Source organism: Dendrobates tinctorius, unplaced genomic scaffold (genome assembly GCF_039654945.1).
Source record: "Dendrobates tinctorius isolate UK_male_01 unplaced genomic scaffold, ASM3965494v1 ptg000011l, whole genome shotgun sequence".
Classification (NCBI taxonomy): Eukaryota; Metazoa; Chordata; class Amphibia; order Anura; family Dendrobatidae; genus Dendrobates; species Dendrobates tinctorius.
The window spans coordinates 43152499-43296677 of record NW_027361679.1 but is presented as its reverse complement, the minus strand read 5'-3'; the positions used below and the strand labels follow the sequence as shown (position 1 = coordinate 43296677).

The 144179-nt window shown below is 45.0% G+C and overlaps 1 protein-coding gene across 1 annotated transcript; it reads left to right on the top strand.

The window, feature by feature from the left end:
- Positions 1-27937: 27937 nt before the first annotated feature.
- CDS1 (CDP-diacylglycerol synthase 1) lies at positions 27938-139920 on the top strand. Its single transcript, XM_073541735.1, has 13 exons — positions 27938-28211; positions 60672-60802; positions 74255-74351; positions 80366-80463; positions 93409-93548; positions 96964-97022; positions 104033-104115; positions 110457-110544; positions 110804-110872; positions 111516-111668; positions 124666-124785; positions 133161-133264; positions 138508-139920. Exons 1-13 carry the CDS (start codon positions 28155-28157, stop codon positions 138617-138619), a joined length of 1311 nt encoding a protein of 436 aa, XP_073397836.1. The 5' UTR covers positions 27938-28154; the 3' UTR covers positions 138620-139920.
- The last annotated feature ends 4259 nt before the right edge of the window (positions 139921-144179 follow it).

Sequence of the window (144179 nt, the reverse complement as noted above, 5' to 3'; positions counted from 1 at the left end):
ACAGCTGCGGGCTGATATTCAATGCCTAGGAAGGGGCCATGGATATTAGCCCCCGGCTACAAATACCAGCCCGTAGCTGCCCCAGAAACGGTGTATAAATAAGATGTTAAAAAAACACACACATAAGAATAGTCTTTTAATGAAATAAAACACAACACGGTTTTCATATTTTTATTGCATGCTCAGATCCAAGCGACGCCCTCATCTCCTAGAAAAAAAAACGAAAAATAATAAACCAACCGTATACTCCGTGTCCGACGCAGTCCAATTAATAACGAGGGTCCCACGACGATCTCCCTTATAGAACAGTGACATCAGGTGATGTGACTGCTCTATGGGGCCTCCCAGTGATGAACTGACAAGAGACAATGCCTCCTGCAGTCCATCACTGAGGTTACCTGAGTTCAAGGTCTCACTTTACAGCAATCTGTGTGAGAGTTAGGCTACTTTCACACATCAGTTTTTTGCCGTCAGGCAGGATCCGGCTATTTTTAGAAAAAACGGATCCGGCATAAATTTTGGAGAACTGTAGAAACGGATCCGTTTTTTTGCTGGATCCGTCTAGCAGGTTATATCTGTTCCTGGGGGCTGGCCAATTGGATCTGAGCATGCGCAGACTTAAAAAAACCGGATCCGGTGGCTGGATCCGTCTTTTTCTGGATCCGGCGCATTCCGGCGCCCATAGACTTTCATTGTAGCAAAAAGCTGGAAGCGCCGGATCCGGCGCTTCCGGCTTTTTCGCCGGAGACAAAAAACGTTACAGTAGCCGTTTTTTCCAGACGCCGGAATGAGACAAGTTGCCGGATCCGGCAAAAAACGGATGAAACGCAATGCCATCCGGCACGATCCGGCGCTAATGCAAGTCAATGGGGGAAAAACTGGATCCGGCATTGCATTTTGCCGGATCCGGTTTTACAAAAAAAAGCCGGATCGCGCCTGAAGGCAAAAAACTGATGTGTGAAAGAGGCCTTAGGGTTAGGACTAGGGTTAGGGTAACGGGACCTCTTTCCCAGTGGAGGGATACCTCTGCCTGTCATTTCATTGCTGGAGCCCCTGGAGAGCGGTCGCATCAGCTGATGCGGCTGTTCTCCACGGGAGATCGTTGTGGGACCCTCGGTATTATCTGGACTACGGCGGAGAGGTGACTATAGGTTGGTTTATTATTTTATGTTTATTACAGGAGATTGATGGCTTCGGGGAATTAGGTGTATATGTTGAGTATGTACTCTATGTTATGTGTTGTATGTTATATGCATGTTCTGTATGTAATGTATGTTTTTTTTTACATGCAACACATTAGCCGGATGATGGGACAACTACTGTCCCATCATTGGCTAATGTGTCACTCACTGACAGTGTAGCAGGCATCGCCCGATGGGACTTGTAGTCCCATCGGACGATGCTTGCATACACACACACACATATATATATACACACTGTGAGCATCATGTGGGAATAGTGGATGAGGGCAGGTATATCTCGCCCAGATACCTTTCCTATGTGGCCTAGTCTGGTCAGTATCGCACCTGGTTACTAATGAATAATGGGAGGCGGATATAAAAGGATGCCAGGTGGTTGTGTGAGTGTCTCAGCCTGGGGACACAGAGAGTCTGTCTGTGTGAGAGACATACGTGAGTGAAAGCAGTGCCCACTGTAACTGTGGTTTGGCTGGATGGGAGAAGCCCACCAGATGGTAGTTAAGTCGGACCTTGTTTAGTTAGTGCCGGACAGGCAAGGATTTGTTTTATGTTTTATTTCCTTTATGCATTGCTTTCACCTTTAATAAACCTGACCCAGTGTCAGTGATACCTGGACCCCGGCTTGTGCGCCTGAGTTTCATGCTAAACGCATGTGACCTTTGACCCCAGCTAAGGCGATCCCGGAGTGTTTTATCACAACACACACATATCTACATACACACACACACACATATATACATACACACACATAACATCGCAAAGCCCCCTGCAGAGGCCCAATCACCCCCACACACACCCCGCAAGACCTCCGACAGCGCGATGAGCCCTGCACAAACCTCCGACAGCCCCGCACAGACCCCAGACAGCCCGATGAACCCCGCACAGACCTCCGACAGCCCCGCACAGACCTCCCACAGTCCTGCACAGACCCCAGACAGCCCAATGAGCCCCACACAGACCTCCGACAGCCCCGCAGAGACCCCCGACAGCCTGATGACTATTGCACAGGCCCCACAGACCCCCCGACAGTACGATGAGTCCCGCAGACCCCCGCACACACATATATCTCGCACACACATACACGCCCAGTCACTGCCCACACACATACACGCACACATTCACCGCCCACACTCCGCTTCCACTCTTCCCCCTCCCGATCCGCAGCGTTTTCATCTGCAGCAAAGCCGCAGATCTTTTTGGGACCTGCGGTTTTGCTGCAGATCAATGCAAGTCAATGGGTGCAGAAACACTGCAGATCCGCACAAAGAATTGACATGCTGCGGAAATAAACCCGCAGCTAATCGGTGTGGAATTTTCCGCAGCATGTGCACAGCGTTTTTCAAATTCCATTGACTTTAATGGTACTGTACAATGCAGCAGAATCTGCTGCGGACCCGCAGGGCCAAATCCGCTGCGGATCCGCAGTAGAATCCGCAACGTGTGCACATAGCCTAAAAGCACAGCTGCCAGCAGCCTCTGGTATTCAGTCATACAGGTGCTGCCAGCATGGCTTCAGTCATCGCTCAATACATAGTGAACATCAGATGTAACCACATTCCAGCACTGAATGACAGCCAACTTTGCACTGATGCACACTGAAGAGTCAAGTGAGAATGGAGCAGAGGTCGATCATGTGCACTGCAACTCCATTCTTTCTTATGGGAGTGCTGAAGACCAGCTAAGTGTAAAGTATAGTGCTCAGCTATTTCCACTGGTCCTATTAGAGGAAATATGACAGCAGAATTTCACCCCCAGACTATATGTTTATGTAGCTCTTGCAAAGAAATGTCCTGCAATAACTTTATATGGCTAAACCATTCCTCCATTCCTAAAAAGTTAGTGTTTTATTTGATATGCAATTGCCTATAGTAGATCTGAAGCCAAACGACTAGTGTTGCGCGAACGTGCTCGGATAAGGTGTCATCCGGGCACCTTTGTATGCTAACAGAGTATCTTTGGCGTGCTTCAATACTATGCTCGAGTTGCTATGGCAGCATGTCTCACGGCTGTTCGACAGCCGCTAACCATGCAGAGATTGCCTAATAAACAGCTGCAAGACATGCAGTCACGGCAACTTGAACATAGTATTCAAGCACGCCGAAGATACTCTGTTAGCACCCGAGTGTGCTCGGATAACACCTTATCCGAGCATGTTTGCTCAACACTACCAACGACGCCTCCTACATCTTGACTGATGGTCATTTGGCCTGAAGTCACACATCATAAATGCTATCAGTCAAGTGGGAGGAGGTGGTGCATAGAGTTGGGGAATAAAGCTTGAGTGATAGAGGCTTCTGATCTACAGTCTCATTTGCAAAGGTATTGTTTGACTTGTCTTTGAAAGAGCTACACGTGCATAGAAATACTTTGGGGGCTGATATCCTGCTAACAGGTTCTCTTAAACCCCTCTCCGACATCAGGCATAATAGTGCGCCAATGTCGGACACCCTCCCTTTGATGTGAGCTCCGGCGCTGAGCCCACATCTTTTCTGGCACATGTCAGCTGTTTTGAACAGCCACTGGTGGAATTGGGATCCACCCGTGGGTGGAATTGGGATCCACCTGCGGCTGTTAACCCATTGAATGCCGCTATCAAACTCTGACAGCGGCATTTGACACGCGCTTCCGGCAAGCACGTCGGAAATTCCGCCCATGGGCGCCCGTGTCACATGACCGCGGGTCGCCGATGGGTTGGCATGACAACCAGAGGTCTCCAGCAGATCTGATTATTGCCTGTATGTAGCAGAGGTGATCAGGTTATGGCAGTTTCTAGTTACTATTTAAGCATGCCAAAAGTTAAAAAAAAATTCAATTCAAAATAAAACAATAAAAATCGAACATACACATATTTGGTATAGTTGTGTTCAGAATTGCCTGATCTATCAATATAAAAAAAGAATTAACCCGATCGCCAAATGGCGTAACAAGAAAAAAAAAAGTAAAAATGCTAGAATTAAATGTTTTTGGTCGCTGCAACATTGCATTAAAATGCAATAACCGGAGATCAAAAGATCACATTTGCACCAAAATAGAATCTTTAAAAACATCAGCTTGGAGCGAAAAAAATAAGCATTCACCCAACCCGAGATCACGAAAAATGGGACACTACGGGTCTCGGAAAATGGCGAAGTATTTCTTTTTTCTTTAACAAACTTTGGAATTTTTTTTCACCATTCAGCTAAAAAAGAACCTAGACATGGTTTGGTGTCTATGAACTCATAATGACCTGGAGAATCATGACAGGTCAGTTTTAGCATTTAGTGAGCCTAGTAAAAAAGCAAAACAAAAAACAATTGTGGAATTGCACTTTTTTTTGCAATTTCACCGCACTTGGAATTTGTTTCCTGTTTTTCAGTACATGATATGGTAAAACCAACGGTGTCATTCAAAAATACAACTCATCCCACAAAAAAACAAGCCCTCACACAGCCATTTTGACCAAAAAGTAAAAACGTTATGGCTCTGGGAAGAAGGGGAGTAAAAAATGAAAATGCAAAACCAAAAATACCTCTGGTCGTTAAGGGGTTAAGAATGAATGGTTTGTCGAGTACATGATCGACCACTGGTCCATTCACACAGGGTTCTAATTCTCAAGATCAGTGAATGCCACAGAGGTCGAAAATGGATAGTGGATAGCTTCTAAACTTGAGAATTCCTCTTTAAGTAAACTCTAAAGTGGCAACCAAAATTTCATTGTTAAGTTTTAGACAGAAATCCTCAAAAGCTAGATTAGCTTAGCGTCCATCTTTGAAAAGAAATCTTAGTGAATTAAAGACACTGAATATTTTAAAACACTTAAAAATTTTAAAAAGGTAACCTACTGTCCAACAGATAATGATCAATTTTAGCACTAACTTTTATGTTCACCTTTAGCAAGAACATCCTTTACTTAGAGTAATTATAGTGGTTTGAGAAACACTGATAGTCATAAATCTGTAATGTGGTTAAAAGCTATAAGAAACCTTTGCAGTTATCATGTTATCTCCAGAAAAAGAACAGAATACCTTTTACCAGACAACTTTACAATTTGATATCCTGAAAGATTTCAAGGTTCAAGCCGGAAAGATATATATCTTTGTACCGTGTTAGCCATTTAGACTTGAGAGTCCTCACTGGTTGATACCTTTTAATGGCTAACTGAAAAGATGGTAACAAATTGCAAGCTTTCGAGACTACTCAGGTCTCTTCATCAGGCATAGACTAATACAAAATCTGAAGCATCACATATTTATACATAACAGAGCACAGAAATAATGCAACAGATAAGACAATTATTCACTCCTCTCCACACTTATTCGCTCCTCACCCAACCGCCTCCAAGACTTCTCCCGAATAGCCCCCATTCTCTGGAATTCTTTGCCCCAACACATCCGACTATCAACCACACTCGGATTCTTCAGAAGGAACCCGAAAACCCATCTCTTCAGGAAAGCTTACAGCCTGCAATGATCCCTGCTGCCTCCTCACTACTACTGGAGCTACCGCCTCACCATCAGTGGAGCTGCTGCAACCCTCCAACCTACTGTCTCCTTCCCCACCATCTTGTAGCATGTAAGCCCGCAAGGGCAGGGTCCTCTCTCCCCTCTATAGCAGTCTGTGATTGTTAGTTTGTTTACTGTAAGTGATACCTGTAATTTGTATGTAACCCCTTCTCATGTACAGCACCATGGAACCAATGGTGCTTTATAAATAAATAATAATAATGTGAAGCAGAATTAGCATTATGGGAGAGGGATAAACAGTTGTGGCCATAAATATTGGAATAGTTCATAGATAAGGAATGTGAAAGTTTTATTGTCCTCTGATTGGGGTATGGTTCTGTGTTGTGGTGCCCTCACAAGGTCTGAGGAGCAAATTCCTGTATAGATGTAAATAGACATAAATCCAAACATTCATTCCTGCACCGAGTGTGTCAAAGATTGTCCTGAGTTTATACTCCCAGACTCTTCTGTCTCTCTGAGATTTGAAGTTACCTTTTCATACAAGTAATTTCATGTTCATGGTGCTGTGATCAGGGATACAAAAATGTTTCGCCACAGGTCGATCCATTCTTTTTTCTCTTATTGTGAGCTTTTCTGTGTCTGCCTCACCTCAGAGCCACCACCAGGTTCCAGCCATTTTCACACCCGACCATGCCTGGCTGTTGGTTCAGCGGTGTCAGCCCAGGTCTGCCTGCTCTTTCAGAGCTGTCCACAACTCTTCAGCATTGTGCGGTTTGTCACCTAAGCAAATTAGCTTCAGCACAGCCTGTTGCAGCTTGGCTGAGGCAGTGCTGCAGTGCTTCCAGCTTGTGACTGATGGGGTCATTTTCGAGATGGAGGCTGAAGAGGAGGAGGTGCAGGAGCTGTAGACTGTGGGGACAACCCAGATTGATGTAGGACCCGTAATCCTCGGCGTCAGGAGGACATGTTCCATCACAAGTACTTTTATTCCACAGCCTCTCCCCTTTGCCAGGCTCTTCACTGGCTTCCTATTGCCCAGAGGCTACTGTTCAAAACCCTAACTATGACATAAAAAGCCATCCACAACCTGTCTCCTCCATAGGTCTGTGACATGGTCTCCTAAGGTTCAACTGGGTCCCGGTTTCCACTATGTTAACCCAGTGTGCCATCAGTGAGATGTACCATCCCTGCCCTCAAGCACTTGTCCACGTCCGTGGTTAGGTGGACTTTCCCAGTAACAGCATTGTTTAGGGCCCGGGTAATGTTGTGGGACATGTGCTTGTGTAATGCCAGGATGGCTACCGGGAGAAAGAGTGTCGGCTTGGGACCGAGTACCTTGAGATGGCCACCGCCATCAAGTTTTGGAAAGTTTCTGTCTCCATGAGCCAAAAAGGCAATATTTTGAGCGCAAGCAGACAAGAAATGTGTGAATTTAGTACTGTGGCCTGTGGGGCATTGGCTGCATATTTACACTTTCGTTCCAATGACTGGGCTGAGGACAACTGAAGGCTGCGCTGGGACAAGGACGTGGACGTGCTTGATTATGTTGATTATGGTGCTAGTTGAGTGTAGGCAACGATAAGTGCAGGGCAGGAGGCATCTTCCCATGCACCATGTACAGGGGATTGGCTTGCACGCACAACACGGGAAGAAGCAGTGGTGTCACCTGCAGACTGTTCCTGGAGCATGGGGTTTGCCCCACAAAGTCGGGTGCTTTGCTGCCATGTGCCTGATCATGCTGGTGGTGGTCAGGCTGATAGTTTTGCTACCCCTGCTGACGTGGGCATGGCAGGTGGTGCCCATGGTCTGTTTGAGGTTATTGGCAGAGTCTTTAAAAGACAACCAGTGGATGAAGTGGATCTGATGGTGATGATGCATGCAGAGGCCGTGGGCAAGCTGAAATTGGGCCACAACAAACACCCACATCTTCTCGATCGACCTTCCTGTCCCAGTTGCTAGGGCACCGCAGCAGCACACCACTATTGAACTCAGAGCAGTGTCTAAAGGTTGAAGGTTGGATAGCGGACAATGTTTCCATTCAGTTTGTCACCACCACCACAGCACCTTGTCTTCCACACGGTCAAGTCTGAGTAGCCATGAGTCTGGAATGCATATTCCTCACTCTGATCCTCCTTGCTCCCACCATGTCAAGTGCCCGGAGACAACTGATCCCACACTTGGACACTCCGAAGAGCTGTTCACTTTTCCATTTATAGATTTGGGCCTCTCGCCCGGTTCACTTGAAGCGGGGCATGATATATATTTGAGCAACCATGGTCACACGAAGGCGACGGTGGGAATGTGTCACAAGAGGTGGACGATGATGAGACACAATTGCCAGAAAGTCAGGAGGAGGATCAGGGTGCAGAAGTGGAAGACAAGGTGGTGGATTATATAGTAACTGACGAAACCTGGCAGGAGGACATGCAGAAGTTGGCACTTCCACAAATCCAGAAACAAGTTAGCATAAGTCGGCGCACAGGAATTACCCATAGCCGTGACCTTGAGCTGCTGTAAGATTTTTTTGTAAAAGGGGAAGACATTGGTAGTGAGTACATGCTTAAGGAGGGTAAGTATCAAATCATTATCTGTTTGGAACTGTGTACCTCTTGACTGTAGTAAGTACTTCACTGCCTCGAAACCCCTGTCATGTGGTATCGAGGAGTAAAGCGCTTCCACATCTATACTGACAATCCATGTCTGGTCATCAATTTGGATCCCTTCAATCTTTTGCAATAGATCCATGGTGTCCCTTGTGTATGAGGGAAGTGGCAAGACAAAGGATCTCAAAACCTGTTCCGGATATACACCCACATTCTGGCTCAAACTTCTAATCCCTGATACAATTGGCCTACCTTTTATCGGTTCTAGGCCTTTGTGAATTTTTTGCAATGCATAAAATGTTGCCATTTTTGGATGGGCTGGTATTAGAATTTCAAACTCTAATCATATATCTATACTCTAATCTTTACTGATCAGGTACACATTTCTCTATATCTGTGCAAATCCATGATAACTGTATAATAATAATCTTTATTTTTATATAGCGCTAACATATTCTGCAGTGCTTTACAGTTTTGAACACATATTATCATCGCTGTCCCTGATGGGGCTAACAATCTAAATTGGCTATCAGTATGTCTTTGGAATGAGGGAGGAAACCGGAGTACCTGGAGGAAACCCATGCAAACACGGAGAGAACATACAAACTCCTTGCAGATGTTGTCCTTGGTGGGATTTGTACCCAGGACTCCAGCGCTGCAAGGCTGCAGTGCTAACCACTGAGCCACTGTGCTCCCTATATACAGTGGCTTGCGAAAGTATTCGGCCCCATTGAACTTTTCAACCTTTTCCTCACATATCATGCTTCAGACATAAAGATACCAAATATAAATTTTTGGTGAAGAACTAAGAACAAATGGGACACAATTGTGTTGAACAAAATTTATTGGTTATTGTGAAGGAAGACCGGTTCCTCCCATGTCACCAATGTGACGTAACTACACAGGCACAGCTCTCCGGTGCCCCCTTTGTCTCTCAGGTCAGTAAGGGAACTGCACCTAGAGCAAATGGCCGCCGGGGAAGATGTCCTGTTACCCGCTGGGTATTCTATGATCCGTAATTAGAGTAAAAGCATCAGCCCAAGATTAATTTTATGGTTTAATTGCCTTAAGGGCGCACTAGATAATTACAGAAATATACAGTAAGCTATACAACGGAATTACAACGGATTTGCGGTCAGAGTAAAAATATAACAATAATGGCACAAGACTTAGAGATATTAAGCTGGAGGTCAATTTACCAGGTTGTAGGTTGCATGTGGATGCCGGGAGCTCTGCAGTCCACAGGTACAAGAATCTTAGTTGCCGGACAAACCCCAAAGCGCGTGCCGCTGCTCCCTTGGCAGATCTGTCCACAGTTCCTTCTTAGATCATCATCTGGTTCTTCTGTGAGAGAGAGATTCTCTGCCATGTTCTCCCAGTTCTTAAGCATGCTGGGTTCCTCCCCCCTGTCAGAGGGTGGGCTAATAATCTCTACCCTTTAGCTCCCTGCAGAACTTATTCCCAATATCTAAGAAAAGGGGTAACTTTCTCCAGGATGATCGCATCAGGTCACGAGAGGTACCAGTGAATATGGTTTGATTTGCCTGTCGTGTGGAGAGCAAACATGGCCCCATTGGGTCGCTGTGGAGGGCCAATCTCTATATCTCAGGTCCCAGAGCCCTCACTGACTCAGGAGTCACACTGCCAGATGCGCGATTTCCTCAGGGTCACGCGGATATTTTTTATGAGTCTGTAACTCGAAAGGTGTGCTCATAATCCATGATCCTAGGATGGAGTCGGAGTGGCTGGGAAAGACAATGGATGTGTATTTCTGTGTCCAGCTGGCAGGTATATTCTAATCGAAGCCCCCAGGCACCTTCATGCCCCATGCTGGCGTGGCTCCTACTCAAGCTTTGAAGTTCTGCTTTGGCCTTATCTCATTATCATACTAAAAGATCTTGCTATTCAACATTGGAGCACTAAATCCTGCTTTCTTCAATATGCTTACAGGCCATGGGGGGGGGGGCAGTTAGCTGTCAGACAAACTGGCGTCACTGGGACAGGCCAAGCTCAGACATGAGTTGAGTATTATGCCCCATATCCAAGATGGCGGCTGCTCCTTCATCACAGTTACTTTAAATTTTTGTGGAAATTCAAAAACTGAAAACTGGGGCATGCAATATTATTCGGCCCCTTTAACTTAATACTTTGTTGTGCCACCTTTTGCTGCGATTACAGCTGCAAGTCGCTTGAGGTATGTCTCTATCAGTTTTGTACATCAAGAGACTGTAATTCTTTCTCATTCTTCCTTATCAAACAGCTCGAGCTCAGTGAGGTTTGACGGATATCGTTTGTGAACAGCAGTTTTCAGCTCTTTCCACGTATTCTTGATTGAATTCAGGTCTGGACTTTGACATGGCCACTCTAACACCTGGATACGTTTATTTGTGAACCATTCCATTGTAGATTTTGCTTTATGTTTGGGATCGTTGTCTTGTTGGAAGACAAATCTCCATCCCAGTCTCAGGTCTTTTGCAGTAGACTCCAACAGGTTTTCTTCAAGAATGGTCCTGTATTTGGCTCCATCCATTTTCCCATCAATTTTAACAATTTTCCCTGTCCCTGCTGAAGTCAAGCAGGCCCAAACCATGGTGCTGCCACCACCATTTTTGACAGTGGGGATGGTGTGTTCAGGGTGATGAGCTGTGTTGCCTTTACGCCAAACATATCGTATGGCATTGTTGCCAAAAAGTTCGATTTTCCACGTTTGGTGTGTCTCCCAGGTGGCTTGTTGCAAACTTTGATCTACACTTTTATGGATAGCTTTGAGAAATGGCTTTCTTCTTGCCACTCTTCCATAAAGGCCAGATTTGTGCAGTGTACGACTGATTGTAGTCCCATGGACAGACTGTCCCACCTCAGTTGTAAATCTCTGCAGTTCATCCAGAGTGATCATGGGCCTCTTGGCTGCATCTCTGATCAGTCTTCTTCTTGTTTGAGATGAAAGTTTAGAGGGACGGCCGGGTCTTGATAGATTTGCAGTGGTATGATACTCGTTCAATTTCAATATGATCGCTTGCACAGTGCTCCTTAGGATGTTTAACCCCTTTCTGACATCTGATGTACTATCCCGTCCATGAGACCCAGGCCCCTATGCCCATGGATGTGATAGTACGTCATAGCGATCAGCGGCGTTCAGGTGGTGAGCGCCGCTGATCGCGGCCGAGTGTCAGCTGATTATCACAGCTGATACCCGGCACTATGTGTCAGGGGCGGTCATGGACCATTCCCGACACGTTAACCTCTGGCACACTGCGATCAAACATGATCGCAGTGTACCGGGGGTTTAGGGAAGCATCAGCAGGGAGGGGGCTCCCTCCGTGCTTCCCCGAGACCCCCGCAGCAGCGCCGATGTGCAGCGCTGCTGAGGGGGTCTCCTTCCCTGCAGGTCCCCGGATCCAAAATGGCGGCGGGAACCTTCGGGGGCCTGCAGGGAGCCGGCTTCCTCATGCCTGCAAAGCGCCAGCATGAGGAAGCCTCCAGCACTGCCTGTAACAGATCGCTGATCTGTCACAGCGATCTGTGATGTGACAGTTCAGCGATCTGTCACAAGACAGTTATGTCCCCCCTGGGAGATTGTAATAAAGTTAAAAAAAAGGGTAAAAATAATTTATAAAAAAAAAAACAAATCGCTAAATTAAAAAAAAAAAAATATTCCCTATAAATTCATTTTTTGGAAATAAAAAACAAAACAATAAAAGTACACATATTTAGTATCACCGCGTCCGTAACGACCCGCCCTATAAAACTGTCCCATTAGTTAACCCCTTTAGCGAACCCCTTAAAAAATAAAATACAAAGCAAAAAATAATGCTTTATTATCATACCGCCGAACAAAAAGTGCAATAACGCGCGATCAAAAAGACCGATATAAATAACCATGGTACCGCTGAAAACGTCATCTTGTCCCACAAAAAACGAGCCGCCATACAGCATCATCAGCGTAAAAAAAAAAAGTTATAGCTCGCAGAATAAAGCGATGCAAAAATAATTATTTTTTATACAAAATTGTTTTTATTGCATAAAAAACGCCAAAACATAAAAAAAGACAATTGAGGTATCGCTGTAATCGTACTGACCCGAAGACTAAAAGCGCCATACCAATTTTACCGCACGTGGAACGGTGTAAACGCACCCCCCAAAAGAAATTATTGAAATGCTGGTTTTTGTTCATTCTGCGCCCCAAAAATCGGACTAAAAAGCGATCAAAAAATATCACGTGCCCAAAAATGGTACCAATAAAAACGTCAACTCGTCCCGCAAAAAATAAGACCCGACATGACTCAGTGGGTCAAAATATGGAAAAATTATAGCTCTCAAAATATGGTGATGCAAAAACTATTTTTACAATAAAAAGTGTCTTTTAGCGTATGACAGCTGCCAAACATAAAAACCCGCCATATATAGTAAATCAAACCCCCTTAGTTAGGCAAAAATAATAAAATTAAAACAATGTATTTATTTCCATTTTCCCATTCATTAGGGTTAGCGCTGAGATTAGGGTTAGGGGTGTGTTGGGGTTAGGGTTGGAGTTAGAATTGGGGGGTTTCCACTGTTTGGGCACATCAGGTGCTCTCCAAACGCAAAATGGCGTCTGATCTCAATTCCAGCCAATTCTGCTTTGAAAAAGTCAAACGGTGCTCCTTCCCTTCCAAGCTCTGCTATGCGCCCAAACAGTGTTTTACCCCCACATATGGGGTATCAGCCTACTCAGGACAAATTGCAAAACAACTTTTGGGGTCCAATTTCTCCTGTTACCCTTAGGAAAATAAAAATTGGGGGTAAAAACATCATTTTTGTGGAAAAAAATATGATTTTTTTATTTTCACGCTCGGGCGTTATAAACTTCTGTGAAGCACTTGGGGGTTCAATGTGCTCACCACACATCTAGATAAGTTCCGTGGGGGGTCTAGTTTCCAAAATGGGGTCACTTGTGGGGAGTTTCAACAGTTTAGGCACATCAGAGGCTCTCCAAACGCGACATGACACCCGCAGACCATTCCATCAAAGTCTGCATTCCAAAACATCACTACTTCCCTTCCGAGCCCCGACATGTGCCCAAACAGTAGTTTTCTCCCACATATGGGGTATCAATGTACTCAGGACAAATTGGACAACTTTTGGGGTCCAATTTCTCCTGTTACCCTTGGGAAAATAAAAAAAATTGGGGACTAAAAGATCATGATTGTGGAAAAAATATGATTTTTTTTTTCACGCCCGAGCGTTATAAACTTCTGTGAAGCCCTTGGGGGTTCAAAGTGCTCACCACACATCTAGATAAGTTCCTTGGGAGGGTCTAGCTTCCAAAATGGTGTCATTTGTGGGGGTTTCCACTGTTTAGGCACATCAGGGGCTTTCCAAACGCGGCATGGCATCGATTCCCAATTCCAGCCAAAAAAGTCAAATGGCGCTGCTTCCATTCAGAGCTCTGCCATTCGCCCAAATAGTGGTTTACCCCCACATTTGGGATATCAGCGTACTCAGGACAAATTGCACAATAACTTTTAGGGTTCTGTTACCCTTGGGAAAATAAAAATTGGGGGTGAAAAGATCATTTTTGTGGAAAAAATATGATTTTTTAATTGTACGTTATAAACTTCTGTGAAGCCCTTGTGGGTTCAAAGTTCTCACAACATATCTAGATAAGTTCCTTGGGGGCGGTCTAGTTTCCAAAATGGGGTCACTTGTGGGGGGTTTCCACTGTTTAGGCACATCAGGGGCTCTCCAAACGTGACATGGCGTCCGATCTGAATTCCATCCAATTTTGCATTGAAAAAGTCAAACGGCGCTCCTTCCCTTCTGAGCTCTGCCATGCGCCGAAACAGTGGTTCCCCCCCACATATCAGGTATCAGCATACTCAGGAGAGATTGCACAATAACTTTTGCTGTCCAATTTCTCCTGTTACCCTTGGTAAAATAAAAAAAACTGGACCTGAAGTAATTTTTTTGTGAAAAAAAGTTAAATGTTCATTTTTTATTAAAAAATTCCAAAAATTCCTGTGAAGCACCTGAAGGGTTAATAAACTTCTTGAATGTGGTTTTGAGTACCTTGAGGGGTGCAGTTTTTAGAATGGTGTCACTTTTGGGTATTTTCTATCATATAGACCCCTCAAAGTGACTTCAAATATGATGTGGTCCGTAAAAATAAAATGGTGTTGTAAAAATGAGAAATCGCTGGTCAACTTTTAACCCTTATAACTTCCTAAAAAAAAAAATTTTGGTTCCAAAATTGTGCTGATGTAAAGTAAACATATGTGAAATGTTACTTATTAATTTTTTTGTGTGCCACATCTCTGTGATTTAAGGGCATAAAAATTCAAAGTTGGAAAATTGCAAAATTTTCGCCAAATTTTCATTTTTTTCACAAATAAACGCAAGTTATTTAAATGAAATTTTACCACTAACATGAAGTACAATATGCCACGAGAAAACAAAATCAGAATCACCGGGATTCATGGAAGCGTTTCAGAGTTATTACCTCATAAAGGGACAGTGGTCAGAATTGTAAAAATTGGCCCGGTCATGAACGTGCAAACCACCCTTGGGGGTAAAGGGGTTAAAGTTTTGGAAATCATTTTGCATCCAAATCTGGCTTTAAACTTCTCCACAACAGTATCACGACCTGCCTGTTGTGTTCCTTGGTCTTCATGATGCTCTCTGTGCATCAAACAGAACCTTCGAGACTATCACAGAGCAGGTGCATTTATATAGAGACTTGATTACACATAGGTGGATTATATTTATCATCATTAGTCATTTAGGACAACATTGGATCATTCAGAGATCCACAATGAACTTCGGGAGTGAGTTTGCTGCACTGAAAGTAAAGGGGCCGAATAATATTGCAAGCCCCACTTTTCAGTTTTTGAATTTCCACAAAAATTTAAAATAACCAATAAATTTCATTCAACTTCACAATTGTGTCCCACTTGTTGTTGATTCTTCACCAAAAATGTACATGTCGTATCTTTATGTTTGAAGCATGATATGTGGGAAAAGGTTGAAAAGTTCCAGGGGGCCGAATACTTTCGCAAGGCACTGTATCAGATTTTTTTTAATAACTATGGACTTATAATTCTCTAAACTCATTAAGTGGATTCATTTCTTCCTTTGAGAAGTTAAGTCTGAATGTTTTTGTGTCTATGTTTTCCAGTTCTTTACTGACCATATTTATACACATATCAATTGAGGAGAGGGCTCCCAATTCTGGAGGCATCTTTGTGTGCTATTTTTAAGGGATATAAAGGTAGAGCCAGAAGGATAGTCACTGCGGTCCGCCAGTTCTCTGACATTTGGAAGCAGATCGAGTGAAATGTAGCTTGTAAGCTTGTACACAACCCTTGGTCTTGTTGGCAAAATATTTGCGCCACCTCAATTTCCTTGCAAGTAGGTTGAGGTCTTTCACCCAATCAAACAAACAGAAGTCAATTGTAGGATAGTCCTTTAGGACTAGGATAGACATAGGATAGTCCTTTACTAAGTACATTCATTTTGACGGAGGTAAGGGATCTTTTAGATAGGTTTATAATCTGGGATGTGTCTTCTGTCTTTTGAAGTGTTTGGATTCCTGAGAGGGTAGTTCCGGTCTAAAAAAATGAGATTAGGTGATGATCTGCCAGTTCGTTCTCCTCTAAACCTACCTGTACCTCTCCCTCCTTTACCCCTGAAGGTTTTTCCTAAAATTTAATTATCAGAATGTTCTGTTTGTGTGGATGAGAGATTTGTTTCTTTGTCTTGTCGCTCAGGTCTCTCATCCATTGTTATGAAGTTATAAGGGTTAAAAGTTGACCAACAATTTCTCATTTTTCCAAAAAAAATTACAAAACCATTTTTTAAAGGGACCACATTACATTTGAAGTGACTTTGAGGGGGGTCTATATGACAGAAAATAATCAAAAGTGATACCACTCTAAAAACTGTACCCCTCAAGCTTCTCAAAACCACATTCAAGAAGCTTATATAGGTGCTTCAAAGGAATTAATGGAATGTGTAAAGAAAACATTTACATTTTACTTTTTTTCACAGAAATTTTAACTTAGACTCAATTTTTTTATTTCAAACAAGAGAAAATGGACCCCAAAATTTTTTGTGCAATTTCTCCTAAGCACGACGATACCCCATATGTGTGGGAATACTGTTTGAATGCATGGCTTGGATGGGAAAGATCGACATTTGACTTTTTGAATGTAAAATTGGCTGGAATAATTAGCAGAAACCATGTCATGTTTGGAGAGCTCCTGATGTGCCTAAACAGAAACAGAGGAAGAGGTGGGAAGGTGTATAAGAAGCCCTCTTCCCATGACTAGGATAGAGCATCGAGCCCTGCTGAACCGTCCAGAGGATCTAGGGAGAAAAATGTTCTGACCTTTGCATTTTCTCTGGTGGCAAACAGATCCACATCTGGTTTTCCCCAGCGTTGGCACAACCTGTTGAACACCTCGTCGTTCAATTCCCACTCTGTGGAGGTTACTTTCTTCCTGCTCAGAAAATCCACCACCAGGTTCTTTTCTCTCTCTAGATGTACTGCTGAGACGGATAGGACAGATTTTCCTGCCCATATGAAGATCCGCTTTGCCAGCCGCTGTAGTGACGGATGCTTTAGACCTCCTTGGTGATGCAGAAATGCTACTGCCGTTGTGTTGTCTGATAAGATTTTTGTGCTTGCCTTTGACCAGAGACCGAACTTGGAGAAGCACTTTCCACACTGCATATAACTCTCAGAAGTTCGATGACTTGGCTCTTATCCCTGGGCTCCAATCTCCTTGGAAGTATCTCCCTTCCACGTGACCGCCTCAGCCTAGCTGACTTGCGTCGGTGGTGATGATGACGCACGGGGAGAGAATTCACGGAACGCCAGCCTGGAGGTTTCCTGGAACAGTCCACCAACGCAGAGACTTCTTCACCCGTGGGGATAGGGGAATTCCTTTGTCCAGCAAGAACTGACTTGTGTCCCATGTTGAGAGGACCTCCTTCTGCAGTTCCCGAGAATGGAACTGACTCCATCTCACCCAGGGGATGCAAGATGTCATCAGTCTCAGAATCTTCATCGCTTCTCTGATAGAGCAGCGGTTTCTTGTGAAGTGGTGAATCCTTTCTACTATTCCCATCTGTTTGTCTTATGGTAAAAAGGATGTTCTTAAATGGGAGTCTAGCACGACCCCCCAAAAATTTGGTCCTCGGCTCTGAGACCAAGTTTGACTTCTCCCAGTTTATGATCCATCCTAGATTCTGCAGCGTGGAGCTTGACATCTGACAATCGGCACATGAATTGGCCCCTATTAGGAAGTCGTCTAATTAAGGTACAATTATGATGTCGCAATTTCTCAGATAGGCGACTACTTCTACCATTAGTTTGGTAAACACCCTGGGGGCTGAGGCTATGCCAAAGGGAAGGCACTGAAACTGGAAGTGACAGACCTTACCCGGAACTCTCAGGGTAAACCTCAGATATTTGTGGTAGAATTTGTGAATCGGGACGTGATAGTATGCACTTTTCAAATCCAAAGTGCACATCACCATATCCTTGTCTATTAGGGGTATTGTGGACCTTATGGACTCCATCTTGAATCTTTTGTACCTGACGTATTTGTTTAGGGGCTTGAGATTTATTATTGTCCTGGTTTCTCCTGAAGGCTTCTTTATCCAGAAGAGGCTTGAGTAGTCGCCTCTCTCCCTTTCCTGAGCGGGAATCGGGTCTACCAGCAGACTCACTAAACTCGTAGTAACACCAGCGGCCACCGGGGCCAAAAACCAATATTAACCCCCGAGGGCCAGAAAGGAAAAAGGTTTATATAAGAGAGACCAGACTCTGACACAGATCCAAAAATGGATCGTGACAGCGGGCTTTCGGGGTTTCCTCTACTTGCATAGTATCCCGCACTGCATGGAGGAGTTCATCTGTGTCCTCGGATGAAAAAAGGTACCGCTTCTCCCCTTCCAATGGGTCGATAAGGGCTTCCCCCTCCTCCTTGTCAGAACCTTCTGATACATCATCTTCCCAGGATATGTCAGATTCCCTCTGTCTCTTCCGAGAACCCTGAGTGTTATGATTGAGTCACCGTAGGAGGCAAAAATAGAATCATAAAATCGTAGAGTTGGAAGGGACCTCCTGGGCCATCTGGTCCAACCCCCTGCTCAAAGCAGGATTCGCTAAATCATCCCAGTCAGATGTCTGTCCAGCCTCTGTTTGAAGACTTCCATTGAAGGAGAACTCACCACTTCTCGTGGCAGCCTGTTCCACTCATTGATCACTCTAACTGTCAAAAAGTTTTTTCTAATATCTAATCTGTGTCTCCTCCCATTCAGTTTCATCCCATTGCTTCTAGTCTTTCCTTGTGCAAATGAGAATAAAGTTGATCCTTCTACAATGTGACAGCCCTTTAGATATTTGTAGACAGCTATTAAGTCTCCTCTCAGTCTTCTCTTTTGCAAACTAAACATTCCCAAATCCTGCAACCTTTCCTCATAAGACAGGGTTTGCAGACCGGTCACCATTCTGGTCGCTCTTTTCTGAACTTGCTCCAGTTTGTTGATGTCTTTTTTAAAATGTGGTGCCCAAAACTGGACACAATATTCCAGATGAGGTCTGACCAAAGAGGAGTAGAGGGAAATAATGACTTCACGTGATCTAGACTGTATGCTTCTGTTAATACATCCTAGAATTGCATTTGCCTTTTTTGCTGCTGCATTACACTGTTGACTCATATTCAGTCTGTGATCTATTAGTATACCCAAGTCTTTTTCACATGTGCTGCCACTTAGCCCTATTCCTCCCATTCTATATTTGCTTTTTTCATTTTTATTGCCCATATGTAGTACTTTGCATTTCTCCCTGTTAAAAACCATTCTGTTAGTTGCTGCCCACTTCTCCAGTTTATTTAAATCTTTTTGAATCCTCTCTCTTCTCTAGTATTAGCTATCCCTCCTAGCTTTGTGTCATCAGCAAATTTAATCAGTTTACCCTCAATTCCTTCATCTAAATCGTTGATAAAGATGTTGAACAATACAGGGCCCAGGACAGAGCTAGCTAGCTAGCTAAGCTGAGAAATGCTAGCTAAGCTAATGCTAAGCTAATGCTAGCTAAGTCCAGAAAACCAGAGAAGTTGGCAGCTATCGGATTGCAGACCCCTGAACCTATCAACACAACTAGCAGTAGCCGTGGGGGGCTCCTACGATGCCCTAGGCCCATCCATCACAGCGGGAGGACTACATAGCCTAAAGACAGAAAGGGAAATCTAAACTGCCCCAGAGTAGACCCCAAAGCAAAAGGCAGCCCCCAACATATAATGACGGTGAAGCAAGAAGAAAGAACAAAACACAGACAGAAAGATAGACTGAGCAAAGATGGGGCCCACGCTAGCTTAGATAGGAAAGGACAGGAAGGCTGCTGTCTGCAATCCGTGAAAAACCCTATGAAAATAAGAGCCAACAAACTGACAGTAAAAAAGGCCCTGAAGACGCTAGGCTTCAAAAAAGCTATGTCAGTACTCAGGAATATTCTGAAGACAGAGCAACCGGCAAAAGGAGATTCAGCTCACCCCAGCAGGGAATGGCAGAATCCAGAAAAGCAAGGAAAACAAAACACTAATGCAAAAAGGCAAAGCAGAAATCTTAGCTTTAGATGAGCAGGAATCAGACTGGTTTCCTAGAAGTCCACAGAGAAATCACCCGCAGGCCAGAAGGGCGTCGGCAGCCTTATATCCAGTCATTAACTCCACTCAGCCAGTCATCATCATCAGCCCCAGGTGTTTGACAATCAGGCTCACTACCTTTCTTCACCAGAAGAGGGAGTTCCTCGAGCCTCAGTAGTGACGGGGAAAATGAACTCACAACAGTACCTTCCCCTTGAGGAGGGGTCACCGAACCCTCAACCACGCCACCAGGGCGATCAGGGTGAGCCTGATGAAAGGCACGCACCAATCTTTTGGCATGAATATCAGAGGCAGAGACCCAGGAATTATCCTCCTGACCATAACCCTTCCACTTAACCAAATACTGGAGTCTCCGTCTAGCCAGACGGGAATCCAGTACTTTCTCTACCTCATATTCCATGTTACCTTCAACCAATACAGGGTCTGGAGGTGCAACTCCCGGAACAACAGGTTCAACAAACCTCTTCAACAAAGATTTATGGAACACACTATGGATTTTAAATGTGACAGGAAGAGCCAAACGAAAAGAGACCGGATTAATAATCTCCAAAATCTTGTAAGGTCCAATAAATCTAGGCTTAAACTTAGGAGAAGCCACCTTCATAGCAATATTTTTTGATGATAACCACACCATATCACCAACCTTAAATTGGGGACCAATGGTCCTATGTCGGTTGGAAAACCGCTGGGCCTTTTCCTGGGAGAGAGATAACTTATCCACCACTTGGTCCCAGATCTGGTGCATTCTCTCCACCACAGTGTCAACCCCTGGGCAGGCAGAGGGCTCCACCTGCCCTGAAGAAAATCGAGGATGAAACCCAAAGTTACAAAAAAAAGGAGACATCAAAGTGGCAGAACTAGCTCTATTATTTAAAGCAAATTCGGCCAAGTGCAAAAATGAAACCCAATCATCCTGATCAGCAGAAATAAAACATCTCAAATATGACTCCAAGGTCTGGTTTGTTCTCTCTGTCTGCCCATTGGTCTGAGGGTGAAAAGCAGAGGAGAAGGACAACTGAATTCCCAGCTTGGAACAGAAAGTTCTCCAAAATCTAGACACAAACTGGACTCCTCTGTCAGATACAATGTTCTCAGGAATCCCGTGCAAGCGAACCACCTGTTGTAAAAACAGGGGCACCAATTCAGAGGAAGACGGCAACTTAGGGAGTGGTACAAGATGAACCATCTTAGAGAACCTATCACAAATCACCCAAATAACAGTCATCCTTTGAGAGACAGGCATATCAGAGATGAAATCCATTGAAATATGGGTCCATGGCCTCTTGGGGACAGGCAAAGGCATCAACAACCCACTAGAGCGAAAACACGATTTAGACCGGGAGCACGTCCCACAGGACTGCACAAAATTCCTGACATCACGAGACAAGGAGGGCCACCAAAAAGACCGACTCACCAGATCTCTAGTACCAAAAATACCTGGATGACCAGCCAAAGCAGAGCAATGAACTTCAGACATCACTCTCTTCTTCCACTGGTCAGGAACATACAACTTTCCACTGGGACAACGCTCAGGTTTGTCCTCCTGGAACTCTTCCAGAGCACGTCTCAAATCGGGCGAGATGGCAGAAAGAACTACCCCTTCGCCTAAGATGGTAGCAGGCTTGGTCACCACAGGAGAATCAGCAAGGAAGCTCCTAGAGAGGGCGTCAGCCTTGACATTCTTAGTTCCAGGAAGAAAAGAAACCACAAAATCAAAACGTGTAAAAAACAAGGCCCACCTAGCCTGTCTAGGGTTCAAGCGCTTAACCGACTCTAGGTAAATCAAATTCTTGTGGTCAGTGAGGACCACGACTTGATGCTTAGCTCCCTCCAACCAATGTCTCCACTCCTCAAATGCCCATTTCATGGCTAACAGTTCCCGATTCCCCACATCATAGTTACGTTCAGATGGAGAGAACTTTCGGGAAAAGAAAGCACAGGGATTCATTTTAGATGTTACAGGATCCTTTTGGGATAAAACAGCTCCTGCACCAATCTCAGAAGCATCCACCTCTACCTGGAACGGAAGTGAGACATCAGGTTGCCGCAAAACCGGGGCGGAGGTGAATCTTCGCTTCAGCTCCTGAAAGGAAGAAACAGCCTCCGGAGACCAATTTAACACATCAGCACCCTTCTTAGTCAAATCAGTTAATGGCTTGGCAATACTAGAAAATTTTGCTATAAATTTCCGATAAAAATTAGCAAAACCCAAAAACTTCTGGAGGTCCTTCAAAGAAGTGGGCTGAACCCAATCGTAAATGGCCTGTACCTTGGCCGGGACCATTTCAATAGTTGACGGGAACAAAATAAATCCCAAAAAAGAAATCCTCTGTACTCCAAAAAGGCATTTAGATCCTTTGACATACAGGGAATTCTCCCTCAAGATCCGGAACACTGTCCGAATATGTTCCACATGAGAATCCCAATCCTTGGAGAAGATCAAAATATCATCCAGATAGATAATCAAAAATTTATCGACAAAATCTCGGAAAATATCGTTCATGAAGCACTGGAAGACAGAAGGGGCATTAGTGAGCCCAAAAGGCATCACCAGGTACTCAAAATGTCCCTCCGGAGTATTAAACGCCGTCTTCCATTCATCCCCATGCTTAATGCGAATAAGATTATACGCCCCCCTGAGGTCAAGCTTGGTAAACCAGCAAGCACCTTTAACTCTGGAGAATAGATCAGAAATCAGGGGTATCGGATACTGATATTTAACAGTAATTTTGTTGAGAGCACGATAATCAATACAAGGTCTTAATGATCCATCCTTTTTGGCTAAAAAAAAAAAAACGGCACCTAAGGGTGACGAGGATGGTCTAATATGACCCTTCTCCAACGCCTCCTTAATATAAGATCGCATAGCCTCGTGCTCGGGTACAGATAAATTGAAGAGCCGACCCTTGGGAAATTTACACCCCGGGCTCAGTTCAATAGCACAGTCATAACTCCTATGAGGAGGCAGAGACGCAGACTCATTCTCACTAAATACCACAGACACAGATTTCCAATCCAAAACTGGATTATGAATTTGTAACCAGGGAAACCCCAGAACAATAGTATCATGCAGATTATGTAACACCAAAAACCTGCAATTTTCTTGATGGTCTGGGGCGACCCGCATTACCACCTGGGTCCAAAGCTGAGGTTTATTTTTAGCCAAAGAAGTAGCATCAATCCCCCTCAAAGGGATAGGCGTCTGCAGAGGTGTCATCGGAAATCCACAACGTTTAGCAAAATCCAAGTCCATTAGGTTTAGAGCTGCTCCCGAATCCACAAAAGCCTTGGCGGAAAATGTGGACAGGGAGCAGATCAGAGTAATAGCCAGAAGAAACTTAGGTTGAACACCACCAACAGAAAACGTGTGTGCAAATCGTTTCTCGCGTTTAGGACAGACAGAAATATGCGAGGCATCTCCACAGAAAAAACACAACTTATTACGCCTTCTGAACTCCTGACCCTGCTCTCTGGAAAAAACTCTATCACATTGCATAGGTTCAGACATCTGTTCAACAGGTGGCAACACCTCTCGTGCAGCTCTGCGTTCGCGTAAACGCCGATCAACCTGAATGGCTAAAGACATAGAATCGTCAAGAACAGAGGGAACAGGAAATCCCACCATAGTATCTTTTATGGCTTCTGACAACCCCTTCCGAAAGAGAGCAGCCAAGGCATTATCATTCCAGGTAGTAAGTACTGCCCACTTTCAGAATTTTTGACAGTACAATTCTGCAGAATCACGACCCTGGTTCAATGCCAGCAGGGTCTTTTCAGCCTGATCAATGGCATTAGGTTCGTCATACAACAACCCCAAGGCCTGAAAAAATGCGTTCACATTAGTCAGAATAGAATCATCTGGTTTCAAAGAAAACGCCCAATCCTGGGGATCGCCACGCAGCAAAGAGATGACAATTTTAACCTGCTGCGCGGAGCTCCCTGACGAGTTAGGCTTCAAGGCAAAAAATAATTTACAATTATTTTTGAAATTAAAAAAATTTAGACCGATCCCCAAAAAATACATCAGGTGTAGGACTCTTTGGTTCAGCAGCATGTGAATGAGCAAGGTAGGCGGAAATTCCCCGCACTTCCGCAGCGAGCTGCTCCACACGATCAGACAATTGCTTTATCTCCATTGAGAGAAAAAAAAAATTCCCCCTACGGCCTCAGAGATATAGAGGAAAAAATATACACTTTTTTTTTTTTTTTACAATTCTTTCCTGCTATTGAGTACCCTAGAATCTGCGGTATGGCGGGTGATTCTGTTATGATTGAGTCACCATAGGAGGCAAAAATAGAAATGCTAGCTAAGTCCAGAAAACCAGAGAAGTTGGCAGCTATCGGATTGCAGACCCCTGAACCTATCAACACAACTAGCAGTAGCTGTGGGGGGCTCCTACGATGCCCTAGGCCCCTCGATCACAGCCGGAGAACTACATAGCCTAAAGACAGAAAGGGAAATCTAAACTGCCCCAGAGCAGACCCCAAAGCAAAAGGCAGCCCCCAACATATAATGACGGTGAAGCAAGAAGAAAGAACAAAACACAGACAGAAAGATAGACTGAGCAAAGATGGGGCCCACGCTAGCTTAGATAGGAAAGGACAGGAAGGCTGCTGTCTGCAATCCGTGAAAAACCCTATGAAAATAAGAGCCAACAAACTGACAGTAAAAAAGGCCCTGAAGACGCTAGGCTTCAAAAAAGCTATGTCAGTACTCAGGAATATTCTGAAGACAGAGCAACCGGCAAAAGGAGACAGCTCACCCCAGCAGGGAATGGCAGAATCCAGAAAAGCAAGGAAAACAAAACACTAATGCAAAAAGGCAAAGCAGAAATCTTAGCTCATATTGGCCATTAAGGAGGCTTGTTCTTCTCTGACAATTTTTGCTGTACAGGCCTCACAGAGGTGCTTCTGCTAGGTTTTGGGCAGCTTGGCCGTACAGATGGGGCATTTCTTATTTTTCCCTGATTCCTTGCTATCCTTTTTAGCAGCTGCCAAGGTATGTTTCTCCCCCTAGAATACACAAAGTACAGGCTGTGTGTCTAAGTTTAGGGAAGCTTACTCACGTGCCCCTGGCTTTGCTCTGAGCCAACCTCTGTTTTAGTGGGATCCTCCATCCTAACTAATGGAAACAGTCCCTGTATGACAGTAAGGCAGCCTGCACAAGGCAAATGACCCTATTTATACAATACCCTTCTGAAGAGCCGGCCTCCTGGAATGCTGGACCGTGACCCGGAAGTCCTCTGGCCAGCCTATAGAGGTAACGCTGCTGCTGTGTACTGATGCCGGCCGCGACCCGGAAGTACAGGGGGAACACGGCCGGAAGTGCGCATGGGGATTCCTGCTGGGACGCACACGCAAGGAAGCAGCCGGAAGTCCGTCCCGGGGGCCGCCACATGCTGGAAGCGGAGTACTGATGCCGGCCGCGACCTGAAAATACCGGGGGTACACGGCCGGAAGTACGCATGGGGATCCCCGCTGGAGCGCACAACAAATGCGACCGCGGAGATGACTGTAGGCAGCGGGTCCTGAGCTGAGAGCCCCCAGACAGGGTGAAGCGGCTCAACCCTCAGGAGCAACGCTACACTGAGGTAGGCTGAGGGACCCTTCAGGAGGGGTGTCAGCTGCAGATCACTTGGTGGCAGGAAGGGAAAGGCTGAACCCCCGATCTTAGCCGATCTACCCGGTATGGTCAGGGATAGGAGCTCCTCTCTTTTCTATCCTCCGTGGGACAGGAAAAAACACTGAAGGGTGGTAAAGGGAGGGTCCTTTTAACCTCTTGTTGCTTTCTGTCCCAATGAGGATAAGAAGGACGTCCTCCATGGTGCTGTCAGTTGGTGAACTGGAAATTAATGTTTTAACTGTATTTTGTGATCAAATTGTGGATGTGTGATTTGGTTGGATATTTTCTTGCTGAAGGGGACAAATTTACCTTTCAAATGGTGTCATTTGTGTGTGTGCGTGCAGTATGAACGGAGATACAAAGTAATCACCGAAAAAGTAGAAATAATAAAATAGATTATGGAAAACCCCTTTAAGAGGGAAATATTGAATCTGTCAGGTTTCCAAGTTCTTTTTTTTTTTTTTTTTAAAGTAGACTAGTGCAGTATTGCACTCAATTCTGATGGATAAAAGGAGGAAATATGTAGTATAAAAGAGACTAGTACAAATGTGAGCAAAGGACTAAACTGATTTTTATCCATATTTTATACATAAGCCATGCTGGCAGAGAGCTTTGCAAATGCACTTAACTTGTCAGTGCCAACAAAAACGCATGACATATCACATGAATGACAGAACTTTGCTTCAGTGTCTAGACATACCCTGCTATATTGTATTACTGAATTAGGGGCATGTGACACCCTTGCACATTATCGTGTTATCTTGAAGCAAAGAACTTGAAACCATTTAAAGCCTCATGGAATTTAATCTGGTAAATGATTCTACAGCTCAATTTCCAGGGATGGTTCTAAAAGTGGGGTCCTAACTATGCTTTTACTGCACTTTTCACCACATTAGGAATTCAGTTGTGAAAATCTTCTCCATCTACCCTAAAACTGTCAACTGCTCTAAATTTACAAAACTTAATTGGAGCCGTATTTCCAATATACAGTATTTTACTGTTGGATCACTATTATTTGCCTCTTCTCTATATATCAACTAGGTATAAGGGAACTAATATTTCAGTAACTACACAATCATATTTTAGGGTTCAGCTGCAATGCTCAGACTAAGGACGGGATCACACTACCGTTTGTCCCATTCTCTGAACTGTGTGCCCCCTTCAGGCAGTTTGACCTCTTCTTCTTACTACTTTCCCCCCCTCTTCAGGGCTCTGTTTCCTTTGGACCATGTGCCCCCTCCTACAGGCAGTTTGACCCCTTGATCAGGGTGCTATTCCTCCCTTCCAGAAGTTTAACCCCTTCCTAAAGGCCTTGTACCCAGGTTTCCGTCTCCAGTTTGACCCATATCTTAGTGCCCTGTTCTTCTGTTTCTACCTCTTCTAGGCAGTTTAACTACTTCATCGGCAACCTCTGCTTACCTCCTCTGTGGGCAGTTTGTCCCATCTTCTGGACTGTGTGCCCCCCCATCCTCCTGGAAGTTTGACCACTTCTTCGGGGCCCTGTACTGAGGTTTCCCCTTCCCCCTAGGCAGTTTATCCATTTCCTCATGGCCCTGTACTCCTGTTTCACCTTCCTCAGGTTTCCCCCTCCTCCACACAATTTGATCCCTTCCTCAGGGCCCTATACTCCTGTTTCCCTTTCCTCAGGGGCCCTGTACTCCTATTTCCCTTTCCTCAGGAGCACGGTACTCCTATTTCCCTTTCCTCAGGGGCCCTGTACTCCTATTTCCCCTTCCTCAGGGGCCCTGTACTCCTATTTCCCCTTCCTCAGGAGCACGGTACTCCTATTTCCCCTTCCTCAGGAGCCCGGTTCTCCTATTTCCCCTTCCTCAGGGGCCCTGTACTCCTATTTCCCCTTCCTCAGGGGCCCTGTACTCCTATTTCCCCTTCCTCAGGGGGCCTGTACTCCTATTTCCCCTTCCTCAGGGGCCCTGTACTCCTATTTCCCCTTCCTCAGGGGCCCTGTACTCCTATCTCCCTTTCCTCAGAGCCCTGTACTATCTTCCTTTCCTCAGAGCCCTGTACTCCTATTTTCCCTTCCTCAGGGGCCCTGTACTCCTATTTCCCCTTCCTCAGGGGCCCTGTACTCCTATTTCCCCTTCCTCAGGGGCCCTGTACTCCTGTCTCCCTTTCCTCAGAGCCCTGTACTCCTGCCTCCCTTTCCTCAGAGCCCTGTACTCCTATCTTCCTTTCCTCAGGGCCCTGTACTCCTATCTTCCTTTCCTCAGGGCCCTGTACTCCTATTTTCCTTTCCTCAGGGCCCTGTACTCCTATTTCCCCTTCCCCAAACTCCGGTCCCCTCCTCCTCCTCCACTTTCTGCAATACTCCTTATGTAGTGCTCTGTGTGTCGCCACCATGTCCCCGCCCTGCTGTCAGCAGTGTGGGCGGGAGGAGGGCTGAAGTGCAGGGATAGCGCCACCTCCAGGACGTCCCTGCCCGCACTTCTCCTGGTAACTAGTGACAACCAGCCGCTTATTCCTTCCCGCTCACCTCGGGAAGACTGCAGAGAGGGGGGGGAGCTCGGAGCCCGCAGCGTCTCGCGCGCCATGCTTCCGGGTGCTGTGTGCCCCGCCTCCTGCAGATCCCTGTGATCTCCTCGCACTTACCTGCGCCTCATCCTCGCGCCGTGTGCGACATGTCCGAGCTCCGGAGGAGAGGGCCCTGCGGGGGGGCCGACCACAACAGCGACAAAGTAAGTGCTTCTACCGTCCTGGCGACCGTGTCATTGTGTCACCTGTGTGCCCGCCGGCCACGGCCTCGTTCTGTGGTTGTGCACTGACCTGACACATAAAGTTTATTCATGAAAACTAGGGCAGATAAAAAAAAGCAATGCTGTTGCCAGTAGCAACCAATCAGAGTATCCCTATCACTTTAGGAAGCCTCCTGATTGGCTGCTCCAAGGACAAACCTGTTCTCTTCCCTCTGCATGGAGGAGTGCAGTAATGTCACTCTCCTGCACCGCAGCATCTTCGTGGCGGACTCCGGGGCGCTGGACTTGTCATTTCCCTGGACTTGTCCTCTAAACCCATCTTCTGTCAAGTCTGACAGATTCTGCGATGGAGGCGAAAAATGAACAGACCCTTGAAGATGGAAATCTGGTGTAGTTGTAGTTTTACACTGGAGTGGCGACGGTCACGGGGCATGGAAACCGAAAACAATGGCACGTAGTGGCCACTAACAGTGGCCCACGGACCGCAGTGATCGGTGATGGTCTGGTTTCCACTTTACTGGAGAAATATCTACCGTACTTTTACTGAATCTGTATTAAATGTGTGAAATCAAGCAAAGTTTATGATCCCTTCATCTAGAAGGGTGGCATTCTCCTGGTATGAGGGGGCTGGCTGCACAGTTCTGTGGCCGCCTTTCTGCCCCCTGATCTGTAAACCGGCATTTCACTTTCATCACTCAGATCTGGTTGTTACAGAAAGGAAATGCTGATCGGGTAGGACGCCTTACATAACGGAGAGCCGGCCAGTGGCGTCACCCGATCACAGCTTCTGCTTTAATTATTTGTGATGTCCTTATTGCATCTCTCAAGATCGGCTTAACCTCGGAGCGGCCCCTGCAAGGCGCTAATGTGATGTACAGTATTTACTCCCAGGGCCCCCACCAATGACTTATGCAATGGCGACCTCAAATGTCTCCACTGCTTGCAATTCAAAGGATTCCCAGTAATATGCCCATTATACGTGGCATCATGTTGTATCTAGGGTAGCTGCGTAACATGCTTTAGCGTTTTCACACTCCTTCCTATCGATAAAGATTCGGCCAAACATATGGCAGGACTGCAGGTTACTCTGATAGGGTAGTGTGCATGGGGGTCGCACTCTGCTACTACAGAATGACAGGTTGGGGGCATGCTGCCACAACTGCTACTGGGTGGGAGACATGCTGCTACCTCTGCTGCTGAATGACAGGTGGGGTACATGCTGCTGCAACTGCTACTGGGTGGAAGGTGGGAGACATGCTGCTGCCGCCGCTACTGGTGGATTAAAGGTAGGAGACATGCTGCTACCTCTGCTGCTGAATGATAGGTGGGGGACATGCTGCTGCAACTGCTACTGGGTGGAAGGTGGGAGACGTGCTGCTGCCACCGCTACTGGTGGATTAAAGGTAGGAGACATGCTGCTACCTCTGCTGCTGAATGACGGGGACATGCTGCTACCTCTGCTGCTGAATGACGGGGACATGCTGCTACCTCTGCTGCTGAATGACAGGTGGTGGACATGCTGCTGCAACTGCTACTGGGTGGAAGGTGGGAGACGTGCTGCTGCCACCGCTACTGGTGGATTAAAGGTAGGAGACATGCTGCTACCTCTGCTGCTGAATGACGGGGACATGCTGCTACCTCTGCTGCTGAATGACGGGGACATGCTGCTACCTCTGCTGCTGAATGACAGGTGGTGGACATGCTGCTGCAACTGCTACTGGGTGGAAGGTGAGAGACATGCTGCTGCCGCCGCTACTGGTGGATTAAAGGTAGGAGACATGCTGCTACCTCTGCTGCTGAATGACAGGTGGGGGACATGCTGCTGCAACTGGGTGGAAGGTGGGAGACATGCTACTGCCGCCTCTACTGGTGGATTAAAGGTAGGAGACATGCTGCTACCTCTGCTGCTGAATGACAGGTAGGGGACATGCTGCTGCTACTGGGTGGAAGGTGGGAGATGTGCTGCTGCTGCCGCTACTGGTGGATTAAAGGTAGGAGACATGCTGCTACCTCTGCTGCTGCAACTGCTACTGGGTGGAAGGTGGGAGACGTGCTGCTGCCGCCGCTACTGGTGTATTAAAGGTGGGAGACATGCTGCTACCTCTGCTGCTGAATGACAGGTAGGGGACATGCTGCTGCAACTGCTACTGGGTGGAAGGTGGTAGATGTGCTGCTGCTGCCGCTACTGGTGGATTAAAGGTAGGAGACATGCTGCTACCTCTGCTGCTGCAACTGCTACTGGGTGGAAGGTGGGAGACGTGCTGCTGCCGCCGCTACTGGTGGATTAAAGGTGGGAGACATGCTGCTACCTCTGCTGCTGAATGACAGGTAGGGGACATGCTGCTGCAACTGCTACTGGGTGGAAGGTGGGAGATGTGCTGCTGCCGCTACTGGTGGATTAAAGGTAGCAAACATGCTGCTACCTCTGCTGCTGAATGACAGGTGGGGGACATGCTGCTGCAACTGGGTGGAAGGTGGGAGACATGCTGCTGCCGCCTCTACTGGTGGATTAAAGGTAGTAGACATGCTGCTACCTCTGCTGCTGAATGACAGGTGGGGGACATGCTGCTGCAACTGGGTGGAAGGTGGGAGACATGCTGCTGCCGCCTCTACTGGTGGATTAAAGGTAGGAGACATGCTGCTACCTCTGCTGCTGAATGACAGGTAGGGGAATGCTGCTGCTACTGGGTGGAAGGTGGGAGACGTGCTGCTGCTGCCGCTACTGGTGGATTAAAGGTGGGAGACATGCTGCTACCTCTGCTGCTGCAACTGCTACTGGGTGGAAGGTGGGAGACGTGCTGCTGCTGCCGCTACTGGTGGATTAAAGGTGGGAGACATGCTGCTACCTCTGCTGCTGCAACTGCTACTGGGTGGAAGGTGGGAGACGTGCTGCTGCCGCCGCTACTGGTGGATTAAAGGTGGGAGACATGCTGCTACCTCTGCTGCTGAATGACAGGTAGGGGACATGCTGCTGCAACTGCTACTGGGTGGAAGGTGGGAGATGTGCTGCTGCTGCCGCTACTGGTGGATTAAAGGTAGGAGACATGCTGCTACCTCTGCTGCTGCAACTGCTACTGGGTGGAAGGTGGGAGACGTGCTGCTGCCGCCGCTACTGGTGGATTAAAGGTAGGAGACATGCTGCTACCTCTGCTGCTGAATGACGGGGACATGCTGCTACCTCTGCTGCTGAATGACAGGTGGTGGACATGCTGCTGCAACTGCTACTGGGTGGAAGGTGAGAGACGTGCTGCTGCCGCCGCTACTGGTGGATTAAAGGTAGGAGACATGCTGCTACCTCTGCTGCTGAATGACGGGGACATGCTGCTACCTCTGCTGCTGAATGACGGGGACATGCTGCTACCTCTGCTGCTGAATGACAGTTGGGGGACATGCTGCTGCAACTGGGTGGAAGGTGGGAGACATGCTGCTGCCACCTCTACTGGTGGATTAAAGGTAGGAGACATGCTGCTACCTCTGCTGCTGAATGACAGGTGGGGGACATGCTGCTGCAACTGGGTGGAAGGTGGGAGACGTGCTGCTGCTGCCGCTACTGGTGGATTAAAGGTGGGAGACATGCTGCTACCTCTGCTGCTGAATGACAGGTAGGGGACATGCTGCTGCAACTGCTACTGGGTGGAAGGTGGGAGACGTGCTGCTGCTGCCGCTACTGGTGGATTAAAGGTAGGAGACATGGTGCTACCTCTGCTGCTGAATGACAGGTAGGGGACCGCTGGATGGAAGGTCTGAGACATGATGCTGCTGCTGCCGCTATTGGTGAATGACAGGTGAGGGGGCAGTTTGCTTCTACTAGATGAAAGTTGGGGGGGTATGCTGCTGCCACTACTACTAGATGAAAGGCGGAAGGCTTGTGGCTGCTGCTATTCCTGGTTAAGAGGTGGGGGGCATAATGTCACCACTACTACTGGTTGAGGTGTGGTAGGCACACTGTGGTCACTACAGCTAAAGGAAAGTTAAGCAGCATGCTGCTGGCTCAGAAGTGGGAAAATTCTATTGCAACAATGGCTGGTTGAGGTGTGATGGGCGCACTGTGGCCATTACAACTAGATGAAAGTTTGGGTGCATGCATACTGCTGACTCTACTCCTGAATGAGAGCTGGGGGGCATTCTGTCTCCGCCACATCTGGATGAGAGCTGGGGGGCATTCTGTCTCCGCCACATCTGGATGAGAGCTGGGGGGCATTCTGTCTCAGCCACAGCTGGATGAGAGGTGGAGGGCAATTTGCCGCTGCTATTGGTGGATGAAAGGTGGAGCCATGCCTCTGTTTTACTATCCGGGTAAAAGGTTGGAGGGGGCATTCTAATGCATATGGAGAAAGAGGGGACAAGGTGTTACCACTGAGGAAAAGTGTATCTGGGAAATCAGAGACCCAGCTATAACTACTGCAGATAGGTGAGTAGCCTGCTGATGTTACTACTATTCCGGGATTTAGTTGCCACTACAGTGATGTATGGCTGGTATCAAACATCCTGGTAACAGTTTTGTTGGCAATAGTCTGCTGGGAGCGTCATTGCTGGCTCCTAACTAGGATTTGACTAAGATTTGTCCAGCCCTGTTGTGTTGGTATTGGTGTACCCCATTATCTGGCTTGGCATTTTGGACGTCTGTGCAGAATACTTATACATCCCTGCACCAACCAGTCCTAGTATATGTGATCATGTTTTTTCACATCTAAGTAGCCTTTTCACGGAGGGAGAGAACAGGGTCTCTATTACTTACTAGAAGTCGATATCGACCTTTTAAAAATCTGTGCTACTTATCAGTACAAAGTAGGAGGCTGCTTTTCTGAGTAAAAGGCTTCTGATGGGGGGGCTTTAAAGGGGTGTCCAGGTTTGGGATAAAAGTCGGCAGTTACTCGTCATGACTGTGTGCTGTCACGATTTCCCAGTGTGATCAGGTGGTCATGTGACCACCTATGCAGTTGTGTGAAAGTGTTTCCCCTTCCTGATTTCCTATTCTTTTACATGTTTGTCACACTTAAAGGGAATCTGTCACCTATTTTTGGGCCTATCTACAGCATTATATGCTGTAGAAAAGCCTCCGATGTACCCTGAAAGATGAGAAAAAGGAATTACATTATACTCACCGTGGGGCGGTCCAGGTCTGGTTTTGGTTCGATGGGTGTCGCGGTCCGGTCCGGCGCCTTCCATCTTCTAACCGTGACGTCCTCTTCTTTGCTTCCTGTCCCGGCTCCGGTGCAGGCGCAATGCTCTGCCCTGTTGAGGCGCATAGCAGTGCGCCTGCGCCGGAGCCGGGACGGGAAGCAAAGAAGAGGATGTCACTGCATAAAGATGGGAGGCACCGGACCAGACCGCAACACCTATCGGACCAAAACCGGACCCGGACCGCCCCTGGGTGAGTATAACGTAACTCCTTTTTCTTATCTTTTAGGGTACATCAGGGGCTTTTCTACAGCATTCTGTAATGCTGTAGATAAGCCCCTGATGGCGGTGCCGGCAGCTGATAGGCCCAAAAATAGGTGACAGATTCCCTTTAAATGTTTCAGATCACTACACAAATTTAAATATTAGACAAAAATAATACAAGTACTGTATATACTCGTGTATAAGGCGACCCCCTAATTTTTCCACAAAAACCTGGGAAAACTTATTGACTCGAGTATAAGCTGAGGGTGGGAAATGCAGCAGCTACTGGTAAATTTCAAAAATAAAAATAAATACTAATAAAAGTATACTGGTGGCCCCATAAGATGCTCCATATTAATTAATGCCCCATATAATGCTGCACAAAGGTTAATGGTGGCCCATAACATGCTCCATATTAATATATGCCCCATATAATGCTGCACAAAGGTTAATGGTGGCCCATAACATGCTCCATGTTAATATATGTCCCATATAATGCTGCACAAAGGTTAATGGTGGCCCATAACATGCTCGATATTAATATATGCCCCATATAATGCTGCTGGTGCGATTTAAAAAAAAAAAAAAAAAAAAAGACACTCACCTCTCGTCACTGCCCGCTGCTTCTCAGCGTCGCCGGCGCTGAAGTGACTGTTCAGGCAGAGGGCACGCATTAAACACGTCATTGCGCCCTCTGATCTGAACGTCACAGCCAGAGGACCCAGGAGACTGAGAGCAGTGGTAGAACGGGGATAGGTGAATATGGCATGGCTGGCTCACCCTCCCCCAGTCCTACTCAACCTCCTGGCGTCTGCATATCCGGCTCTGCTACATCTCAGTCCTGGAGTCTGCATCTCCCTTTCGGTCTTCCTGTGCTGGTCACATGGTACCGCTCATTAAAGTCATGAATATGAACGTGTCTCCACTCCCATAGGGGTGGAGCCGCATATTCATGACTTTAATGAGCAGTACCATGTCACCAGCACAAGAAGACAGGAAGGGCGATGCAGACGTAGGAACTGAGATGTAGCAGAGCCGGATAAGCAGATGCCAGGAGGATGAGTATCATGTCTCCTGCTCCCCCTCCCTCGCTGGTTTTCTGGTGTATAACTCGTGTATAAGCCGAGAGGGTCTTTTTCAGCCCAAAAAGGGGGCTGAACAACTCGGCTTGTACACGAGTATATACGGTAATTGCAAAATGCAGTTTTTAAGTGAAGATCTTTATTATTAAGGGAAAGAGAAATCCAAACCTAAAGGGTCCTATGTAAAAAACTGATTGCCCCCTAAACCTAATAACTGGTTGGACTACCCTTAGCAGCAGGGCTGTGGAGTCGGTAAGCCACAGTTGCAACTCCGACTCCTGGATTTTATCAGGCTCCGACTCCGGCTCCGACTTCGGCTCCGACTCCGGCTCCTTCATAAATGGCCAATTCATAACAACAAATTTACTGTTGTAAAATATTAAACATCGTGCTTATTCAGTTTCTCACCATCATATAAGTAATCAGACCACTTAGAGCAAAAACTACATTTATTAGAATACAATTAGAATATAGCAAATAACTTTTATAAACTTTTCTAAACTGTAAGTAAATATGCAATAAACACTTTTATGCAGTTAATAAGAAGAAATCTATAAATTTGTCCTCAGAAAAAGTATTGCCTCTGTCAGATCCTCCTTCATGGATGCCCTCAAATCTGAACTAATTATTTTGAGAGCAGAGAACAACCTCTCTACACTAACTTGTGTTGGTGGCAAAGCAGTAACCACTCGGGCAACATCTCTGACAATGTCAGGATACAGAGGAATCGCTTGTTGCACTGTTATTTTTGATGAACGGTCAAATTTCTCAATTTCTTTTAGTGCACATGAAAAATTCTGCTGAAATGTACAGGCTGTGTTCCTTGATGGGGATGACTCTTCTTCTATGCGGGAACGCTTTGCACGGTCCTTGTGATCCAAATATTTTTCGAAATTAAATTCTTCATCAGTTGATGATGAGGGTGAAGATGTGGCAAGACGACTAAATTCTTCTACTTCCTCCTGACTGATCTGCAACCCTTTCATCCTTACTGCTATTTCAAACAGAGCTTCTTTTCCTTTACTTAGCTGTTGATCATCTAGAAGAATCCGATGCATTGGGTCTACATAAACAGCTGCCTAAAGAATGTTATTTTGTAATAGTAGCTCCTCTCTCCGTTTCATTGATGTAGCAATGCCACTTGCAATTAACCCTCCTCTTTGGGACAGGCGAAACATCAGGTTCTTCCACTCCTTTGAGAAAATACCTGGAGTTAAGTCCTCTGCTTGTAATTTTTTAGTCACTGTAAATGGGTGCTCTAGCAATTTTTCCAGCTCAGTCACCTGATTCCACTGACTTTCATTTAGCGTCAGTTGAGGGTTAGCCATGTCTACAAGAAAGGTTTTCAGTTCAACCAAGCGCTGAATCATTAAGTAAGTACTGCCCCATCGTGTGGCTTGATCAATAATTGCCCCTTTTCCAGCACGTCTCTTCAAAATTGAGTCAACTTTAGGGGTTCTGGCAACAGTAGCCAATTTTCTCACCTTGCCAATCAGTGCAGCAGCATGTCCTTCTTGCAGACTGTCTCTTATAGCCAGCTGTAGCGTATGCACAACACAGCGCATGTGATGAATGAAAGAACATATTGACACAGTTTCAACAAGATCATCTAAACTATCATGTTGCTGTTCATCTGAAGCAATTTCAGTTTGCTCCTCAGTTACAATACTGTGTTCCTCTATTTCAAACATTTCTGTGTCTGTGGACCCAGAATGTTCTTCTAGCTGCTGGTCACCATCATTACTCTCATTCATTAGCTTAATAGTACTTATCATATTTGAAGCATTGTCAGTTACGACAGAACTTGCTCTTTTTTAAGTTCATAGTCTTGCAGAACCTTTTCCACCAAGACCTGGAGAAACTCACTGGTGTGATGAGCTTTGGTGTCTTTTACTGCCAATGTCTTGATAACTATTTCATTTTTGTCACAAACAAATCGGACATTGATGGCAAAATAGTTCACTCTGTGACGTGTGCAGGCATCCATTTTAAGAAACAAAAAGCGTCCCTTGAGAGTTTTTTTAAGTTCTTCCTTTTGTTTAAAAGCTTCTTTGATTACTAATTTTCTAATACTCTCTCTCTCCAGAGAAACACCAAGCTTGCGGGCCATTTCCCCATTCAGACACATAAAAGCTGGTCGTGAAAATAATGAAATAGGCACACTATCCTTTACAACAAGCTCTATGATCTGTTTTTTAAATGTATCTACTGTCATTGTCACAGTAACTTTGTCACTGACAAAATATCTTGCAACTGATGGCTGCAAAGTTCTCTGCTCCTTTGTTTGGCTGGAAGAGCTGGGCACTGGTTCATTGGTTTGGATGCAGTCTTTCTTATCCACTGCTTTCAGTACTTCTGGATGAAAGCGCTGTAAATGTCTCTTTAGATTAGAAGCTCTGGTAGGAGCATTTTTATCTTTGTCTGAATATGCACTCATCTTGGCTTCACATCATTTGTTTTCGTCTGGATCATTTGTCATACACTGACAGACATAATGTTTTCTATCTTGAGTGATGGTGAAATGTTCAAATACAGCTGATTTAATGTGATGCTTCTTTGACATTCTCAGGTTTTTAATTCTGCATTCACAATCCAAATGACAATTGTTTTTCCTAAAAACAATTGTACAAAATTATTGCCAGGTCGTACAACTGATATAGTGGTCAGTAATACTGTTATTATTCCTCATGTACTCACAGTTAACTGATGCAAAGTTTGTTGAAAGGATAATACTTCTTACAGTCTTCCTCTTCTGAGTAGCAGGCAGCTGTGAGATGCTTGGAAGACGCACACCTAGTATGATCTAGTCTAGAGGAGGAGCTTTACTACTAAGAATTTGCAACACATTTTCACTTTCAGTTTCATACATTGTAAGTAGGGGGGTTGGGGCAGCATGAGGTTAACCAAGTATAAGATTAGATAAGGGCAGTGGAGAACAGTGACACACAAGAAGTAAGAAATGTCTCTATCTCCAGCAGAACTGCTTATCACTGTTGTTCATAGTTTGATAGAACATATTTTGAGTAACATTTATAAAATTCATATGAAAGTTCAATTATGAAATATTAATACATTTTTTTTAAAGCTTGAGTCGGTACATTTCTACCGACTCCGACTCCAACCAAAACTAACTCCGACTCCACGACTCCGACTCCACAGCCCTGCTTAGCAGCAACAACTGCAATCAAGCATTTGCGATAATTGCCAATGAGTTTTTTACAATGCTCTGATGGAATTTGTGGCCCACTCATCTTTTCAGAATTGTTGAAATTCAGTCATATTGGAGGGTTTCCGAGCATGAACCGCCTTTTTAAGGTCATGCCACAGTATCTCAATCGGATTATGTTCAGGACTTTGACTAGGCCACTCCAAAGTCTAAATTTTGTTTTTCTTAAACCATTCAGAGGTGGAATTGCTGGTGTGTTTTGGATCATTATCTTGCTTCATAACCCAAGTGAACTTGAGGTCACGAACAGATTCTCATTCAGGATTTTTTTTTGGTACACAGCAGAATTCATGGTTCCATTTACCACAGCAAGTCTGGCAGGTCTTGAAGCAGTAAAACAGCCCCGGACCATCATACTAACACCACCATACTTTACTGTTGGTATAATGTTCTTTTTCTGAAATGCTATGTTACTTCTGCACCAGATGTAATAGGACATATACCCAGGGCTGTGAGGTTGGTAGAAAATGGACCGACTCCAACTCCTAAAATAATATAATAAATTGGGTTCAGTAGTTCAATGCAGGATGTGCTGTAAATGTTTTCATAATTTGGGAAAGAGGAGGAGGAGCGCCGAGAGATGGCTGCTCTGGCATGAGGCTCCTGAGTTTTTTAGTTTTTTACCCCGTTTAATTGTTAATTCTCCCTTTGGTTCACTCACCATTGCGTAGCTACAGGATTCGGCAGAGCTGGGAGTAGTGTGGAGACTGCGATCAGCTGGGACCGGTGTCTTTCTGTCCTCGTGGAGCTCCGTGCCTGGATTCAGCTGGGAGAGAGTGAAGCTGCTGGCTGCCTGCCAACTTTCCTACAACTTGTACCCATTTCCAGCAAGCAGATGATCCCTGGATAGGAAACCTGGTGGAGTGTGCGGTGCTGGAGTTGTTCTGGAGATCTTGTGGTCCACGTGGAGCTGTAGGGCTACAGGATTCGGCAGAGCTGGGAGTAGTGTGGAGACTGCGACCAGCTGGGACCGGTGTCTTTCTGTCCTCGTGGAGCTCTGTGCCTGGTTTCAGCTGGGAGAGAGTGAAGCTGCTGGCTACCTGCCTTGTACCCATTTCCAGCATGCAGATGATCCCGGGATAGGAAAGCTGGTGGAGTGTGCGGTGCTGGAGATGTTCTGGAGATCTTGTGATCCAGGTGGAGCTGAAAGGGTGAGCTGGGCAGGTTTGGACTGACTGTTGGTGTGTCCCCTGAAGTCCCTGTCTTGTTGCACCCATGCCCTCCCCCCCAGCAGTGCTGGGAGCACCCTTTATGGAAAGTTGTACATTTAACTCTGCTAAGCTGTGACTGTTCAGTCTTTATAGCTACAAGCTGAGAGTAATCATGGCCACTGCACTCTGTAAACCTACTCTTATGATTTCAAGGGACGATTTATTATTCTGGAATCATCCGCAATTTCTCATGGACTCCCCTTCTTGGAGCATGATTGCTAATTCAACAATTGAGTACATAAAATCCATTACTTCTGTGAAACCTGTGGGGGTGTACTGCAAGAGAGGTAGGAGAGGAGGCATCCTGGCACGCCTTCGGAGGAGAGGGTTCAGAACAGCTCTTCCTTCACTCCACTTGGCTAATGTCCGTTCCTTATCTAACAAAATGGAGGATCTGAGCTTACTTTGTAACATGAGATCTGATATAGCCAATTCAGCTGCTCTTTGTTTTACTGAGACCTGGTTGAATGAGACCATCCCTGATTGTAGTCTGGATCTACCTGGTTTTGTTATCTACAGAGCTGACCGTGATTGTGTAGCTTCAGGTAAACAAAGGGGGGGTGGGGTATGTCCTTACATCAACACTAGATGGTGCTGTGATGTTAACATACTGGGAAAAGGTTGCTCTCCAGATCTAGAGTACCTTGCACTCAATTGTAGACCATTTTACTCTCCAAGAGAGTTTTCATCTATGGTTCTGGTTGCAGTATATATTCCCCCCCAAGCATCTGTTAAAGCTGCTATTGGTGAATTAGCATGCAAAATATCAGAATGGGAGAAAGGATCTCCAGAAGCATTTGTGATCGTAATGGGGGACTTTAACAAAGGAAAACTCAACCTGGATCTCCCCAAATTTACTCAACATATAAACTGCTTCACGAGAGAGAACAATACGCTTGATCACTGCTATACTGTCTTAAAAGGGGCCTACAGGGCAGTGAGGAGAGCAGCAGTGGGCTTTTCAGATCATTGTCTAATTCATTTAATTCCAGCCGACAGGCAAAGGTTGAAAACATCCAAACCTACACTTTATACAAAGAAGACATGGTCTGAGGAGGCAAAATTGCAACTGCAAGCATGCTTTGAATGCACGGACTGGGAGGTATTCCAGGAAACATGCTCGGGTCTGGATGAATGGGTTGATGCAGTGTCCTCATATATCCGTTTTGGGAAGACACGTTTATTCCATCCAAATCTGTCCACTTTCGGGGAAACAACAAGCCGTGGTTTACAAATAAAGTCAGGTTGATCCGTAAGAGAAAAGAAGAGGCTTATAAAGCAGGCGATATTACTGAATTCAAGAAACTTAGGAACTCGCTATCTAAAGAGATCAAGTTAGCCAAACACGAGTATGCAAAGATTCTGGAGGAAAGGTTCTCATCAATAGATACTAGATCTGCATGGAGAGGATTAAGGGAGGTCACCAATTGTAAAAGCCACCCCACTATAGTGAACCCCAGCAGAAGTCTGGCAGCAGAGTTAAATGAATTCTACTGCAGATTTGAGGCAAGCTCTACACACAGTGGCTATTCATCTCTAAGCTCCTCAGTCTGTTCATATAAAGATCATTCATTGTGCAACACCCAAGTAGTGATCTCCGAGGCAGAGGTGATACGCATCCTGAAGGGACTTAAGGTCAAAAAGGCACCTGGCCCTGATGGTGTATCTCCAATGTGTCTGAAAGTATGTGGTACCCAGCTTGCCCCTATACTGACAAATATATACAATGTGTCACTGAAAGAGTGCGTTGTACCTCAGTGTTGGAAAAATTCCACAATTATCCCTGTCCCCAAGAAAGTGGGATCCTCTGAGTTGAACGACTATAGACCAGTAGCACTCACATCTGTAGCTATGAAAGTCTTCGAAAGAATTATGATGTCCCACCTGATAAAATTCACGCAGAAGCTATGGGACCCGCTTCAGTTTGCCTATAAGGAGAATCGTTCGGCAAACGACACTGTCAATCTGGCACTGAAGTACATTTTGGATCATACAGATGAACTGCACTCATATGTCCGGATTCTTTTCATGGACTTTAGCTCAGCGTTCAATACCATTGATCCGAATTTACTTCATAAGAAAATGGTAGCTCTTGGAGTCCCTCTCAACTTATGCTTGTGGATTTATAACTTCCTGACAGCCAGGATACAGAGTGTAAAAGTTGGACCATTCACTTCGGACACCTTGGTCACAAACATTGGGGCACCTCAGGGGTGTGTTTTTTGTCCCCGTTACTGTTTTCTCTCTATACGAATGATTGCATCTCTTCAGCAGACTCAGTAAAAATCTTGAAATTTGCCGATGATATGACACTGATTGGTCTCATCAGGGGAAATGCTGAAGACTTGTATCGTAGTGAGGTGGAAAGAATATGTGACTGGTGTAAAGCCAATAATCTTGTACTCAACACTAAAAAAACTGCTGAGATGGTTGTGGATTTTAGGAAAGATCAACATGAGATACTTCCAATCTACATCCATGACGAAGTGGTTCTTAGGGTCACAGAGACCAAATTCCTTGGTGTTATCATCTCTCATGATCTTAAATGGGGGAAAAACGTGGATGCTGTTATAAGAAAAGCACAACAGAGGATGTTCTTCCTGCGTCAGCTGAAAAGATATGGTTTGTCTAAGAATCTGCTGATCTTATTCTTTAATGCGGTCATCAGATCTGTGATTTGTTCCTCTCTGATAGTCTGGTATGGGGGAGCCACTGCGCATGACAAACTCTGCTTACAAAGGACTTTCAGAACAGCAAAGAGAATTATAGGTTCCCCCCTGCCTAAAATCCAGGATCTTTATGATAAGAGTATTCGATCCCACGCATTGAAAATTTCATCCGATCCCTCTCACCCGGGACACTCCTCATTTCAACTACTCCCTTCAGGACGTCGCTTCAGAGTCCCCAAATGCAGTACCAACCGCCATATGAACAGCTTCTATCCACTCTCTGTTCAACAATTAAATCGTCATGTGTAGACTATATACTGTATGTGTCTTGTTAGATGTTACTTGTTGTATCTGTTGATATATATTATGTTGCCTCTTTGCCACAAAGAATTCCTTGTATATATGTAATATGTACTTGGTGATAATAAATTTGATTGATAAATGTCTGTTCTGTTCCTGATCTAAGGATCTAACGTCACCCTGTCTACCCTATCGTCCCTATATAGGTTTTGCGCCTATCACCGAGCAGGATATCTAATTGCTGCTTGACCCTGGCTATAAGCCCTGCACAGTTAAGGACAGGATGAGCGTTAGTCAATTCCCACTACTGCAAAAGACAGATGGAATACACAAACAAGGTTGAACATTTAGCTTGAGTAGGCTCAGAGATAAACACAGACGTCCTCCAGCAACACCAAGGAGGAAGATAGAGACTGCAATAGCTCCAAGCCACAACAGTGAACTGGAATTAGAAATATCACCCACACCTTTCCAGCAACAAGCTGGAAGTTATAAACACCCTGGTCCAGGTGTGTCAACTAGAGCCAGGGGAAGGTTGCCGCTGGGTCCTAGAGTCAGAAGGCCCAGTAAGAAGTCTGCAAAGTAAACTGCTGAAACTTCTCCTGTCAGATGCAGAGCGACGGTCTGCAGCCTTTGACACACCCGTAACATGACCGTCCGTTCGCACCAGGAACACTGGTGAACTGTGACAGGTACGATTTGGCAGTCACTCAGAGTGACTACAGACTTTTGTCTCAAGCCTAGATAGCCCCTTTAAGAAGACTGCCAATCTGTTGTAGGGAACGCTGTAGGCCATGGAATGTAAACTTGCTATATTCTGTAATGACGCCAGGCACGTTGATACCCTGCCTCCTATTACTGTATGTTTTGGGGCTGCAGCCTGGGCTATGATCTAGGTCCTAAGTTGGTGGTTTATCTCTAAAAGTGTTCTTTTTGTGTTTTGCTGTCTAAATGTGAACACAGACTGAAAAACATGATATGACGATGTTGCTCTGATTGTAGCCCATGCGGTCGTGTGTGAATATCAGATTTGCCCTATTGTTTGATACCAAACGCCAAGGTATACCCATCAAAGCAGTCCTAACCAATGTATTTAAAACCTGACCATGTGAACAGTATCTATATGAGCAGGATTCAGAAAAGTAATGTCTGAAGTGGACACACTGTGTGAGACTGCTCTATATGTGCATGGCCCACAAGAGAGGGGTGGGAACCTCCCAAAAACTTGCAAAAGCAAGAGACCAATTGAATACAAACTCATGGGCCATGCACGTAGTAAATAAGTCAGTAGGACAGTGTTCACACCACCAAGAGACTAAAACACAGTACAACAAACGTGAACAAATACTCTGCTGTTTTATTATCATCTTTTTACTAGCACTTGCTGTTTATTGTGAGATATTTTTTTACAGCAGAGTATTTTTTCACGTTTGTTTTTACTGTTTTTCTCTGTGTTTTAGTCTCTTGGTGGTGTGAACACTGTCCTACCGACTTATTCACTATGTGCATGGCCCATGCGTTTGTATTCACATAGTAGTGAAGGCTGCAATGTTCCTTGCCTCTGTCTATGTCATGAGACCGGTGGGGAACACAGGAAGTCAAGCAGAGGAGCGGTGCTGCTGCAGGAGGTAAGTATACATTATATTGTGCAACATACTGGGTAAATTAATAAGGGGTGGTCCAGTAGTGGAGGCTGCGCGGAGTCTCCGGCTGACCTGAGGTGATCTGACAGCGTGGGAAAAAGTTCCGAAACGTTGTAGTTGCAGTGATTGCCTCAAAAGTTTGTGCAGCAAAATATTATGTTAAGGGTACCATCATTTCTGTCCAGACCTAATTCATGAGTTTTATTTTTTTAAAAAAATTCTGTGGAAGCATGGTTGAAAAGCAATGTCTGACTTTCATTTGTTCATTTTCATAGATTTTTGATGTATTCTTACTTTTGTCAGATTCAAGTTATTTCTGTGACCATTGTGGGTTTTTCTATCATTAAACAAGGGGTACCAACAATTTTGACCACATGTGTACCAGGATAGGGGAAATTAGTACACAATTGACCACATTTTTTGCTTCTTTTTTTTTTTTTTTTTTTAAAAATCTAAATACCTCCTATAAAACCTAGGTGCGTCTCGTGGTCCGGTGCGCCTTATAGTCCAAATGATACAGTACTTGAATATTAAATGGGAAGTTTTTTTGGTAACTGTAAAGGGAATCTTTCAGCAGGTTTTTGCTAGGTATTCTGAGGGCATCATAAGGTAAGAGCTAATACACTGATTTAAGGGATGTGTCACTAATTAGGTTGTGTGCTGTTTTCAATACAATGAGTGTTTTATCAGCAGGAGATAATCGCTGTCCATACTACAGTAAACCTTGGTCAGACTCCACCCATACCACGGATTATCAGCTTACTGTCAATATACAATGTGTAAAGAAAGCAGTGAAGGTGGCAGGGTTAGCTTTCTGAGCCCGGCTACATCTAATAATTCTGTTGTGTCACAACTGCTGCAACCAATACACTAAGTGATACATCATTGGATTCAACTTCACTTTTCCTACATTATGCTGCACTCTGATGAGGTAGCAAAAGCATGATGACAAGTTCCCTTTAAAACCTTATGCATGGGAAAAAAATGAAAGTGTGGTCATGAAGAGGAAAAATAACATGGTCTTGAACTGGTTAATCTACTTCTATATGTAGTAGAGAAAAAGTAGGCTATTGCTGGGTAATTACTGTGCCAGTCCGCTCTTATGCATACGTTACAAATGGTGGATACATGGAGCCGTGTGTAACGTCAGCTCTCCATTACTATAGGTACAGATGATCCTTTTTGTAGATCATCTACAGAACTCAAATTTCTATAATTAGACGGCACGATCACTTTTTGAAAGGAACTCAAAGTAGAGTTGACATTATGAAAGCAGATGTTATTGCTCATTTTGTGCACAATATTGTTTGTTCTCAGTGTTATTTTTCGTTGTGCTGATTGTGATTTATGGAGTGGACCTTTCCAAAAGACATAGCTCTACCTACTGTAGACAGATCTCTGCTTCTAATGGGAATCTGTCACCAGCTTTTTACCACCTTGTCTGAGAGCAGCAGGATGTTAAGGCAGAGATTCTGATTCCAGACATGTGTCACTGGGCTGCTTGCTTTAGTTTTGATAATTTCCGGCTGATAAAACAGTGATTTTATCACTACAGGACTGGTAAACCTGCTGCCATGTAGTCCTCCATATTCATGAGCTCTGTATAACCCCACTCCCTCCACTGATTGGAAGCTTTCTGCCTATGCACAGGTGTACAGAGAATGTGGGCAATCAGTAGTGTGGGCGGGGTTATACAGAGTTCAGCATTTAGAGAACTGCTAGATCTGCAGCAGATAAAACTAGGATTTTATCAAAAGTACAGAAAGCAGCCCAGTAAGTGACACATCACTGGAATCAGGGTCTCTAACACTACTACATCACGCTGCTCTCAGATGTGGTAGCAAAAAAACTGGGGACAGATTTCTTTTTTTGTAAAGGTGGCATTATACCTTAGACAGCTATGCCTTCCATCCGCTACCCTCTTCCCCATACACGTATATGCAAGTACTCCCTATGGGCAGGGAGGAGTAAGCCACTGCAAGAAACATCTGGAAAGGGCTTCTCTCTGGAAGGAACAAAAAAATCAGGCATGTTTAAAATCCGCATGCCCGATCCTCCTTTGTTTTGGCATTTGCAGTCTGGAGAATGTCAGGGCACTGTCATACGCCTTAAATGTTCATCCGCTTCTGCTGACATTGGCGGATTTTGCTGATGTTCATCTAAAAGTGTAGAGCAACCTAAAACCTCCATGCCAACACGGGAGCAGCCATCAGTTAAAGGATTGTGCGGTCTTAAACTACAAGTCTGCAGTCGCTGTGTGTGACTGCTTACTTGTGAACCCTTAGGCCTCTTTCACACATCAGTTTTTTGCCTTCAGGCGCGATCCGGCTTTTTTTGGAAAAAACGGATCCGGCAAAATGCAATGCCGGATCCGGTTTTTCCCCATTGACTTGCATTAGCGCCGGATCTTGCCGGATGGCATTGCGTTTCATCCGTTTTTTGCCGGATCCGTCAACTTGTCTCATTCCGGCGTCTTGAAAAAACGTCTACTGTAACGTTTTTTGTCTCCGGCGAAAAAGCCGGAAGCGCCGGATCCGGCGCTTCCAGCTTTTTGCTACAATTAAAGTCTATGGGCGCCGGAATGCGCCGGATCCAGAAAAAGACGGATCCAGCAACCGGATCTGTTTTTTTTAAGTCTGCGCATGCTCAGATCCAATTGGCCAGCCGCCAGGAACAGAGACGGATCCAGCAAAAAAACGGATCCGTTTCTACAGTTCTCCAAAATTTATGCCGGATCCGTTTTTTCTAAAAAAAGCCGGATCATGCCTGACGGCAAAAAACTGATGTGTGAAAGTAGCCTTAGATTGTGCTCCAGGTGTGTGGCTGCAGGGATGTGATTTGCATACATGCGGTTTCGTGCCGATCAGATGTGTGCGGCCTCACTCAACACAGTGTGGCAGGAAGTATGCACATGACATACGGACACGGCGCTATCCTCACAGCATGGAGTGCGCGTGATGTGAGGATTCACAATTCTGCAGTCACAGAGACCGGACAGACCTTGAATGAAATTGCAGAATCGATGGTTTCCTTCGGGAAGGTACAGAGCTGCCAGCTTTACTTTGTGGGACGTACCACAATACCATGGGGCACCAGCCTAAATGGTTGTCGTTGCGAGGTGAGGAGGGTGCAGCTTATTTGAAGAGATACTAAAAAGTACTGGCATCTATCAATGAACCAGTTTGTCATCATTTTACGCTCCATTGTGCCAGTAACTATGGGGCGAACGTGGAACCTGTCCGATCCATGATAACATTTCTGGCATGAAGTCTGCTCGCTCGTGTACTTCTTCTCCACTGCCACTAAACGAGGATGCCAAGAGGTGGACACGGGTGAAGGCCTGTGGGGAATGAGTGCTATGTGTTTGTCTACTTTGAGGAATAGCTGACTTTTTTTTTTTGCATTTGTGCGGTTACCTTTCAGTTTAAAAAAGAAAAAAATCTAACCTTCAGTAATATTGTGGCGAGCGTTTCACACCCCTCCAATGCACTGCACCCAGGCTTCTAAAGGCAGACTTTGTGGAAACTGATTTGCCTCATACGGGACAAAGTATCAGAAACGACTTTGTCAAGTGCTGCGGACCTCTATATAGTGTGAACAGTGCCGGGGAGCACAGATCTGCTATTCATATGGAATGAGTAGGCCTACTTACACCCATTCCTGATTGCCACATCTATTTTTGCTCTTTATGTCTCATCAGTTAATCATGTATGGCCTCTTATTTTCACTGATAGTTGTGGGTGTAAGTAGAGTCTTTGTCACAAATTCTGTTAAAAGCTCTGGACATACTAGTACAAAATGCTGCACTGTTTTGTCTGGAAAAAGCATAGACATCATAGCGGAAACATGATCGACCCCATTATATTCAGTTACGTCATGTGCCGTCATTTTCACAGTACTGCTCCTATAATTAATGAATTACAGAACTGATATTAAAGAGTCACTGTCAAGTAAAAAAAAAAATCATAAATCAATAGTACTTGGGAAAATAAGCTGTGTAATATATCTTGTAAGAGAAATTTGCTTCTTTCTCCTCCTGGACTGATCATTCATAAACAAAATTCCTAATTCATCGGTCAAATCTGTCTTCCCATTATTGACATAGCAGATGACAGTTGGTGCTCATAACATTGTATGGATAAACTGTAAGTGTGGTTTCAGGAGAACTTGCAGCAGAATGTTTGTCTGCCTTTAGTTCTTCTTTCACCCTCTCCCTTCCCCTCTCCACAAAATTTCAAAAGCTGCAAGTGTCATCTCATATCTCTGTAGTGGGGAAATCTGTCTTTTAACTGTGAATTGAGAGTGAAATAAATAGATTTCTCTGTCATACATTGCAAAGTTTCTTATTTTGATTGATACTATTGGTTTATGAAATAAAAATTAGAATGACGGTTACTGTAGAATCACTTCATGACATATTTATGTCATATGTCGTGTCCCTGATTTTGATACGGGCTCACGCACTGAGCCCGCATATATTCCGACACATGACGGCTGATCTAATCAGACGTACGTACCTTTAACAGCTGCAGGTGCGCATCATTCCACACTCCTACTGGCGTGATGGCACAGTGGATTGTCATGACAGCCGGGAATCTACTGATGACGCCGTGCGTGTCATCACGATCCTCCTGTGAAGGCCGGTCTGGTGCCGGCATTCATAGCAGATCATGATTTCTGTTATAGATAACAATGCTAATTTTGTCATTCAAAACGTCAGCTTATGGTGCAAAAAAAATAAGCCATCACCCAGTCCCAGATATCAAAAAATGAAAAATGCTATAGTCTCGGAAAATGCCGACAAAAGCAAAAACAAATTTCATACACATTTTCGAATTTAAAAAAAAATAAAAAATTTCCACTTCTTAAATAAAAAACCTATACATGTTTGGTGTCTGCATACTCGTACTGCCCTGGAGAATCATAATGGCAGGGTTGGGCTTTGGTTTGGCAGGACCGTCTCTATCTTCTATCCACCGGTTTATCTTTTGTTCTACCATTCTATCTTATTTGTAACTAGCGTGATATGATATTGACAATAGTGTATTATTCTAGGGGAAGCAGTGCAGTAAAGCATTGCATTTTATACGCCTTCATAAAGGGAACATTTAGCTGACGTCTGCTGCCCGAAGCGCCATCAGCATGGATCAGACGCTGGCTCATTCATGTCAAACACACTAAAAAGAGACTCTGCTCTTCGGAAGACTAGTCTGATGTCGGTCCCTTGTGTTTTCTGCTCCTTTAGACTGACCGGTCTCTCCCATGCGCACACATAAGGATGGACCTGTCAGTCATCAGGGTGGGGACTGGCTTTCCGAGACACACTCCCCTGCCAGATTTTCAAAGTACGTTTTCTCTGAAATGCCGCAGTGTTTCCTGATGCGACCGACCAATGTCACAGCTAGTGTCTAATTCTTGATCCCCGTGGTTCGAGCAGAATGAATGAGCGGACAGGTTCCATTTATGTGATACCTGATGTAGCAAAATACAAGCACTGAAAATGCAGTTATTACACCACAGAGCAAACCACGCTCCAACCCCGGGAACACCTCCTCTGCCAGCTCTTTCATATCCTGCCATACTGGATCTCTAATTTGTGTGACTGGTTATTGCATCAGCAGTGCAATGTGCACAGATCAGCCATAACACTAAGGCCGACCTGACAGTAGGATTTTGGACTCTTCACTAAAGACGAGGCTGCATGGGCGCTTTGAAGCTCATAAAAATAATTTTTTTTTTTTTTAAAGAAATTCATGACTGCTTTTTCACCGACCTTCCTCCTATGGCTGAAATGTCACACAGGCACAGTCATTACCTGGGGTTGGCCACATGCAATAATTTCCAAATAATGTCATTGAGCAGAGAAATCAATCTGCGCCTCCGCCACCTCTGGCAATGCTGGCTCTAGAATGGGGATCCCCGGTGTCCACTTTTTTCCTACCGGTACAACCACAGTGAGGAGCATTTGTAGAGGAGATCACACACCCAACCTGCCCCATCATCAGAGTGCATCTGGGCATCTACAACAGTCACGTGATTGCTTATATATCTGTATTATTACTAGGCTCTTGGTAACATCTGTACATATTTTATCCTATATTTCTATGTCTATTCTTGGTTATCATTTTTCTTTGCACTTTTAGTATAGTACTATTGCAGATTGATGAACCATTGATAACATAAGTAAGAACATAAAGAGCAGTACTTATTTCTGGTCTATCACGCAAGATTAGTGTGGTGATACACATGATTTTCTTTGTATCATAATCTAGTCTTGGTCGAATTTCAAGACAAGTCATAACATACCGGTAAAAAAAAACCCCCTACATGTTACCACCCTAAGGGTACCGTCACATTTAGCGATGCACCAGCGATCCCGACAATGATATGACGCTGTCAGGATCGCTGGTGCATCGCTAAATGGTCGCTAGTGAGCTGCCAACCAGGCAGATCTCACCAGCGACATCGCAGGGGTCGGGGGTCGCTACTTACCTGTCAGACGAGGCGATCCTGATATCCTCCCGCCCGCGTCCACACGTCGCTCGTCTGCGCCACAGGAAGCCCTGCAGGAAGCTGACGACGAGAAGCGGTCCAGGACGTTCTCGTGCGATCAGCGATAGCCAGCGGGGAGCCGGTCGGAGGTAAGTGTCACACTTATTGCTAGCGATATCACTATCGCTGCTGCGTCACAAAATCGGTGACGTTTAAGCGATATCGCTAGCGATCTCGCTTAGTGTGACAGGGCCTTAAGGCTACGTTCACAAGTTGCGTTTTTGCTGCAGGTTCTCCTGGCTGTAAAGATGCTTATAAAAAACAGGTTTTGCTGCGTTTTTCAAGATCCCAAGTTCATCATTGCTTCCACCACAGAGGCATGAACACAGGTCACCAATGCAAGACATGTGAAACCATGAAACCATTTTTTGAAAAAAGGGTAATATGATCAAATTATTTAGTGGAAAAAGATTTTTATGTCTGGGAAAATTAGTGACTATTCTGAACAAAAAGGTTTACATGAGTTCATGAAAAATGACACAATTACAAATGTAACAGCGGAGGAGGTGAACTGGTCAGGAATATGAAAATTGGAATAATCAAGAAAAAAGCGAGAATAAAATAAGAGTAAAAACTGATTTCGTTTGAACTAGTGACAGGTACTCTTTAACACCTATCAGCACTGTGCCTTACCTTTTAGAGTGGGAAAAAAGTATAAACAATCTTGTAAAAATTCCAGGTTTCTGTTTTATGTAAAAAATTCAGACCATTTACAAATATTTCAGAACTTGTTCCAGTTTTAATGTCACTTATAATTTGCACAAATCCACTGAGAAACAAAATAGCAAAACAAATTATTTTTTTTTGTTTTCCACGTTTCGCGTGTGCTTTCTCAAGGGGAGTTAGGCTATGTGCGCACGTTGAGTATTTGCTTGCAGAAATTAGTGCAAGTTTTCTGCATCTCTTGGCAGGAAAAATGCTTCTGAAAAAATGCACGTTTTTGCGTGCGTCTTTGTACAGCAATGAAAGGTTTTTTTCGAGCTAAATAAGGATATTTAAATTTTTTTTTTTGCAATGTACTGTAATTTTTTGGTTCAACACCACCTTTTTCATGCTGATGCAGTAGCATCAGAATAATGGGATTAGGGTGTGGTGTTAGCAACTGTCATTGACACCTAGCTCTAGGCTTAGTAATGAAAAGGTGTCAGCCCTATACCCTCATTACTAAGCCGATAAGTAAACACAAACACACACATTGTCACCAGCCTATGTAGGAGTATTAACAGATCAAACCTACTTAGGCTGTAACCAGACAGCAACTATTAATTTTAAAGAAAAAAAATTTGTGTGGGCTCCTGCATAAATTTAATAACTAGCAGAGGGAAAGCCGACAGCTGAGGGCTGTTAATATTTTGGGAAGGATCCAATAGCCACAAAGGTTCTCAGGCTATTAATAACAGCTCACAGCTATTTGCTTAGTCTTTACTGGCTAGTTTACAGGAGGACCCCAGAAAAAATTGACATAGGGTCCCCCTATAAAATCTTACCAGCAAAGACTAGGCAGACAGCTGCGGACTGATATTAATAGTCTAGTAAGGGGCCTTGCTTATTGGCCCCTCCCAGACTAAAAACATCAGCTCTCAGCCGACGCAGAAAAAGCGCATCTATAATATGCGCCAGATCTGGTGTTTAGTCTCGCTCCTCCCACTTGCCCTGCGGTGGGACCAAGTGGGGTTCATATTTGTGGGGTTGATGTCACCTTTGTATTGTCCAGTGACATCAAGCCCACGGCTTAGTAATGGAGAGGCATCTATAAGACACCTATCCATTAGTAACTCCATAGTGATATTGTATAAAAACACACACCCAGAATAAAGTCCTTTATTTGAAATAATGACACAGACTCAAAGACTGCTCTCAGAGACAGCCTGTGATACACTGACAGGAGTTCACCAGAGTTCATCAGCTGATCAGCTTCGGTGACCTCTCTTATGGCACCACTGCTGTGTAGGAAAGCTCTCACACAGCGGTACCGTAACCAAGAGCACTGGAGCTGATGAACACCAGTGACGTCTCTCAAGGAAGCTCAGTGATACACTGCGGCAGTGATTACCTCCTGTCAGTGTATCGCTGGGTAGAGCAGTCACATCTTTACAAATCTTTACACGTGAGATCGCCGTGAGACACTCGGGATTACGTGGACTACAGCAGGACAGGTGAGTATATGGTGGTCTATTATGTTACATTATTTCTAGAAGACAAGGGCATTGAGGATTAGGTGTTAAGTGAGTATGTTGTTGTTTTTTTTTAACTGTGAGTACACAGGCGCCAGCAGATGAGGCTACGTCTCCCATCAGCAGCACCTGCTGTCACTGTTCAGTCACAGCAGACATAGCCTGATGGCCGCAGTAGTCTCATCGACCCACGCCTGCGGGTCACAGTCACACCTGTGCGGTCACGCTTACATCTGACAGCATGACCCCACAGCACACTGACTGATGGTCTACGGTAGCGTTACCGCGGGTGACAGTCAAGCTGCGGGATCCCGCTGACATCTGACAGCATGATCCCGCAGCTTTTTCTTCATTTGGGAATTTCCCTTTGGGTTTACATTTTACACAATACATTCTGGTCATGTTTTCCATATGATTTACTAACGGACACATTCATACAGTTCACTGTCATTTTTGCCACCGTAGCTTTTGATCTTTTTTTTAGGTTATTGTCACTCATCCTTTATGCCACTAAATATATTGTCTTTTGACTGCATAATTACCTAATGTCTTTGACTTTCTTAGTATTTGTGACCTTCTGAACTGTTTACTACTATATATATGTACCAGCTATTATTATGCTGCAGATCCTTAGATTTTTTTCAGCAAACCTCTTTTAACATTTTTTGGTTTGATTGTCTGTATATTGTGTCAGTAGCATTTGGATTTTTTTACTACATGAACACAGTCCTCCAGTATGTGTTATATGCAGGCTCTATATTGTTGGAGTGTTTTTTTTATAATATTTTTTACTATTCGGGAGATCATGTGCTTTTTCTGACAACATACTGCTAACCAGAATAGTAGTGAATGTAGCTGTAAAGATTTAAATAGCTGCAGGAATTTCTTTCAAGTACTGGTTGTGTACTGCATGTGACAACAACTTCTTGTATTGTTCATATGTCAGGTCTATGGGGTAGGGTGGCAAGTGTTTTCTTACAAAGAAAAACATCCAAGCCAAAACCTAAAAAAATATTATGGTCTGATAGGAATCTAAGTTTAACTTTTTGTCCATAATTTTGGGGCAAACACTGCGCATCAACAAAAGAGTATCTAACCCACAGTAAAGCCTTGTGGAGGCTGAACTAAGGTTTTTGTAAAGGGAATTATGAACAGTTCTAAATATCAGTCATTTTTGCATCAAAACCTTCAGGCCTCTGCTAAAATGCTGAAGAGGAATTTTTCACTTTTCAACACTTATGACCGTGAGCATACCTCCAAACCAACAAAAGAAAGCCTTTACCAGCAGAAGGTAAATTTTTGAAATGGTCCAGCCAGAGCACACACCTGAATCCAATTCAAAATCTGTGAGCTGACCTGAAGAGGGCGCTCTACACAGTAGATGTCTTCACAATCTGACAGATTTGGAGCGCTACTGCAAAGAAAAGTGGAAAAAGATTGCCAATTCTACTGTAGGTGTGCAATGATAGACTCCTACCCAAAAAGACAGAGTGCTATCATAAACTCAAGGATACTTCAATAAAGTATTAGTTTAAGGGTCTGCATATTTTTTCAATCACTGTTAGTTCTTTTTTTTCCACCCCAAAAGATTTCCGTTTGTACAGATTATGGGTGACGTTAAAGCGGAAAAGGTTCTGAAATTATTCTTCTTGGGATTTTTTAATGATAAAAACTTGACATTTTAATAGGGGTATGTAGACTTTTTAGGCACCACTGTACCGTATGGTCAGGATGCGCATATATGGAGAGGGCTCAGGAACTGTCCTCATTCCATACGGGCCAGATGCCGGCTGTATTACTTAGCCGATATCTGCTCACAATAGCAGCAATTGGCAATAACTGTGATTGCTGCTGTTTAAGACATTTAAATTGCTCTAATCACTGATGGGTGCATTTTAACAGCGTAATCACCAGTGCATTCACTTATTGGCTCCCAGATGTCGGTAACAACTAGTGATGAGCTAATATACTCGTTGCTCGGGTTTTTCCGAGCATGCTCGGGTGACCTCTGAGTATTTTGGCGTGCTCGGAGATTTAGTTTTTGTCGAAGTAGCTGCATGATTTACGGCTGCTAGACAGCCTGAATACATGTGGAGATTCCCTAACAAAGAGGCAATCCTCACGTATTCAGCCTGTCCAGCAGCCACAAATCATGCAGCTGTGTCGACACAAACTAAATCTCCGAGCACGCCAAAATACTTGGAGGACACCCGAGCATGCTCGGGAAAACCCGAGCAACGAGTATACTTGCTCATCACTAGTAAGAACCCATCCAATCCACACAGGCAAATAAATCAAACCATAGATGTCCATAAATTATGTGTAATGATAACAAATTACACATGGGATAAAGTATTGAACATGATTACTAAAATTTATTTAATACTTCATACAAAAGCCTTTCTTGGTGGTGTCAGCTTCAAGACACCTTTTGTACAGAGAAACTAGTCGCATGCATTGCTCAGGTGTGATTTGGGCCCAGTCTTCCACACAACCCTCTTCAAATCCTGATGGTTCCGTGGTCTGTGAACTCTGTAGTTTCTTCTACAAATTTTCTATTGGGTTCAGCCCAGCTGATTGGCTGGGCCATTCTAGCAGCTTTAGGCTAAGTGCACACGTAGCAGAAAATTTCTGCTCAAAAACCTGACTCCCTTCCCAGAAACCGCGCCTTTTTTGTCTTCGAGTTTTCCGCACATTTTCGTCAGGGTTTTGATGCGTGTTTTCAAAACGCATTGAACTAGCCAGAAATGCGGAAAAATCCGCAAAATTAATGAGCATGCTGCGTTTTTTCGCGGTAAAAAGCGCATCAATATGCACAAAAAGTGCAAAATGCATAGAAATTAATGGGAAGCTTATTTTTAGCGGTTTTATGGTCAAAACCGCTAAAAAAACGCTGTGTGTGAACACAGCCTTATTTTCTGTCTCTGAAACCAATTGAGAATTCCCTTGGCTGCGTGTTTGGGGATCATTGACTTGCTGAAATGTCCACCCTCATTTCATCTTCACCATCCTGATGGCAGCAGATTTTTATCAAGAATGTCACATTAAATTTGTCCGTTCATCCTTCCTTCAATTACATGAAGTTTACCAGTGCCGTATGCTGAAAAGCAGCCCCACACCATGATATTTTCAACTCCAAACTTCACTGTTAACATGGTGTTTTAACATGGTGTGTATTATGGCATTCAAAGAGTTCAATTTTGGTCTCAATTTTTGGCTTGTCTAAATGTTAAGCAAACTTTAAATACGCATGAATGTGCTTTTGCTCAGCAATGGAGTTTGAATATATTACTAATAGTTTTCTCTGAAACAGTTGTACCTGCTGATTCCAGGTCCTCGGCTCTTGGACAACTATTCTGATAATTCTTTTTACTCTGAAATCTTGTGTGTTGCACCTGGTCATGGCTGGTTTATGATGACATTATGTTCTTTCCACTGCAGCATTATGGCCCCAATAGTTCTCACTGGAACCTTCAGTAGTTTTGAAATTCTTCTGTAACCAATGCCATCAGTATGTTTTAAACAATAATGTTGCAAAGGTATTGAGGCTACTTATTGTTTTTGCCCATTATGAGATATTTCTTGTGTGGCACCTTGGTATTGTCAACTTTTTATAGACCAGCTGTTGAACCACTGATACTATTTTTCACTAAGTGGCAGGGTTGCTTTCTAATTACTGGTAAATTTCAGCTGGGGATATGACTTTTTTTGCACCTCTCTTGCTTCATGTGTTCAATACTTTTTCCGTGTTCTATCTCATGATTACACATAATTTAATTTATTGACATCTATGGTTTGAGTTCGTCGCCTGTGTGGATTGGATGGGTTGTTATCGACAGCTGGTGAAAATTTCACGTCAATAGCACTTTCAGAAATATATTTACTTAGAAAATATATAAAAATATATATGTACCATATATACTCGCATGTAAGCCAAGATTTTCAGCCTATTTTTTGGGGCTGAAAGTCCCCTTGTCGGCTTATATGTGAGTCATATACACCAGGGGGTCGGAGAGGGAGGGCGAGCGGGGGTGTCAGATCATACTTACCCCCCGGCACGTCTCTGCAGCCCCCCTGCTTCTCCCATGCCTTCCTTCAGCGGTCACGTGGTACGGCTCATTAAAGTGTGCATATTCATGACTTTAATGAGCGGTACCACGTGACCGCTGAAGGAAGGAAGAGCTGCCAGATACGCAGGGGCTGCAGAGACCGCGCTAGGAGGGGGTAAGTATATGCGATATTCACCTGTCCCCGGTCCATCGCTGTGCGCCACTCTGTCTTCCTCAAACTCTGTCAGTCACATTCAGGCAGCAGAAGGCGCAATGACATAGTGGGCACCGCGCCCTCTGCTGCCTGAACAGTCACTGACAGAGGGACCCGGAAGACAGAGCGGGCGCAATGATGGACCGAAGACAGATGAATATTGCAGGTGCTGGGGCCCTGAGCCAGCGGTGACACCGGCACCTGTCCCCCAGCGATGAAGAGGTGAGTATGTAATTTTTTTTATTATTTGCAGCAGCTGCATGATGTGGGGCATAATCTATGGAGCATCTTATGGGAGCATAATGTATGGAGCATCTTATGGGGGCATAATCTATGGAGCATTTTATGGGGCCATAACCTATATGGAGGAGCATATGGGGCATAATCTAAGGAACATCTTATGGGGCCATAACCTTTATGGAGCAGCATCTGGAACATCTTATGGGGCCATTATTAACCTTTGTGCAGCATTATATGGAGTGTATTTTGTATGGAGCATCTAATGGGGCCATTATTATCCTTTTATGCTGGCCTTAGAAACCCCTCAATGAAATGACATGATGTTATTGAACATTTAATCTGTTATTTCGCATTGTTCTCCCAAAGATCAACTACCGGCCGAAGTGTCGGTGGCGGCTTTCTCATAGAGGTTACAACAGCACTTATACACAAAAACACTCATTCGGTCAAGATTCTTTGTCTGATCGTTCAGCTAACAGCCATCTACCGTATATACTCACATATAAGCCAAGATTTTTAGCCCATTTTTTTAAGGCTGAAAGTCCCCCTCTTGGCTTACACGCAAGTCATAATCTATGGAGCATCATATGGGGCATAATCTATGGAACATCTTATGGGGCCATAACCTTTATGGAGCAGCATATGGGGCATATTATTCTATGGAGCATCTTATGGGGCCATTATTAACCTTCGTGCAGCATTATATGTGGTGTATTTTGTATGGAGCATCTATTGGGGCTATTATTATCCTTTTGTTCAGCATTATATGGGGTGTATTTTGTATGGAGCATCTTACGGGGCCCATCATGAACTGTATGGAGCATTATATGGGGCTCCTGATTCAATATGGCTATTCAAAAACATTTAACCTACTGATGTCTCAGTTAATTTTACTTTTATTGGTATCTAGTTTTATTTTTTAAATTTACCAGTAGCTGCTGCATTTTCCACCCTAGGATTAGACGCGAGTCAATAAGTTTTCCCAGTTTTTTGTGGCAAAATTAGGGGGGTCGGCTTATACTCGGGGGGTCGGCTTATACACGAGTATATACGGTATGTATTATTTGATGTACATTTTTGAAGGCAGATGTATGAAATTTTTAAACAAAAAAACAGTCGGATGAAAATTGTGTTTTTTAAATGAAACCCGGATGATTTTTCACACGCTCGTCTGAGCCTTTTTTATTGCAGAGAACAGAATGATAGTATTTTCAGCACAAGAAAAATATATTGTTTAACAATGAAAATATATCTTTTTTTTTTTTTTTTCCAAAGCATCAGATGCCTTGACTTCCTTGTTACATTTAATGCTGCTAGGGCTGATTGGTGAGCACTCGCTCCTACAGGAGTCTTGTTTGTCCACATGGCATTGTGCCCTAGGTAAACAAAGGAGTGGAAACGTGGAGTGACTAATCCACTTTAGGTCTCTGTATCACTGTCAACTCTTTGGTCCCACACTGGACTTTAGATCCATTGCTAATAAACGTTTTATCACAGGAGGATTAACACTTTCTATGGAATCTCTGCCCCGTGCAGCTGATAACACATTGTAATCCACAGTATTTTTTATTTATTTTTTTTCCCCCGCTTGTGCATTGTGGGTGAATGAGGTCACAGTCACAGTTTGCGTTCATGTTTTGGGACTTGCAGAAGTTTCAGAATAAATTTCAACATAATCTGGATTAGCAGCTGGTAAAATAATGTTAGAAGAAGAGAAACCCTGTGGATTCTGCTTAAGATTGAAAAGATTGAACAGATTGAGCTTTCCTTTTTTTTTTTTTTTCTTAAAACGTTTGCTCTGCAGTTTGTAATTGATTGCTTCAGGTATAAATTGGAGTTGTTGCTGTGATCGGCTTATTTTTGGGGAACCAGCCTAATTTAAAAAAAAGGGATTTTCAAAATCTGGTAACCCCTGTAAAGTGTAAAAATTCACACTCCGGCTTATTATCCTGCTGTGCTGTTATTTGTGTTTGATCCAGTTTAGCAGGAAGCGCTTGCAGTTCACAGCTCCTTAAAGGGCATCCGTTACCCCCAAAATGTATTTTAAATGGGCTATACAGTGTTGTAGGGGACATGGCTCATATAAGAACCATACTAGCACTGTACCTGTTTACTGATACAATGCCTGAGAAAATACATTTTAGTTAATATGTAATAGAGGGGGCTTCGGTGCACCATTGGCGTAGCCAAAAGTTTGGTGCACCGTTACACCTTCTTATTGGCATATTGGGGCCCTACTCCCATTTCTGATTGACAGCGCTCGCTTTCTGTTATCTTTACTTTAGCATGAGTTGATTCTTGTAGCATTTACTCTTGGCATTGGTGTCAAAGTTGCTATTTACACATGGCCAACCAGTAACACGGCATGATAAGAATTGGAATGCCAGCCAAACTGGAGCACGTCTCAAGTTTCCTAAGCATGTGCGCATAAGCTGGCAGTGTTACTTGCAGATTCTTTAATGCGAAGCTATGGCCGTAGTACAAAGCTAGTTTTTATCAGAAAGGCCTCCCATCTTGTGCCGCCTCCCTCCTGCTTGCTTCATGGCGCTTGCGCAGGTGTACTTATCTGTCTTGTTGAGGGCAGAGCAAACCCATTGACTTTCATTGAGTCAGGCAAATCCGCAGCAAAACTGCAGGTTTAACCCCTTTCTGACGTGACGTACTATCGCGTCCACGTGACCCTGGCCCGTGGGACTGTGGTCGTGATAGTACGTTACCACGATCAGTGGCGCTCATGGGGGGAGCGCCACTGATTGCGGCCGGGTGTCAGCTAATTATCACAGCTGACACCCGGCACTATGTGCCAGGGGCGGTCACGGACCGCCTCTGGCACATTAACCCCTGGCACACTGCGATCAAACATGAACGCAGTGTACCGGGGGCATAGGGAAGAATCATGCAGGGAGGTGGCTCCCTGCATGCTTCCCTAAGACCCCCGGAGCAACGCGATGTGCTCGCGTTGCTCAAGGGCCTCCTTACTTCAGGCCCCCGGATCATCCAATATGGCCGCGGGGCCATAAAAACATGCCGTGTGGAAAAGACAACCTGCAAACGAGACAACTGTTGCTCTTGAGGAGTGGGCCAAAATACCTGTCGAGAGGTGCAGAAGTCTCATTGGCAGTTACAGGAATCGTTTGATTGCAGTGATTGACTCAAAAGGTTGTGCAACAAAATGTTAAGTTAAGGGTGCCATCATTTCTGTCCAGGCCTACTTCATGAGTTTTATTTTTTTTTAAAATCTGTGGAAGCATGGTTGAAAAGCAATGTCTGAGTTTCATTAGTTTATTTTCATAGATTTTTGATTTATTATTACTTTTGTCAGATTCAAGTTATTTCTGACCATTGTGGGTTTTTCGGTCATTAAACGATGGTTACCAACAATTTGATCACATGTGTATGGTTTGATGTCTTTGCCTGTGTAAGTTGGGTGGATTGTTACCAACATCTGGTGAGAATTTCATGTCAATAGCACCTTTAGAAATAATTTCACTGTGTCAAATACCCATAATCCCTTCTGAAAACACTTTTTTTTTTTTTTTTTTTTTCAGTCTGGTACTCTTACTAATCATGAGTATACTGACTATTTGGCTGTGTTGGGTTTCAGGTGGCAAATAAATACAGTATATATAGGTTGTGTAGAAAGTACTTTTATGTAATAATTGAAGAACGCGCTAACATGTTTATTCCTTTTCTGCAGGAAACAGTGGAGGAAAAGTATGCAGAGGCAGACGCCGACTCTGCTTTTGAAGGTGATGTTGCTGATGTCTCTCCCCCTACTGATAGCACCCCACAACTGCTGAACAATGCTCTGTCTGGCATGTCATCCAGGTACATATGTCATGTGTATCAATAATTAAAGTTTAGTTACAAGTGAATCTCTTTGGGGTACAGTGCAGTTTTGTACTGTACTAGCCTTTTCAAGAGTGTGGTATTTGGGTTCTCTTGAATACCTTCTTTTGGACTTGTCTCTCCAAACTATCTCGAAAAACCTCAGAAATTCTGAAATCAAGACATTGTGAATTCTGTACATTTCAGAACAGTTGACACTGCCACTGAAGTGGATATTTAAAAGGAATCTATCACCCCATTTTAGAGTTATAAGCTGGGGCCACCGCCATCAGGGGCTTATCTACAGCATTCTGTAATGTTGTAGATAAGCCCCCGATGAAACCTGAAAGATAAGAAAAATGCGTTAGATTACACTCACTGGGGGGCGAGGTCGGGTGCGGTGGGTGTCGCGATCCCGTCCGGCGTCTCCCATCTTCCTTCGATGATGTCCTCCTTCTTGCTTCTCCCTCGGCTCCTGCGCAGGCGTACTTTATCTGCCCTATTTAGGGCAGAGTAAAGTACTGCAGTGCGCAGGTGCCGGGAAAGGTCATAGAGGTCCGGAGCCTGAGCACTGCAGTACTCTACTCTGCCCCCTCCCCCGTCCCTACCCAGGCGCAGTCGCCGAGTTCTGGCGCCGATTCCAGCGCCCATAGAGTGCGGGGTTTTCCTGCGCACATCCACCACGCGGCGGGCAGCTAAAAAATTTAGCCCGCGGCTTTGGCCGAGATTAGGTCGCGGGTGGAAGTCCCGCCCCCAGTGTGATGTCATTTCCAGCGCCCGCGACTAGGGCGGACGCCGAACAAATTGAACTCCCAGCTTCAGTGCAGGGTGGGCCACGACTGAAGGAGGACATCTAGGCCTACCCAGAGGAGAGAGGACGCAGGCGGGGGGACACAGGATCTGGGTAAGTGTGACCCCTGACCCTAGAGGCCGCGCTACGTGCGATTAAAGGGGGCTTTCCTCCTCCTTCCACTCAACCCTCATAGTATAGATTGAGTCTGGCAGGCATTATGGCCGGAAAAGGGAAGTCGCACACGTTCATTTATGCCGCATGCATTTCCTGTGGGGCTATGTTCCCGCGAGCACAGAGTAAAAAGGTATGTGAAGCCTGCGACTCCGAACATGCCCAGGAGCCCTCCCCTGCGACAGAGCCCAGGAGTCGGGATCGCCCGCAATAAGCCTTATCGCTTTCGTGACCCTTCAAGCCCCAGGTAGGGGCAAAGATGGCAGCTTGCCGGTTTGGGAGGGATCATCCACCTCACAAGAGCCTCTGGCCTGCAGGGGCCCCTCTCACTCTAGGCAGGCGCATAGGAAAAGAACCCACACTGCGTCTCCGGGCCCGTCTGGTGTCTCGGCATCCGTGAGCGCGGCGTCTCGTTCACCATCACCATTATCCGGGATCGGGCAGAGTTCAGGTTATGACGCAGACGAGCCCCTGGACCTAGATACTCCAGGGTGTCGGGAAACGGTTGACAGTCTCATTGAAGCAGTCAATCAGACTCTGGGAAATGAGGAAGATGTCTCCCTGGCCTCAGGTCATAAGGTGGCCATTAAGAGGACCAAACGACCGCATATAGTGTTTTGCACGCACCCGAAGTTCGAGGACATAGTGCAGCGTCATAGGGAACGACCGGACAGGCGTTTCTCGGGCCAGAAAACACTGGAAGCAAGGTATCCGTTTGCACCAGAGCTCTGTAAGAAGTGGGCGGAATCCCCAGTGGTGGATCCGCCAGTATCATGCTTGGCCTCAAAAACTTTATCAGTACCTAGTGTTTCTGCCATTAAAGACCCCACGGATCGGCTCATAGAAAGCTTGGCCCGCTCGGTGTATGAGGCATCAGGAGCAGCACTCTCTCCCTCGTTCGCAGCAACATGGGTAGCCAAGGCCATGATGTCATGGTCAGATTCATTAAATAAGGTCCTGCAGGATAAGGACCTGCCGACGGAAATGTCAGAGATAGCGAGTCAGATCGCGATGGCTGGTGATTACTTAATCCATGCTTCCTTGGATGTGGCTAATTGCGCGGCACTTCTGGCTACAAATGCAATCGTCATTAGGAGGGCCCTGTGGTTAATGATGTGGCGGGCCGATTCGATCTCCAAAAAATCCTTGACTTCCCTACCTTATCAAAGTGACCGCCTTTTTGGGGAAAAATTAGACCAACTCATCTCTGATGCTACAGGGGGAAAAAGCAGTTTTCTCCCACAACAGAAAATTAAACCGCCGTTTCGCCAGCCTCAGGCACGGTTTTGAGCGTTTCGCAACCCTGGGTGGATGGCAGCGGCCAGTTCCACCGCACCAGCCCGCTACAACCAAGATAAAGAACGACAGGTCACATATAGAACCAACCCGCTGGGCAGGATGCGGGCTCGCCAGCCCAGGTCAAGGGGAATCAGATCCCAAAGATCCTCAGCCAAATGACTCGTGGTGCCCCCTACCCGAAAGTGGCAGGGTAGGCGGCCGCCTGCTCCGGTTTCGCCACATCTGGGTCGCGGTAGCACGCGACTCATGGGTGGCGGAATTGGCGTCCTCAGGGTACAAGATAGAGTTTCTCAGGTATCCTCCAAAATGTTTCTTTCTGTCCCAGCTTCCCAAAGTGGAGGCCTGGGCAGAGGCGCTGATAGGGGCCATCGATTCACTCCAGCGCAACGGAGTCATTATTCCCATAACAAAGTACGAGAGGACTCGGGGTTTTTACTCCAATCTGTTCGCGGTCCCCAAAAAGGACGGTACTGTCAGGCCAGTGATGGACCTCGAGCTCCTGAACAAGTTCATCAGGATCAGGCATTTTCGAATGGAATCTCTCCGTTCGGTTATATCGGCCATGGAGCAGGGGGAATACTTGGCCTCGATCGACGTCCAGGAGGCGTATCTACACGTCCCTATTTTTCCTTCGCATCAGAGGTTCCTACGTTTTGCCCTCATTTCCAGTCTGTAGCACTTCCCTTCGGGCTAGCCACCGCCCCCAGAGTGTTCACAAAGGTAATGACAGTCGTCATGGCCATTTTACCCTCTCGGGGCATAGTCGTCTTGCCATACTTACACGACCTTTTGGTGAAAGGCCCCTCATTTCGGGCATGCAAGGAAAACGTCAGCATCACGCTGGATACCCTATCCCGTCTAGGATGGTTGGTCAACAGAAAGAAATCATCCCTTGTCCGAGCCCAAAGGATTTCTTTTTTAGGGATGGTTTTTTGACACCTCCCGAGGGTTGGTAATTCTCCCTCAGGACAAGGCTCTAGCGCTCCGGCAAGGAGTCCAGAAGCTGCTGCAACCAGTCCCTCACACCATCCGGTTTGGGATGAGGGTGCTAGGGAAGATGGTGGCGGCAATGGAAGCGATTCCGTTTGCCCAATTTCATCTTCGTCCCCTACAGCACGCCCTCTTGTCATCCTGGGACAAGAACCCATTCACGCTCGATCACCGGTGCCGGTTGTCCCCTCAGGTCAAGCAGTCACTACAGTGGTGGTCGAACAGTTCCTCCCTGCTTCAGGGGAAACCTGTTCCCCCGGATCAATGGCTGGTGGTCACTACCGACGCGAGCCTCCTCGGCTGGGGAGCAGTTTTTCGTCACCACACGACCCAGGGGCAATGGTCGAAACAGGAGACGCGCCTCCAGATCAACTTGTTGGAGATACGAGCAGTGCGTTTGGCGCTGCAACATTTCCAGCACCTTCTAGCGGGACGACCTGTCCGGATTCAATCGGACAATGCCACGGCGGTGGCTTACGTAAATCATCAAGGGGGTACGTGCAGCAAGGCAACTATGCGCGAGGTAGAACACGTACTTCGCTGGGCCGAGAGGAACCACTCGGTAATTTCAGCAGTTCACATACCGGGCGTGGAAAATTGGGCAGCGGACTTCCTCAGCCGGCAGGGGGTCGCGTCCGGGGAATGGTCTTTGCACCCCGAGGTCTTCCAGCAGATTTGCAAACGATGCGGGACACCGGATGTGGATCTGATGGCCTCCAGGGTGAATGCCAAGGTGTCCGTGTTTGTCGCTCGATCTCGGGACCCGCGAGCGATAGTGGATGCACTGGTTCTGCCATGGAACCAGTTTCGCCTTCCATACTTGTTTCCCCCGCTGCTGCTGCTCCCGAGGGTCATCAAAAAGATCAAAACAGAAGGGGTTCCAGTGATTCTGCTGGCTCCAGACTGGCCCCGTCGAGCATGGTATGCAGATCTAGTGCAGCTGCTCGCCGACGTCCCTTGGCGACTGCCAGAGTGCCCAGATCTACTATCCCAGGGCCCGATCTTCCACCCAAACTCAGGGGCCCTGTGTTTGACGGCTTGGCCGTTGAATCTTGGATTCTGACCCAGGCGGGGTTTGGGCGTGAGGTGGTCGCTACAATGGTTAGCGCCCGGATGCCTACCTCGGCAAAAATTTACCATCACACTTGGAAGGTCTTCTTTGGTTGGTGTCGAGATCGTGGGGTTGCTCCACTGATCTTTTCTATCCCCAACATCTTGGCTTTTCTTCAGTCAGGCCTAGACTCAGGGTTGGCCCCGAGCTCCCTTAGGAAACAGATATTGGCCTTGTCGGTCCTCTTCCAGCGAAAAATCGCTACCAATAAGCAGATGAGGATGTACATCCAGGGGGTTTCACATTTGGTTCCCCCCTATAGGGTGCCTCTAGACTCCTGGGACCTTAACCTGGTCTTGAGTGTCCTGCAGGAAGCTCCTTTTGAGCCATTACGAGAAATTTCTTTGTCGTACCTTTCCCGGAAGGTGGTATTCTTGGTAGCCATAACTTCCAATAGGCGAGTCTCAGAGTTGGCGGCCCTATCTTGTCGAGCACCGTTTCTCACTTTCTTCAAGGATAAGGTGGTTCTCAGACCAGCTCCCCCCTTTCTGCCGAAGGTCATGTCCTCATTTCACATTAATGAGGACATTGTCCTGCCTTCATTTTGTCCAGCGCCAGTAATCAGGTGGAAAGAGCGCTTCACACATTAGACCTAGTGAGAGCACTCAGAAGGTACATGTCGTGGACGGCGCCCTTTCGCCAGACAGACACGCTGTTCGTGCTCCCCGAAGGGCGCAGGAAGGGACTCGCAGCCTCAAAGTCGACCATAGCCAGATGGATCCATCTAACTCTTCAAGAGGCCTACCGCATTAGAGGCACGCCGATTCCAGCAGGGATCAGAGCACACTCTACTCGGGCAGTGGGCGCCTCTTGGGCGCTTCGGCACCAGGCTTCGGTGGAGCAGGTATGCAAAGCAGCAACCTGGTCCAGCCTGCACACATTTTCTAAACATTACAAGGTGCATACCCAGGCTTCGTCAGATGCGAGCCTGGGTAGGAAAGTTCTCCAAGCAGCAGTGGCGCACCTTTAGACAGGAGGTGCATGCGGCTTGGATTGGTGAGTCAATCTCCCACCCAGGGACTGCTTTAGGACGTCCCACAGTACCTGTGTCCCCCAATGAGACGAAGGAGAAACATGGGTTTTTGTGAGTACTCACCGTAAAATCCTTTTCTCCGAGACGCTCATTGGGGGACACAGCACCCACCCTGATGGTCATTTGGCTTTTGTTTATTTAATTAATGTGTTTTCCTTTCTTAAGATTAGGGTGGTCCTTTTCCAGACATATTGTATAATGCATTAAGGCTGATTTGTTTTACGTTCTACTGCTGTTGCACTAAACTGGTTTCCGCCCGCGATTGGGGCGAGGGTGTATGCAGCGGAGGAGGAGCTAACCTTTTTTTGTTCACTTAGTGTCAGTCTCCAGGTGGCAGTAGCATACACCCACAGTACCTTTGTCCCCCAATGAGCGTCTCGGAGAAAAGGATTTTACGGTGAGTACTCACAAAAATCCATGTTTCAGGTTTCATCAGGGGCTTATCTGCAGCATTACAGAATGCTGTAGATAAGCCCCTGATGGCGGTGTCGGCAGCTGATAGGGCTAAAATGGGGTGACAGATCCCCTTTTAAAGCAGGCAGTTTCAACATGGCTGCATTTCTGGTATGGAACTTTTGGTTACTGTTACCTCTTCAGCCCAAAATATCTTGGTTCATGCCTGAGACTTGCACTTCTGCTCCAAGATTAAAATTGTTCGACTGTATTAATCCACTTATTCCTGCTTGTCACCACCAACACTGCTTTAAGGAACCTCTCAGCATTTTTCTTGCTGATCGTTCTGCCCTTCCAGTGTCGGGTAAAGTCACAGTGTGTCTAACACCACAATCAGATGTCCCTCTACTTTGAGCTCTTACCATGCTAGTGCTTCTCCACTGGAATGCTCCGAATACTTTTGCCACTTCTACTTCCCTTCACTGGACATACAAACACCAGTCAGGTCTCCTTGCTTCATATTTTTTCCTAGGTCAGTACTAGAATAAGGTTATATTAAATACCTTTGGGCAACTCTCCTATTTCCCAGTACTACTTTAATTTTCACCTATTGTGCCAGGGTGTTTAGGCTGGATCACCCTATTGAGTAATCACTTTTTGGGTGCTTTGCGTGTTTGCACTCCAGTCCACGGGTCTTAAGAACCTTGCATAGACCCAGAGTTACCGCCTCTAACGGTGCACACTTGGGTATTTATCAGGGCTGTGGAGTCGGTAAGCCAAACCTCTGACTCCTCAGTTTCCATGATTCCGACTCTGACTCCACAACTCCGACTTCCTCATACCAGGGATGTGGAGTCGGTAAGCCAAACCTCCGACTCCTACTCCTCAATTTCCATGACTCCAACTCTGACTCCACCAAAATGGACCACGACTCCGACTCCACATTTATTGTACTCTGTTTCTTGTGATGGACTCTACATACTGAGCTTTTCATTTTTAATGTCTGCATGTATTTGATCTTTTTTTCCACATATCATATACAGTACTTTACTGTCTACTTCTTCCTAGCATACAATTGTGCTGCATTTAGTTGTTGTTTCAAGGGCATCTGTCACCCTCAAAACTCAAGTTTAACTATCAGTACAGTCATATATGAGACTTGAAACTCATAAAATCATGTCTGTACTATAGATTTTGCTGCTTTTGCTATCCAAGAAAACATGTTTCATTTACCGTAATATGTAAATTGGGACTGCTTGATACACCATTGGTGTGGCCAACAGCTTTGTACATCGTTACATCCACCTCAGCACTTGCTTATCAAAAATAAGAGATGCCTTACCTGAATCATGTATGTACGCTGGCACTCCAGGAGAACAGCATTGTGCACAGTATTCATGTGTGTGCTCACTCCTTCCTCACTTATGACTGTTCTCCATAATGACAGATGTAAGGGTCCCGTTTCACTTAGCGACGCACCAGTGATCCCGACAACGATACGACCTGGTAAGGATCGCTGGTGCATCACTAGTAAGCTGCCACACAGGCAGATCTCTTCAGCGACGCAGCAACGATCCGGCGATCCGTATAATGACCTCGGCGGTCGTTGGGACCTTGTCACACAGCAGCTGTTCTGAACAATTCCAGCCTGCGTCCCTGAGTTCTGCGTTGCCAACGAGGTCGCTCGTCGGGGTCAAACACAGCGATGCATGCTGGCCAGCGGGACGCCGACAATGAAAAAATGGCCCAGGACATTCGAGCACGATCAGCGATATCCAGTGGGGGTGGTCGCCGCTGCGTGTCACATGTAGCGTGATTGCTCTTGCGTCACAAAATTGGTGACGCTTTAGCAATCTCGCTAGCGATCTCGTTATGTGAGAAGGGGGCTTAAGTCAGGTCTCCTCAGTGCACCCATGATGTGGCCAAGGGTTTTTTGAACCGTTGCACCCCCTCAAATATTATGGGATGCACTGTCCCTTAGCTTGATTGACAGCACTCGATTTTCTAGAATGAGTTGCCTCACTCGAATCGTGCATGCGCGCGCTAACACTCCTGGAGAACAGCATTGTGCACACAGTGTTAGCACACGTGCAGACTCCTTTCTCACTTCTGACTGTAACGACTGTTTGTCCCAGTGTAGAGAGCATCTGCTACAGTCAGGAGTGAGAAAAGAGGGCATACGCACACTAAGGTTCTGTGCGGATTCTGCTGCGGATCCGCCGGTGCAGGTGATGTACCATTATAGCCTGCGTAAAAAAAAAAACAAAACCGCTGTGCACATGCTGTAGATTTTTCTGTGCGGTTTTTGTGCGGAAAAAAAAAACAGCATGTCACTTCTTTTGTGCGGTTTTGCTGCAGTTTTCCACCTGCTCCATTCTACAAATCCGCAGGTGGAAAACCGCACAAAAACCGCAGTAAAACCGCAAAAAAAAGGAAGAAATCCGCAGGAAAAATGCAGGTCATTTGACATGCGGATTTAGTAAAATCCGCTCGGAAAAATCCGCACTGTGCGCACATAGCCTAAAACTGCGTTATGTGGATTTTATATTCAAAAAGATACATTGTAGGAAAGTGGGAGGTAAAGTCCTGCGTTGGAGATGTGTCACCGATGTGGCCAGTAGGTAGGCTAGGGTTAAATTCCTACCACTACAGGTCCTTTTATTAGATTCACCTGGATAGCTATGATTATTACCATGTCAATCAACTGGAGAAGCTGACTAGAGTGGGTTGTGTTGGAGCTGGAGAGAGACAAGCCAGAATCTCTCTGAAAAGAGACTGGATATGCCATGTGCACCAAACTGCCAACTATCACTGGACGATAGCTATTTTGTGTGACTGAACTGAGACTAGCTCAGTTGTGTCTGAATATCCAGGGTCTGTAGTGTTTAGTTAACAGTTATGGTTTTGGTTCTGTGCAAACAGTGGAAATAAACATAATTCCGACTTGAAAAATCCCTGTACCTAATGGCTATCCAAGCTCATCCACACTGCTAACAATATATATCATATGTTATATTATATATTAGTGTGTACATACATACATACATACATACATACATACAGTTTCATGTAAAAGTTTGGGCACCCCAGGTCAAAATGACTTATTGGAAACCGTTAGATATTGTTTATCATTCATACACACAAACTTGCAAAAGTATTAATTCCCTTGACTTTTTACCTATTTTGTTCATTACAACCTATGTTTAAATATTTTTGTAAAATAAGTTGTGTATAGGCATAAATTAAATTTATGGGATCAAATAACTAAAAATTGGCATGTGCATATGTATTTTCCCCTTTTGCAATGAAGCTCCTAAAAATTTCAGATGCAGGCAATTACCCTCATAAGTTACGTTCTTAGTGAAAGTAAGTCCACCCATGTGCAATCTAAGTGTCACATGGTCTGTCAGTATATACACACCTCTTCTGAAAGGCCACAGAGGCTGCAGCCAGGGCCTGCGTCAAAGCAGTGGCCGGGGGTGTGATAGGCAGGGGGGCCCACTCGCCGTCAGGTACACCCCGCACCTGCTCCAGGCCCCCGGCACTTGCGATATTTACTTCTTCCGGTACCACCGCTGCGGCGTCTTCTGATTGTGACGTTAAGGTAAGAGAGCGCCATGATGTTACGTCTGTGCGCCCTCTGCCTGAACAGTCAGAGTGCAGAGAGCCAAAAGACATATACGCTGAGTCCGAAGAAGAACAGCAGCCATCGAGGAGAAGTGAGTATTTTATTTTATTTCTTTTCTCCTACACCTCATTGGGGGACCCAGGACCATGGGTGTTATGCTGCTTGCCACTAGGAGGACACTAAGTGAACACAGAAAAAATTAACTCCTCCTCTGCAGTATACACCCTCTCGCTGGCTGAGATTCACCCAGTTCTTGCTTAGTGTCTGTAGTAGGCACTTAGGTCTGGCTTCAGACCCCAACGTTTTTATTTTCAATTTTTGATTTTTTTTTTCTGTAAATTTTTATTTTTTAATTAAGGGGGGTGAGGGATCCCTTTCAAGGGTCCGTTCTCCCCCGAACCACCAACAGGCAAGAACGCGGAGTGTACCTCCCCGTACCCTCCCCTGCGACGACTGGGGCATGCCTGACTCTCTGGGATGACGGTTCCTTCACGGTCCTGATCTCCCCACGGTGATAAAGGGCGAGCACTTGGAGCACAAAAATCTCACAAGAGGCCTCCACCTGATGGCGTCCTTCATCCCCCATAGCCTCTCTATCCCCCTCTCTATAAGGAGGATGGATCGAGGTATACACCTTTAAGAACACCTCCAGCTCTGTTGCATCGCCCGGGAGTGCCCCTGCGTGATCCCCTGCAATGGAGGTACCGGGTTGGGTCCTGGTTCCTGGGAGGAAGCGCTGGCCTTGCGCGGTCCATCTGTGCCCCTTCGCGGTCCCCTTTTTCTTTCCGTCGGCGCTCAGTGCCGGCAGGCCCCAGAAGTTTAACCCCCAGCTTTTTAGCTGGACTAGGCCACAATTTACATGGCACCGCCCACCGCTGGGGCTGCCGCCCACATCCCTGGTGCTTCTCGCCCTGAAAGAGAAGCGCCCTGCTAGTCTCGGGGGCCATGTTTTTTCTTCAACAGCCTACTCTGTGACGGCTGCGGGGGGCACACTGACTGACAGCTCCAAGTGACACTGCAGGACCACCGACCTCTCTCCATGGGACACAGCAACAGGGCCTTGGGTAAGCTGCATCTGCCTCAGGAAGAAGGCTTAACCCCTTCTCTGCGTAATTATACCCTTTCGCTGCAGCCCAGACCCTGCCTTTAACCTTTTGGGGGCACTATGTCTCAATCTAAGGAGGCCAAAAAGCCAAACAAAAAGCACACTGTGTTTTTTACCTCTTGTGCCACTTGCAATACTGCCTTGCCCAGTGCTCACATCACACTACTCCATTATGCACGGATTGCGACCCGGCCTGTGCTCAAACGCCAACCGCCGCCACCGTTCCCACTGAGTTTAGTTCCCTGTGTCCCTGTCACGGTCTGTGGAGTCCCTAACCAAGGCAATAGACTCCCTCTGGGGCTCCTCTTTAAGTCAGAATGACTCTTTGCCGACCACGGAGGGCTCTGGCGACGGTCGGGAACCATCCACCAGCAGGGGTCGTACTAGGTCAAGAGGTGGTCAGGTTTATAGAAAACAAACCCATGACGCATTCCCCGATCATGCTTGCTCTTTGGCATCTGCAAGTTCTGTCTCTGGTTCTCCCTCTCCTGACGTTCGCAGAGAACAATTCCAGTTGGTCCTCCACAACCTTCTCTTGTGGATCAGGTCGGTCCCCGCGTGGAGACAGAGGTTCCCAGGTCTCATACAGACCTAACCGTGCCTGGAAACCCAGGCCAAGGGCATCTGGAACTAAGTGAGCCAGATCCCATAGATCCTCTACACAATGACTCATTGCGGTATTCAGTGGACACCAACAATGTAGGTGGTTGTCTACTTTCGTTTCGTCAAGCCTGGCTCGCGGTCGTCCACGACGAGTGGGTCAGAGAGCTGGTGTCCTCCGGGTACAAGATTGAGTACCCCCCCAACAAGGTTTTTCCAGTCCTCCCCTCCCAAAACAAGGACAACAGCTTTCCTTCAAGCCGTACTTGCACTGCAAAGGGACGGAGTCATTATTCCTGTCCCTCAAGAAGAAAGGTTCAAGGGTTTCTATTCAAACCTATTTGTCGTTCCGAAAAAGGATGGAACGATGCGGCCTATTCTGGACCTCAAGATGTTGAACAGGTTTGTCAGGGTACGACGATTCAATTACTAAATGTATGCAGGAAGGTGCTGTGGTCAGATGAGGCCAAAATTTAACTTTTTGGCCATAAAGATAAACACTGTCTGGCGCCAAACCTACACATCTCATCACATCACCACAAGAACACCATCCCCACAGTGAAACATGGTGATGCTGTGTGGATGTTTTTTGGCAGCAGTGACAGGGAAAATGGTCTTAGTAGAGGGGAAGATAGATGGTGCAAAATACAGGGATATTCTTGAGCAAAACCTGTATGTCAGTGATTTGAGACTGGGATAGAGGTTCACCTTCCAATAAGACAATGACGCAAAAGCATACCTGCTAAAGGAACGCTTGAATGACGTGCCGCGGTAATTGCTGCAAAAGGAGACTCTGCAAAATACTGACTTTAGGGGGGTGAATAGTTATGCACACTGAAGTTTTCAGCTATTTTATCCTATTTGTTGTTGGTTCACAATAAAAACAAAATCAAATGTTCACAGTTGTAGGCATGTTTTTTACATAAACTGATGCAAACCCTCAAAATAGTGAAATTCCAGGTTGTGAGGTAGCAAAACACGAAAAATGCCACGGAGGGTGAATACTTTTGCAAACCACTGTATATAATTATTTTGTGTTTTTATGTATTTTTTTGGTCATCAACTTTCTTAATGGGATGTGTTAACGTGAGGGCCCCTCTTATCCATTTTTATTACTTCTGGATTTCAATGGCTTTAGTCCTTGGCGTCTTATTAATGCCTTATCATTTTTTATAAGTGTATATCACAATACATTAACATTATTTTTTATTTATATTTTGTGAGGTTTCTTGAGTACCCGTATGTCTCTTTGTGCTTCCTTTAGATTTTTACTCCAGTGTTATTGGAGAATACTGTAGTACTCGTTACCTCTACCCGCTTGATAATACAGTTTTTGAGCTACTCCATATTTTGCACAGATTCAGTATTAATCTATTTAGTCCATGTCGCTCTAAGATCGTGGGAGTTTTATATAACATAAATTACAAGAGAGAATTTTTTTTTGTTATAGGGGTTGTCTTAAGACTCAGCTTGAGGAGCACCGCGCTCCTCGCCCCCTGGTTTTTGTGGGGGATGGGGCGGTTCACTACTGAAGACTGACAGCGCTTTGAGCAGGCAGTAAAGGATAGAGCTAGCTTGTGCCCCATGCTCCTTGCCTAGGTCACCAGCCAGACAGGGACTAAAGGGTGGTCGGTAATCTAGGCAGCAAGCTTTACCTATACAAATCCTCCCCGATCTCACGAATGGAGAGGTTTTTTTTAAATTTAAAGGGACTGTCAGCACAGAATGACTGTTCAAACAAAGTACAGGCTCTCGGTGCACCCTTGGCGTGGCCAAACATTTAAGTGCACCTTTCCACCTACTTATATTCCATCCATCTCTGCCCTTCTTTGCCTATATAAAGCTGGTGCTATCAATCAAAATATAGGGGGGGCAGAGATAGAGGGAAAACAAGTAGGTGGAAAGGTGCACTTAAATGTTTAGCCATGCAAGGGTGCACTGTACTTAGTTTGAAAACTCATTTTGTGCTGACGGTCCCTTTTCCATAAAGTTCAAATATCAAATTGGCTAGTATTTGCAAGCAATTTGCAATTTTAACCATTTAGGAACTTGAAAAAACCTATTTCTTTAAAGGTTTGTCTTCTGTTGAGGATTCTTCTTAACCTGTATGTCATGAATAGGGTATAACAGTCTAGAAAGCCATTGTACTCGTATCATGATTGAAGTTGTTGGGGTCTTTGCCTTTAGTTATGTACTGCAGAGGACTGATTGATGTTCACCCCATCTTCTCTGTATTTTCATATCCTTGGCAAAGCTTGTCGTAATTCGTATTTATTTGATCACAGACGATCATGCTAAAGCTGATTTATTACTATTTTATGTATTTCAGATGGAAAAACTGGTGGATTCGAGGAATTTTTAGCTTAACTATGATTACTTTGTTTTTTTTTCTCATCTACCTGGGACCTGCTATGCTGTTAGTTTTGGTAAGTTTTCCAGCATATTTATTACTCAAACAGATTTTCCAAAAGTAGAAAAGAAAAAAAGTTGTGTTCCTCCCCCCCATTGATTAGAATAAAGCTAAACTGACAATAGTGCGCTTTAAATGAACCCAAAACTGAAAATGCTGTGCTGAAATACTACAAACACGTCTTATTTTTATAGCTCTTTTGCCAAGGTTTACAGTTTGTCACTTGTATTGAGCGAGGCCACGCACGCCTGTGACCGCAGGTATGCAGATTGCATGCTTAAGGTCACGGAAATTCTCACTCCCTCCTTTCGACACCAGAAAATCTGACAGAGTGAGGTGCGAACTGTGAAAGAGAAAACGTGGAGATTTCCGCTCTGCTGATAAGTAAAATCTCTTTAGGGTATGAAACGTCTTTCTAAAAGGCTAAAAAAAAATTTATTGTAAATTATTAAAAAGACATATAATAATATATTTAAATATAATATAATAAAATATATGTATGTGTTTAGAATACATGTACAATATATATTGTGAGGTAGCGCTGTCATTCCAGCAGGGGATCACTCGCTTGGCAGCGAATAAAACACATCCAGCACCGGGTTTTCATAAAACCATCACATGGTCCATGTGGTTTATTCCTCCATCATAAACCCACAGCGACAATATACAACAGCTTAACGTCCATTACAGAGCTTCACTCTGGTTATCCTGTACTCACACAGGTTATGCACATGTCCATGGCGCAGGCTCTTCAGCCTCAGCGTTATCTCACCCGTCAGGGTTCCTCATGCGGCTTCACCATCACACACGTTCGTTCCCTCCAGGGAACTCTCAGGCACACATCGCCATTGCTCACAGCCACCTCTCATGCTGTGAGCCAGGAGACAACTCTCCTGGCGGGACCTTCCGCTCTGGACCAACCAGGTTCCTGCATTCACCCCATGTGACCTACCCTGGCCACCATATATGGTCCGTAGCCCCGCCCATCGGGTCACATGGCTATGACCTCATCACAGGTCCTTGACACACTCACAATCTTTTACTATAGTGTACTAAACACACCCCCTGGGTGGGTTTGTAGGTAACTAGGTCCGCCTGTCTCCCTAGTTACCTGGAGACTTCTCCCTGACACAATGACACAGCACCGCAGCAGTATCACTGTTGCTCAACACACGCATCAGTCTCCATCTCAAGGCCACCCACCTTGAGGTACATAACGGTCCTTCCATATTCCGCCACTCATCCTCTCTCTTGGGACATCCACACAGCGCTCTCTAGCGGACACAGTGGTCATTACACCACAATATATATAATATGTAGCAACAAGAAGGGGAGAAACAAGTACAGGAAACAAAAGGTGGGTACACCTTGGTAGTGTAGCGTGTAATACTAATACTCTGTATAGTCCATATGAAGTCAGTTAAATACAAATAAGCATTGTACCAGAAAAGACCTAGCGTCCATACAGCAAATTAGAAGAGGTGTTAAGTAAAGCGTGGATAATTACACAGTGACAATCCTGCATAACACCAATCTATCTAGCAACAGATAGACCACATATATAGGATTGAAAGTAAAGGTAATGTTACCTGTAGTGTATGGAACCAGGGACCCACCACACCCGACGTACGTGTCACAATGAAATGCCTTGTCCAGGGGTAATCAGGGGTGACCTTTTTTTTTTAGTCATATACACTCACTGGCCACTTTATTAGGTACACCTGTCCAACTGTGTGTTAAGACTTAATTTCTAATCAGCCAATCACATGGCGGCAACTCAGTGCATTTAGGCATGTAGACATGGTCAAGACAATCTCCTGCAGTTCAAACCGAGCATCAGTATGGGGAAGAAAGGTGATTTGAGTGCCTTTGAACGTGGCATGATTGTTGGTGCCAGAAGGGCTGGTCTGAGTATTTCAGAAACTGCTGATCTACTGGGATTTTCACGCACAACCATCTCTAGGGTTTACAGAGAATGGTCCGAAAAAGAAAAAAAATCCAGTGAGCGGCAGTTCTGTGGCCGGAAATGCCATGTTGATGCCAGAGGTCAGAGGAGAATGGGCAGACTGGTTCGAGCTGATAGAAAGGCAACAGTGACTCAAATTGCCACCCGTTACAACCAAGGTAGGCAGAAGAGCATCTCTGAACGCACAGTGTGTCGAACTTTGAGGCAGATGGGCTACAGCAGCAGAAGACCACACTGGGTACCACTCCTCTCAGCTAAGAACAGGAAACTGAGGCTACAATTTGCACAAGCTCATCGAAATTGGACAGTAGAAGATTGGAAAAACGTTGCCTGGTCTGATGAGTCTCGATTTCTGCTGCGACATTCGGATGGTAGGGTCAGAATTTGGCGTAAACAACATGAAAGCATGGATCCATCCTGCCTTGTATCAACGGTTCAGGCTGGTGGTGGTGGTGTCATGGTGTGGGGAATTTTTTCTTGGCACTCTTTGGGCCCCTTGGTACCAATTGAGCATCGTTGCAACGCCACAGCCTACCTGAGTATTGTTGCTGACCATGTCCATCCCTTTATGACCACAATGTACCCAACATCTGATGGCTACTTTCAGCAGGATAATGCGCCATGTCATAAAGCTCGAATCATCTCAGATTGGTTTCTTGAACATGACAATGAGTTCACTGTACTCAAATGGCCTCCTCAGTCACCAGATCTCAATCCAATAGAGCATCTTTGGGATGTGGTGGAACGGGAGATTCGCATCAGGGATGTGCAGCCGACAAATCTGCGCCAACTGTGTGATGCCATCATGTCAATATGGTCCAAAATCTCTGAGGAATGCTTCCAGCACCTTGTTGAATCTCTGCCACGAAGAATTGAGGCAGTTCTGAAGGCAAAAGGGGGTCCAACCCGTTACTAGCATGGTGTACCTAATAAAGTGGCCAGTGAGTGTATGTGTGTTCTACATGTGGTCTTTGCAGTTCGCTCACCATCCTGGTGGCTCTTCTCTGAACTTGCTCCAGTTTTTCAATGTCTTTTTTTAAAATGTGGTGCCTAGAATTGGACACAGTATTCCAAATGAGGCCTCACCAAGGAGGAGTAGAGTGGGATAATTACTTCACGTAATCTAGACTCTGTGCTTCTCTTAATACATCTTACAACTGTGTTTGCCTTTTTTTGCTGCTGCATAACACTGTTGACTCATGTGTATACTGTGATCTACTAGTATACCCAAATCTTTTTCACACGTGCTGTTGCTTAGTTCTATTCCTCCCATTCTGTAGATGTAATTTTTGTTTTTCTTGCCCAGATGTAGAATCTTGTATTTCTCCCTGTTAAGTACCATTCTATTAGACGCTGCCCAACGTTCAAGCTTATCTAGATCCTTCTGAATCTGATTATTAAATTACTTTGCATCCCAGTCATCCAAGATAGCAACATAATATGCTACAACAAACGTCAACTCAGTAGTCAACGTTAAAGGCTTATACGAACAATAGTCTGTGTTTCTTGACCAACCAAAGAAAGATACACAAACTCAAAATAGCGATAATCACAGACCCTTTAGCGTTTTTCTGTGCCCAGCTTCTGTATATATATACAAGCAATTGTTTGGTTGGTTACTACTTAACCAGGATAGTGAGTGGACTTCAAAATATGTCCTACACGTAACGGTTAAAGGATCTGGGATTGTTTAGCTTGCAAAAAAAGACTAAGAGGAGACATAATAGCTGTGTACAAATATCTGGAGGGATGTCACAGTGGGATCATCCTTATCCTCATTTGCACATGGAAACACGAGAAGCAATGGAATGAAGCTGAAAGGAAGAAGATACAGATTAGATATTAGAAAATACTTTTTGACAGTGAGGGAGATCAAAAAGTGGACCAGGCTGCCATGAGAGGTGGTGAGTTCTCCTTCAATGGACAGACATCTGTCTGAGATGGTTTAGTGAATCCTGCTTTGAGCAGGGGATTGGACCAGATGACCCAGGAGGTCCCTTCCAACTCTACCATTCTATGATTCTATGATCTCACCTAAAATGTCTGTTTTAGTAAGTAGTATAACAGTTCTAGATTGTGTTGAATCCTGTGTTGTCGATCCTTTATTCCTACAAGAAATTTATGAATGAGTTGACAACCAGCTGTTAACATTGCTTTTGTTAAAGGTGTGTGTATGCACAGTGACACTGTCAACACTGATTGGACAGTGGCAGATTTTTGAGACACCCCCTTACTGGTATTTTCTAAACGGACATGTCAGGAGAGTTGACTGGTTCTTTTTATTAAACGGTCTTGCTGTGCCTTTGTTGTGTAGAGGTTACCCATGACCTATAGAAATATGGCACTGTCATATGCACGTGGTAGTCATAATGGCTGTATTCCCTTTTAAAAGAGAAATGCTGAACTTGGACCTTCATGTTATCAAAGGTTGTATAAAACAGCCTGGTCTTTTTATTACATTTCGAGTCTTAATTGCGTTATCATTGACAAGGCAAAGTCCTCTCGTGTTCCTGTCTTGATGTGTAACTTTCCTTGATTTTAGTCTTGATTTTTTTGGCTATTTAAATTTAGGTCAAACATTTTTAAAGGGAAAAAAAAAAAATGTAATGTGTGCGGAGTGCCTTTGGAGGTGAGTATTGTGGTACCCCGCATGATGTCTCACCATTAAACAACGGAAGACCGGCTACGTGATTCCAAAAGGTGGTCTTTTAATAGCCTGTTTGGATAGACCAACCATACTTGGGCAACAAGCTTTCCTTGCAACACTCATTCATAATAATTGGCCAGATAAAATGCACCTTTAGGTGGCATATTCACACATTGCAGCCAGTGTGCAACTTTACTTTATTTTCGTCGCAGCTGTAAAAAAAAAAAAAAAATCACCATTTTCCACCATTTTTGAAACTCGCAGGAAAAGCACTACTGTTTCTCCCCGATTTAGGAAAAAAAAGGCACCGTGACTGCTCTGTGCGAATGTAGCCTTAGGGTTCTTTTACACTTACCGGCTTTTTTGCAGCTCGTTTTTGCGGGCCGTATCGCCGCAATTTTCACGGTCAGCCGCAATAACGGACCGCAAAAAACTTACGGGTCGCCGTTTTTCAGGTTTCCAATACTATGGAAAAAGTATTGGAGAAAAAATAACGGTGTTCCGCAAAACCGGAAGAGACGGTGCACCGCTAAAACAAACATATGTTGCTTTTGCGGCCCCATTGACTTTCAATGGGGGCCATGTCTGTAAGCCATGATAAAGATCGTTCAGGCTCGATCTTTTTTCACGGCCGCAAATACGGCACACGGGGCACCGTGGAATTTTTGCGGGCTTATTTTGCGGTCCCATAGAAATCTATTGGAGCCGCAAAAAAAGGTAATTATAAAAGAAGCCTAAAGGCCCTTTTACATTTAGCGATGCACCAGCGATCCAACCAGCGATCCGACCCGGTCAGGATCGCTGGTGCATCGCTAAATGATCGCTAGTGAGCTTTCATACAGAAAGATCTCACAGCGATGCAGCAGCGACGCAGCGCACGATACTTACCATTCACACACAGCGATCCTGCGTCCTCCCGCCCGCCTCCACGCGTCGCTCGTCGTCACAGCAGGAAGTCTCAGCAGGAAGCGCCCGACGAGAAATGGAGCCGGACATTCTCGCGCGATCAGCGATGGACAGCGGGGAGCCGGTCGTTGGTAAGTATCACACATAGCGGTATCACTAGCAATATCGCTATAACGTCACAAAACCAGTGACGTTTTAGCGATATTGCTAGCGATATTGCTTAGTGTAAAACCCCCTTTAGTGTTATCTTTGTTCTGCGGAAACTGATGTTAAATCAAAACAGCTAGCTAGGATGCTCGGTGCTCCCCTAGTGTGACTGAGCCGCTCAGTGCACCATTCCACCCAATGGTTTTGCTTGCCCCTTCCCTGGTGATTGACAGCAGTAGTGTACGTAGAGCGAGAACTGATTGCAGACAAGCCAGTGCTATCAATCACCAGTAGGGGGAAAAGGAGGCAAGAAAAACCCTTCCTCAGCCCTTCCGTACTATCAGTTGCTCTTTGTCTGTTTCAGGTATCTGCAATCCAAGTGAAGTGCTTCCATGAAATAATATCCATTGGCCACAGATTCTACAAGTCTTACGATCTACCATGGTTCAGGACTCTTAGTTGGTAGGTGTAAATGTTACCTTGTACGTTCTAAAAGAAGTATTTGTAAAGCGAATAGAATCTCCGCATCTATGTTTTATCCATGAATGTAAAAGTTTTACTAGAAGGGTACAAATAACACACATTAAAAAAAAAAAACGCAGCAAATTGGGAACTAGAAAGAAAGCATTGAAAGCTTATCCACAATTCAGACAACACATTTAGAGACAAAACTTAATCTAAAAATGAGATGTTATCTTACAGAAAAGCCATGTGTGTGTGAGTACTCCATGTGTGATTATGGGTTCCCCAATATATAGGACTGCCACCTGCAATTCATTTATGGATTTCCCGGGCAATAAAGTAGCGATCCAGCGCTTAGGGTTTAAAAACGAAAAATACTTTGTTTCTATCTTCTTAAGAGATGCATTGGAACAGCATACTACATAGCGTATGTCCCAAATTTAAAATGCATTTTGAGCTTGATACTGTTATTCACACCATGAATTATGCGGTGAACGAGCGCTGTTTTCAGCTCGAAACGCATTAGTGGTTTATGACACTTCCTTTGGCGTATGCTGTTACAATGTGTCTTCTAAGAAGAGGAAAATGAAGTGTTTTAAAGGGTATATCCAGGAAAGGAATCCACCGCTCTGTCAACACCACTTCAGCAGAGGCAGCTGAATCCCCGGCAGCGGTGATCGGTGACTGCTCTCTGCTCAGAAAGAATGGCGCCGTTAGCAACTACCTGTCTATTAGTGCTTAGGCACATTTTTTTTTATTTAGTTTTTCAGATAGTCCCGGATATACCCTTTAAGTTTTTTAAAGGAATCTGATTCCAGCTGTGTATCGGTTACTGGGCTGCTTGCGGCAGTTTTGATAAAATCACAATTTTATCTGCTGCAGATTAAGAAGTTCTATGAATGCTGAGCTCCATATAAGCCAGTCCACACCACTAATTGACTTATTTCTGTGTGCACTGTGCATAGGCAGAAAGCTGCCAATCGGCCATATGAGCTGAGTTATACAGAGCTCATGAGTATGGAGGGCTACATGGCAGTAGGTTTACTAGTCTTCTAGTGATAATCTCCTGCTGCTAAAACAGTAATTTTATCAAAACTAGAGCAAGCAGCTTAGTAAATGACACAACTGGAATCAGGGTCTCTATCTCTTAATTATGCTGCTCTCAGATAAGGTGAAAAAACTGGTGACAAATTCCCTTTAACCCTAAGTGATGGATTGCCCTTTCATTGAATGTGAATAGTCATGCACGGGTGAGCAGCAGCAGCCCCCCGGAAGAAGCCCACGCTAAACGCGCGTCGGGGCGGCCTGTGCGTCACCACAGGGCAGTGGTGGGTAAGAGCGCTATTGATATGTGAGTTGTGTGTTTTTTTTCAGTCTGCGCTACATATAAATGTACTACGCCTCACTTTGGGGATTACTGCCTTGTGCAGACATGATCACATGGGTCCTTTGAACAGAGTATTGCACTGTCGCCTTACTTCTTATATGGGTCTATTACTGAGCTCTAGCTTAGTATGCTGCACCTGTGTTGTTACAGTTGTCTGTCGTATGATAGAGTTGTCATTGTGTTTAGTATCTTTTTATATTGAATTATAATAAAATACATGTTTTTCATCTTTCTGGTGGATTGATTACTCTGTTCTTTGTATGTCACACACCAGATTGTAGACATACAAAGAATAGAGTAATCAATCCACCAGAAAGATGAAAAACATGTATTTTATTATATCCATGGCTATTGCCATTAGTGGTTCAGGTATTGAGGCCTAGAACCACAGCTATAGAATGTGTTCTGTCCTTAAGACTTTGTATTATCATCATACACGGGGTAACGTACAATAAAGTCTTTGTGCGTCTTTGTGTGCTAAGCAATTCCACTTTTTTCTAAGTAACCCTGTGAATATGCAGTATTTAGCGAATCCTGCTCTGAGCAGGGGGTTGGACCAGTTGGCCCAGGAGGTCCCTTCCAACTCAGATTCTAAATATCTCAGATGATACTAAACCTATAGCGTAGACTCTCGTAGTAACAGGTTCTCCTAGTTCTCAACTTTGGTAATGGAGAACCTCTGTAATATGGGTCAAAAGTCTACAACCATTTACAGATTGCAACAATGTTAGATTCGTGTTTTTACTTTTTTATTCGGTCGTCCATGACAGCACCACCTGAGAGATGGGATCCACCCCTTAGGAACAGGAAACCTACAGATACAAAAGGGTGGCACCTCTCCCACGCATCAGTTGGTTTCCTGTTCCTAGAGGACAGGACTCTCTACAGATCGTCCGTCATGGAGTCGTCGTTGAGTACCCAGGCCGGCTGACCGACTCAGGTAGCGAGGGGGTCTCCTACCTCGGTCAGTGCGGGGTCCCTGGAGGCGCCACGGTGGGGCCGGGTAGGTCACCATGGCAGTGGACGGAGCAGGTGGAGCAGGGGTCCGGTGGATGCCGTCTCCAAAAACGCCAGCACCTGGTATGTATGCCCCGGTCCTGCTGCGCTTCCCCAGGCCCGGTCCTCCCGGTCAGTGCTGGCCCCTGGCGGGCTCATGGCGGCGTGCGCAGAGGGGCAGTGGGGCATTCCGGCCAGGAGGCGCTGCGCGGCTCCCTCGCGCGCGCTCCCGCAGGGCTCTGATGAGCGGCGGAAGTGACGCGGCGGAAGGGGCGGAGCGATAGCGCCGATACCGGAAGTCGGGTGCCGGCCGGCCTCCGGCGCGCGCCGCGGGTGCATGCCCGTCCGGGGGTCGCGCGGTGACCCGGGTAAGGCGAGGGGGGCCGGAGCATGGGGGAGGGAGTGCGGAAAGCCGGGTGGGTGGTGCTATGGCAGGATACCTGCTGACCCGGACACCAGGAGGCCATATAAGGCAGATGGGGATGCCGCTGGGGTGCTTCTGAAGGCCCCAGCAATGGATACAACGGAAGCCCCCTTGGACCAGCAGGACGAGGCGCAGGAGCGCCCGCAAAAACAGGCCACGACAAAACCGCTTGCGACTGGCCAGCAGAAAAAACAGAGACGAACTAGCGACCAGAGCCGCGAAAGTTCCTCCAGAAAGGACCCCCCTGCCTCCCTCCGTGATCCGGTACCTGCTTCATCTGCATGGGTAAGAGATCTCCGTGAATGTACCCTGATGCAGTGTTCCCTTATGTTTTTTTTCAGGGGAAGAAGGCTACGGGAAAACAGAAGCACAGGGAATGTGCCCTCTGTAGTTCCCCCCTACCAGATGGCCACCCTAAAAAATTATGCCAACCATGCATTCGGCAAACGGTAGGGGTTATTAAAGACAGGGAGTCCAGGGGTAGATTGTCAGGCCCTTATACTCTCCCCCGTTTATGCAGGTAGCGGAAGAGACACCTGACTTCACTTCGAACCTGAGAGAGATGATCAGGGCAGAAATGAAAGTCTTACCTCAAAGAGAACCTTCTAGGAGAAGAGAGGCTAGTGGTTCAGGCTCGGAGACCTCAGTCGCCCCTGGGAAAGGCGATAATTCCTCGGACTCCTCGGCCTCCTCGTCGTCTTCCTCGGATGAAGACTCTAGCCGGTTCTGCTTCCCCTTAGACCAGATGGACAGATTAGTGAAAGCAATACGGTCCACCATGGGGGTAGCGGACAAAAAACGGGAACTCTCAGCACAGGACATAATGTTCAGGGGTCTAGACCCCAAAAAACGCAGAGCTTTTCCATTAAACGATAAGGTTCAGAACCTAATTGACAGAGAATGGAAGAGACCGGAAAAAAGGGGCTCCATGCCACCAGCCTTTAAGCGGAGATACCCCTTTGATAATCCGGTAGTAAACAGATGGGATAAAGTCCCGAAACTAGACGCAGCAGTAGCCAAAGCATCTAAAAAATCTGCCATACCATTTGACGATATGGCCTCCTTGAAAGATCCGCTAGATAAAAAAGCGGATTCTTTTCTTAAAGGGACATGGGAGATGTCAGCAGGCGCGTTAAGACCAGCGGTAGCTGCCACCTGTACAGCCAGATCGATGATGGTCTGGCTAGATCAGCTGGATTCCGAGCTAAAAAACGGAGCTTCAAGATCTTCTATTCGGAAAAGTTTGCCGATCATTCAGAATGCCGCGGCGTTTTTAGCCGATGCTTCTGCAGACTCTGCAAGAATGGCGGCTAAAGCCGCGGGTCTATCTAATGCAGCGCGAAGAGCGCTCTGGTTAAAATGTTGGCCAGGAGATATTCAAGCCCGGTCCCGTCTCTGTTCCATTCCCTGCGAGGGGGAGTACCTATTCGGCCCTGTCTTGGACGAATTGTTAGAGAAAGCTGGAGATGACAAAAAGAAATTTCCCAGTCTCCCGAACCCCTCGTACAGACGTCCTTTTACCAGAAAAGGTTTTTTCCGGAGAAGGCCGTCCAGATATCAGGGCAGATGGGAGGAGAAAAAAAGGAAAGGTACAGGATTCATGTTTGGAGGGGGGCGCCAGGAAGGTCCAGCTCGAGATACGAAAAAGCCGCCCCAATGACTAGTTACCCCGGTAGGAGGGAGACTAGCTGCCTTCTACCCATCCTGGTCTCTGATCTCTAATAGCAGCTGGATATTGGGGATAATAGCCGTGGGACTACGACTAGAGTTTTCTAGGGTTCCCCTTGATCAATTTAAAATCACCCCACTCAGGTCGTCTGCTTCAGAACAAGCTGCCCTGGAGGCCGAGGTTCATGACCTGTGCGCCAAAAAAGTCCTGATAGAGGTTCCAGAGGGAGAATGGGGGAAGGGATTCTACTCCCCTCTGTTCCTGGTCCGCAAACCAGACAGCTCCTTTAGGACAATAATAAACCTTAAGGCCCTCAACAAGTTTTTGGTCATACCTCCTTTTAAAATGGAAACAATTAAATCTGCAATAAAATTGCTGTTCCAAAACTGCTTTATGGTGGTGGTAGATCTGAAAGACGCATACTACCATATACCCATCCATGCAGGCCATCAGCGGTTTCTCAGAGTGGCGGTTCAGTTGGATGGGTCAATTCGACATTTCCAATATGCGGCCCTCCCTTTTGGAGTGGCAGTCGCTCCCCGAGTGTTTACTAAAGTAATAGCGGAGGTCATGGCCCATCTACGTGAATCGAACATTCTGGTGATCCCCTACCTGGACGATTTTCTTATTGTAGGTAAAACGGCGAATCATTGTTTACAACAGCTACAAAACGCAATGTCCGCCCTAGAACGGTTAGGATGGTTGCTGAACATCAAAAAGTCTCGGTTGCAACCAATGAAAGTCCAACAATTCTTGGGCCTAACCCTGGATTCTGAAAAACAGGAATGCCGTCTGCCTCCGGAGAAGCTTGTTCGCCTCCATTATCAGATCCTGAACGCCTCCAATAACCCCACCATGTCCCTCAGGAAAGCCATGTCCCTTCTAGGCTCTCTTTCGGCCTGTATCCCGGCAGTCCAGTGGGCCCAGTTTCATGCAAGGAAACTACAGAGCGAGGTCTTATTACATCAAAAGGTCCTTGGGGGTTACTTGGAGGGTCAGCTAACCTTGTCCCGTAACACAAGGGAGTCCCTAGAGTGGTGGTTAGACAAGGATAACTTGTCTAAAGGGGTGCCCTGGGAGTATAACGTAACCCGTATAGTCACCACGGATGCTAGTCCTTACGGTTGGAGAGCTCATATGGGTGAAATATTAGTCCAGGACCAATGGCAACATGATCAGTTAGGAATGTCATCTAACCTAAAAGAATTGACAGCAGTAGAACAGGCGGCTAAAAAGCTCCTTGTGTATCTACAGGGCCATCACGTGCGGGTGTTCTCCGACAATCAGGTCGCCGTGGCATATATCAATCACCAAGGCGGGACCCGTTCCAGACCCCTGATGATTGTAGCAGAGCGGTTGTTCCATCTAGCAGAACAATACTTTCTATCTTTAACAGCGTTGCATATAAAAGGAAGAGACAACATCACGGCAGACTTTTTAAGCCGCAATCAGCTAAAGCAAGGGGAATGGTCCCTAAACTCCTCCATATTCAATCTGATTGTTCAAAAGTGGGGATATCCAGAGGTAGACCTCTTCGCCACCAGAGACAACAGGCAATTGAAACAATTCTGCTCCCTAAATCCCAGAGAGAATCCTCTGGCGGTAGATGCCTTCCTGATAAAGTGGGACTTCAAACTAGCCTACGCCTTCCCTCCCCTATCTCTTCTACCCCTGGTGATGAGGAAAATCAGGAAAGACAGAGCGAGGGTTATAGTCATCGCTCCATTTTGGCCCAGGAGAGCATGGTTCTCATGCCTCAGGACCATGTCGGTGTCCGATCCTTGGGTTCTGCCGGACATCCCGGATCTCCTGTCCCAGGGCCCAGTCTTCCATCCTCAGGTGGCTGGCCTTCATCTGACGGCGTGGAGTTTGAACGGTCTTTATTAGAAGAGAAGGGCTTCTCCGCAGACCTAATTAACACCCTACTTAAGAGTAGAAAAATCATTACCACAAAAATTTATGTCAGAATTTGGAAGAAATTCCTTCAAAACTCAGGAGTAGTCGCTGGGGATTCAGCGCCTATAATGCAGATATTAGAGTTCCTACAAAAAGGTCTGGACATGGGGCTCTCTACCAGTACCCTTAAAGTACAAGTGTCAGCCTTGGGGGCTCTGTTTAGCTGTAACATCGCTGGTAATTATTGGGTAAGCAGGTTCATTAAGGCGGCAGGTAGATCCAGGCCAATAATGAAGGATAGGTTCATGCCGTGGGACTTGAACCTAGTCCTCACTGCTATGACAGAGACCCCATTCGAACCTATCTCGTCGGCTTCCCTAAAAAAACCTGTCCCTCATGGTAGCCTTCCTGGTAGCTCTAACATCAGCCCGCAGAATAAGCGATATCCAGGCTTTATCTAGGTGTCCTCCTTATTTACAGTTCAAAGAGGATAGGGTAATACTTAGACCTGACCCAGCGTACTTGCCGAAGGTAGTGTCTAGTTTCCATAGGACACAGGAAATAGTTCTTCCATCCTTCCTCCCTAATCCAACTAACGAGAAGGAAAAGAAACTACACACCCTGGATGTCGGGAGAGGCCTCATAGAATATCTGACAGTCACCGATCCCTGGAAGAAAGATAATGCCCTATTTATCTCTCATCAAGGCCCCAGGAAAGGTTGTAGAGCATCAAAAAATACACTAGCCAGATGGATTAGAGAGGCGATTTCAATAGCATACACCTCAAAGGGCAGGTCGCCACCCGGGAAGCTGAGGGCGCATTCCACCAGAGCCATGGCAACCTCATGGGCCGAAAGATCAGAAGTCTCCATTGACCAGATTTGTAAGGCGGCTACTTGGTCCTCTCCGAGCACCTTTTATAGTCATTATAGGCTAGACCTGGGTGCTTCCACAGACCTCTCTTTTGGTATAAGGGTGCTGCAGGCTGTAGTCCCTCCCTAAAGCTGATATTACTCTGTAAATCTCTCAGGTGGTGCTGTCATGGACGACCGAATAAAGTCTTAGTTACTCACCGGTTAACGGTATTTTTCGGAGTCCATGACAGCACCCGTATATTCCCTCCCTTATAGTTTGATTGGGGTGTGCACGTCTATTTCTTGTATATGCTCACTGGTGGTAAAAGTTTATAATTGTAAAGAATACTGTACATAAATCATGCATTAACCTTGGAAGTCCTCTTGTGCTCTGTAATCCAACTGATGCGTGGGAGAGGTGCCACCCTTTTGTATCTGTAGGTTTCCTGTTCCTAAGGGGTGGATCCCCTCTCTCAGGTGGTGCTGTCATGGACTCCGAAAAATACCGTTAACCGGTGAGTAACTAAGACTTTTTTTTTTTTGAAGTCTAAACACTTTTAGTAGTATCACAATTTCCTAAGAACATTTACTCATATCTGTCGCCTTATACAGTATTGAAGCGTCAAGTTTGAGTTGTCCCTAAATGAAGCCAGAAGCGATTTTTCCCCTCTGGATGTAATTAAAACGAACATCTGCAACATTTCCTTCATGAGGTTAAGTATTGGAAGTCGGCATTTCCGCCAGAGAGCTGGCGTGCTCCTTCAGGTTCTCTCCTTTCACTTCAGGTTGAATTAGGCCAGAACACAGTGTGACTTCGACAGAATGCTAACACATGGCATGAAAAATCCTGGAACTGTTCTGCTGCCAGGGTGCAGCAAACACTACAATTGGTGCAGGTTGTCGCCCAAAGATAGGATCACTGAACACTTGTGCTATGTTCCAAAAAATGTGTTGTAGGAATAAGGGGCATTTTCTTGTCTTTGCCCTTAGTTTTGGTTGTTGCCTTACAAATAGTTATTTGGTGATTGAGGGGATGGTCAAGATGAGCAAAATAAAAAAAAAAAGATACAAATGGCAAAAAGTGCATGCAACGTTTCAGCCACATGGGGCCTTTTTCAAGTCAAATGTAGTAAGAAGTGTACATTTTGTCGCTACATTTGGCTTGATAAAGGCCCTGAGTGGCTGAAACGTTGCATGCACTTTTTACCTTTTGTATGCGGTAACCAATAAAGAGATTCCTTTTAGTTGAATGTCTACTGCCTTAGACATTTTTTTTATTTTTAATGATCTGGCCATGATCTCCCCATAATTGTGGGGAGTTGCACCAAGACTGCACAGATCACGGAGTGGTGCATGGGATTAGACATTCTTCAACATGGGTAAAGATGAGTAAGCTGGATTATCAAGACATGTATGGTATCATTATAAATTCATTATATCCTGATATTTTGGCTCCATATTACCAAAAAAGTGTTGTGTCAGGAGGAGCGATGGCACAGATAAGATGCCATGTTGACCACATGAGGTCAGGAGAACAAGATGCTGTCAGGTAACTCTTCCACCATTCTGCCGTAGTATCAGTTCAGCAGCATTCATAAACTATAGTGACTAGAGAAAAAGAAATCTAGATATACCCAGGTACTTTATAGCATACCTAAGCTGCTGCTTGCATAGCTTCCAACATTGCGGTTGGAAAAAAAGAAAGCAACATTCCAGTTCCACTCATAGCCCGGACCAGAAACATCCCTAACTCCACCCAAGAGCACCACAAAACAAATAGAGCACCCATTTTCAGCCTGGGACAGCCACCACAAATTTTTGGAGGTTGTATATGAAACATTAAGGAGAGTGACAAGCCTGGCCTGGCAGTCACAGTGAGGAGACTGATATGGCATGCATGCTTCTCTGGGAAATTAAATATGGAGATTTCCTCTTCAGAGAGGAAGAGGACTTGAACATGACATATAAGTCTCCTCACTCTGACACGTCAGGCCTGGCTTGTCACTGTCCACAAGGAGAACGTTGTCCCTTAAATCCCAGTCAGAAGCCTCTCACACAGCCAACTCAGATTTCATACTTTGCACTGACAAAGGACAAGGCCCGAAACACCAAGTCTCCAAATTGAGATTCTGATTTGACTTTTATCCCCCTTAATGACCGCCAATATGTCTTTTAACTGACCTGAGATATAGGAGAATAGCCTCCCCATACAGGTGACAATCCAGCAGCTGTCGGCTGTCCACTATAGCTGTCAACTTGCTGCATCAGCAAAGATCAGTGTTTGCACCGTCCAGATCAATTTAACCCCTTAGATGCTGATGTCTATAGTGACTATATCATATAAATGGTTAACAGAGTGTGAGGGCTCCCTCTTTATCCCAGTTGGTGCCCTCAGATCATGATCATGTGGTCCTGATGTTTGCCATGGCAATTCCCGACCAAATAGCCGCCTTAGAGTCTCCCGGCTATAGCGGCCTGTTCAGAAGTTAGCGACATTTAGGTGGTAAAAACACAATTTTTCATTTCTATCATGCCACTTTGCATTACCTTCTGAAAATCACTTGATGGGTTAACAAACTACCTGACTGCAGTTTTCAATATGTCAGGGGTTGCTGTTTTTAAAATGGTATAACTTTTGGGGTTTTTCCAATATAAGGGACCCCCCAAAGTCACTTCACACCTGGATAGGATCCTTAAAAAATAAATTTTGTAAATTTCTTTGAAAAAATAAAAAATTACTGCTCCATTTTTAAACCTCCTAAAATGATAGCAAAATAAAAGAACATTATACCGATGGTGCTGATGTAAAGCAGACAGGTGGGAAATGTTATTTATGAATGTCTTTGTGTGGTATGACTATCTGGATTAAAGGGATAATCATTCCAAGTTTGAGAATTGCTAATTTTTTAACATATTTCTCAAATTTCTGATATTTTTTATATATAAACACAAAACATATCGACCTAAATTTACCATTATCATAAAGTACAATGTGTCACGAAAAAACAGTCTCAAAATCACTGGGATTTTTTGAAGCGTTCCAGAGTTATCACCACATAAAGTGACACTGGTCAGATTTTAAAAATTTGGCTCCGTTACTAAGGGGTTAAGTAATTTGACAAGACTTGTTAAAGGGTCAGTATTGTAACCAGATTTTGCTATGTAATCTAAGAAAAACACAAAGTTATCAACTGGGATATAAACTGGTGTGCATGCAGCATGTAAGCGCACGTTCACACTAGCCACTAAACAGAAAAAAACAAAGAAACATAATGATTAAATGCCCTGCAGTAAATAAATAGCATAGCGCATGAAAATAATATATGGTACTTATTTAACATGTTTTTTGATTTAGAAAAAAAAAAAATGCGAAAGCCATCCTGCTTTGTCACGGTGACCGTAGTTGGGACAGTCCTAACACTTGTATTAAAAACCTTACCATTTGTCAAGTGACACGCATGTAGAAAAGGGCCGAGACGGAACAGACTGAACCCAACTAGTGGACACACAGATGAGGGCGACCACATCAATACCCAGCTCAAGAGAAAGGCGGGCCGCACCTTTCCTTATTGAAAAAATGACTAAGTATGGAATGGACAAGGCAACTGTTAGGTGGATTCATAACTGGCTTAGTGATCGGACCCAAAGAGTGGTCGTAAATGGCTGCACATCCAGTTGGAAGAATGTCTCAAGTGGGGTACCACAGGGCTCTGTCCTGGGCCCTGTATTGTTCAACATCTTTATCAACGATTTAGATGAAGTGATTGAGGGTAAACTGATTAAATTTGCTGATGACACAAAGCTAGGAGGGATAGCTAATACTAGAGAAGAGAGAGAGAGGATTCAAAAAGATTTAAATAAACTGGAGAAGTGGGCAGCAACTAACAGAATGGTTTTTAACAGGGAGAAATGCAAAGTACTACATCTGGGAAATAAAAATGAAAAAAGCAGATATAGAATGGGAGGAATAGGGCTAAGTGACAGCACATGTGAAAAAGACTTGGGTATACTAATAGATCACAGACTGAATATGAGTCAACAGTGTGATGCAGCAGCAAAAAAGGCAAATGCAATTCTAGGATGTATTAACAGAAGCATACAGTCTAGATCACGTGAAGTCATTATTTCCCTCTACTCCTCTTTGGTCAGACCTCATCTGGAATATTGTGTCCAGTTTTGGGCACCACATTTTAAAAAAGACATCAACAAACTGGAGCAAGTTCAGAAAAGAGCGACCAGAATGGTGACCGGTCTGCAAACCCTGTCTTATGAGGAAAGGTTGCAGGATTTGGGAATGTTTAGTTTGCAAAACAGAAGACTGAGAGGAGACTTAATAGCTGTCTACAAATATCTAAAGGGCTGTCACATTGTAGAAGGATCAACTTTATTCTCATTTGCACAAGGAAAGACTAGAAGCAATGGGATGAAACTGAATGGGAGGAGACACAGATTAGATATTAGAAAAAACTTTTTGACAGTTAGAGTGATCAATGAGTGGAACAGGCTGCCACGAGAAGTGGTGAGTTCTCCTTCAATGGAAGTCTTCAAACAGAGGCTGGACAGACATCTGACTGGGATGATTTAGCGAATCCTGCTTTGAGCAGGGGGTTGGACCAGATGGCCCAGGAGGTCCCTTCCAACTCTACGATTCTATGATTCTATGATTCTTTTATATGCACATGAGACAGAAAAAAAAACAAAAGTACGGGTTTATATACATATAAAGTTATGGTCTGCCTTTCTTTTGAGCTGGGATGGCTTCTACAAATGGATAATGATCCTAAACACAAGTCAGAATCCACAATAGACTTCCTCAAAAGGCGAAAGCTGAAAGTTTTACAATGGCCCTCACAGTCCCCTGATCTGAACATCATTGAAAATCTGTGGCTAGACCTCAAAATGGCAGTGTGTGCAAGACGACCCAGGAATCTCACAGAACTGGAAGAATTTTCCAAGGAAGAATGGATGAAAATCCCTCAAACAAGAATTGAAAGAATCTTTGCCTGCTACAAAAAGTGTTTACAAGTGACAATTTCAAAATGGGATGCTATTAGGTATTAACAATACAGGATGCCCAAACTGTTGCATTGGCCCATTTTCCTTTTTTGTAATTTTTTAAAATGTAAAAGATTTAAATATATATATATTTTTTTGCCTAAAATGCATATTTCAGTATGTGTCCTGACTTTCTATAGTTTTTTGCACCTTTCTTGCGACATGCGTTCAATACTTTTTCCCCTGTGTCATTTCTCATTATTACACATAACTTAATTTATGGTCATCTATGATTGATTTCTTTGCCTGGTGGATTGGTTGTTACTAGTGATGACCGCAAAGGCTTGTTACTCGCGTTTTCCAAGGTTGCTCGGGTATGCACCCAGTATCGCGGGTGCTCGAATGACATGTTCCAGTGCTCGCGCATGTTTTGTGACTGTTAGCCACAAAACATGCAGGGATTGCCCATGTTGATCAAGCAATAGCCGCATGTTTTGTACCCACAATACTGGAGCACCCTAGGCAAACTCGAGTAACGAGTGTTTGCGCTCATCACTATTTCTTACCAACATCTGGTTAGAATTTCATGTAGATGGTCCCTTTAGAATTTCACTTGACAAATTGGTGATGTATTCAATACTTACTTCACCTGCTGTATGTCCACAGTAAAATTACCGAATATGGCCACTGTCAGATTGTAAATTCTTCATGTCCTTTATTTCAGGTACTTTCTTCTATGCGTTAACTACTTTTTCTATGGGGAGACTTTGGCGGACTATTTTGCAACATTTGTACAAAGGGAAGAATCTCTCCAATTCCTCATCCGCTATCATCGCTTTATATCGTTTGCACTTTATGTCGTGGGTGAGTAGCCATTATGTGCTACATTATCACATTGTGTGATCCCATTACTTATCACTTCAGTGTGGTTAGAGCGCTTGTACATCATCCACCCCATCACAGCCCCCTGCAGTGAGCGCTTGTACAACATTCACCCCAACACAGCCCCCTGCAGTGAGCGCTTGTACAACATCCACCCCATCACAGCCCCCTGCAGTGAGCGCTTGTACAACATTCACCCCATCATAGCCCCCTGCAGTGAGCGCTTGTACATTATCCACCCCATCACAGCCCCCTGCAGTGAGCGCTTGTATAACATCCACCACATCACAGCGCCCTGCAGTGAGCGCTTGTACATTATCCACCCCATCACAGCCCCCTGCAGTGAGCGCTTGTACAGCATCCACCCCATCACACCCCCTGCAGTGAGCACTTGTACAACATCCACCCCATCACAGCCCCCTGCAGTGAGCGCTTGTACAGCATCCACCCCATCACACCCCCTGCAGTGAGCACTTGTACAACATCCACCCCATCACAGCCCCCTGCAGTGAGCGCATGTACAGCATCCACCCCATCACAGCCCCCTGCAGAGAGCGCTTGTATATTATCCACCCCATCACAGCCCCCTTCAGTGAGCGCTTGTACAGCATCCACCCCATCACAGCCCCCTGCAGTGAGCACTCGTACAACATCCACCCCATCACAGCCCCCTTCAGTGAGCGCTTGTACAGCATCCACCCCATCACAGCCTCCTGCAGTGAGCGCTTGTATAGCATGCACCCCATCACAGCCCCCTGCAGTGAGCGCTTGTACAACATCCACCCCATCACAGCCCCCTGCAGTGAGCGCTTGTATATTATCCACCCCATCACAGCCCCCTGCAGTGAGCGCTTGTACAACATTCACCCCATCACAGCCCCCTGCAGTGAGCGCTTGTACAACATCCACCCCATCACGGCCCCCTGCAGTGAGCGCTTGTACAACATTCACCCCATCACAGCCCCCTGCAGTGAGCGCTTGTACATTATCCACCCCATCACAGCCCCCTGCAGTGAGCGCTTGTATAACATCCACCACATCACAGCGCCCTGCAGTGAGCGCTTGTACATTATCCACCCATCACAGCCCCCTGCAGTGAGCGCTTGTATAACATCCACCACATCACAGCGCCCTGCAGTGAGCGCTTGTACAACATCCACCCCATCACAGCCCCCTGCAGTGAGCGCTTGTACAGCATCCACCCCATCACACCCCCTGCAGTGAGCACTTGTACAACATCCACCCCATCACAGCCCCCTGCAGTGAGCGCTTGTACAGCATCCACCCCATCACACCCCCTGCAGTGAGCACTTGTACAACATCCACCCCATCACAGCCCCCTGCAGTGAGCGCTTGTACAGCATCCACCCCATCACACCCCCTGCAGTGAGCACTTGTACAACATCCACCCCATCACAGCCCCCTGCAGTGAGCGCATGTACAGTATCCACCCCATCACAGCCCCCTGCAGTGAGCGCTTGTATATTATCCACCCCATCACAGCCCCCTTCAGTGAGCGCTTGTACAGCATCCACCCCATCACAGCCCCCTGCAGTGAGCACTCGTACAACATCCACCCCATCACAGCCCCCTTCAGTGAGCGCTTGTACAGCATCCACCCCATCACAGCCTCCTGCAGTGAGCGCTTGTATAGCATGCACCCCATCACAGCCCCCTGCAGTGAGCGCTTGTATAACATCCACCCCATCACAGCCCCCTGCAGTGAGCGCTTGTACAACATCCACCCCATCACACCCCCTGCAGTGAGCGCATGTATATTATCCACCCCATCACAGCCCCCTGAAGTGAGCGCTTGTATATTATCCACCCCATCACAGCCCCCTGCAGTGAGCGCTTGTACAGCATCCACCCCATCACAGCCCCCTGCAGTGAGCACTCGTACAACATCCACCCCATCACAGCCCCCTGCAGTGAGCGCTTGTACATTATCCACCCCATCACAGCCCCCTGCAGTGAGCGCTTGTACAGCATCCACCCCATCACAGCCTCCTGCAGTGAGCGCTTGTATAGCATGCACCCCATCACAGCCCCCTGCAGTGAGCGCTTGTATAACATCCACCCCATCACAGCCCCCTGCAGTGAGCGCTTGTACAACATCCACCCCATCACAGCCCCCTGCAGTGAGCGCTTGTATATTATCCACCCCATCACAGCCCCCTGAAGTGAGCGCTTGTATATTATCCACCCCATCACAGCCCCCTGCAGTGAGCGCTTGTACAGCATCCACCCCATCACACCCCCTGCAGTGAGCACTTGTACAACATCCACCCCATCACAGCCCCCTGCAGTGAGCGCTTGTACAGCATCCACCCCATCACACCCCCTGCAGTGAGCGCTTGTATAACATCCACCCCATCACAGCCCCCTGCAGTGAGCGCTTGTATAGCATGCACCCCATCACAGCCCCCTGCAGTGAGCGCTTGTACAACATCCACCCCATCACAGCCCCCTGCAGTGAGCGCTTGTACAGCATCCACCCCATCACAGCCCCCTGCAGTGAGCACTTGTACAACATCCACCCCATCACAGCCCCCTGCAGTGAGCGCTTGTACAGCATCCACCCCATCACAGCCCCCTGCAGTGAGCACTTGTACAACATCCACCCCATCACAGCCCCCTGCAGTGAGCGCATGTACAACATCCACCCCATCACAGCCCCCTGCAGTGAGCGCTTGTATATTATCCACCCCATCACAGCCCCCTTCAGTGAGCGCTTGTACAGCATCCACCCCATCACAGCCCCCTGCAGTGAGCACTCGTACAACATCCACCCCATCACAGCCCCCTTCAGTGAGCGCTTGTACAGCATCCACCCCATCACAGCCTCCTGCAGTGAGCGCTTGTATAGCATGCACCCCATCACAGCCCCCTGCAGTGAGCGCTTGTATAACATCCACCCCATCACAGCCCCCTTCAGTGAGCGCTTGTACAGCATCCACCCCATCACAGCCTCCTGCAGTGAGCGCTTGTATAGCATGCACCCCATCACAGCCCCCTGCAGTGAGCGCTTGTATAACATCCACCCCATCACAGCCCCCTGCAGTGAGCGCTTGTACAACATCCACCCCATCACAGCCCCCTGCAGTGAGCGCTTGTACAACATCCACCCCATCACAGCCCCCTGCAGTGAGCGCTTGTATATTATCCACCCCATCACAGCCCCCTGCAGTGAGCGCTTGTACAGCATCCACCACATCACACACCCTGCAGTGAGCGCTTGTATATTATCCACCCCATCACAGGCCCCTGCAGTGAGCGCTTGTATAGCATCCACCATCACATGTGTTTGTTTATATTACCTTTTAGCTGTTTGCTTTAAGTGAATATTCAAATATATTTATCTCTTTGTTTTTCCTTTTTTTTTTTTGTCACGTAGGTTTCTGCATGTTTGTATTGAGCCTAGTGAAGAAGCAATACCGCCTCCAGTTTTACATGGTTGGTATCAATTCCTCTGTGCAGAAGCTAATGATATCCCTTGCCATGTCTGCATGAGAAGCCTCGTGTGCACAAGTCTGCATTTGTTCATTTAACCCTGGGACAGTAACATGTAAAGCATGAGAAATAACTTTTGATTAAAGCAGAGCTGACAATTCCTGTACTTCTCAGTCCGTAAGGATGAGTTCTCGGCTGCTGCATGCAGTATACTTGGTCTGGATTAGCAGTGCTTGTGCCTGGCTTCGAGGTAAAAGCAGTCATCTGGCCACCTTCAGAGCAGCGCTTACCAACTCTGTAGCAAAGAGCCTGCAAGCTCTGTACTCCTTGGACTGGCCACCTCTGAAAGCCTGTAGAGGTGGCCTGTAACCTAGGCAATAAGCAGTAAGCTATAGAATTAAAAAGCCCTAATAATAGAGAATGGAGAGCATTTTTTATAAGAAATACATTGCAAAGTTGTTTGTTTTTACATGACCCTTTATGATGATGAGACAACCCCCTTCAAATAACCTTATTAGAACAAAGGAGTTTACATATCTATCTCTATAATATCAGTTTTAAACCGTTAAGGTTTGTTCACAAGTACCACAACCTAGAATAAAAATAACGAACTAATACCCTGCAGTAAGTAATAATAGGAATAATACATGTAGATAACGTAGGGCAGTGGTCCCCAACCTTTTTTGCACCAGGGACCGGTTTCAAGCAAGACCATTCTTCCATGGCCCGGCAGGGTGGGGATGGAGGTGTGGCAGGGGCGGGGCTTTGGTCATAAGGGGGCAGGGCTATGGACGCAGTTGTAGTTTAGCAGTGCATACTTATAATTAAATAACATTTATAATGTGACTCAACTCACCATAGGTTTTGAATGAGTGCTCCATCACCCCATCATTGCCTTCACCCCATCACTCCCTTCTCCCCATCACTGCCGTCTCTCCATCACCCCATCACTGCCGTCTCTCCATCACTCCCATCATTGCCTTCAACCCATCACCCCATCACTGCCGTCTCTCCATCACTCCCATCATTGCCTTCACCCCATCATTGCCTTCTCCCCATCACCCCATCATTGCCTTCACCCCATCACTGCCATCTCTCCATCACCCCATCATTGCCTTCTCTCCATCACCCCATCATTGCCTTCACCCCATCACTGCCATCTCTCCATCACCCCATCATTGCCTTCTCCCCATCACCCCATCATTGCCTTCACCCCATCACTGCCGTCTCTCCATCACCCCATCATTGCCTTCTCCCCATCACTCCCATCAATGCCTTCTCCCCATTACCCCCATCATGGCCTTCTCTCCCCATCACTGTCTTCTCCTCATGTCCCCATCTCCTCCAGGGCCAGGCTAACCTACATACACACATTATACATACACACAGACACCACCTCTCTCCTCTCACCTGTCCGCAGCATCGCCCGCACTTCCTCGCTCTGACACAGCAGCGGCGCGCTCCTCTCTGTGTCAGTCAGAGACAGGAAGCGCGGGCGGCGGGCAGGAAGCTGGACGGGTACTTGCAGCTCCGCTCCTGCTATTCCCTCTTGCAGGCAGCGGAGCTGCTTTGATCACTCCCTGGCCGCCGCTACACTTGAGAGCAGTCTAAGAACTGCTGCGCGCCGCCCCAGCCCCCGCTACGCTACTGACCGCCCCTGGCTCCCCTTGTGTCCGCAGACCGGCAAGGGCACTGCAGCGGCCCGGTGCTGGGCCGCGGACCGGCGGTTGGGGACCCCTGACGTAGGGTACTTAGTTAACACTATTTTGATCAAAAAAGCATAAAAGCCAACCCACCGTGACAAGGTGTACTCCATAGCGTCCCTGTCTGTGTGATAGCAGTCCTCAAACCAAACTGGGGCAGAGCTGGACCCAGACGTGACCATCTCACACCTGCCCATGGAAAGCCATGGAGACAAAAGGCACAGCCTAAAGGAGCTAAATTGTGTGAAAGAAAGGCGTAAAAGGCACATACTTTATGCATTGTTTTTACTACCAACAGTCAGGTGTTTGGTGTATAAAAACCACATCAAAAACGCTGTGTGAACGTACCCATAGGCAAGTTGACAGGTTTGCTTTAGACTAGGGTCACACAAACTGTATTTTCTCTCATCTGTGGAAATTGGTCTGATTATGTTAATCACACTCTGATCAGAGTATCAACACAGTTTTTTCAGATGAAAAAAAATTCTCCATCTTCTATTTTCTGTTGGTCCCTGAAAATCGGACTGAGCTCAGATGTAATCCGAGTGCAATCCAATTTTTTTGGACCGACCCATCGACTTGCATGGCCCTGTGTGATCCAGTTTATGTATGCAAATCTTACATGTTGCAATTTTTTATTTTTATTTTTTTCTTCCTCGGACAGACCCAGTCAGAGGAAAAAATTGGACGTGTGCACGGCCCTGCAGACTAAAATTTGTCCGCGTGTGATCTGATGTTCTGTCGGATTGCGCTCTGACTGAAAATATTTGTGAGGGTGCAGTAGCCTGGCTCTGTGACATGGCTGGGTGTTGGTGCAGGCTGGCGCAGCGCTTCGGAGTTTTCCCCCTTGTAATGCAGCATGCAAATTATGGGGAGAGAGATGGCGGCTAGCTTTCATCCCTGTTTATGTGAGCAGATATTTCTGGGAATTGGCAAGTGTGGAGGTGACGCCTCACATGCTTCTCCCATTGTTGAGAACACAGCTCTGAACTCTAGCATGTGCTGATAGTTAAGGAGACTCAGGGAGCGGCCACACGCTGAGGCCATTTAGGTTTGTTTTTTTTTTTTTTTGCTTGTTTGTTTTCCACACTGAGGTATTCAGTAGAAAAAAAAGTTTGCTCTTTACTACACATCAGAAAAAAAGGTTTTGTCAGCCTAACAGAAGCCAAAGTGATGCTTCTCTAGCATTCATCTGGTGATTAGGGGCATATGAGTTCCTGGAATAATAATAATAATAATAATAAATTTTATTTTTATAGCGCCGACATATTCCGCAGCACTTTACATTTCAGAGGGGATTTGTACAGACAATAGACATTACAGCATAACAATAATCACATACAGTAGATTATAGCAAATACCAAGAGGAAAGAGGGCCCTGCTCGCAAGCTTACAGTCTATGAGGAAAGAGGGAGACACGAAAGGTGGGTGGTAACAGTTGCCCTGATTGTATGGACCAGCCATAATGTTAGGTGTGTGACAGTACGGACACAGAGGGCTAATGGATGCATAAAGCATGTGGGAGAATGATGCGGGGAACCTGGTTATGGTAAGACTTTTGGCTCTGCCACACAGGGATAGATTAGGTTAATGTGTTGAGGCGATAGGCCAGTCTGAATAAATGCGTTTTCAGGACACGCTTAAAATTGTGGGGATTGGGGACTAATCGTATTGACCTGGGAAGTGCATTCCAAAGAATTGGCGCGGCACGTGTAAAGTCTTGGAGACGGGAGTGGGAGGTTCTGACTATTGAGGATGCTAACCTCAGGTCATCAGCAGAACGGAGGGCGCGGGTAGGGTGGTATACTGAAACAAGGGAGGAGATGTAGGGTGGTGCTGAGCCATGGAGGGCTTTGTGAGTGAGGGTAATAAGTTTATACTGAATTCTGGAGTGGATGGGTAGCCAGTGTAATGACTGGCACAAGGTAGAGGCATCGGTGTAACGATTGGTGAGGAATATGATCCTGGCTGCAGCATTCAAGACAGATTGGAGAGGGGAGAGTTTGGTAAGAGGGAGACCGATTAGAAGAGAGTTACAATAGTCGAGACGAGAATGAATAAGAGAAACAGTAAGAGTTTTTGCAGAGTCAAAGGTAAGAAAAGGTCGAAATCTAGAAATGTTTTTGAGGTGCAGATGACAAGAGCGAGCCAGTGATCGAATGTGGGGGGCAAAGGAAAGCTCGGAATCAAGTATGACCCCAAGACAGCGGGCCTGTTGCTGGGGAGTAATAGTGGAACCACACACAGAAATGGCAATGTCGGGTATAGGTACATTAGTAGAGGGAGGAAACACCAGGAGTTCAGTCTTTGACAGGTTCAGTTTCAGATATAGTGAGGACATGATATTAGACACAGCGTTTAGACAATCGCCGATGTTTTCTAGAAAGGCTGGGGTGATGTCAGGAGAAGAAGCGTATAATTGGGTGTCATCAGCATAGAGATGGTACTGGAAACCAAATCTACTGATTGTTTGACCAATAGGGGCAGTGTACAAGGAGAAGAGGAGGGGGCCTAGAACCGATCCTTGGGGGACCCCCAACAGTAAGGGGAAGATGAGAGGAGGAGGAACTTGCAAAAGATACAGTAAAGGAGCGGTCGGAGAGATAGGAGGAGAACCAGGAGAGAACGGTATCCTTGAGGCCAATGGAACGGAGCATAGTGAGGAGGAGCTGATGATCCACAGTGTCGAATGCTGCAGAGAGATCCAAGAGAATTAGCATGGAGTAGTGACCATTTGATTTAGCTGTTAGCAGATCATTAGAGACTTTAGTGAGGGCAGTTTCAGTGGAGTGTAAAGAGCGGAAACCGGATTGGAGAGGGTCGAGAAGAGAGTTTTCTGAGAGATAGCGGATAAGACGGGAGTGGACCAGGCGTTCCAGGAGTTTAGAGATGAAGGGAAGATTAGAGACAGGTCTATAGTTAGCGGCACAGTTTTGGTCGAGGGATGGTTTTTTAAGTAGTGGATGTATGATGGCATGCTTAAATGAGGAGGGAAAAATACCAGAAGAGAGAGAGAGGTTAAATATTTTAGTTAGGTGAGGGGTGACAGCAGAGGAAAGGGACTGGAGGAGCTGTGACGGAAATGGGTCACTGGTGCAAGTAGTTGGGCGAGAAGATGCAAGGAGCCTGCTTACTTCTTCTTCTGTGACTGGTTCAAAATCAGAGAGTGAGTTAGATGCAGTGGGGGAGGGAGGACAGTGCATGGTATGAGGTGATTGGGAGATAATTTCCTGTCGGATCTGGTCAATTTTTTCTTTGAAGTAATTGGCCAGATCGTCAGCTCGGAGCTCCGTGGTTGGGGCCTGTACTCTTGGATTGAGTAGAGAATGAAAAGTGTCAAAGAGACGTTTCGGGTTATTGGACAGTGAGGTGATGAGGGTGTTGAAATAGGTTTGTTTTGAGAGGTGAAGGGCAGTGTTGTATGTTCTAAGCATAAACTTAAAATGGATGAAATCTTCGGGTAGATTGGATTTTCTCCACAGACGTTCGGCGCACCTGGAGCACCGCTGCAGGAAACGTGTTTGCACCGTGTGCCAGGGTTGTCGCCGTCTGCATTGTGGTGTTCTATTTATAGGGGGTGCAAATTCATCCAGGGCAGTTTGAAGTGTTTCATTGTAATGCTTCAATGCAGAATCAGGACATGAGAGGGAGGAGATAGGGGCCAATGAAGACTGCAAGTTCTTCATAAGTTTCTGGGTGTTAATGGCCTGTATGTTTCTATAAGTCTGGACAGTGGGGGTGACCTGAGCAGCCTGGCAGTTCTTGATAGAGAATGAAAGAAGATTGTGGTCAGAGAGCGGGAGAGGGGAGTTTGCAAAATCATCCACTGCACAAAGCCGAGAGAAGACCAAGTCGAGGGAGTTTCCGTCTTCATGCGTTGGAGAATTAGTAAGCTGCGAAAGGCCAAACGAGGAGGTTAGAGATAAAAGGTGAGTAGCAGATGGTGAGAGGGGAAGAGCAATGGGGATGTTGAAATCTCCCATGATGAGGGTAGGGATGTCACAGGAGAGAAAATGTGGAAGCCAAGTGGCAAAATGATCCAGGAACTGATGGGAGGGGCCGGGAGGACGATACACCACCGCCACTCGCATGGAGAAGGGGTGTAGAGTCTGACGGCATGGACCTGCCTGTCGATTTGTTCCCCCCAAACCGACCAACTGACAGGCTGACTACAGCCTCACGATGGCAGTCAGGTATGTCTCTCAGAAACATTCAGCCAGGGACTGTACAGATGCAAGAGTTCTCCTCCGATGGAACAAAACACATATTACTGATATGGAAATGATGAAAAATGGAAACATTGTCTACACATTTCGACTTGTCTTAAAGAGTATGACCAACATGTGCAGAAATACCCACACTTATACATCTTGGAATGCTATCAATGAGGTTATATTAATGGATGTCTGAGGAATATTCTGCTACAGTGAACGCACTTGGCCACACAAATCATCAAGATCCACTGCTGGCAGCTTGTTTTGCAATTGGAAATCGATGTCTCCCATCAACCACATCTGAGACTAGTCCATGCATGCTGCAGGCCAGGGTACCGCGTTTAGGCCATGCAGGCTGCTCACAGTAGCACAAGCAACATGTGACCTGGTGTTGTCATATTGTAAAAATGGTTCATGGGACACTTTCACAGTCCCTCTTGAAGACCTAATGGCATTGCCCACCTGGTCTCCAGACCAATCTCCAATTGTGTCCAAGATGAAAGCAAGACTTGTGGAATAGGATCAATGTCCATTCCAGCCTCCATTGCCAACTTGCTCCAACTTTCATTGCAGTACAGAACTGAACAATCGTCAAAATGTCCCAGCTGTTTTTCAACATAACGCCGGTTAGCATGTTGATATTTCTGCTGTAAGAAACCTGAGTGGGCCAAACATTTTCCCATGGCTTGCAGTGTCCCCTGCCAGCAGAGGATTTTGTTGATTTGTTTGTCCAAGTGCAATTCAGAGTAGCTGAACATTCATCAGATAACCATTAATAACCTCATTGATAGCTTGTCAAGGCATGTAAGGGCATGTACTTCACACTTAATACTGAATTAATTGAGATGTTGTAAAACTTTTGTTTTTTAATTTTATCATCATTTACATATCATTACCATGTTTATACATCCTGTGATTTCCAGAAGTCCATAAACATCCTTTCAATACTGAGCAGTGTATTTCACCATCTTTTACCATGTCCTTTCTGTAATTGACATTGGTCCTGCCTTTGTTGATTTTTCTGTGTAAAAAGTCCTTGCTACTTGCATAGTTGTGTCCTGTATACTGACTGTTGTGTTGTCTCCCCTATTAACAGTTTGGATGGACTCATGTCACTTTGCTGATCACTGTCACGCAGTCTCATCTTATCATCCAAAATCTTTTTGAAGGGATTATCTGGTAAGATCTGGCATGTAATGTACCCAGCTGATGGCGCCCCCTGCAGATGCATATTTACCTGTTCATTGAGGGTTGCCTAGACCTAATGTACCCAGCTAATGGCGCCCCCTGCAGATGATTCTCTCTTGGCTACAGATGTATTCTTTAATTACTGAATTATATGCCTGTCTTGGGTTCCTGTAATGTAACTTGCCCCACTCAGCGACTCCGCTATGAGATTGTTTGTGTGTAGGGATAAGAACGTGTTTAAGGACAAGTATTTTCTGACATTGCGGTTTGCAGTACTCTAAAACAACAAATGCAAGCACAAATTCTGCTTATTGCTAAGAACAGGATATTTAGACTGCGTTCTGCCACTACAGCGGTTCTGCCAAGGTAGGGCAAAGGGACACTTACAGTTGTGGCCAAAAGTATTGACACCCCTGCAATTCTGTCAGATAATACTCAGTTTCTTCCTGAAAATGATTGCAAACACAAATTCTTTGGTATTATTATCTTCATTTAATTTGTCTTAAATGAAAAAACACAAAAGAGAATGAAGCAAAAATCAAAACATTGATCATTTCACACAAAACTCCAAAAATGGGCCAGACAAAAGTATTGGCACCCTCAGCCTAATACTTGGTTGCACAACCTTTAGCCAAAATTACTACGACCAACCGCTTGCGGTAACCATCAATGAGTTTCTTACAATGCTCTGCTTCTATTTTAGACCATTCTTCTTTGGCAAACTGCTCCAGGTCCCTGATATTTGAAGGGTGCCTTCTCTAAACTGCCATTTTTAGATCTCTCCACAGGTGTTCTATGGGATTCAGGTCTGGACTCATTGCTGGCCACCTTAGAAGTCTCCAGTGCTTTCTCTCAAACCATTTTCTAGTGCTTTTTGAAGTGTGGTTTGGGACATTGTCCTGCTGGAAGACCCATGACCTCTGAGGGAGACCCATCTTTCTCACACTGGGCCCTACATTATGCTGCAAAATTTGTTGGTAGTCTTCTGACTTCATAATGCCATGCACACGGTCAAGTAGTCCAGTGCCACAGGCAGCAAAGCAACCCCAAAATATCAGGGAACCTCCGCCATGTTTGACTGTAGGGACCGTGTTCTTTTCTTTGAATGCCTCTTTTTTTTCTCCTGTAAACTCTATGTTGATGCCTTTGCCCAAAAAGCTCTACTTTTGTCTCATCTGACCAGAGAACATTCTTCCAAAACGTTTTAGGCTTTTTCAGGTAACTTTTGGCAAACTCCAGCCTGGCTATTTTATGTCTCGGGGTAAGAAGTGAGGTCTTCCTGGGTCTCCTACCATACAGTCCCTTTTCATTCAGACGCCGATGGATAGTATGGGTTGACACTGTTGTACCCTCGGACTGCAGGGCAGCTTGAACTTGTTTGGATGTTAGTCGAGGTTCTTTATCCAACATCCGCACAATCTTGCGTTGAAAGCTCTTGTTAATTTTTCTTTTCCGTCCACATCTAGGGAGGTTAGCCACAGTGCCATGAGCTTTAAACTTCTTGATGACACTGCGCACGGTAGACACAGGAACATTCTGGTCTTTGGAGACGGACTTGTAGCCTTGAGATTGCTCATGCTTCCTCACAATTTGGTTTCTCAAGTCCTCAGACAGTTCTTTGGTCTTCTTTCTTTTCTCCATGCTCAATGTGGTACACACAAGGACACAGGACAGAGGTTGAGTCAACTTTAATCCATGTCAACTGGCTGCAAGTGTGATTTAGTTATTGCCAACACCTGTGCCACAGGTAAGTTACAGGTGCTGTTAATTACACAAATTAGAGAAGCATCACATGATTTTTCAAACAGTGCCAATACTTTTGTCCACCCTGTTTTTTATGTTTGGTGTGGAATTATATCCAATTTGGCTTTAGGACAATTCTTTTTGTGTTTTTTCATTTAAGACAAGTTAAATGAAGATAATAATACCAAAGAATTTGTGTTTGCAATCATTTTCAGGAAGAAACTGAGTATTATCTGACAGAAATGCAGGGGTGTCAATACTTTTGGCCACAACTGTATAATGTATAGGCTTACAGTTGGGTTTTACTTTTGAAGACTAATAAGAACCAAGTACAATTCTGATATCCCAGCATTGGCAGGTACCAGATATTAAAAATGTCGAGAGATTGGGTACAATTTGTTTTGTGACCCACAGCCAATCTGGAAATCCACTGACCATAAATGGCGGACTTGTGAATCCCACCTGGTGGGAGGAGGTATAGATCTCTCACTATATTGTTACTGGGCAGGGATGGCGCAGGGTCAGGAGTTATGTCCGCATCATGTGCAGCAGAAGACCACTGCAATGGCCAGCATTAGTTCTATTATCTTGAATGTTTGACCCCTCAGTTGCCACGGTCAATACTTGCAGCAGTAGCCAAGCCCCCTAGATTGTCAGGTCCTAATTAATTTTATATTATACGATTCTAGACTTTAACATTTTGGTTTTCTGCTGCATTGCTCCAGATGTACTGAATTAAAGGACATCGTTTTAACACTATTGCACATCTTGAGCCTTGGTCACTCCAGCTCTGTTCTCTGCCCAGCACCAACTCCTCCTGCCTAACGGATAGCCTCTGTACTGTGTGACCTCAGGCAAAGGAACAGTGAGTCAAGCAGGAGGAGGCGGCGCTGGGCAGGGAATTGAGCTGAAGTGACCGAGGCTTCGGAACTACCTCCTTTTTTGCATATCGTTCAAACGTTGATCTCTCCGAAATGGAGGAACAGACTGGTCATATAAAGGTTATTGCTGAGCTAGTCATTGAGAGCGCGACATGCGCATATATATAGTTTGGGGTGGGAAATCCAGCTGACAGATTCCTTCTAAGACCACTGCTAGTTTAGCTGCGTAAATAGGGGATGGCGGCAAATTGTTCATTATATGGCCAGGAACAACCCTGCCCACCGAGAGCATACAGTGCAGTGCTGGGGTGCGTATAGGAGGTATTTGCAGTTTTTGACACTTTTATCCCCATTTGTATGCCGGGAATTTGGAGCTCTATATTAGGAAAAAACAATGCAAGAAAAATTAGGAAACTAATCGTCACTGAATGTTGGATTCAAATACAACATAGTGTTAAAAGGTAATAAAAGGGTAATAGACAAATTATATGTGGAGGCCAAATATCAACGATATATAGTGGCCATAAAAGAAGATCAATAATATAAATCATATATCATGATCCACATAATTGAGGCAGGACAAATGCAGGACAACTGCACATTTACTAGAAATTACCAAAAGAAGAAGCAGTCAAAAATCCATAAAACTATAATGTTTATTGAAAATAGTAATAAAACATTAATAAATATGGACACACAGTATTTGGAAAGGGAAAAGGAACAGCATATAGATGAACACAATGGTCATGAAGGGCCAACGAGGCTTCAGACACCCCGTCAGGTTAGTAGAATGCAGAGCTAGATAATATAGCTAATAAAAGTCAAGGGGATATAAAAAATATATAGTATAACAAATCATATAGCAAGTGCTGCTATCCTTCATAGGAAATATTCCCTGACAAAGTGCAAAACGCACAAATAGAATTGGTGCATAATAAGCATCATAGCGATGGCATGAAAAAACTGCATTGCTATACCTGAGATACGGGGGGAGGCAGCAGGGTCGGTCCTGCTGCCTCCCCCCGTATCTCAGGTATAGCAATGCAGTTTTTTCATGCCATCGCTATGATGCTTATTATGCACCAATTCTATTTGTGCGTTTTGCACTTTGTCAGGGAATATTTCCTATGAAGGATAGCAGCACTTGCTATATGATTTGTTATACTATATATTTTTTATATCCCCTTGACTTTTATTAGCTATATTATCTAGTTCTGCATTCTACTATCCTGACGGGGTGTCTGCAGCCTCGTTGGCCCTTCATGACCATTGTGTTCATCTATATGCTGTTCCTTTTCCCTTTCCAAATACTGTGTGTCCATATTTATTAATGTTTTATTACTATTTTCAATAAACATTATAGTTTTATGGATTTTTGACTGCTTCTTTTGGTAATTTATAGTGTTAAAAGGTGAAGAATACCTTGTCTAAATTTTTTTGCAACTGTGTTAATACATCGCATGGTTCTTAACTGTGGTGGCATTTATAAAAATTGCTGCAAGTCGTTTTTGATTCATTTATTACATCTTTTTAGTGTGTACAACAATTACAATACACCAACAGCAATTTATCTACTATGGTGATACAAGCAAAATTTATAAAATGCCGATCTACAAATTGTTACAAACCGGGCAACAGACCGTTGAAATAGATCAATACTTTATTATGTTTTTTTTTAAATGATTTACAAACTAGCAAAGAAGAAAAGTAGGCACAATCGGGAATAAGATGTTAAATTACCCAATAAGTGCTAATGCATAATTGTAATAAAACCAATAGAAAAATATGTTCTATACCTAGCAAGAAAATATAAATATCACAGTTGTTACAATGCTTATGTACTAAGGTATTACAGTGAATTACGGTAGATAAGAATGAAAAGCTTGGGCATCTACACAGTATAACTGCTCAACGCCCGTACAATAGAGCAACAATTGTGAATATAAAGCAGCAATGTTATATAAGAAAGCAGATAATACAATGCAGTAACATTAATGCCGTAAAGTGCTGGGTGCAAAAATGTGAGAGTGGAGTAAATCAACCCCTACCAAACATAATAGATAATTGCATAGATCTCAGGCCTTCAAGATGATGGCGATTACATAGAGCATTATAAATAGATAAATGCCAAAAAGTCCAAGAGAGGAGTAGATAATTCCTCCCAAAATATAATTGCACACCCACCTATGCCTTTATAGCAGCAAATGCAGAAATTGTATGGACAAGCATATAACTAAAACAGTGCCATAGTGTCAGCTTTTTGTTTCAAAGATTATTCTTTGCAATTCCGTAATTAAACAGAATTGCATTTTGAAAACCTTAAAAAAAAAAAAAAAAACCCTAGTGAAGTGCAAAAAATGCCAATGAAACAGCCGTTTCTATTTAAAGGGAATCTGTCAGCAAGTTTTTGGGACCACATGAGGTAAGGGTTAAAACGCTGAATCCAAAGATGTGTCACATGTCAAGCTCCGTGCTGTTGCTTACTTACACTGTAATTTTATGACCAGGACATTATCATTGCTTTGACTAGCTGGCACAAAGGCTCTTGTTTGGCTCCTCCCACCTTCTGTGATAAGCTGCTCACTGTCAATAGACACTGTACACAGATTTGCAGTTCCCAAAGGTGTTGCCCTGTGTGTTTTAATGCAGTTTTCTGCCAGGCTATGTGAACATTCTTTATTACGCATGACTACTTTTTGCCATAGTAGGAATCACGGCTGGATATGTGAAGTCATGTACTTAAATGCATCCATTTTACGGATAATGGAAGCTGTGCTCTCTAATTGGTTATAGAAATCCTTGTGACTTGCAGTGTCCCTAATAAATAAGTCTATGTTGGGTGTGCCTAATATTGTGTCCTACATGAACTATAACTTATAAGTATCTAGTGGTAGTAGTAGTAGTATAGATCGTGCACATATATTTAGCGTACCCTTTGACATATTACATCCTTGTTGCTATACTTTTCTTAAAAAGCCATGTCCTATCACATTGCGTGCAACATGAAACTATTTTTTTTCTTAGGTATGTGGTTATACACTTGTTTGGGGCAATTTGTATAGATTTAATAGTCGGTGTTAGTGGATAATTTTTTTTTTTTTTTTTTCCTTTTTTTTGGTTTTACTTGGGTGGATTCCCCTCATTATATACGTGCCATTTACCTGATCATTATTTTTTTTAAACTGGGCAGTTAGTAATCTGTATTTTATTAGCATTTGTCCTCACCAAGCAGCTAATCCCGCCCTCATGCACTGACTTCCTGGGAGGCTGGACCAATGATGAAGTAGGGGGTGTGTCTCAGACTATCTCTGACTTCTTGTAGGCTCTGTAGCTATGTGGTAGTCACACAGCACAATTCTGATATTCTGATCCAATGGAGCTGAGCTAAAAAGCATCCAAACAGCAATATCTGAGAAAAAAATATTAGCAGGTAATCATCCCTTGTAGGTACTGACACATATATCATTTTAGCCCCATTTTTGGACTGTTCATTTAATATGACATATTTTAATTTTTCCTTCAGTCTTCCTTGAATGAGTAATTTTATAACTGTATAAATAATTTTTCCATAGTCTTTTATTTAAATTTCTATAAAATTCCAAAGCAAAACAATTTTTTAAAAAAAACAAACCACTTGCTTAATTGCAAAACCTTCATGATAGAGAAAGAAATATCTGTAGTATTAACACATTTCTTTTATGCTTCTAGGTTTCTAGTTCCAGTTTCCATTGTTATCTGTAATGATATCATGGCTTATCTTTTCGGGTTCTTTTTCGGCAGGACACCATTAATAAAGGTAAGTTGCAGTCAATAGCTTAATATGTGTCTTGTAGAAGACTTGTGTGAAGATCTCATTTTAGTGTTATTCTGCTGCTAAGTGATAAATGCATTGATACCATTAGATCTGGCATTGCGTTTCCCACATTCCCATATGTTGTCCTTAGTTTTAGCTGTATGTAAAAAAAAAATAAAAAAATGCATAGGCGAAATATAAATTCCATTTATTATATCATTTCCATTTTTACCTTTTTAATTGCTGTTATTTGATCTTTTAGCTGTCGCCCAAAAAGACATGGGAAGGTTTCATTGGTGGATTCTTTCTGACCATAATATTTGGATTTGTGGTGAGTACCTCAAGTTTATTATTTGTATTATGAACATTATCAGTTAAATTATCCAGGTACAAAAAAAACCCACAAACTACTTTTCAACACAGGCATATCCAAAGTATTTATTTGTGAATAAATGAAAAATAGATATCTCCATTATTAAAGGCCAACGTACAAATTACCATATATACTTGTGTCTAAGTCGACCCGTGTATAAGGAGGAGACTGACAAGGAAACTTGCTACAGACCATTTTTGTAGCTACCAGAACAGGAAGGTGAATGTCTGGTGATAATGTGGAGCAGGAGAAGTGAAAGACATCTAGAGTGCTTGGGAGGGGTTTGTGGAGTTGTAGGTAGAAATCAGAATTGGCTCCCAAGTGACACCTAGCAGTCCCCCCACAATTGCACAGATAAGCTGAGGGGGGTACACTAAGAAGTTAAAACATTGAAAATATATTTTTTTGACTGGAAACAGAAACATAGTACTTTAAAATAATGTTTAATAGCATTTTGGTAAAACTTATTTCATGTGACAACCTAAGATAAACGTACAGAATGATCTCCTATGGAGAGGCACCGTTCATGTACATAAATCTTTTCTCCTTGTGTTACTTCTTGGTTAATTTCTTCAATTTCAATGAATACTCTTTCCTCCAGTTTTCATATGTTCTGGCACAGTTCGAGTACTTTGTGTGTCCTGCGGATTATAACAGTGAAACCAACAGCTTCTCGACCAGCTGTGAACCATCGGAGCTGTTCAGACTCCACGACTACACAGTTCCACCATATCTGCATGCGCTTCTGGGATGGGTAAGTGTCCTATGTTGTTTTATCATGGCGCTCACGGACTATTTCTGCTGTGAACATTAGAATTGTGATATTGGAAGAATTGTGCTCCTTTCAGAGGTCAGAATTAAAGGGAACCTGTCGTGCCGCCAGACGCTATTAACCCGCAGATTAACCCCATGTCTGCAGGTTAAAGGGAACCTGTCATGTGAAAAAATGCTAGTCACCTGCATGGGGTTAATCAGCTGGTAAATGGCGCTCTGAAGCCTTGCGGCCACTGCACTACAGGCCCAGCTACCGGGAGGAAATTAGCTTTCTTCCTTCCCGCACCTACGTGCTTTCAGTCCTAGATCCGTGGCCGGCGAGGCTTCAATCGCTGCTCAGTAGATGGTGAGTGGCGGTTGTAACCACACCCCGCACTGACGGACAGACGGCTCTGCAGTGCACACCCGTAGGTATTACCGCTGGACAGTGATGCAGTGTATTAACCTTGGATACACAAAGCAGGGTCTAATGTGTAGAAGTCTAGCGGTAATCTACATCAGTACAGTACCCAACACAGGCAAACACAATGAGGCTTGAAAATTTGAATCATTCAGAATTTTCCATATTTCTGCATACTTTTAACTTAAAACTACATCACATTTTCACACTTGTGAAATCAAATTGGTGAAAATGACTAGACTTCATCATTAAATGAGGTCAATGATCCAAGATCTGTAAGTAGCAAAAGTATGTGAACCTTTGCTTTCAGTATCTGGTGTGACCCTCTGTGCAGCAATAGCTGCTTCTTATCATTTCCGGTAATTGTTGATTAGTTCTGTACGTTGGCTTGGAAAAGAAAAAAAAGTTGTCTATTTCTTCAGTGTAAGGCCCAATAATCGAAAGGAATATTAAAAGGATCTCATGCTGCTATCAGAAAACCTAGCAGAAACATGCTGACAGATTCCCTTTTTACTAGCGAAGCGACTTAGTCACAGATCCATGGCGCAGATCCAGATCACTAAGACCTCAACGTGATTTTGTTTTGACCTCAACGTGATTTTGTTTTGACCTGTGCTAGCAACATTTGGATGGATCATCAATATCAGATTATTGAGGGTCCTACTCCCGGCACCAAACGGAAGTGAGCTGCAGCACGTATAAGGTGTGTGTGCTGTTTTTCTCTCTGTTCCACCAATCTGATAGTGGTAACTTATCCTCATGTAGGTCATCAGTGTCATAATAGTGGAAAACCCCTGTAGGCTGTGTCCACATGTTGCATTTTTGCTGCGTTTTTTTGTCGCAAACAAAACCTGCTCTCTTGGGAGTAAAGAAGCTGCTTGCAAAAAGCAATTTTTGCTATCGAGTTTTTATTGTCTCTTGTGCATGATGATAAAGTTTAGTGACGTTTTAGTGGCCCAAAAATAAGCATGATTTAACTTCCTTAGGTTTTTGTACCAAAAAGGTAGCAAAAACTGATACATGCGATTTTTGCTGTATTTTGGCACTTACCCATGGTTTCCTATGAGTGAAAAACCGCTGCAAATACGCGGAAAAAATGCTGAAAGAAGTGACATGCTGCAGTTTTCCAAATCAGTCAGAAAAATAATACCAATGTGTGTGCATGAGATTTCTGAAATCTCATAGACTTTGCTAGAACTGTAAAATGCAGCTTAAAATTGGCATAAAAATGCAGCAGCAAAAAAAACAAAAAAAACAAAACGCTGTAAAAACGCAACATGTGAACATAGCCTTAGGTGTTTATGGTACATGGATAGCTTTTACATTATGTACTTTAGCTGTAGTAAATTGTACGCAGTGGAGATTTTCCCATGTAATGTACAGTACAGACCAAAAGTTTGGACACACCTCATTCAAAGAGTTTTTTTATTTTCATGAATATAAAAATTGTAGATTCACTCTGAAGGCATCAAAACTATGAATTAACACGTGTGGAATTATATAATTAACTAAAAAGTGTGAAACAACAGAAAATATGTCTTATATTCTAGGTTCTTCAAAGTAGCCACCTTTTGCTTTGATTACTGCTTTGCACACTCTTGGCATTCTATTGATGTGCTTCAAGAGGTAGTCACTGGAAATGGTCTTCCAACAGTCTTGAAGAAGTTCCCAGAGATGCTTAGCACTTGTTGGCCCTTTTGCCTTCACTCTGCGGTCCAGCTCACCCCAAACCATCTCGATTGGGTTCAGGTCTGGTGACTGTGGAGGCCAGGTCATCTGGCGTAGCACCCCATCACTTTCCTTCTTTGTCAAATAGCCCTTACACAGCCTGGAGGTGTGTTTGGGGTCATTGTCCTGTTGAAAAATAAATGATGGTCCAACTAAACGCAAACCGGATGGAATAGCATGCCGCTGCAAGATGCTGTGGTAGCCATGCTGGTTCAGTATGCCTTCAATTTTGAATAAATCCCCACAGTGTCACCAGCAAAGCACCCCCACACCATCACACCTCCTCCTCCATGCTTCATGGTGGGAACCAGGCATGTAGAGTCCATCCGTTCACCTTTTCTGCGTCGCACAAAGACACTGGTGGTTGGAACCAAAGTTCTCAAATTTGGACTCATCAGACCAAAGCACAGATTTCCACTGGTCTAATGTCCATTCCTTGTGTTCTTTAGCCCAAACAAGTCTCTTCTGCTTGTTGCCTGTCCTTAGCAGTGGTTTCCTAGCAGCTATTTTACCATGAATGCCTGCTGCACAAAGTCTCAACAGTTGTTGTAGAGATTTGTCTGCTGTTAGAACTCTGTGTGGCATTGACCTGGTCTCTATTCTGAGCTGCTGTTTATCTGCGATTTCTGAGGCTGGTGACTCGGATGAACTTATCCTCCACAGCAGAGGTAACTCTTGGTCTTCATTTCCTGGGGCGGTCCTCATGTGAGCCAGTTTCTTTGTAGTGCTTGATGGTTTTTGCCACTGCACTTGGGGACACTTTCAAAGTTTCCCCAATTTTTCGGACTGACTGATCTTCATTTCTTAAAGTAATGATGGCCACTTGTTTTTCTTTACTTAGCTGCTTTTTTCTTGCCATAATACAAATTCTAACAGTCTATTCAGTAGGACGATCAGCTGTGTATCAACCAGACTTCTGTACAACACAACTGATGGTCCCAACCCCATTTATAAGGCAAGAAATCCCACTTATTAAACCTGACAGGGCACACCTGTGAAGTGAAAACTATTTCCGGTGACTACCTCTTGAAGCTCATCAAGAGAATGCCAAGAGTGTGCAAAGCAGTGATAAAAGCAAAGGGTGGCTTTGAAGAACCTAGAATATAAGACATATTTTCAGTTGTTTCACACTTTTTTGTTAATTATATAATTCCACATGTGTTAATTCATAGTTTTGATGCTTTCAGAGTGAATCTACAATTTTCATAGTCATTAAAATAAAGAAAACTCTTTGAATGAGAAGGTGTGTCCAAACTTTTGGTCTGTACTGTACATTGATGTACAGTGTGCTCCGTGCATGCTCTATCCCACCACCATGCTGGCGCACCTCTGTGTCTCCATTGCCGTAACAGTTTCTGCACCCATGTCATTTGCAGATGGTGTTGATTTGAAGCAGTTGATGTGTTACTGCCATTTGATCTCCTTCGCTTCTCCCCTCTGCATATCTCTTCACTGGCTCCCATTTCCTCAGTGTATCCAGTTCAAATTACGAATACTGACCTACAAGGCCATCTATAACCTGTCTCCCCCATATGTCTCTGAACTAATCTCCCAATACCTTCCCTCACGTAATCTCCGGTCCTCCCAAGACCTCCTTCTCTCCTCCACACTTATTCGCTCCTCACCCAACTGCCTCCAAGACTTCTCCCGAATAGCCCCTATTCTCTGGAATTCTTTGCCCCAACAAGTCCGACTATCAACCACATTTGGATCCTTCAGACGGAACCTGAAAACCCACCTCTTCAAGAAAGCCTACAGCCTGCAATGACCCCGCTACCTCCTTCTCTCTCACCACTACCGGTGATCTCACCTCAACCAACACCGAAACTGCTGCAACCCACCAACCTACTGTCTCCTTCCCCACCATCCTGTAGCATGTAAGCCCGAAAGGGCAGGATCCTCTCCCCTCTGTATCAGTCTGTCATTGTTAGTTTGTTTACTGTAAGTGATATCTGTAATTTGTATGTAACCTCTTCTCATGTACAGCACCATGGAATCAATGGTGCTATATAAATAATAATAATAATTATGGATTATATGTATGTGTTGGGTACCGTAATGTTGCAGATTACTGCTTGACTTGTGTGCAATACATTAGACCCTGCTTTGTGTATCCAAGGTTAAAGGGATTGTCTGGGACTTTAACTTTGATAGCCTCGCCTAAGCATAAGTCATCAATGTCTGAATGGTTGAGATGCGACACCTGGCACCCCCGCCAATCAACTGTTCCTGGTGTTGGCCGGAGCAGCTCAGTTAAAAAGCTGAACAGCTCGGTTGAAGGAATAATGGCCACAGATGGGTTCTGCACATCCGACCCCTGGGCAGTTCCGGGTACAGCTGATAAGCTGGCGTTCTGCGTGTCGCACCCGCATGATCAGACATTGATAACCTATCCTGAGGATATGCCATCAATGTTAAAGTCTTGGAAACCCCTTTTAATACATTTAATATATTGAGTATTATATCTTGGCATATCTCTTATACTATTGTGTTTTTGTATTATAGCCTCTTGTTTATGTTGCTGCTGTCATATGCATTAGTTGCCCATATAATCTATTACTGCAAATAGTAACTAGCTGACCCCAGAATTTTGTGGCACATCAGACCTATTTTCTTTTGGGTAGGAAAAAGTTATTGTAACCTTCTCCTCATGTTTTCATTGTGTCTGCATTAAGAGTTTTTCATATTTAGTAGGGATGAGCGAACGTGCTCAGTGATACTTGGATTTCACTTGAGTGTGTGGGTGCTCGGATATGCCCGTCATTTGTCAAGCATTGGCTGGTGCTCTGATTTGAAGCTCAAATCCTCGCCCTGCATGTTTGGCGCCTGTTACATATCCAATAAACTTTAAGGGATTGCCTGTCAGTCACTGTAATGCTGCAGCCATCTTGGTAGTGGCATTACTGTGATTTGGCTGGCCGCAGTCCCTCATCAGCGGTTATAAAGGACAGGCGCCACAATGCTCAGCGATGCCATTGCACAGCTCAGGGACCGTTCTGATTGTAGGTAAAGAGCAGTTAGCCAGAGTGAGCATGGATGTCTGACATTTGTCCAGTTCTCCAAGACTTTGAGGACTGCACAAAGATGGTGAGTGGCAATGATGCCATAATTAGCTCAACGATCCCGCTTCTGTTTCTACTTAAACAGTCGCTGCTCACAATTAAAGCTGAAGCTTTGCATGTGTATCAGGTGGAGATGGAGGAAGACATGAGACAGGGAGATACTACCCAGCCTTATCTCTTCTGCTCAGCTGGGATTGGGTAACCATGAGGACCCTGAGGAGGAGGAACAGGAACTGGTTGTTAGTGCAATAGAGGCTAGTAACCACACAAGCTTTGTTCTGTCTCTCCTACATGCATGGGCTAAGGAAGAGATGGAGGAGATTGAGAGTAGTCATCATGGGGGGATAGGGAAATGTTCACTGTGTAGGGAGCATGGCACATATAGCCGACTTTATGTACCCTGCCTTTCCCATGACCCTCGTGTTACATTAATCTTGGCCAAAATATAGTACTAGTTGTTCACCCTTCTAGAAAACCTTGCATCTCTCCTTCCTGAGGCTGAGAGGTCTACTAAAATGTTGCTATTGTGAAAAATGTGTTGGAAAATATGTTGAAAAAATTCCCATCAAACAACGCTAGCGGGAAGGGGCTATCACGCTTACCCTTATCTGCAGGAGTGTAGCGTGACCGGTCAGCGGTCCCGGCGTTGGGGAAGGAACTCAGACCACGGGGCTGTCAGAGGGACCAGTGCAGGAGCACAGCTTGGGAAGTCGCAGGACCTGTGGAAGGGGCGGAGCACTTGCAGAAGCCCTTAGAGGCTGCAGGACCTGGCACCACGTGACCTGTGACGTCAGAGGGGGCGGAGCTTATCGCAGGGACGCTGAAGTGACAGGCAGAGGGCTCAGAGAGCCAGGGGTTTATACAGTAGCAATAGTCAGGCAATCCAGAAGTCATACACAGGAGAATCAATGTGGTACAAAGTCAGGCAGAGCAAGAATGGTCAGGGAAGCAGGAGGTCAGACACGGGTCAGGCTGCACGGTACAAAATCAGAAAGTCAGAGAGTAGTCTAGGGGAGCCAAAGGTCAGAACACAGGTCGAGCAGGACGGTACCAAATCAGGAAGCCAAGTGACAAAAACCAAAATCCAGACCAGGTCATACACACCACAAACACGGAAACAGGCGAGAGGCACTTAGCAAAGGCAGGGTCGGACACACTCAAGTATGAAGTATAAACGACAGGGAAGGTTGCTCGCCTGTGGCCATAAATACCCTCCCTGAGCCCAAAGAGAGGCTCCAACCATTAACCCTTCACTTGTCCGACCAAAATTCCAGATACCATGATATTAACCCTTCGCTTGTCAGACCAAAATTCCAGATACCATGACAGTACCCCTCCCTCAACGGGGGGCCTCCGGACCCCCAGGTCTTCCTGGGTATCGAGCATGATATGCCCTGACCAGGCGATCTGCGTGCAATGATCTGGCCGGTACCCAGGAACCATCCTCCGGGCCATACCCTTTTCAATGGACGAGGTACTGCAAAGAGCCACGAACCCGTCGAGATTGCACAATTTTTTGCACCTCGAACTCCATGTGGCCGTCCACTGATATAGGCGGTGGTAGAGGAGTACGTTCCTCCCTTACTGAACCTACCGGCTTAAGCATGGACCTATGAAAAACGTTGTGCACCTTCAGGGAGGATGGGAGATGTAGCCGATAAGTTACCGGGTTAATCACCTCCGTTATGACGTAGGGACCAATAAATTTGGGACCCAACTTTGCTGATGGCAATTTTAGCGTTATATTACGTGTTGAGAGCCACACCTTGTCCCCACAATGCAAGTCCTGACCCGGACCCCTCTTTCTATCAGCAAAACGTTTGTACCTTCCCTGAGCCTTTTCAATACTTGCACGAACCCTTGACCATAAACCACTGATCTGCCTAACCGAATCCTCTACCCCTGGACAATTTGAGTCCAACCGCGAGAATTCGCCAAAATGAGGATTTAATCCAAGATTAATAAAAAAAAAGTGACCTACCGGTGGACTGGTTAATTTGGTTATTAAAGGCGAACTCCGCCAATGGTAATGCATCACACCAGTCGTCTTGCAGTGTTGAGGTCAAACATCGAAGGATCTGTTCCAAAGACTGGTTGGTGCGCTCCGTTTGGCCATTACTCTCCGGGTGGTAGGCTGAGGAAAAAGACAAATATATCCCTAACTTTCTACAGAACGCTCGCCAAAATTTGCCCCCCTATCTTAAACGATATTGATAGGTACCCCATGGAGACGAATGATTTGGGAAAGGAAGTGTTTAGAAAGGACCTCAGCAGACGGTAGTTTAGACATGGGTACGAAATGTGCCATCTTTGAAAACCTATCTACTACTGCCCAAATGACGGTATTACCCTTGGAGGGGGGGAGGTTGGTAATGAAATCCATGGACAAATGGGTCCATGGTCTTTCTGGAATTGGCAGTGGTACCAATTCCCCGGCCAGCAATGAGAGCTCTTAGAATGGGCGCACACCCCACAGGCCATGACATACCCCTTAATTTCTGAACACATTGATGGCCACCAAAACATTCTCTTTACCGCCTCATAAGTGGCCGCAATACCTGGGTGGGCCCCCAACTTAGAATCGTGAAACTCTCGTAAGAGCTTGGACCGTAAGACCTGTGGTACAAACAATTTATTAGGCGGTTTGGCCCTTGGAGCTAAAAATTGAGCCCCCACAATCTCCTGCTCCAACTTTGACGAAAGCTCAGCTATCACCACCCCGGGTTGACGAATGGACGAGGGAAGATCGGGGGCAGAAAGAGGTTCGAAACTTCGTGACAATGCGTCCGCCTTCACGTTCTTAGAACCAGGCCGGAAAGTTATGGAGAACTGGAACCGGGAAAAAAAGTGACCACCGAGCCTGTCTGGGAGTCGACCTTTTTGCTGTGTTAATGTACTCCAAATTTTTATCGTCAGTGATAACCGTAATTGGATGTTCTGCCCCCTCAAAAAAATGCCTCCATTCTTCAAACGCTAATTTTATAGCCAAGAGCTCTCTGTTCCCCACATCATAATTTCTCTCTGCCGGAGAGAACTTCTTGGAAAAAAAATCACAGGGTCTGAGATTAGTTAATGTAGCCGATCCTTGAGACAAAACAGCCCCCACCCCCACCTCGGACGCATCTACCTCTACCACAAACTGCTGAGACGGATTAGGCTGCACCAGAACTGGCGCAGACATAAAGCAATTCTTCAGATTCACAAAAGCTTGTTTGGCCGGAAGGGACCAATTCTTTATATCGGCCCCCTTACATGTAAGATCAGTAAGAGGTTTCACTATCTGAGAAAAACCCTTGATAAACCTTCGATAATAATTTGCGAACCCTAGAAAACGCTGCAGGCCCTTCAGGTCCTGGGGTTGGACCCAATCCGCAATGGCCTACACCTTTTTGGGATCCATACAAAACCCCTGTGGAGAAATGATCAGCCCTAGAAAAGTTAACTCCTGCACACAAAAGGTACATTTTTCTAATTTAACAAACAATTGGTTCTCCCTGAGTCTCTGGAGAACAATCTTAACATGAGATAGGTGAGACTGCTCGTCTGTGGAGAAAACCAAGATATCGTCTAAATAAATGGCAATAAAGCGGCCAATCAGGTCCGCAAAAATCACATTAATAAAATTCTGAAAAACTGCTGGTGCGTTGGCGAGACCGAATAGCATCACAAGATTCTCAAACAACCCTTCAGTAGTAAGAAATGCCATTTTCTATTCATCCCCCTCTTTAATCCTAATAAGATTAGGTCTAGTTTGGAGAACCATTTTGCTCCCGAGAGCTGATTGCACAGATCAGGAATCAACGGTAAGGATATGCATTTTTAACAGTGATTTTATTGCGTTCCCGAAAGTCGAGGCAGGGACGTAGGCCACCATCTTTCTTTTTAACAAAAAAGAACCCCGCTGCAACTGGAGAGACCGAAGGTCTGATATGCCCTTTCCGGAGACTTTCCTTTATATACTCTTTCATTGCCAAACGTTCAGGCCCAGATAAATTAAACAGACGGGCTTTGGGTAATTTGGCCCCTGGGACTAAATCAATGTTGCAATCAAAAGGCCTATGTGGGGGTAATGCCTCGGCCTCGCTTTCGGAGAACACGTCCTCGAAGTCTTTCAGGCACTCCGGAATACCCTCCAGACACACAGAAGACTCCAAAACAGGATTTGCAGGGGAAACACAACACACAGCTTTATAGGAACAGTCATCACATTTCAGACCCCATTTAACAATTACCCTCCTCTCCCAGTCAATTACCGGGTTGTGCCGCTGAAGCCACGGCATACCCAACACCAACCCTTCAGGTAGATTATCCATAATGAAACATTTCATCTCCTCCGCCTGGGAGGAGCCAACCTGTAACACAAAGGTATTGGTGGCATAACGAATCCCTGAACGGGTGAGAGGGGAGGAGTCAATTGCCACGATTTTCAACGGGGTCTCTAACCTGACTGTCCCTATCTTGGCCCTGGAGACTGTGCTGGCACTGACCAGGTTTAGAGAGGAACCGCAGTCCACCAAAGCTGTGGAAAAAAATGACATTTGTCTACCAGCAGTTCAACATCAAGCAACAGCTTGGGGCATGAAGAAAAAGGTACCTGCGGGTCTGGGCAGCCTCCTCGATCACTACCCAGACCTAGAAGTTTCCCGCCGGCTGGGAAGACGAGGGACAGGACGGACAGTCTCTCCTCCAATGTCCTGCTTCTCCACAATAAAAGCACAGCGGTTTATCCCGTCGGCGTCTCCTCTCTTTCTCTTTGATGGATTTGGCACCAATCTCCATGGGTATCGCACTAGCCCCAACTTCCTTGCTCCCAGCGAACAGAGGGGACTCGGAGTGCATCACCCCTCTGGCCCTTAACCGTCGATCCATCCGAACTGCCTGTGTCATGGCATCTTCCAGGGTATCAGGAGGCGGATGCAGGGCTAGGGCGTCCTGAAGGCGTTCTGCTAAGCCCCTATGGAATAGACCGCGGAGAGCCACATCGTCCCAGGTGACTTCCGCTGCCCACCGCCGAAACTCAGAACAATACCACTCTGCAGAGTGCCGACCCTGACGTGCGCTCATCAACATGTCCTCCGCCAGTCGTACTCTATCAGGCTCATCATAGATACGGCCCAAGGCCTCAAAAAACTCATCCACAGTCATACGTTCTGGTGCGGTGGGTGCTAGTGAAAATGCCCAGGCTTGTGGGGCACCTCGCAACAGGGAGATAACTACCCCCACCCTCTGAAATTCTCCCCCGGATGAGCGAGGTCTCAGGGAGAAAAATAATTTGCACCCCTCCCGGAACGCTCTGAACTCCTTTTTGTCTCCAGAAAAGGAGTCAGGCAGTTTAACCGGGGATTCAGGGGACGTAAGGGATACATCCCTACTCTCGGAAGACATAGCCCCTTGCACAGTATTAACCAGCTGCTGCTGGGTATGAGCTATACTGCGCTGTTCAACACTCATTTTCTGGAACATTTGAGAGAGCTGCTTCACTTGCTCTGACAATGCCTGCATCGGGTCCATGACTGCAGCAGACCCCCACACACTCACACACAGGTAGTAACAGAAGGATGAGTGGGGGGAGGAAAAGTAATAAGGTCGTTTATAATATCACGCTTACCCTTATCTGCAGGAGTGTAGTGTGATCGGTCAGCGGTCCCGGCGTTGGGGAAGGAACTCAGACCACGGGGCTGTCAGAGGGACCAGTGCAGGAGCACAGCTTGGGAGGTCGCAGGACCTGTGGAAGGGGCGGAGCACTTGCAGAAGCCCTCTGAGGCTGCAGGTCCTAGCACCACGTGACCTGTGACGTCAGAGGGGGCGGAGCTTATCACAGGGACGCTGAAGTGACAGGCAGAGGGCTCAGAGAGCCAGGGGTTTATACAGTAGCGATAGTCAGGAAATCCAGAAGTCATACACAGGAGAATCAATGTGGTACAGAGTCAGGCAGAGCAAGAATGGTCAGGGAAGCAGGAGGTCAGACACGGGTCGGGCTGCACGGTACAAAATCAGAAAGTCAGAGAGTAGTCTAGGGGAGCCAAAGGTCAGAACACAGGTCGAGCAGGACGGTACCAAATCAGGAAGCCAAGAGACAAAATCCAAAATCCAGACCAGGTCATACACACCACAAACACGGAAACAGGCGAGAGGCACTTAGCAAAGGCAGGGTCGGACACACTCAAGTATGAAGTATAAACGACAGGGAAGGTTGCTCGCCTGTGGCCATAAATACCCTCCCTGAGACCAAAGAGAGGCTCCAACCATTAACCCTTCACTTGTCCGACCAAAATTCCAGATACCATGATATTAACCCTTCGCTTGTCAGACCAAAATTCCAGATACCATGACAGGGGCAAGCTTCTTTGCTCAACCAAGGAGGAGAGGCGAGAGAGACACACCAGGTACGTCAGTCGGGGATACTCTGTCAAAAGCCTGAGCCAATTTCATGACAGACTCCCAGCGTCCATGCCCTGATGACTGGGTATGGGTATTTTTTTACAAGGAGACAAAAGTTTTAAAGGTGGTCAAGCAAAACCTGGTCAAAAAACAATGTACTCCCTAATTCCTCTGTGACCTTCAACTATTGGGTCTCAAAGCTGCACACCTGGTATGAGCTGTTCCTCTATGCCTTGGAGTTGTTGTGCTGCTCTGCCTCTAGCGTCTTGTCTTAATGGGTTTTTAGTGCCGCCGGGGGGATTTCATAGCAGACAGGTACAGAAAATGCTCAAACGCTCACTCTGATAAAAATGAACAAATCCTGGATTAGCCATGAATTTTCCACACTACCAGATGACAGCAGCACATAAAGTGTTTTTAATCTTCAATATTTGAATGAGGCCTGCCAGTTGTTGCCTTCAAGGGTGCATGGATGACCCGCCTTATAACTTTTTCCTGGCTTTGCACTGTGTGCAAAGTCTTTGACCGTGAAAGTTCCATAACTACACTTTTTTATTTTTTTATGGGGCACTCCAGTTAGTGCCTTCAAATGTGTGTGGATGACCTTCCTTGTAATTTTTTTCTGGCTTTGCATTGTAGGAGTACTAGGACTACACTTTGTTCACAATATTTGAATGAGATACCACATTTGGTGTCTTGAAGGGTGTATGGATGAGCCTGCTTCTAATTTTTGACAGCCTTTGCACTTAGTGAATAGTCTTTATGAATCTGAGTACCACTATATGACAGTTTGAACAGAATGTGTATGAGGCCCTCCTTTATGTCTAATACAGGGTGTATGAGTTCCTCTTCCATCAAATTTTTGGCAGCTGTTGCTTCCTTACACTGAAATTTCTAATTTTTTAATAAAGATTTCAATTTTGGTTTACTTAAATTATTATTATTTTTTTTTTTTTATTTTGCCTTTGTATACAAGTCATTATACAAGAACGAATGTTTCTTAACATTTTTTTCCTCTAAACTCCAGTTTCTTGTCGAAATTTCAGTGTTTTATTGTCAGTCCTTAAAGTGGAATAAAAGTGTGACACCATTGTTCTCAGCAGTGATCTGGGATTCAGAGATGCTTCCCCATACTGTTCTCCTTCCATTCAGCACTTTTCCCATGCATTTCAACATTTAATTGACAAAACTGATAAAAACTGTCGGCAGATGCCCTGTTGTATGAAATTCTTTACATGTGTTACAAATCATTTCTGTAATTCTATTTTGTGTGAGTGTTTCCCCATTTATGGCCTTACTCCAGGATTGTGCAGTGATTTATATGCAGACTTATTCTGTATATTATCTGAAAGTTTGGGTAAGATGCTTCGATTTCACAGCACCGTTGACAATTTTTTTTTTCCCAGACAACAGTTCGCCTGTACCCATTTCAGATACACAGCATTGCCCTATCAACATTCGGTTCACTGATCGGTCCATTTGGAGGCTTCTTTGCCAGCGGCTTCAAGCGAGCCTTTAAAATTAAGGTAGGTCTTTATTGCTTATTACAGAAAACAAAACCCCCAAAAGCTGGAGCATATGTTGGTATAAATTCAATGCATAGGTGCGCATTCACACTGGAGCCGTTTAATAGCACCTAAGACACAAACAAAAGGAGCAAAGACCCTGTAGTAAGCAAATGAATAAATAGTAGTACATGTAAATAACGTAGGGTAGTTAATTTTCACTGTTTTCACCAAAATAGTGTAAAATCCATCCCACTGCGACAAGGTGTACCCAATCGTGGGGGTCCCTAACTCTTGTAGTTCACTGCATCACCTGTTACAGAAAACATTTGAATCTATGCTATTACTTGTTGCCTTTTTCTAACTAGAACTGTCTTTTTTTAGATTGCTATATATTTTGGTCTGTAAGATGTAGCGGACTATGAGACGCAGTCCAGGTGTAATAAACACAAATTATTTTATATTAACTAAATGCCACTGATAGGTGGAGGTATATGGAGTCGACTAGTCACTAAAACTGATCAGTTATTATAGGAAAATAACTAATTTTTTTTTTTTAATATAGCGCTAACATATTCTGCAGCGCTTTACAGTTTGCGCTGTCCCCGATATGGAATTTAGATTGTTAGCCCAATCTGTATGTCTTTGGAGTGTGGGTGGAAACCGGAGAACCCGGAGGAAACGTATGCAAACACGGGGACAACATACAAACTCCTTGCAGATGTTGTCCTTGGGATTTGAACCCAGGACTCCAGCGCTGCAAGGCTGTAGTATCCACTGAGCCACCGTGCTGCCTGTGCTTAGCTCAGATATTGTACAATTGAATAGGTTTTTGTGGTGTAATGTCACTGCTGTCGATAGTCTACAAGATGAGCCACCAGAAAGGTACAAATTGCTCAAAAAATTGCAATGTCTCAGGCTGGGTTCACACTTGCGTTTGGCGGGCACATCAAACCGCCGCATGTGGACGCATCCGCATACAACGCATGTCCCTGCGTACCCATTGTTAAAGTTAGGTACGCAAGGCGCATGCGGAAGTAGGCGGAGCTTAAGGGAGGAAGTGCGTAAGTAGGCAGAGCTTAAGGGAGGAAGTACGCAGCCATACGCAGACCAGCCAAAGGCAAGTGTAAACCCAGCCTCCGTGTGACAATATTTGGTGATGAGGGGGAGCATTTGCTTTGACATGAGTGAGTACTGTATTAAAAGGATTTTATAAGAGAATGTGTTAAAATTGTTTGCTGTGACATATTTCTCTTTCAAATATATTTTCTGAATTTTCTGTTTTAATGGAACAAAGACATAGACAAATATATCCTTTCAATATGTTAATAGATCATATAATAATGACCATACAATAAAAAACACAGAACGTACAAAGAAAAAGAAAAAAAAAAGGAGGGGAGGATAGGAGGAAGAGGGTAGTATGTGGGTCACCCAAATAATGGTATACTAAGGATTGGGAAGTGATAAGGATATTATGTATGATTAACCAAAAGAAAGTCCGGCGTTTGGTATTTGCAGATGTGCATGTGTTAACAACGGGTCCCTGAGCCTCCAGTATTTAGCCTGAGCATCATGGAATACGCTAGTAAGGTGTCCATTGGTCGTAAAATTATCTATTCGGTATAGAAATTCCTGGTATGGTTTGTCTTTTCAAGAATGAGCTTTTGTCAGTTTTTCGTCATATCGCTGGTCGGGATCGCTGGTGAGTCGCTAGGTGTAACGGTACCCTAAGAAAAAAAGAGTGAGGAGTTTGGATGGGTGAGTGTGGACGATTTGTAGTGTAATTGAGCTTCCCAGAAATCTCTTATTGGGTGATGGGGGACGTAAAAAAGACAAGAAATGAGACACCTGGGGGCAAGTCCACAAAACGTGCATTATATCATTTGTGGATGGACATTTCTCGGAATTAATTAGCGGGATTTTCGAAGGACCATATGTGCTATACGCACTGGGACCATGTACCGACACATGAGGATTTTGTAAACGGACTCCATCGCGGAAGAGTTTATAGAACAGGAAGAGACCACGTTCCATGCTTTATTTTCCCTTCACCCATGACAGCACAACTGAGAGAGGGATCCGGCCCACCAGGACAGGAACCTACTGAGACATAAGGGGCGGCACCTCTCTCCCGCTTCAGTTGGGTTCCTGTCCTGGAAGGAATCGCACTGTGGCGGTGCCTGTCATGGGCGAAGAAAGAAGAAAAAGAAAGAAAGAAAGGGACCCAGGCCCGTCCCGGCGCGGGAAGAACAGGTAACTTACCTGTAGCGCTGGCCGTCGGGTCCTGGAAGCACAGTCCCCGGTGTTCCTCTGAGCTCCGGGTTCGTGTGGGCGCGGATGGGATCCCGGTGGCCCCGCGGAGCCCCCACCGCACCGCCCTCCCCTCGCTCACGCCGCATCTCGATCCCCGTGGCAGGGGAGAGAGACGCTGGCTCCTTCCAGCCGCTGACGTCAGCGGCGCTATGCATTGTGGGTGCGCCGGCTGACGTCAGCACAGGGCGACGGTGTCATGGCGCTGGGTGCGACGCCGGCCGGCTTTTCTGAAGCGGGCGGTCGCAGGAGGGAGGGGAGGAGACACCACCGACAGAGGCTGCATATAATCAAGGCGTGGGAGACGGTGGAAAATGGAGTCGGAGCAGGAGAGATCGCTGTCTCTGCCTCCCTCACAACCCTCAGGCAAACATGGAAGCCGCTCAAGTACCAGCCGCCCCAGCCACAGATCAGGAGAATACTCAAGGTCCAGAGAGCACAGGTCACATGCTCCGACGCAGCCTCCGAGTCCGGTACCCTTGATTACGGGTGGTGAGTGATCTTCGTGAATGCTAGCATTTATGTTAATAGGGATTCTCTGTTGTATGCTTTACCCTGTAGGAAAGGCCCAAAAAAGCAGGAAGCAAGACGAACAATAGGGACTGTGCTATATGTAAAACTCTCCTAGCAAGAGACTGGCAGAAAGATCTCTGTGCCTCTTGCATTCAGCGGACCATGGAGGAGGAAGCGCCTAGTTTCGCAGCCAATTTAATATCCGCCCTCAGGTCAGAAATGGAGGGTTCAATTAAGACCCTATTAAAAAAGGGAAGAAAAGTAGGAAGAATTCGCCTAGTTCTCCCTCAGATTCCTCATCAGCCTCGTCTCAGGCGGAACAGGCATTCTCCTCAGACTCCTCAGACAGTGACACGGGGGTAAGCCATGTTTCCCTGTAGAAGACACGGATGGTCTCCTAAAGTCCATTAGAACTACAATGGGCCTAAAGGAAGAAAGGGCGGCTAAAACCCTAGAGGAGGTCATGTTTGGGGGGCTTCAAGAGAGGAAAAAACGAACCTTTCCAGTGAACGAGAAGATTCAGGCGCTTATTGAGAGAGAGTGGAGGAAACCCGAAAAGTCTGGGGCCCTTCCGTCCACCGCTAAGAGACGATACCCCTTTGAGCACAAGGATGCGGAGATATGGGACAAAGTCCCAAAAATAGATGCAGCAGTATCCAGGTCTTCCAAAAAGTCGGCCCTGCCCTTGGAAGACTCAGGGGTTCTTAGAGACCCGCTGAACAAAAAGGCGGACTCATATTTGAGGCACGCGTGGGAAGCGACAGCAGGAGGACTAAAGCCGGCGATAGCAGGCCCCTGCACAGCACGCTCCCTCATGATCTGGCTGCAGCAGTTAGAAGAGAAGCTGGCATGAAAGGTCCCAAGAGAGAAAATTTTAGCAGATATGTATCTCTTGCACAGGGCAGCAGCTTTTTTGGCAGATACCTCGGCGGACTCTATGAGGTTGACAGCTAGGGCAGCGGGACTATCAAATGCGCATTATGGCTTAAGGGCTGCCCGGGTGACCTACAGTCTAAAGCTAAATTGTGCTCTCTCCACTGCGATGGTCGGTTCTTATTCGGCAAGAACTTGCACGATATCCTGGAGAAAGCAAGCGATAGGAAAAAAGGCTTCCCCAGGTTCCCGACGGAACAGAGGAGACAACCCTTTCGGAGGGGAAGATTCGATAGGGGGCGTCCTCCCACTGGCAGGAGAAGATGGGAGGATAAAAGGAAAAGAGTCGGGATTTATGTTTGGTGGAAGCACCTCCACCTCAAGAAATCGCCACGATGACGCCAGTAATCCAGTGTGGGGGGGGGGATTGGCACTCTTTTTCCAGGCCTGGGAAAAGATCTCCTCCAATACCTGGATCCTGGGCATCTTAAGAGAAGGCCTGAGAATCCCCTTTATTCGCCAGCCAAAACCTGTGGTTGTCATTACACCCATCAGGAAGGTGACCGAAGAACAGTTGGCCTTGGAAGCGGAGATCCTGAGCCTGATAGACAAGCGGGTACTTTACGAGGTCCCACACACACAGGAAGGAAGGGGGTTCTATTCACCCCTTTTTCTGATAAAAAAAACGATCAATCATTCAGGACAATTACAAATCTCAGACGGCTCAATCAATGGATAAGAAACCAGACCTTCCAGATGGAGTCAGTGGCTACGGCCGTGAAGCTACTACATCAAGATTGTTTTATGGCCGTAGTCAACTTAACTTAAAGGATGCATATTATCACATCCCTATCCATCCAGATTACCAAAAATACTTGAGGGTAGCGCTTTATATCCAAGGCGTACTGAGGCATTTCCAGTTCAGAGCTCTTCCATTTGGCATATCCATAGCCCCGAGAGTTTTCACCAAGGTCATAGCGGAGGTGACAGCCTTTCTCCGAATTCACGAGACGGTCATAATACCATACTTGGACGATTTCCTTATAGTGGGCAGCTCAGAGGACCACTGCACTGCACAGTTGCGCCGGGTGACCGACACCTTGCAGGAATTAGGGTGGATAATCAATTTCAAAAAATCGAAATTACAACCCCTAAAAAAACACCTTCCTGGGATTTATACTGGATTCAGAAAGGCAGGCGTATCTGCTCCCAGAGTCCAAAATAGAGAAGGTACGGAATCTGGCCTTGGCGGCCCGAAACCAACCATGTATGACATTGAGAAGGGCAATGTCCCTACTAGGTACCCAAATGTCCTGTATTCCAGCAGTCAGGTGGGCTCAATTTCACACCCGACAACTCTAGGGGGAGATATTATCAGCGCAAAGATCACTAAGAGGGCGTTTAGAAGGAAAGCTGGAGCTTTCTGTAAAAACCAGAGACTCTCTCAACTGGTGGCTGGACGGTACAAATCTGACCTCAGGAATACCGTGGGACAGACAGACGACAGATGTGATTTTAACAGATGCAAGCTCCTTGGGGTGGGGGGCACACTTAAGGGGCCTCATAGGCCAGGGATCCTGGACACCTCAAGAAATGGAGGCATCTTCCAAACTAAGAGAACTGTGGGCAGTGAACAAGGCCCTAAGTCACTTCATTCCACTACTCCAGGGTCGCAATGTACGCATCATGTCAGATAATAGGGTAACAGTGGCATACATCAACCACCAAGGAGGGACAAGATCACACTCCCTAATGAAAGCGGCGAGCGACATTCTGAGCAGAGCAGAGGAACACCTACACTCCTTGACAGCCTTACACATAAAAGGGGCAGAAAACATAGAGGCAGATTTTCTGAGTCGCAATACCCTGAGACAAGGAGAATGGGCGCTAAATCGGTCCATTTTTCAAAAAATAACGCAGCTTTGGGGGAAACCAGTAATAGACCTCTTTGCCAACAAGCACAACAGGCAAACAGAAAGGTTTTGCTCTCTAAACCCGAGGGAAAAGCCATGGGCAGTGGACTCATTGCACAACCAGTGGAACTTCAGGCTAGCTTATGCGTTCCCCCCAGTGGCTCTGATCCCAACAGTTGTCAGGAAGATCAGAAACGATCAAGCCAGGGTGATTCTAATAGCCCCGTTTTGGCCGAAAAGACCCTGGTTTTCTCTACTACAAAGAATGTCCCTCTCCGATCCATGGGTTTTGCCAGAAATCCCGGACCTACTAGCTCAAGGCCCAATATTCCACGCTCAGGTTAAAGGATTCCATCTGACGGCGTGGAATTTGAAAGGTCTCTTTTAATGGATAGAGGCTTCTCCCCCGGGTTGGTGGCCACCCTGCTAAAGAGTAGGAAACCAGTGACGACTAACATCTACGGCAGAACATGGAATTAGTTCCTACAGTTCCTAGGTAAGCCGTTAAAAAAAGAACTCCCGATTAGTGCCATCCTGGAGTTCTTACAATCGGGGTTGCAGATGGGGTTAGCGGTGAACACGCTTAAAGTTCCGGTGTCTGGACTAGGGGCGCTCTACAACTGCAAATTGGCATCAAATAGATGGGTAGCCAGATTCATTAAATCCTGTCATAGAGCTAGGCCTATCCCAATACCCAGAATAGCCCCCTGGGATTTAAACCTAGTGCTAGAAGCCCTTACAAAGGTACCGTATGAGCCGTTACACCAGCTACCCCTAAAGTTTCTGACCCTAAAGACGATCATTTTAGTGGCCCTTACGTCAGCCCGCAGAATAAGCGACTTACAGGCTCTCGGTAAATCCACCTTATACACAAGTTTTTCAGGATAGGGTGGTGTTAAGAACAGACCCCGCTTATCTGCCTAAGGTAGCATCAGATTTCCATCTGGGTCAGGAGATTGTCCTCCCATCCTTCTGCGAGAATCCAAAAAATTTGGGGGAGGAAAAATTCCATAGTTTGGATGTTAAGAGAGCTCTATTAGAATACATATCTGTCACTAGCCAGTGGAGGAGGTCCCAGTCCCTATTCGTAGCTTTTCAGGGTGTCAGGAAAGGCTATGGGGTTTCGAAAGGAACTATTGCTAGATGGATTAGGGAGGCCATTAGTGTAGCCTACTCAGCTAGTGGTATCCCGATTCCTGACGGCATCAAGGCTCATTCCACCAGAGCCGTGGCGACCTCCTGGGCTGAAAAGGCAGAGGTATCAATTGAACAGATTTGTAAGGCCGCTACCTGGGCCTCACCTTCCACCTCTTTAAGCACTATATATTAAATCTATCCTCCTCTGCTGACCTAACCTTTGGTAGAAGGGTGCTGCAAGCGGTGGTCCCTCCCCAAGGTGTTTCGAAGTCTCCAAAAATCTCTCAGGGGTGCTGTCATGGGTGAAGGGAAAACCACAATGGTTACTTACCGGTAGCCGGTTTTTCCGGAACCCATGACAGCACCCGTATATTCCCCCCCTTTTTCACCGTATGGGTGTGCCCAGTTAGTAGGGTGCTTTTGAGTGATGTGGTGTTGGATTAAACATGTAACTAACTGGGAAGTCCTCTCAATGCTCTGTAACCCAACTGAAGTGGGGGAGAGGTGCCACCCCTTATGTCTCAGTAGGTTCCTGTCCTGGTGGGGCGGATCCCTCTCTCAGGTGTGCTGTCATGGGTTCCAGAAAAACCGGCTACCGGTAAGTAACCATGGTGGTATTTCAGGAAGCTTTATTGCACGTGCCCACCAAGTCCACCTCTCATTGAGTAACATAGTTTTGTACTGTGTGGTGCGTAATACATAGCAGATATTCATCCTCTGTGACACATTGCAAGCTGCAGCCATCTTAGTCACATGTCATCTGAAGAAACACACCTTGAGACATGTGTCTCAATTGACAGATGACCAGAATTGTGACCTGATGTGTTCTCTCAGCCATGGAGCATGGCTGCAAAAAAAAGAAAATAAAAACTTGTCCAGCAGAACCGACTACTGTAATTTTTACCCAACCTCCGTCCCGTTTTCTAGCTCATTTGTAAACCCATTCTTCTCAGTCAGCCTGGCAGGTTTGTAACTGGATACGGAGACTAAGCATGGAGGAGGACTGAAGTAAGAAAACCATTGCTTGTTCTGATCACTTAGCTGAGGGCAAGGTTTTCTTGCTTGAAGCAAGTAACCCTGTCATGCATAGCTCTTTACTGACTTGGCAGAGCGCTTTGTCTGATGGTCGCAGTCAGGGAGTTTGATGCTACTGGACTTTGGATATCATGGGTATGTGCTCACATTTAGTATTTTCAGCAGATTTTTGTGGTGCAAAAATTATAGTGTTGGCTTGAAAAATGCTGCATATAATACACACATTTTTGCGTGTGTTTTAGATGCAGTTTTTTTTAATCAATTTAAACTGGTGAAAAACGTCAAAACGCTGAGAGAATTGACATGCTGCAAATATGAAAAATATGCTTTGGTTCAAAACCACCGTGAAAAAATAACCCAAGACATGGGATACATGAGTGGGTTCTAAAAGTATCAGGGCAAAGGAAGTGTTATAAAATAAAATTACCTTTATTAGCAAATATGGTAGGTGGTGGCACTAAGGCGCGCACAAGACATAATAAAAATTCATAAAAAGTATAAAACAGAAATAATCTGGTATAAAGTGGACACAGCAGTCAGGTTGGTTAGTAAAGTGCAATGTGCCAGCAGCAAAAAAAAAAAAAAAAAAGGCTGTATGATTTTATTTTCCAGGATTTTGCTGACACGATTCCTGGACACGGAGGGATTATGGACCGATTTGACTGTCAGTATTTGATGGCCACCTTTGTCCATGTGTATATCGCCAGCTTCATAAGGTAGGAGGCTTCCCATTTTGTATTACCTTTAGCATAACATGATACAGAGATTATTATTTTGTTTAAAAAATAGCTAAAATAAATACTTGTTGTCTGTACATTGTAACAATGACATTTTTCATTATTTGTTTTATACTGATCAGAGTCAGATTACAATTTAGATGCAAAATATCTAACGATTCACATTATTAATCTCTTCCCGGCATTAGATTTAATTTGTCAGCTTCCTGGGAATCGCGCTGCGATTCCTGCGCAGAGCGGTAGCTCTAACAGGTAACATTATCGGAACCTGATTGGATCAGATCCCAGTGATATTAACACTTTGCGGTCTACTAGATGCCGTGACATGTAGAAGATGGCAAAGGGAAAGCGCTGCTTTACTCAACCCTCCGACGCCCCCCCCCCCGTGATGAGATATGATCACATCATGGAGGATCCGAGCGTTGTCATGGGAGCCGGAGGTCATGTGCTGACCTCCGGGTCTGCCAGCTACTGTGGCCTGTAAGACTCAGTTGCTGGCTGAGTCCAACAGGCGGTCTGTCTATGTAAAACTGTCATGTCTCATACAATGCAATACATGTGTATGAGACCAGTGATCATAAAAATTGGTGTCCCATCCACGAAGTAAAAATGTAAAAAAAAAAGTTAAAAATTATTTTAAAAGTATTAAAAAAATCATAAAATAAATAGAAAAACAAAATATTAAACCAATAAATATATTTATGTAAAAACAAAAAAAGTTCACATTTCGTATCATTGTGTCTTGAACAACCCAACTTATAAAACTGTCCCACTAGTTAACTTCTTTTTGTGCATTTCGTAAAGCAAAAACCTTTGCTTTTTCATCATGCCGCCAAACAATAAGTGGAATAAAACGCGATCACAAAGTCAAATGGAAATAAAAATGGTACTGCTGAAAACATCATCTTGTCTAGCAAAAAACTGAAATACAGCTCGAACAGCGGAAAGCTAAAAAAGTTATATCTCTCAGAATAAAGCGATGCAAAAATAGTTATTCTTTCTAGAATATTGTTTTTATTGTGTAAAAATGGCAAGACATAAAGGTGGTATCGCTGTAATCGTACTAACCCGAAAAATAAAGCTGTCTTCTGTATTTTACCACACGCGGAACAGCTTAAAAAGAAAAAAAAAAAAACAATTCCTGAATTGTTGGTTCATCCTGCCTCCCAAAAATCACAATAGAAAGTGATAAAAAAAAAAAAATGGCATGTGCCCGAAAATGATACCAATAAAAATGTCAACTTGTCCCACAAATGACAAGCCTTCACATGACTCTGTCGGTAAAGATATGGAAAAATTATAGCTATCAGAATATGGCGATGCTAAAACTAGTTGTTGCAAAAGAAAAAAAAAAAGCATCTTTTATTGTGTGACTTCAGCTAAACATAAAACCCCAATATAAATCTGGTATCACTGTAATCGCACCAATCCAAAGAATAAAGTCGCCTAATTACTTAGGCATAAAAAATAAATAAAGCAATTCTTCGCCTGCTGTTGATTTTTTTTCATTCTATCTCGCAAAGATCGTAGTAAGGCTCGGCGCCCAGTTATCCTGCGCTCTGCACTGAACACTTACATCGGAGTTTCCATGTACATCTCTGAAAAATGTGATTCCAGCGGAACCTCTGGCAGAAGATTCCCTATAATGAGGCACATGGAGGCACTGTGGATGCCATAGGACCTGTGATCTGGTGGTGTCCGTCTTCTTAGGCGTGCATGAAAGCACGGTCTGCCACAGTTTTGTGCACTTTTGAAAAGACACTGCTGAACAGAGGCCAGACGGAGTCCAGAGTAACTCTGCTGCTTCACTATAGTGAATGGATCCCTGAGGGGTTTCATCTGAATCACGTCACTCAGAGTTTTAGATGGAAACCCCAAAGTAAGTGCTCAGCGTAGAGTGCCGGATAAATGTTATTCTAAATGTTATGTAAAATGTACTCAATAAAAACTTTAATTCAATCCACAAAAAAAGCAAGCCCTCACTCAGGTCCGTCATCTGTTAACAAAAATATAGGGGAATTCCATGTTATTGCTATTACAAAGGCTCTGGCTCCTTACCCACCAAAAAAGCCCAACAAATTCTGTGCTCCCAAATCCAAATGTCCCCCTCCCTTCTGAGCACCACAGTATACCTATACCACATGCTTGGCATTTCTGTAGTGATGAGAGCCCGCCTAATTAACAGGTGCATGTCTCCAGAAGCATGAACTGGACGTAATGTACTGGTCACTACAGCGGCAGTTTGCAATTTTCACTCGGCAACATCCACTGTTGCCTGTTTCTAGAAAACATTTAAGGAGTCAAAATCGTCATTACACCTGTAGATAAATTCTCAGTGGGGTGTAGTTTACAAAATGGGGTCACTTGTGGGGGATTTTGCTCTTCTGGCATTTAATGGCTCTGTATATGGAGTCTACAAACTATTCTACAATAATTTATTCTCCAAGAGTGAAATAGCGCTCCGTTCTTCCCGAGTCTCTCCGTATGGCTAAGCACTGCGGTACAGCCACATTTGGGGTATTGCCACATTCAGCAGAAATTGTGGGACACGTTTTGGTGCCATTGTTATCCCATTTCCCCGTGTGAAAATGTAAAATCTGAGGCTAAAATTTTTTTTTTTTTTTTTGTGGTAAAAATGTAATATTTATATATATTTTTTGGAAGAACATTAGTGATGAGCATACGTAGTGTGATGAATTGTTATCCCAGCATGCTCGTTTACTAACAGAGTGTCTTTGACGTGCTCAAAAAATATGTTAAGTCTCTGCGGCTGCATGTCTCGCATATATATAATTTTCTTTTCTTTTTCCGGAAGAACATGCAAAAAATACATCAAAATGATAGGCATTTACATATTTATATAAATAAGGAATTTCTTTGCTTATCCTCCCTGGGTCCACTACTGCAGATCTTTAGGGGTCTGAGTCCTGAGACCTCGATTGCTCCGTTCACTACTTTGCACTCCCTTCTGCAAGCAGCAGCTTTCATCTATTGTATTAGCATACTGTCTACGGTCTCAATAGATAGTCTGTGGCCCTGATTAATCAAAGCATTTGCACCAGAAAACTGATATAAAACACTACACATTTTTTTGCGCAGCATGTACTTACACAAGTGTTGCGACTTTTCCGTTTTCAAATTGGACAGATCTTGGTGACATGTGGGACAGGATGGGGCATGGCGATGTCCCCTCTTCAAATTCCTCAATAGTGTTGGTGTTGGTCCCTGACTCAAGTAGCATTTCTGATGCACACGATTGAGAAGATGCACCGAATTCATGAAGTGTTGTGCACCTCTTTATGGATTCGGCATATTCTGCTCTAATCCGGCGTGTACAGAGAAGTACGGCCTCATAGACTTCGTATAGAGCCGGTACTCTACTGTATGCCGAGTTGCGTTCATCATAACAATGTTTAGAGCGATCACTGTGGAGGTTTTGACTCCCACCAACGAGTAGCACATTTATGTAAAACATATAACAATAAATTAGAATAATAGATTCTCTTTAATATTTGTTTGCTTTTGCTTATATTTTGTCATAATATTTGACAGCACTGTACAGTGATTGTCACCATTCACACAAGTCCCTTTCTCTAAAGGGACTCATAATCTACTTATTTCAAGTGACCTTACAGCAAAAATGTTGTCTGCCTCTAGCTCCCCCACGTCCTCCCCTCTTCATAGATGTCTGAGCAGCCACTGTCGTCTCATACCTGTAATCATTGAAGTCAGATTTTACCTATGAATTGACGATCAATGATAAGTCCAGAAGGAGAAAGACCTTTTTCTGTGATAAGTTTCTTATCTTCACTTGTACTATTGATTTATAGGGAAAACATTGAAATTAACTTTTCAATTTAAATGGGTTTTTGAATGTCATAAATGGTAAAAATTGTATTTGTTACAGCTAACTTCAGTGTCCCTGCGTTCCTCCGATGCCGGTCTTAAAATCAATCAATCAGGAGCGCAGCATCCCTCCTACTACAGGAAGCTGGTGGGGGAGGATGGACAAGGGAGTGGTGCGCTACTGAAGATTGATGTTGTGAATAACAGGATCTTTCACCAGTTTTAGCACGTGAAACTGGCCACGTGATGTAATAACTCCTGCATGAAATGTTTTTTTTTTTAAAAATTTTTAATTTCTCCTCTCATCGCGAAGATATTTGCTTGTAAAATATAGGTTATAGTTTATGATAAGACAAAGGGTACGTTGCCGGAGACTTTTCTCTGGGAGCGGTGACTTGTCCCCTGCATAACATTGACCAATCATAAGCAGGAGACATCAAACAGGTGAAAAAAATAACACCTCTCCAGAATGTCAGAATAACATGATTTCTCTTCTGAGATGTAGTTATAGACAGCCTTGCACCTACTGTGTAGAATACAGAAGAACTGAGTGTGATTACACCTTCAGCTCTCGTCTCACAGCAGTCTGTGCAATGAAAGTGAGAATACAGCAGAGCTGTGTTATTACAAACATTTCTGAAGCTGCAGCTCTCCTCTTACAGCTCTATCAGGTGTGGCCCTTCCCACAAAAGGACTGCCTGGAGAACAGATCTGGAGATGTTTGTCATCACACTTCTCTGCTCTGTTCTAGAGATCAGGGCTGTCTGTCATTACATGTCTCACACAGTGTACTTTTTTTGTTAAATCTCTTATTTATTGAGTTTTGTATTTTAAATTACAAAAGGTACAATAATCATATTCAATAAGTACCGTTAGCACTATAAGTACCTTTAAGGGTATAGACAAGCCAAACATTAAATGTTCATATTTAAAGAAATATGAGATACAACTAGTAAAAGTATAAAGAAGAAGCATTACATTACATCGTACCACTTCAAGATCCTCTTTTCCATATTGACACACAGTGTACTTTTGACCTTCTATGGACGTGTTTTTTTCCCCCTGCATGGTGCCTCTTGTTTGGGATTGGTGAATGTTATGCAAGGGAAGAAGTCACCACCCCCAGTGAAAAAGCTTGGATACTGCTCAGTTGGGCTTGTAATAAAAAATAGCTTAGGTTAACTGTCCAAGCTAATATCTCCACAATGGCGAGAACTAAAAACTTCTTGTCAATCTGCTCCACAGTTACTAATCCATGATGTGGCCAGTTTAACATGCACAAACTGGTGACAGGTGTTCTTTAAGGCCCTTCAAGTCATGGATCTTGAATAAGTATATGTTTTTTAATCCCACTTTTTTCCTTTCTCTATGTCCAGAGGTCCAAATCCCAGCAAAGTCCTGCAGCAACTTTTAACACTACAGCCAGAGCAACAACTAAACATCTACAAAGTGTTGAAGACCCACTTAATGGAGAAAGGGGTCCTCTAAGGAGCAACTTCTCACCTATAACATAACCGTATACTATACTGACTATATGGCGCCAGAGCTGTTTGCACTGACTCCTGAGCATTCAACCAAAGACTGTCAGTCATTTTCCCCTGTATATAAGGCTCATGGCTGCCTCATCTTTCCCACACATTGTCCTTCACACAAACTCATCTGCTGACTGCGTGAAGCTCTGAACGTTGGAACGATAACTTTCCACTAGTTTTTATTTCCATGTGAGTATACTGAAGAATGAAGGCAGTTCCTTGAGCGATAGAACTATGCACAATTTCTGGTAGGAAAGGGCGGACATATTGTTTACTTTTCACTCCCCTCTTCCTGCTGAATAGAGGGAAACGTGATTCATCTTTTATGGGATAGATTTTATGTATTTCAATGTTTAAGTGACCACCAGAATTTTTTTTTTTTATAGATTTTTTTTTTTTTTCTTTTTAATTTAGAAAGCAATACAATAAATCTCTGGTATTTATTTGCTGTACACATGACACTCATTGAGGTCACTGAGAACTCCCATGTATTGGGACGCCAGCCTCTGTGGATTTTTTAGGGCAGCACAACATGTCTAAAGTTAGATGGACATGGTGGAACTGCCGCTCTCTTGTCTTCAGATTCAGAAGTAAATCATATTATTTTAACGGGGTTTTTCAGTGTGAAAAGACGTCAGCCGTCGCTCTGAGTGACCGTGGTGTGCTGAGTTGTGTTAGTGTGCAATGCGTACTTTATTACGATTCGCCTGTATTGGCATCACAAGTCATGTGACTGCATCTATGCGTACTTTCGGTCATGTGCCGACTATATTTTCAGACGCTTTTCTCAATGTTCTTTTGAGCGAAGCACGGAGATTGAAGTAGTCATGTGACAGGAGCTATGCACGTCGCATGGTCCACTCCCATGTTTTGTTTTTTTTTCAGCCCTGAAGGCCTCTTTATTAACCAGCATAGGAAGACAGGGAATTACGGAGGGGATTTAATGACTCCCACAATACTGCTACAGGAAACTGGCAGAAGTTATTGCTGAAAACTGTGAACTCATTAGGTTCTGTCCAAATAGATTGAATCCTGTCTCTAGACTGTGGATATCTGTCTACATGTGCTCTGGTACCCTGGCAGGAACCTGGGGCAGTAGTACAGGATACAAGTTGTCGTCTTGATCTTGTTTTTGTGCAGTGTTGTTCCGTCCTCTTACGTATATAGCCTGTGTCTGCACTAAAACCTTTTTATAATACTGAGAATAAAATCTGTGTATTTATAGGAAAAATATAGTTATTAAATGTATATTGAGAATACTGGTCTTCATTGGGAGCTTTAGGAAAGGGTCTCCTATACCCACCTGGACTAACTGTCTATCGAATGAACTCTAAAAATTAAAAAAAAAAAGCAATTGGAGGATGTAACAAGTTTGTAGAGTCTCAGGCTACATTGCCATCATGTTTTATCCACTCATCAGAGGATCTGTTGGGGCTTGCATCTGAAATCCTGAAAAACTGATAATTCCATTGACTAATGATGCAAACCAAGTCACTTTATGTTCTGGTAGACATGAATTTTGTCTGTTTCTGCCGGTTTCCAATTATTCAGTCGGCCACTTTTTGGTGCCCACTTCAAGTGTGCCAATACTGCCGAAAATTAAGTCTGACAGAACCTGAAAGGTAGACATCATTAAAGTCAATGACCTCATCAGCGCAAACGTCTGAGTCCCGTTTTTCAGGGTTTCTCACGTAAGCCCCAATAGACCCACTGATCAGTGAATAAGATGCGATGTGACTATAACCTTTCTTATGTCACTGACTTATTTGGAAGCAAGACACCAGGAGTGATCCATCACATCTGGGAAGTCTTTTAAACCGGTCTACAACCCCTGCATCTCCTTGTGCACTCAATCAGCAGAATCCAGGCTGCCTTCTAGACCTCTCGCCTACAGCCTGCAACTGCCTGTTGATAGAAAATGGAGTTCCTGAGGCTCCACTAGTGTAGTGAGTGTTTCCAGTAAAATGATGATGATGTTTTCAAATAATTGTAAATAGTTTTTTTTTTTTTCCAATTAAAAATGCCTTTAGCAGCTATGTCATAAAACTTGGATAGGAACGGTCTACAAGTCCAGGAACAGGAAGACACTGATTTGGCTGTTCATGTGTGGTCCTGTTCAGTCTTTAGCTACAACTTTGGTGCATTGGGAGGCTGCTTCATCATTGAGAAGACGTGCAAGGATTCCGAATATGAAGACCATGAACTAGTGAGTGCTCTAAAGACTCACTTGGGTTTGAAGTGCAGCTTGAGATACTTTGGCAATCATTATGGCCACTCCATCACTGGACACATATTCCTATAGGATGATTTTGTCCTAATAGTTTATATATAGAAAGCATTGCATCAAATTCAGATAGACATCTATTACGTGTCACAGCCAAGTCCATGTTTAATTTTCTCTAAAGGCCTTGGAGCTATAAGTAGAAGGATTTCAAAATTGGTAAAGGAAACCCTTTTGTAGACCGGTTTGAATTACGATCATTAATGCTATATCGGACTCTATATTGTAGTTAATAAAAGAAAAGATTACATCTAATGGTAATTATAGTATTGAATTGCTAGTTAGGATTGCAGTTCAGTAAGTTGCAAAATGTATTGCATTCAAAGCATTACTATATAAATAGTGAAATAGGAAAAATATAACCCGCTTCTTACTGGTGCGTCGTACTACTTTTGAGAAACTTCTGGTACAGCACCTTTCATCATACTGTAAGCTGTTCAATTGGGAACAAGTCTTTTTACATTCTCCGTTTCAACCCACTTCAACCATTGTGTTTTTCCATTTGATTCCTATTGTCTGTCAGTTTTTCTAATTTTATTTAAATTTATTATTTTATTATACATATTAACATTAGCTTTCATAATAAAAAAGACATACATTATTAGAAGACAATATGTAGTTCATGGCCCTGATAGAGAGGCACATAGCATAGGGGTTATCCGGAACTAAATTAGGTTTTTTGGCTCATGGTTAAAAAATAACAGGCAGGTAGTTGCTAACTAGTTAACAGCCACCTGCCTGTTTTATCCGGCTCAGAGCGGTCAGTAGCCGCTCCTGCAGGCAATTCAGCTGCCCCAAGTCAACAGAGCAGCTCTTCTACTTGCAGGCTGCTCTGTTGACGTCATGATTGTTGGCTTCCCCTTCCCGTCAACACAGCAGAGCACAAGAGAAGCCGCTGATCTGTTGACATGACATCAGTGGGAAGCCACAGAATTGACAGCAGGATCGGTCATTGACCGCTTTGTGCAGGCAGAGATCTGCGCTGGGAAATACAGGTAGGCAGTAATTTACCTGCTTGTTAATTCTAAGGCCCACAGTAAAATATTTAATATAGTCATGGATAACCCCTTTAAATCTCCCACACAATATAGTTCTTTCAGGTCTAAATCCTAAATCTATCCAGATAGATCCAAGTTCTTCCATGAGCGTATATCATCATGGAGGTGCAGACATGTAACAGTGGAATAGTGTTAATAAAAAAAACACATTTTCAAGGCATCATGGTTATTTCTGAAGTGTAACGTTTATGTTTTGCCAGGCATAGAGACCGTAGACAAGGTTTAATCTTAAAAATGCAGCATTTACTTTTTGGTGCTTGGAAATTTGGCTTTTTCTGACATACATTGGGATTCTTGTGGACTTCAACTTGGATATCTACAGTAGGGAGCTGCCTATGAGCAAGTCTGGATGGTGTCTGGAGAGCTCTATTCTTTAGTAGGAATGCCTAATTCATTAGTGACATCATACTTTCATAGTCCAAGTAGTGACCGCAATGTGCGGACCGGCCTTGTTCTGCTGACCCAACTCAACAGCCATAAGCGAATTAGAGGCCGTTAAGTTCTGGTCATGAGACTTGCAGCTGTACACCGACTGTGCTTAAGATGTTTAAACTAAAGGGGTTGTCCAGTCTTTTGATAGCTCTGCGGTAACGCTATGCAACTGCCTACACACTGTCAGAATTTTCCAGTATTGACAGAGTAGGTGGACACGTGACTGCAAGTACCCAGTTTGCTTACATGCAGTCACATGTTGCCTAGACGTGCTTGACTTCTCTAAATTCACTTGTAGTGTGAGAAGCCAGGCACGTCTAGTCGGAATGTGGCCAGAAGTATGAGAGAGACCGTCTTCCCTGAACGGCAATACCAGGGAATCTTGACAGTGGGTGCACCGCATTCAAAAGTGTGCAGGCATAGTGACTGAAAATATTTATCAGATAACTGAACAACCCCTTTGAGTAAGGCAATTAGCTAGGTGATTACACGAATGGTGACTATTGAATGAACCGGAATATCACACATTTTGACTGTTAGGGCAGAGACACACTGCTGTATTTCTCGTGCGAGAATCGCATCTTAAGATTCGCACTGGCTGTCGGCTCTCCTGACCTGAGCTTGACCGCTGCATAGTAATCCATCACGCTGTCATGCTCAGGTCAGGAGTGGTGCCGGCCAGTCTTTGCAGTGCGATGCGATCCTCATGCAAGAAATAGGGCAGTGTGACTCCAGCCTTAGGCTGGAGTCACACACAACCATTAAAAAATCGGTCCGATTTGAACGGTCCGAAATCGCACAAAGGTTTCTTGATCCGTTTTTGATGCGATTTTTCTTCATTGATCCGATTTTAATCACATGTAAGCATCCGTTTGACATCTGTCTGGCAAATTTTTTTTTTTTTTTTTTTTTTTTCTGACCATTCCAAAATTGACAAATAACGGTTTTTAGGCCTGAAACTCATTTAAAAAATCATCCCGCCCTATATTTATGGGCTCTCCAACAAGTGTGAGCCTGTTACCTTTGACATACAGTCAGTGCTTGGATTTGGTTAGCTCTGCTTTGTGCTAAACATGACAGACAGGCTCACTTTTAACACCACTGAGTGTGTTCTTTTCTATTGGGTTATATCCCGACGTTTTGGGGAGCAATACCCTGTGATTGTGGATCCGAGGAGGCGTAGACGAATGTGGGTCCATCCACTTTTACTCCGAAGGATATCTAAAGGCCATTTCCACCGTCTCTATACATCTCTGTGTAGCCATCCGGAGAAGTTCTTTCAATATTGTCGGATGAGCTTTGCTACATTTGATATTTTGCTTGAGATTGTGCGCCCTGGGATCACGTTTCAGGACACGAGGATGCGCAAAGCTATTTCTGCAGAGGAGCGTCTACTCCTCACCTTACGGTATGTCTCAAACCAATATGTTGATGATGTGTGAAGCAGCATATTTATTTAACAGACCTTGAACCTTATTTCTTATTGTCCTATTTTCTTAAATTTTTTCCACCACATTTCCCCAAAACATTTATATGCTTGTGGCTTACTGAACCAAGCCATGGCATGTAATTTAATGTTCATCATGCCTACTTTAGAATACCTCAACTTTAAATGTGTTTGAAACTGTATCTGTTGTTTGTTGGGCTGTGTACTCATGTATTTTTATTTTAGCTTCCTTTCAACTGGCCTTTCATATGTTGGTCTGCATTTAGAATTTTTTTTAATTGGGAAATCCACAATCTCT

Excerpts from the sequence above, each read along its gene's own strand:
- CDS1 (XM_073541735.1), top strand. The coding sequence starts at position 28,155 with ATGTCCGAGCTCCGGAGGAGAGGGCCCTGCGGGGGGGCCGACCACAAC. Across the intron at positions 60,803-74,254 it reads CTGTCTGGCATGTCATCCAG|ATGGAAAAACTGGTGGATTC; the intron begins GTACATATGTCA and ends TATGTATTTCAG. Across the intron at positions 111,669-124,665 it reads TGCATGCGCTTCTGGGATGG|ACAACAGTTCGCCTGTACCC; the intron begins GTAAGTGTCCTA and ends TTTTTTTCCCAG.